Raw genomic sequence first — 144179 nt, 5'->3', positions numbered from 1 at the left:
ATATAAATACTTTTCGATTAAATTAATTTGGAATGTAATACATTTTTTAAAAATATGATTTTTGAGAATTTGCTGACACGAGTATATTTCTTAAATTATTTACCCATCTCAATCATCATATAACAATTTTTGTTATACGTTTATGTATATATTTTTTTCTTTTTGTCAAGTCTATCTGTTACACCTTGAATAAAATGTATATCTTGTATTATAATGTGAACCGTGAGACAGTTATACTAGCTAATTGATTAGTACATATATACCCTATAATAATCTTATAATTTAAAGTGTTTTCTATCTAATGCATTTATATTAGGTACTGTTATCCAGTGCGTATTTTGGTTTTATAAGTATAGCTCTAGCAGTACCTACAAATCTATCTATATGCTGATACGAATACTTTTGAGATTCAATTTGAATACACGAATTTCATATAATATAATATCTATACTATCTTAAAATATATTTTTAATAATACTATGCATTATTTAATAAATAATAATAAAATTTAGTAAACATGGTAACTATTTTTCACACTCAAATGTGATTTACGTACCTATATAGTTCTTTCAAAATAGTATATAAAAATAAAATTGTATGCCACCTACCTATTATAATATATTAATCATAATATATGTATACATATTGATCAATAATTGGTATAGTTGGTGCCTGATATCTACATTCTACAATTCTATACACACACTATAAAACCTTGTCACCCATAGATTTAATATAAATAACTCGATTTTATTCAATGACTGCGTCATAATATTAAATGTATTTATTATCATATATATTTATGTATACATATATCATTCTCTATATGAACTTACTATGTATTTATGAATCATCATGGCGCATATATCATAAGTGACGATAGATAATAATCACGCGACCTACGCCTGCAAATTGATTGCGGTATATTATTATATATAATATTGTTATCGCAATATCTTAGATAAGTGCCCACACTCTAATAGTTCTCTGTAGTCACGAAATCAACATCAGCCATGTCATTAATCAATTATTTATATTTATATAGAATACGATTCGTGTCCAATACATATTATCATTATGTCGTATATAAGGTGGTATTAACCGCATTGTTGGTGTTCCGTATTATGAAAAAGGCACTAATTCGCATTTTATAAATTTTACACGACATCAAAAACAAAATTGTACGTCATTTTTTGCGTGTGTACTGTTACAGTGTTCCTATTATATTATATAGTCTATAAATTAGGTTATTATTTATGTATGACATTTTATTTAATCAATATGTCAACTGTCAAGTCACAAAAATAGGCACCGTCCTAGCTGAAAAGCTAATACTTCTGTATAATTATTAAAAATTTGCCCATTTTAAATATATTTATACATATTTCTATGATAGTAATTTAAAATAATATGCCTAAATTATACACAAATTATAAGCAAAAAAAATCTAGCTAAACAATAAACCAACAATGATTAGCTTTTTTTTAATCAGGGAATATGATTTATTTTACTAATACTTTTCGCAGTAAAATATTATTTATTTTAATATCTTTAATTAATTTCCCAATACCATACTTACCCTCTAATAGAACCATTCTCTTTCCTCATCTTATTCTGTTTTCTTTGTAGGTATTAATGTATTATCCCTCTCCTTATATTAAACTTCTTCTAAGCTCTCGTTATCTTTACACGATCGTAATATTATTTCCTTCATTAAATCATCGTTCATGGCTACTCTGCTATATATAAATTGCAAAATTTAAAGTCTGCAAATTTACCTAAATGTTTTTAACTAATGTGGTAAATAAAAAAAAAACACATTAACAAAATACTTATAAGTACATCATCATTTGATTTTATAAAATAAAATCATTCTTTTTTTATTGAAATTTAAATGAATTTCCAATCAACGGAGGTAGAGAGCATAAATAATTGTTTTGCTTAAAAAGACAAAACGCTATACTGCACGTCATACTGCTTTTGGTCTAGTACTCAGTACTCACTACCCTATGTACGTCAAGGTTGTATAATATCCAGTACTCGAATTTAGAAAGATTATAAGCAGAGAAGCACAATTAATGATTTAAAAACTGCGCTCTTATAATAAAATTATTCGACATGGATCAGTTCACAACCAAATCGGTCCATTAATATGTGCTCCACGAGCACTAACTATAGTAACTTCCAAGATCTAACAATAAAATAGAATAAATGGTTTTTGAACAATGGTGAATTAAATTGTTATTCGAATAAATCGCGATTTTAACCAAATTATGTATTTGCATAACGGTCGATAACTCGATGAATATTCAATATCAATTTACAACGATTTCGGTTGGATTATCATTGTGAATTTATAAAATTCATCAAATTTAATTTGAATATCTTCTTCGATAAAATCTTATCATGAAATAAATGTATATTAAAATATTATTAGGTGTAGGTGTATAAAAAAAAACGTATTATCCACGTCCATCCTCGTACTATAATAAAAAAAATTCATATTAGATACTATAAAAAAATAGTAGACGAAGAGCAACTCCACGCGGTTCCCTTCACACCTCAGTATTGCCAAATTCGAGCTCCGCGTGTAGATCTATTATATCTATACACACGTATGTGAATATTTAACCATAAAATATATGAATGATGGTTTATGTTGAACGATCGGTGTTCACCTGATACACGAATAAATCGCATCATGTGGCCCATGTGGGTCAGACTGTCGCGGAGTACCGGTCAATAGGTACCTACATTGTATACTATACGCGTACAATAGAACGTACAGGTCGCAGGAAGTCGACGCGCGATGTTTCGGATTTTCCGTTGTACACATTTAAAAGAATTACGATCTCGGGACCCGTTTATCGGTTTATTGTACTACGCCATAATAATTTCCATCATAGTATATTACATTTCACACGGTTAAACGGGATGATGCTGTGGCGCAGTATAATAATTTACGTACGATCTAAATCAATTACTCGTTATAATAGCTTATATCGTACAAATACGTTTTTAGTTTATATTTTTTAATGAACATTTTCGAAAAACGTAAAAAAAAAAAAAAACGTTTTAAATCAAGACGTTTGAAAAATACATATACAAAAAAAGAATGAATGAGCCGCGCGCGCATTAGCCTCGGGCTTCTCGTCGTCAGCTATATATATATAGTGATAGTCGTTCCCTCGTCAGTTATTTTCCCTATATATTTCTTTCCTTCTATATAGCATACATTCGTTGCCGGTACCCGGGAGCGCAGGAAATTATTTTACATCGTTTCGGTAAACGGTAGACGTCGCCGACGCCGCCGCCGCGAGGTCGTATTGCGCCGATGTCCTTTGCCCGGGGCCGGTCCCTCGTCGTCGTCGTTGTCGTCGACATCAAACGAAAAAATAAAAATGAAATATAGATCTTTATCGAAAAAGCGAAAAACGGTTTATTGCTTTATAATAATAATATCGTATACCGTGTACAGTTATATATATATATGTATATAATCTATACCGCTGAGCAGTTATATTATTATTTATTATCGTATGTATAGGTATATACACGCGTCCGGCGATAGGTATAGTGCGCGAAAACGATTTGACGGATTCGATCGATAATTCCTATACTTCTCTCTGATTCACCGATATAATATATTACCTAAGTATTCATCTACCCTCCGTGTGATATTTTAATGCAATCGACGATCAACGCGTTTATCGTGCGTTCACGATTACATGTAATTTAATATATATATATATATATAATCTGTAATACCTACACCTGCAAGAGCGCACGTAACCGTCATATTAACTCCGGTTAACGCCAAACGGTATATAATCGCCTTCGTAAACGAATGATGCCTTTATAATATATAAGTATATAATCATCATATTATATTATTATTATCATCAAACGCTAATATTAGACATTTTTACTGGGGTTTGGATTAACATCTAAATCCCGACAAATGCACACTATTTTACTACCATAGATTTTTAATATTCTAACTCGATATAGTACTTTATCCTTAAAAAATACATATTATAATAATAACTTATACACTATTATACCCCTAACATATATATATATAAATAATCTGAGTTAAAAAAATTATTTTTGAAAATATAAAACCAAACTAGTGTGAAATAAAATATTATTAGTTTTTATAACATTTTAATAAAGAAAAAAATGCAATTAATTAGATTCAAATAGTTATATAACTTGTATACTGTATAGGTATATTTTATTTTCAAAAACCTAATAGTTTCACCAATATGTTTATATGAACATATTTTAACGTGTTCCGTCTCCTTGTGTGTAATAATATAAAAATTGTAAAGTATAGGTAAGTACTTATAAATTATAATTTTGTCGCGTGCACTATATATAGTATATACGTACATAAAATAATTTTTTTTTTCAATTTTACATCAAAACGCGAGTTTTATTTTTTATTAGTCATTTTTACTTGTATTATACAACTATGAAAGAAAGCACTATTATATTAGTGTTAATGGTGTTATTAACACTAATATACTTACATATTATATGTAACGACGATTTGTTTTGTTGGCGCAAGTTACGTATAAAGTTCATGCAATATAAAAAAAAAAAAAATTTAAAAATTTAAATATTATTACAAAAATACTGTTTTAATTCTATCGAATTATAATAATATTTAATTATATATAGGTAGTAAAAAACCTTCGCATCTTGCGTTACACGTATTTATAAGCATTTATGTAGTATATAATACATTTTATACAGAATATTTCAAAGCCTTTGTCCCGACCAATAACTATACTTTTATAATGATAAATGATTGCTAATATTTTTTAAGTATAACATCTTAGAAAGCTGTATCGGCGTAAAGAGAATCACAGTAAGTAGATTATCCATAGTATTTTTATCCGTAAAATGATACATTGATACAATGATATACATACGTATTCCACATATCGCGCATAGCTGACGAGTTTTATACACACGTTAATATTAAAACGTATATAGGTTTTCGTAAAAATTCACAGAGATTGCGCGCAATATATATGTTTTAAAAAATAAAAGTGCGCGAATGCATATGCGAAGCTTAAATATTGAAAGTAATAAAAGTTTACAGCCACTGATTAAACACGCTATTATATAATATTTATGTATTATTGCATTACTTCGGGGAAAGGCAGTATATTACTACAAAAAATGTCGAAAAATAAGATTTTCAATGAAATCATTCTGTGTATAATTTCAATATGGTAAAATACAGAAAAACGACATCTAGCGCTTAAATAAACAATTATGAAATTAAACTTCAAGGTACTTACAACTACAGCTTTTTTTATAATTATAATAATGCCAAATTATATTGATAATACTGAATTTCATAGTTGTGTACTAAGAATATTTATAATTTGTGGATAACGCTCGAGTGAAAAGCGGTTAGTTAATAATACTTTAATACGAGAAAAATGTCAAAAATAATTACATTTATTTTAATAAAAAGATAAAAGTAGGTAGGTACTTGAAATTTTTAATTCATTTATAGAAGAAAAAAAACAATACTTCATTTTCACGAAAATAATAATAATATAATATCGTCTTAAAATTGGAGGTAATAATGCGCGTTTTAAAATATGTAATCCTCAACATATTGTCCGGCACTGGCGGCACTAACGTCCCGGCGGGTTATCCCTGTGATAATATTATTTTCGTTACGGTTGCGTCCGCAAGTCGAAATAATAATAATTAATAGGTACCTATATTATATCCCGCAGGTTACGTCGCAGCCGAATAATTATTATTTTTACGCGTCCCGTGATGCGTGGTACCTATAGGTATATGTATATATTAAAATACAATATAACCCACGAGCAGGTCATATAATGAATTTAGTGGCGTATCACAGTAACTGTATTATACAGGAGGTATCTTTAGTGGTTGGTAAGGCGATGGTCCCAAACGCAATATTATACGAGTCAGCACTTTTTAAATTATTAATAGTTTTTGATCATTAGGTACGAACTTTTTCCGTAGAGCTTTCCCTTCTATACTATATTCCCGTCAATTCCAAAATCAAGTAAAAATACATTTTCAAAACAATCTATTATTATTTATTACCTATATTGTTTAATGCCATCAAGAATATAGCAGTATTATAAATAGTATAAATATTTATGTTTTATGTTTTATTCGCTATACATAATAGTTACTACTTGTAAACTATAATTATATTTATTATTTTAATACTGTACATTAATAATACATTTACTGTTTACATATGCCATAGCGTCCATATAGCCATATATGCTATATGACATCGACATTATAGAGTTACCACTTTCCCTTAGTTACTCAAAAACCAAAAGTTTGGTTTTTATAATTTATAATATAACGCTCTCTATAGTGGAATACCTAATTCATATAAGTATGATGTTTTGTGTGTCTATATCAGAGGTGGCCAACTTGCGGCTTTCGAGCACATGTGGCTCTTATCATTGTCAGATATGGCTCACGTCTATAGTTTATAAAATTAAAATATACTTATTATATATTATTGTTATAAATTTAAAATTTTCAGGTATACATTTATTAAAAATTAACAAATTATATAAAATTTATCTATAAACATTTTTACATTTTCGCTCTTGAAATACCAATCATTTTATTTATCCATGTGGTCCTCGAACTTATTCATAGTTTACATTCAAATTTCAAAAACATAATTATAAATAATAATTTTGAATTTATTAATTATCAGTGTCATTCTAGGACATATGGTAATCGCTAAACCTATATATATATATTATATTAACATCAATTATACTATTACAATGCTATAATCGCAGTACACGTGACTGATACAGTGATAAAGAGAGTAAAATAATAGTAAAAAAAAATTGTCCTTTTTTTTACCCCTCAGAAAATCCCGTTTTACCTTTTAATGTTTATACGTTAGTCGTTCCAGCTAACCTAGTCAATGCCATTACATAAATTTACCAAAACAAATTGCAGAATAACACAGTATACCTACTGACCGATAAATACTCGTATATAAATCCATTAATAAAGCCTAAGTCCCTAGTTTTGAAATCAAGCCTTATATTATTGTCATGTATTGCAAATCAATTTCCGTTTTGTGTTAATAAAAATGAACATAGTACAAAACCAATATTGTTATGTAAGTATATGATTATTGAATTTTATTGATGGCGTGGGATGGCACGTGGAAGTAGCTCGTTATGCAGTAGTTAATGATTATATAAGACTATTACTGAAAAAATAGGGTAGTTTAACGCCCCCATTTTTTTTTTTTTATTGAAATCGCACCCCCGAGTCTATGATCATCATCTTGAGAATTGACTTCATTTTTGGCGGGTATAAAATACGGCCGTTCTATAGTACGAAATATGCTTTGTGACATTATTTTCCTACAACATGTTTTTGAGGCATTGACGACATTCACCGGCCAATGACGTAATTTCTTAATTATCGTGTTTGACCGTAACATATTATTATTATTTGTATATATACCCGCTATATATTATATAGGTAAGTACATGTGTAGATTCATATATATATATATATATAATGGCGCTCCGGGACGTTGCGAATTTTCCTGCTGTTGCCACACATTTTCACGAGCGGCTAAACATGATATTATATATTTATATTATAGTAAAATATTATAAGTATATTGTTGTCGGCTTTTATTTTTATTGTATACCTTCCGATATAGGTGGTATGTATATATTTGGCGAAACACATCATGTGCGTCATTGTCCGAGTTCGACACGCATAAAATCATACTTATACTACTCAACAGTACAGATGGTATAATCTCTCTATATATTATATCGGATGTTCTATCTTAGTGGCTACGCTTGTTTTTTACGTCTTTTTTTTCTTTTTATTGCATTTCTTGAGGTCGAATAGTGCATTAAATGCATAAAGCCACATCATTGTTTAAAATATTATTTTAAAATCTATTTAATAATAGAAACATAAACAACGATTATTAGTTTAATCGATTAGCGTTTTTTAAATAGCCATGATATTCTATAGCACGAAAATCGGAAGAGAAACTAGAGCAACTCATTAAAACGGTTCACCCTGTATGTAATGCGTATAATATTATTATAATGTATATTGTGTACACGGTGTGGACCGCGGCCGATTGTGGTACACAATATAAGATAATATACTTGTGTGCATGTTGATATATTATATATATATAGGTATAAATAGAAAAAGATAGAGTGAGAAAGAAGTATATAAATATATACACACACAAATCGGTACGTCTACGCCGTCTATTATTATCACTTCCTTGGCGCCACATAACGAACCGCGTCCATATAGCGGCGGCGACGGCAACGGCGTCGATTTTCCCAGTGTGCATTATATGTACCGTGGTTACGGTACCCATTACAATATACCTATTTTGTATACGCACGGGAAAACCGTAGAAAATCCCACCGCGGACCGACGCGAAAACCCGTTCGCTGCAGCTTACGCGAAACGACACGAAACAATAACTATAGAGGTATGCGCGTACATTTATAGGTAACAATACAATGATAGTGATAACAATAATGTGTTGTACCTATTCATGTCTTTTTGTGCGCCTCAAAATGTACACGATCCGAATTCTTAGGCGCTGCAGCCACGCCTGCTCGTTTTCTCCTCAGTGGCGCAGTCAGTCATATCTTATTCGTTGTTATTTTTTAAATGTACAAGCCGTAAATAACTGTATACTAGAACGCATTTGTCACAGTAAAAATAAAGCGTATGTATATTATGTATATAACTATAGGTACACTGCGGCAGCCACAACGGCGCTCACAGGGAGGCGCTCATAAAACGACTTTGTTAGATTTATAGCATCAGCCATCAGCAGGCTTTAAATACTTATCTTATATAACTATAACGAAATATTTGTGTAAAATTTGATTTTTATACTCCGAATAATATTCTGTTACGGAATATGAAATCAAAAATGACTGTTGCCATTCAAAATAGTAAAAACACAAAAAATAAAAACGATACACCAATAATATAGTATACAGTTATTCAAAACAACTTAAAATTATGTATATTTTTAAGAAACGTTAGTGTTTACTCAAATAATAAGTATCTCAAAGTAAATAGATTACCCCAGTTGGCCCGATTATGTGAAGACTTAAAGAAATTGACAAAAAAACGTGGTCTAGCTGGACGAACGAACATTTTTACTGCCCAAAATTAATTAGCTCTCATCATATACATTCCGCATAGTATTATATTGCGTTGTGAATGATTTCCAGTCAAAAAATATCAAATTATATTTATAAAATACCGTTTTCGATTAAAACCATTTAACAAAACGATCATCCTGCACACATGCGAATATTTCATTGTTATTTTTATTGTCGTTATATTATAAAGACTTAAACTTAGATACATAAGTCGGACGCCAAGCGATTTTACGCGGTGGCGGCGTGACACCAAACTGGCTGGCGGTAGGAACGGTTTTTCTCTTAATTTCGTATTGTATTGTATTATGAATATACGACTATACTATGCAGTATAATGCACCCATATATATATATATCTACGCCGTTTGCGAAATCGTTTTCCCAATATCACTATTATATTTTATCGAATAATATAAAGGTGTATATAGGTACGCTGCATACGGTAAACACGATGTTATTAAATTCTGCACTTCGAATCGATTAGGTCATCATGGCGATCGATGAAAACGCTCCACTTAGTATTGTAAAGTACCCAAGTATATAAGCAAGAATATTAAAATTTTAATTATATTTTAATAGCTACTACTGAAATATTAAAACAAAAAAAAAATATCTATACTGACTTTTAACACAGTACCTAAATATATTTAAGTTTAAATATATTTTCAAATTATCCGTATTTAAAATCAAACACTAATTATAAAAATTAACATATAATTAATTAAAAGTATACTAAATTACTTAAATTAGGAACCTATTTACTTATATCATTGAACTACTTCGAACTAAGTTTATTCGTATTTTATACATATTTTATATTATTAGTAAATATATTTTCCGCATATTATATAATGACTTTAGAATTTTACTTTAAAAACCTTTTCATCTTTAGCATTACACAATATTTTAATACATATTAAATAAAATAAGATAAAATTAAGGTTTAATCAAAACGTTATCTTAAAAACGGGATATTAAAAAATTATATATATTTTTTATTATTGGATTAAAAATAAAAGTTGTTTGTTTACTTAAAAATTCATAGAGTTCATCCATATATGTGAAATTAAATATTTTGTTTTCGGTTTCCCAGCAAAAGGCATAATTAAACTAACCCGTTTCATTTAAATAGCTGTCTCAATAATAGGACACATTTTTGATTTTTCACGCACGTAACGCATTTTACTGTTTGCAATCAAAATTAATTGTTGCTCATTTAACGATTCCTATATTTTAGCTTTTAGCACATACTGTATAGTGCAAACAGCAAACGCTTAAATGTGTGGTATGAATTTTAAAAAGTGTGTATAACACTAGATTTGTTACAGACATTGAAAGTTGTTTCCAAAAATAATTGTTTATAACTTTACCATTTGTTCCACAACACGAGTCTAACTAAGAATCTGCTATTAATACTTACATAGAAAACTTGAAAAGTTTGTTTATTGATTTTCACTAATAAACGTGTACTAGTTAGGTAAATAGTACATATACTTTTAAGGTATACAATATATCATATTAAAATACAACGAGCGTTTTAAATGTTTTAATACTACTCTACAGGTACATAAGGGTTAAAAATAATGTAATATAATATAAATCAGTTGACTCTCGCAATATTATTATAGTAAAAATTAGGATGTGTAACTATGTTATATTTATATAATGCTAGTTTAATTTAATATAAATAAAACACTTAATATATACTATGAGTTAAAAATTAACATTGACTACTCAGAACACAACCTTTAAAAAATAAATCGACCAAAAAACAAATCAAATATAAAAAAAAAATAACCCAAAAATCAATTAAACACATATAACAACAAGTTTTATTTTTTATTTTATGTGTTATTCGATTGGATACATTTAAAACTAACCTTTATCATCCATTAGACTAAAACACAAAACATGAGCATTTGACCGATGGAATCCGAACTCTAATTTTAGTATTACAATATTAGTATATTATAGAAGTACCATGTACGTGTAAATCGGCGAAAACCTATTTGTGAACACGTCTAGTACAGGTTAAATTACCATTAACATTCCGTCGTCGAGATATCGCAATACATTTTGCGCCGGAGTAATACACGCGATTACCGCACCTGAAAGTATCTTATAATATATAGATACAATTCGTGCGCTTCGCGGTGTATAACAAATTAATAATATATTATCCATATGAATTTCACGACTCCCGCACTATATATATAACATAATATTATTATGAACATTTATAATAATTGCAGTAGGTACATATATTCGTTTATTATCATTATTATTATTTTTGTTGTTATAATGTATTATTTTTTTTATTTTATATACGCCGCCGACTCGTCGAAACCAATTCAAATAATTACACCACCGTTTATTGTGTATACAATATAATAGGTATACAGTATATATAATAACTGGCTGTACTTTAATACGCACCCCGTCATTATATACACACATTATTATTGCATACGACTTTATGTTGTATACCAATACGGTAAATGTATCTATCTATAGAAGTATAGAATAATATATGTATATTATAATATTGTATACAGCAGACCTGCTCTATTCGTCGCCGGTATATAATATAATAATATATACAACGTGCCTGCTTCCCTCCCTACCGAAAGTCGTGAGCATAAAATTTAACTGCATCGACGTGTACTTTTACGGTACACTGAATATTATTATTAAAATATACAAAAATTTAAAATAAACGTAAACTAGATGAATTTTATTAATACTGCAGATTATTCCAATATAAGTATTTTAACGGTTTTAAAAAATCTTTTCCACTTAATTCGAAGTTATTAAGAAACAATTTTTTTAAGTTATTGTTAATTTTATGTTTACGACTTTCTAAGTAGAATATTTTTCTAAGACTTTCATGACAACTATATAAGAATTTAAATTTGAACGAATTTAGGGCTGCAAACGAGCTGAGTACCAAATACTGAATTGTGTCCATAATAGGTTTCTTTCAGGTTACACGAATTGTGTCCCTCATCAGTTTTTTTAGGGTTATACAAGTTTGGTCTAACTAATATAAATTAAAATTAAAAATAACAACACAAATAATTTTAATAATATTACATATCAGGCGAAAATTTAAATAAGACAATTTTTATAAATTTAAATTGAGAAATTTGTCTATTAAAATATTAAAAGTATGTTATATAATATTATATTTTACACGAAAAATAAGAAGTTTGAATAAAAAAATGTCATATTATTATGATAAAAATATTAACCTAACCTAACAATAATAATTAATGTTGTTTTGTCTAATTAATAAGAATAAAAAACAAAAATAACTACATAAATAATTCCAATATTATTACTATACGTATTAGGCAAAAATTTAAATGATACCGTTTTTATAAATTTTATACATATTTTATTCTTGTGTAAAATGTCGATTTGAATTTATCAGAACACGACTTGTGTAAAACTTCATAAAACAGTTGGGACACAATTCGTGTACCCCACTTTTATCATTGGGACATAACTCGTGTACTAGAACTTTCATGGGGACACAACTCGTTAACTGCGGAATTAAGGACAGGATTCTGTATTCTTCTGTGTTACATCACTCCAATCTTTTAAATTTTAAACACTACTATTACTACATATATTAAATTTAATATATATTCTGTCATATAGAAAAGTAGAAAATGTTTCTTTTTTTCAATAAGATTCAAAACGTTTCAATATAATATAACATGTTATACCAATAAGTTTAATAAATTTTTTGTAATGTAGACAATTCGTTAGTAAACAATATTATAGTTTTAGTGAGTAGTGGATATAGGTATTAGGTATAGTGTTTAAAAATATAAATAAAATAAAAAATATAATAGGTTTCTTCCGTGTAATTATTTGTTGTCGTGGGAGTTTTCGGAGTTTTCCATTTGCAAGGAGTGCATCCTGTGATAGACGGGGTCGTAAGTAAAAAAAAACTTATACTATACGTTTGATAGGTACTAAACTATACGATTTCCAAAAACTTTATACCTAATACTTTTAGAAATAATGAGTGTTCTCTGTAAAAGAATCACTATGTATTATACAACCACATGGGTATATATTTCGGTACAGGTGCTCACGTTCATAGAATACGCGTACCTATAATATAACGCTACGTACTGTGTTAGGCGTCGATTGAAAATGTATATTAATAATATGTGGGATGCGTATAGATAATGATGGATGTCGGTAATCGATTTGTCGAAATTAAACTGGCTATCGTTTTAAATAATTGTCTACTGTACGTGCGACGGATTGTGGTATTATTAAAATCTAGACACACGGGGACATTATTTTACTTTTAAAAGCTAAATACATTTTTACTATGATAATTTACAATGTTATAATAAATCATAATATTATTTATATTATATATTATTATTATTATCTTTGAAACAGTAGGTACAAGTTTATTATTATTGTGAAGTTTGTTATACAAAATTATACTTGAAAATCCGCAGTAAATTTATCCATATAATATAATATTATACGTATATAGTCAAATTCATAAGACGTGACTTGGTGAGTCTCTGTGAACAGAATACGCCCACGATATTATCCTTTACTCCTATATGTCTAGACGAACGATATCCGAACGGTATTTACAATAGTTACAATTATATTACAAAAAATGTTTATTATAAAAATACAAAACTTGAATAGCGGGTATATTATTCGTAGTTCATTATACTACAATGCGGATAAAATAATTTATTACCGTAGTTACACCTCTGAAAGTAGTAAAAACATAATCAGCCGTATTTTTCCATTTGCAAAAATCTCAATCGCGTTGACGATATCTTGAATTAAAATATAAATTGCATTTCATTTCATTGTATACAACGTTATATTATTATTTTTATATACGAAACGATATTGACGAATGACGATATCCATACAATAACCGAATCTCTGATTATCGGTATCTTCTGCTTAGGTATATTATTTATGATGTACGTATGTATGTGTGTGTGTGTGTGTGTGTGTGTGTGTGTGTGTGTGTGTGTGTGTGTGTGTGTGTGTGTGTGTGTGTGTGTGTGTGTGTGCGTGCGTGTATATAATAATATTATCAATAATTTATTGGTTATTTGGAATTGTTTACAAACATTTATTTCCTTCTAATATTGTCACTGTCGCTAATATTGCCACCTGCTATAGTACTCTATAATATAATCGTAGTGATGAGATTCTAATAACAATTTTAGACGTGCATTAAGTGTACATGTTTAATAATACAGTATTAGTAAAAAATAATTTTAATAATAATAATTTTTAGTGATTCTATTTAAGGTTTATTGTTTTTAATGTTATAAAGTATGACTTATAATTTTTTAGTTTTATTGAAGTTTTCACAAAAACATTTAGTTTAAGAATACGAAACTAAAAAAGTACTTGACGATATAATGAGTTACGACCTATATATATGTGTTATATAGGTTTACATACTCATATTACGTATAAACTTGAAGCTATTTATAATAATTTATAATGAAACTTAAATTTAACCTTTGCGGTTTTTTCTAACAAACTTATAACCTATGAGGGCGTATAGTCTTGAAAAAGATATTATAATGTTATATTTTTATCCCTTTAAATTTATTAAATTTATCAAAAATTAAAATATAATTAATATATTAAGTACCTTCAATAATATAATTTATATAATAAAAAATTGAGGAAAATTGTTTCTTTATTTTTTTTTCGATTTTTGTTGATAAAATATTTATTTCTGTTAAAAAAATTGAAAATTGAATAGAAATAGTTTTTTTTTGTAAAGTTGTTCTATTTTAGCAGTAAAAAATTCCAAAAACATAGTCAATATCATTTTTTTTTTACAAACACTTAGTTAAAACATTGACAAAATTTAAAATAACATAGATGTATTTTACACGAACGATTAACAAATAATAATAAAAAAAATGCATCTATAAACTCAAAATAAAACCACATTTTTTGGTAGAATTTAATGCGCACAATGGTCAACTTCCTTCGTGGTGTCGTCTACAGGTTATAACACTAATTACGGCTCAAATAAGGGATGGGGACGCAATATTCACCCGTGTTATGGGTACATTGCCCATTTATTACAACAGCAGTAAAATGCAACTGGGACGCGCGATGCGATGATTTTGTGTTGCTCAAAAACGTTTTTTTTCCGTTGAACTAGTACACCTACACACGCCGCCGCTGTAAGTATACACGACACATGATATTAATAATAATATATTAAAATAGAGACCGAGTCAGGGCGGCGGTAGTGGCGTAGAGTACTGGCTGCGTACAGTATAATATATAGACGACCGGCTGTCACTGCGCGACGCAAATTGGGGTTGCCCCGTTGATTTATCGCGACCGACGAAACGCGTTTATTTTGACGCGTCTCTCGCGGTGCGTGAGTGTAACACGCCGCCGTCGCCCTCGCTGACGGTTTTCATAATTAAAATGTCATTCGAACCGTCGTCGTCATCGTCGTGGCGGCAACCGAACAATCGGCTACAAACGCGCGTGGCGTAAAGAACATAATATTATTATTATTATTATTATGTTTAGGTACATAAATATTGTATTGCGGTATCGCGACCGCGTTATATTATTTTCTATAGGTGTAGGTATACAATAATAATATATGCACCCGTAAAAAAGCGGCGTTATTTAATTTTTTATTATTATTATTTAATCACAATAAAATTTCGACGAAAATCGTTTTCGAGCTGTATATATAATAAAGTTTTTATTATTATTAAAATATTTTCTCTCTGTCTCTCGTTTCTCTCCGATGCAGCCCAGTCGGTGCTATTTTGCAGTAGTCGTCCGACCAGGATTCGCGATAAACATATACACACAAACAAATCGCTTATAATATACACGTCACCGCCGTCGCCACCGCCGACGGTCGGGTTGAACAAACTTTTCGGTTCGTCGATACCGATAATGGCTTTGTTGGTACAGGATGAAAAAACAAACAGAACTGCACACCACACACGTATGTATATGCATAATAACCGTCGCCCGTCGCCGAGAAAAATAAGCATTTTTTTTTTATGCTCGTACGTGATGCGTGTGTGTATAATATGTGAGCGCGTTTTCTACGCCGAATTTCGGTAATTTGCTTTTTTCGTTTTGTCAAAGTGGTTTTCCACCGACGATCCATATTATATATATATACATTACATGGGTACTATGGGAAATTAGCACATTTTTCAGGCAATGAATACGAATACAATACGCGTATTATGATGTTCATCCCCACAAATTCAATATAGTATATTATGAACACTTATTTGCCGCATGCGAAATTCAATAATATGTGTGTTATTGTGCAGGTATAAACTATAAATAACAATAGGTAATATATAAAATATAATATTTTTGTTCGGATTTCGATAAATATAATGAAACGTGTGTGGCTTAATCCCACGTGTATTTTTTTGTAAATATTATGGTGATTTTCAAGAGCGATTTGCAGCAATACCTAATCTATGTATTTTTGACAGAATTTCATATAGTGATTATGCTGATTATTAATTTTCTCGGAGCGCATCAAACTGCGGCATCGTGGCTTTTAAGTTTAGACTGTATATCTATAGATCAAATTTTTGAGCATTATGTTGTATCAGTAATATTGGAATAAATGACGTACGTTTCCCCAGTCTCCACATATCAATCTTCGCAAATTTTTTTTTTGCCAATACTTAGTATGTCATTTGTTTGTATTTGATTGACTATTATCAGAATTGTTTGATGTCGGTTCACCTCGGAAAATCGATTTTCTGAGTGAGGGGCTGGGGAAACGTTTCCCTGGCCCCTCACCACTGTATATAATTGACTTTTTGCAAATTTTCTTTTGCCAGTATTTAGTATGTCATTTGTTTGTATTTGTTTGACTACACTCAGAATTTGTTTGATGTCTGTTCACCTCGGAAAATCGGTTTTCCATGTGAGGGGATGAGGAAACGTTTCCCCGTTTAAATATCAATATTATCGTTCAGTATCTTACGATCTAGTTTATGTAAAACAATAAAAGAATAGTTAAATTTTAACATGCACCTATTTAAAAATGTGCATTTAAAATATTTTTTGAACTTGTAATGTTTCTAACATAAACTAGATCGTAATTTACCTAAAAAGGATATTGACGTTTAAAAAAGTTGTAAACAATCAGCCACTTGACTTAAATAAATGTTTTTACCACCTAAATTTTTTTTTAAATCAGATTTACAAATTGGCTATTTTGAATATTTTATATTTTATATTAGTATATTACGACTCGTGCTATTCGAGTTGACTTTTTTTTCTTAACAACCGTTTTTCGTTTGCACACGTCGATTTGGAATGATGCGTATAAACTATAAAGCCTATAATTGGACCGGTCCGCGACCGCATGCATATAATACCTATAACGACGCGCCCACAATAAATATTTTATATATTATAATGTATAATAATACTATTTATATATATATATTATACGTATTATACGTATAACATATTGCTATTATTATTATTGTTATATGAGCCTATCACAATATTATAATAAGCGTACACGCTGCGCAAGTCGTCTATTTAATCATGCGGAAAATGAGAGTGCAGCCTAATTATCGCGGTCGACCGTACAACATAATATTATACCTAAGATTAAAGTATGAAATATTAGAAACATAATAATTTCGCACGATGTTTATTATATATAGGTAATGGGTACTACGAGTATATACTAAATCCAATACCGCCACGAATTTCGTTTTGTGGTGGACATAAAATTCGGTCTCATAATTGTAGGTACGCAAACTATACATGGTGATTCATTTTACTACGGCTACACTAAACCTAATCAGTCAATTCTTTCAAAAAAACGTTGTGATTGTATCAATTTAGTTTCTCTTAATCCGGACCAAAACATTTCTTCTTTTTTTTTTTTTTTTTTTATAAAAAAAACAACCAAAAAATAAAATAAATACATAGATTTGCAAAATATCAGCATGTTTTTCAAAATTGGTCCGACTAAGTCAAAGTAAATGATTTTTTATTATAATGGCCTTACGAAATAGATTTTAGCTTTTAGTATTTTAATGGCATAATATTTGACAGCTTTAAAAATTTAATTTGCAATTGGTATGCAAAATATCGGCATATTTTTGATTGGAAAATATCGGGGATCCGACTTCATAAGATATCACGGGCATTTCATAGAGTTTGAAGCAAAATAGCTCGACCTATGTATTTTGTAACTGCTGTAACACCATTTTGTACAGATATACAAATATACGATTCGTTATACATTTGCATGTTATAACTACTCGAAATTAAAATAATTGTATAAGCACCCAGTTGAAAAAATTATAACTGATAAGCTCGCAAGCTCGCTAATAATAATAAAAAAAATAATAAAAATAATTTTAAATTAACTTTGACAAGTAGGTATAATAACTTAAAATTATTTTTCGAAATCACATAAATCGAAACCGAATAATAAATTATTTCTGTGGTTAAACGGTTCGCTCTGTACCTATATATTGAGCATAGGAACATATATACACAACGACGACGCGACGCGTAATGATCGCTTTCCGGTTTTTATTTTTTGGTTTTACTACCCGACAGTTATTATTTTTTTAATCTCTTCTCCGTCCCGATAAAGCTCCAGCGTGTGTCGTTAATAATAATAACTCATAATATACATACGTTATGTCTATATATATAATAATATGATCACTGCAATATTCGGCTTGCCCGCAATAATCACTGTATATTACACAGCCTACCTTATGCACTTATTCGTATAACTTGCTTTATGCCTACTCAACTATACTACCTATCTGTCCTAACTACTCGCAAGTCTATAATAATCGTACACGTATAGTGTTAAACGCTCTAGCGCAGTGTATAATGATATTTTAATACACAGAATGTGCCGACTTATATTATGTACCACTAAATATATCAGCTTAAATACGGTTTGCCGTGATAGCTAGAGCTAGATACCGATAAGTATACATTTTGGGAAAATTTCACATTATTAATTATTTCAATACGTGCGTACGCAAATCGCATTTGATTTTTTTTTGAACAGCAACTATTATTACTCTTGTCATTAGTTATGGGTATAAGTTAATTTATTATAATCTTAGGACGTCATAACCATATGTGTGGACTTGCACTATTATTTCTATAATACATAGCAAATTGTACAGATTTATTTTTTTGTAAATTTTAAAATGATCATAAACTATCTTCAAAATGACAATGTCAAAAAAATCCTAACAAGAGGCCTGAATAACATTCTTTGATCTTTAAATTTTAATATTCACTCTAATATAAAAAGTAATTGAACCGAATGAATTGTTCTTGAAGTTAATTTTAAATTTTAAAAATAATTCAATTGATGTATAATGAGTGATTTTTTTTTTATGGATACTGGTTGAATATGAAATTCTTTATAAACCTTCTATCTCCTTAGCGGTATCTCCTAGTTGGCATGACAAACCATTTTTCAGTCTAAGATACTGTTGTTGGGCTTAGATATTTAGTGGTATACATAATAAAAGATGAGACACACGTTGTATAATATCCAAATATATGATATACTCGTATAGTCGTAAGATTACTACAACGCACACAATCGTTGACAAATAGGTTTTATAACAATAATATATTATTGTACCTACATTAATTACGTATATAACAAATAACAACCGTTCTAACATCTTTTAATTGTTTTATTATTTCATCATTATTGTCTCGATAACCAATTACGCCAATAAAATAATATTTACGTAGATGTAAATATTATTGTTGTTATTATTATTATCATAGATTATAAATACTACTATAGTGCAGTAATAGTATATACTACAATCATATTTAAAATCAATGTTATTATTTAGACACGGCTCGTTTCGGCGCGATTATAATACGCTCGAGTATAATATATGCTTCTTCTAATTATTATATATAACAATGTTACTAAAATATGCATCCGCAACATCATCACCGGGTTAGGCGATTATACGTAGGTTACTATGGGAAAATCGCCACGTATACTCTTACGTATATTATATTTTATATCTACTTTCAATTTTGATAGGCAGAATAGTAATATGTGAATATACCATACTAAGCCACTAAGCAGTTAGGCGACTGTAGAATGCATTTTATAGTCACCTTAGGTAGACATATATACAATACCTATATATATTTATATACAGAGTGATTCACCAATTCACCATTTATTATGCTATCCATATTAAGCTATTAATCTTTTAATAACTTTTATTATATTTATTCAAATTCTGATTTTAGTGTGAACTGTCAAACAAATTATTTATTATCAAATGCTGAATCATCTAAATCGAAATTCAATTAAGAACAGTTTCTGAGTTTTAAAATTGAATACTAAGCAAGAATAATACTCCTTAATAATGGTTTTCGTCCATTAATAAAAAAAAGTTTATAAATATTTACTATTTAGTCTAGTAATTACTTAAGTATTATATTTAGACAATCTTTACAATATTAAAAAATGCTGTAATATACAACATATTGATAAGAGTAAATAAGAAATTTCTCGGCCATCTAAGCTCTCACTGCACCCACATTTCTATTATTAAAATTGTCACAGTGAGCAAACGCGTCAGCAAAACTGCGAACATGCTGCAGCGTTACGCTATTCCTGCATGTATTATATCCTATAAGTAACATAATTATTTCTACGTAAACTGTCATGGTATCGATAAAAACTTGCCAAAAATGTTAAGTGCTTATCAAATTATTATTTTTTGACCAAGAATAAAATAAAAACGTTAAAAAAAATAAACACCTCATTAAGCAAAAAATTGTCTGATTAATTTCAAATTATGAGAATTTTAGATTTTATAAATAAAATTGTATTTCTTACAATTTATATGATATTATCATAATTTGTATAAACTGTTTAACGTATTTTCTGCAGCACTGTGAAAAATCTTAAGAAATAAAATGTAAACGCCAAGGCTAATATACAAGACCTTCACAAAACACGGCAAGATGATAAGTATGTGTAAGAAAATTATTAAAAGGTGTAGGTATCTTAATTTTCAAAACCATCTTGAATAGATAAAACATATTATTTAATGTTTATTATTAAGAGTGAGTTTCATAAATAATTTATTTAAAAATAAATGTGAATTTACATAAAACGTAAAATAAATCCTCTGACATTTATTTTGTGATTGATTTATGTCCATCAAAATTTAATTAAGTTAAAGTATATATACCTACTATAGCTTGATAAATAAACAATTGATTATTTGATTCTTTTAAAAAAATAATTTAATTTAAATTTTCACTCTTGAGATTTGTTGATTTTTAAAAAAGAATTGACAGCATTGTAATTAAGTCTTTATAGCATGTATTATTTTGGTATAAAAAAGGAACCGAACACTCATTGACTGGTCAAAATCACACGGATATATACTTAAAACGCATTCGTAATACATATATATTTACATACATCATGTATTATAGCCTGCAGTTAATTTCTGTAGAAAAATTATGATAGCGATACTCAAATTCCATTAATGATATGTGTGGCGTGTGTATCGCGTACATCATAACTAATAATATACCAATACACCTAGGTGAGTGTACATGTATGTGTGTGATGAATCAAAAAATTGTAATACATATTTTATATATCATACACCCATGCTAACCGGTTTAGGTATTAAATTATATTCTGTATAGCGACAAGGTCGTATTCAAAGCATCATAATAATATACGCGTAAAACGTTTGCGCCTCGGGAATGAAAACCACGCAGAAATGTGCATAATATAACAACTAATAAACTGTTTGACAAAATAATCGATAAATATAAGTCTAAATTAGGACAAATTAATGAAAACAAATAGATAACAGTAATAGAAAAATATATTTCAATATTCAAAGTTAATATGAAGACAAATTCTAATTTCATTAAATTACAAAGTAAGTAATTAATTTTTTTAATTTTCATCTATAGCTGAATCACACATAAAATAATTATAAAAATTTCAATTTTTTAAATAACTTATACATTTTGTTAATTATATAATTTATTATCCCTAATTTACATTTCACACTATTTGTATTATAGCGTTATAGGCAATCACATGTTTGTTTAAATTTTTATTATTATTAAATCAAAGAATATTAAATTGTTTATTTGTATTCAAAATCATTGTATAAAATTTGATTAAACAAAAAAAAAATTATTTATTAGTTATAACTTATAACTACAGTTATATCTACGTTTATAACATACATTATTTTTGAAATAAATAATAAATAATAATTTATATTTCAAATAAATAAATTGATATAAAAATTACTAACTAAATCAACTAAAGTTTTAAAATGTTAGCCTGGAAGCCTTTGAGTAAGCATCTAAAACAATAGTAACGATATTTTGTTAATAATCGTCATCTATACATCGTTGATTTGAGATGGCATTCTCAGAATAATGTAATATACCTATACTACTCTATATAGCAGGTACTTACTACCTATTCCCTGAATAATATTGTATAATTTAAAATTATATGCTTTTATTAACCATATTATATGTAAAGTATTACGTACGCCAAGTCGTTGAATTTTAAATAAAGTAAATAATGATATATTAAATATCTCTACAAAATATATACTTAGCTACGCATATTTTAATGAAAAGTTTGAAATTAGTTTTGGTTTCAGCTGTCCACTAATATTGTATACACTGTGTATAGACTATTATAATTAATAGATTAAATATATATACCAATCACTGCATGCCGCCAAAACGTATATTATTATACACCACAAAATTTTAAATCCTGTCAGTTAACTCACTAGTCTGTCACGTCCACATGCATACCATGATCCAGTCAAATCATTCGAATTCAAGCAATAATATCGTCGTCAGAAAAAAAACATAAAACAAGTGATTTGTGCGTTGTACTTTTACAATACAACAAAAAGTATAGACAATAAAAAAATACAAGAAACAGATTTTGAAGATTTTTTTTTTATTTTTATTTTAATATCAATATGTAGTTATATTTAAAATTAAATATAACTACATTTGATTTTGTTGATTTTTTAAAGGCTGTTCTTAGTTTTTTTCTTTTTTGAGAATAAACTTTTTTTAAACATTTAAATTTAACCCGATATTCTCAATTTTTTTTAGTTAATCCATTTATTAATAAATAAATGGTAATAATCTAATTTATAACGATTTAGTAAATTTCATACAAACGAAAAAATGGTTCATTGTCATTACTACAATAAAGACATTTTTAACCGTATTTTATTATAAAAATAAATTACCCATTAGTCATAATTTTGATGCAATGTCTCGTTTATAATATCACCAAATGTCCAAAACTTCAATTTATTTTTAGATCTCATGTTTTATCAAGTTGATCATTTTAATAAAAATCATAAATACATCTATTATACGCATCAACTATTATGCAGGATAGTTAAATTAATAATTGATGAAAGTAAATATATTTATTTATTTTTAATTTCAGTTTAAGACATTTAGAAGACAATAATCTAAAAATCTATAAATTATTATTTAAATACAATTAAAGAACAAAATAATGATACATTTTTAATATAAATTATTGTTTTTAATTTTAAATCGAATACAATTTATTTTATGAGATTTATTTAAGACATTACAATTTCACAACCCTAAATGGCCTAAATGTAATATTGACATGTCTGTAATAGTATAGTATTAGTATATTATATTATTAGGTATAGTCCTTATCTTACAATGTGTAAATGAACTAATATACTGTTTTAAGTTTGCGAAAAATGTTTTCACTGTGATTAATAAAATAAAAATATATATAATTATAAATCCCAATCGAAAATAGGAGTCGGTAATGTTACCTATATATTTACTCGCTTATCTACAGGTTAGGTAAATTTGATATACCTACAATATACAGTAAAGCGCAATGTTCAAAAAAAAAATAATGGTCATAAAAACTATTTTTGCAAAATGTTATTATTATATTTTATTATGTTTAAGACTAACTCCCTACGTGATGTGTCCAAACTGTATCAATTTATAAGAAATTTCGCAATGTCAATGAAATAAGAAATAATAATACATGGGGTAATCGTATTTAAACAATTATTTTTTTTAATGAGTCTATAAATGACATAAATTATGTAGATACTAATTTCAAAACTGGAGATACTAATCACCCAAAGCCTCTTTCCAAATTTCGCCTAATGATTATAGAGGTACAGTACTTCACTTAAATATATCATAAATAAATTAAAAATAACATGATGGTTATTAAAAGTCTACAAACCACAAATTTGCAAATACAATAGGTAATCGGTGTATTAAAAATATACGATTATATGTAACATGCACCAAGGCCTGTCCATAATAATTGTTGTCTTATAATAATAATGTATTATAATATAGTAAACTTCCGGTTATCTGCGGAATTGAGTGGCGCTGCAACCACAATACATAATCTAAAATAAAACTGAATAGGTCGACAATCAACATAAAAATGTTTTTAATAGTTTTAACATAATATCTTATTAACATTAATAAATGTATTACATTATTATTACGTCTTTATTTTTATATTTATTTTCATACCTAGCATATTAATTACATATAATAATATGTAGTATTGTTATCGTGCATATTCCTACATAATTCATATGTATTTCTTAAAAATAAATAATGATTCAGTTAGGTGGAGGACTTCGGATAATCCATTTACGGATAATTGGAAGTTTACTATATGGTCTATATTTACGAGCAGGATTTAGTAAACTACATATTCTTGTTTAATCGATAATCCGCGCCGTTATAGATTCGTAATGTTGGCATATGGCACCGTTTCAGTTTTAAAATTAAGGTGGGGACATTTTTAAGCACAGATATTATTATTCTAATTATTCGAATTATCCATATCTGTGTTTATAAGTGAGTCAAACTGTATCACCAATGATAAACACTAATCTAACCTGGGATGTGACATTCTGGTTTTTAAATGGAACACAAAATAAATTTAATAAAAACCTAGCATAATATTTTAACCCTAACTTCGATCATAATCTACTTCCTCTTTTGAACAATAATTAATAATAGTATATCAACTATGGTCGATTCACCACTTGTTTATATCTATGTATAAACCATGCCCACAAAGAAATATGTTATTTATTATAAGTAATACCATTGAGTATAGATAATACTATCTATACTCAATGGTAATACTCAATTAAATGTTAACTTTTTTTATTTTGTTACATAAATTAGTTTGATTTTGGCAATACTGGCAAAATTAAAGCGCGATAATATAGTAAAACACTGCAGGTTAAATATAGGGCCGCTAAATGGTAACCATGGATGTGATATACTACGTACAGTTTACTACATAAGAACATTCCGCAAGATACATGTTTGTATGCGATCATAAATTCACTTTTTATAATATATCACATATTATAAATTTCAAACGAAAATTTTCAATGAGCACGTTTCAACTAACGCAATCGTATATGTGGTCAGCAGAATATTTAAATAATCATAATTTATTAACAATATGGAGGGAAAATATTAGTTTCGTTATCGCGTAGTTCCAACTATAAAAATACTATATAGAGAGGGCCGAATATTGGAAGATGTGTTAATTAAGACATTTAAGTGCTAACACATTTGCGAAATAATTGAAACAATTACATATACTATACTCAAAAATAACATGTATTCTATTCTCTACTTCTTTCTATATGTATATTTATAAATGATTGTGTGTTTATTAGTATACAATAATCTCAAAACCCACAAAAGTTATCAAAACCATATTTACATGTTAAATTTAATTGGTGCTCTCGTTAGTTTTTAAGTTAAAAAAAAATCCTAACGAAATACAACATTTACCAAATAAGGTAATAAGGTATTTATTTATTAAAATAATGATCAATTCTATAGAGAAAATGTTATATATTGATATTGAATAACTTACGGACGCGTTCAAAGCTCTTCCTGTTGATCGAATTTAGGATTGTTATTGTTTGTGTGTCAGTTGTTAATTGTTGTAAAATGTGTTGGTAAAGAAATTATAAGTATTAATAGTATTAATACGGTTTACAATCGATAAAACTATTTTAGGTTTTTGAAAATTGTTGGTAATAATTTGCGTGTTGCGCGGTTCCCAGAGATTCATATAGTGTAATGTTCCGTATACGCCATGGAGTATTTTTCGTTGGAAACTTGCGTTCAAACGACGCGTATCGGACCGCTCGACGAGTACTAATTACGATTTCCTGCCCAACTGGTATGTATATATATATATCACGTCATCGCCGTATATTATATTACATATATATATATGCTTTTCGTCATTCTCTCCCTCTCCCTCGGGTGAGCCTATCTACGCGATGTCAAAGTTTTGATGGACTGTAAGAAATGGCCCGTGGCCGAAAATCCGTTTTTCGGAACGCGGTCGTAATTATATATGTATATAAATATATGAACACCGAGGTATACCAGACGGCGTTGACGGGAGCCGTTTGTCAACCGCGTTTGTGGTGATGTAGTAACGCACACACACACACCCACGCACAAACATACATCACACGAGCGCGAACGGCGGTCACGTGTCGTTTACACGGCGTTAAAACCACCGCCGCGTTCCAGGAGACAAATGCTCACATTTTTCGTGAAATCCCACGGAAAGGCGGTCCAACGTGTATTATATTATTATTATTACGTATGTATAGGAGGCGCCTCTTGTAATGTTATTAATTGCGTTAATTAACACGCGCACACACATTCTCGACACGTGTTTCCGTTTCGTCGAGACAGTGGTTTTTTCGTTTATCCACACAGACGAAACCGGGACACCCTCTACAATATTTTAAATATTGTATATATATAGGTAATACAACTGTACGTCTGTACACACATTATGTCATATACTGATATACCTATAATACCTATAATAAATGTGTTGACGACGACCTACAGATGACGACCGGCGAGGAAACGGTGGATTTGACTTAACAAGTACTTACCTTATAAACTTTGTACCTTACTTATCTACCTATATCTGGTTATCTGGTTATTGTTGCGTTGTTCGATTCTGTTTTTGAATTCATCATGCACTGTACAGATTACTCTGAATCTATCAAGTGTCAGATATTCCTATTTAAGGTCTATTATGTCATATTATATCGGTGCTAATATTAAATTGTTCATAGTGTTGTTTAACTATACTTAATTATTTTGCATCTAGAAAACATGTAAGTATCAATCGCAATGCGTTCTTATACTTGTTATTATTGTTAACGGGTTTAATTAATATTAAATAAATATATACACGTAATCAGAAAAAATAATTTCAAATTGTGGCATAACTATAGCTATATATAGTAGATTTGAATGCCACAATTTGAAATTATATAACTATATATAGTTACAAAAACGTAAAACGTTCATTCATATTTATTTTAACAGTTAAAATAATTCAGATAATGACTTAAATTTGTAATAAATTAAACCCTTTAAAAACATTTAAACTAAATAACATCTATTCTCAAAATTCCAATTAAATATTGAATTATTTCAAGACGAAATTTTATGTTTAAAAAAGTAGAGTTACAAAAAATGTATAACAGCAGCTATCCTATTTCTATGTGATTATGTCTGCGTGTATGATTAGTAGTATAAATAATTTATCTAAAGTTGAACAATACTTAAGTGTGTTCGGTTATGGTTGAACAGGTGTCTCATGACTGATAAAATGTATGACTATTTAAGACCAATAAGATAACTTTTTTTATAAATTCTAATATTTTTATGTTTTTTTGACTATATAATATAGTTACCAGCTACCAACTAGAATTTACTATTTAAGTATATTTAATATTCACACATTATATCAGCATTTAGACTTTTTTTTTAACAGTTGTAAGTGCTCCTGAATAACTTATAACAACCAAAACTCTTGTATTCTATAATTTATATTAACCAAAGGCCAGGGGTATACACCATTTCTACAAAAATAAAAATAGAACTAACCATTTTTGGAGTGAACTTATTTGTTTAATTTTTGAAAATGACCTTCCACAATGTTACACATTTCTGTATAATGGACAGGGGCGCACCCAGGAATTTTTTTTTTTGGGGGGGAGGGGGCTACATTCAAATCATTTTTAAATATTAATAGTATTTATAATAATTAATATTTATAACAATATAAACAGAGGGCCCGGAATGGCAGGTATAATTATATAATATTATGTTATACCTAATGTTTCAATTTCATTAGTTGATGATTTTTTTATGTAATAATTTAAAGTCAAAATACCTAATCAAATTATCAAAATGTTTAGGGCTAGTCATTTTGGGGAGGAAGGGCTAAAGCCCGCTAGCCACCCCCTTGGATGCGCCCTTGACAATGGATAATATTATTCGATATGAATTAAAATTATCACTCTTATTTTTATTGATAATGTTTCGTAAAAATAAAATTTTGTCAATTTATCACCACACAAATACCTGGGGGGGCCCTATTCTCGAGTTTATACGATAAAATATCAGTAACGTTAATTAACAAATTTTATTTCACACAAAATATCAAATGTTGTGAAATTGGTATTCTCGATTCCGTAACGATAATAAAATATCGGAGGTGATCATATATCGTTATTTGATATTTTAACAAGTTTTTTAATTATTGAACACATTAACAACGTCGCAACCGCTGTCCGTTATCATTGTTATCAGTTATTAATAATTTAAATAAATGGTAGGTATAATATTTCATCGTATAAAACTATAAACTATGAAGTGATTGCAATTTGTGTTCAATTAGTTAGCAAATATAACACGTAAAATAGAATTTTTAATAATACCTTTACAATTTGCAATAATAATGTTATTTTTGAAAATTTATATCATACAATGTATAATATTATAATATTATATTATATTATTTTGATATCTTTAATGACTATGGTTTATAGTTATTTTTATACTTTACATAACCATGAGCTTATATTTTATTTCCAATGGCTAACACCTAATAATTTTATATACATATATATATATTATTATTATATACTGTACGTTACCATGTATAACTATTTTGTATTTTGTATTTCAAATAGTAAATTGTTTTCGTTAACTTTCCACACATTTAAATAGAATTATAATATTGTTATTCATATCATGAGTAGATATTTACATGGTTATACTTTCCTAGAAAATCAAAATCAAAATATACAATATAGAAAGGTTATAAGCAACTTTAACGAGTTTTTGAATTTTTATTGACTATAACAAAAAATAATGATTTAATGACAGGAGACATTGAGTGAGATGTAAAGACGGGTTTCCCGCGGCACGCGGTCTGCGGCGAATCGACCGGTCTTCGTTTTCGCCGACCAGACTAGCGTATGTCGGGCCGCCGGGTCGGGTCACGGGCGCATAGCCAACACGATGTTGTAAAGGACGTTGGCCTCGGCCAACAAAACGACGGTCTGGGCACCCAGGTCACTGCGCAACGGGTCGATGGCGGCCAGCAGCGGCCGGTAGTACGTCAGCAGGTCGGCCGCGAACGCCTCGATGACGGCCACGTGGCCGGTGCGGCTCAGCAGAAGCGGCGCGGGCGCATCCGGCTGCAATGACCGGTAGTAGTGTCGAACGGCCATACGGTTCTCCAGCACACGTTTCATGTGGTCGGCGCAGCTGCCCCACAGCCGGCCGTCTTCGTCGAGCGCGATCGGTGGATAGTACCACGGGCCATCGACGCTGCCGCCCGTCGTTCCGGCCCGGCCGATATTGTCGCGGAGCAGGTTTAACGCGGCTGCGGCCGCTACGTCGGTATCGGCGGTGTACGTCATCGCGTGGATATTACAGTGCGTTCACAATGATGAATTGCCGTCGTCGAACGAACGCGACGCGTCACTTGCAGTTCCAACTTCCTACTCGGCACGGCAGCAACTAAAAAGTGTACAGCGATATATTTACAATAAAATCAAGTCAATTATACTGATTGAGGTACGCATAGAATACGAGCGCGGGCGAAAGTCAATCTTATATTAATATACTATCGGAACGGTGGTATATACCACTTTATTGTAGGTGTATCAAATTATTATCGTGCAATTTGCTACTGCGATAGATATTATAGAAACCACTGCAACAACGACATAATATAATATGATAATTGATAATTACATACTATCAAGTATTCGATTGTACATACAACTATGGCGTTCATCACCGAAACCTAACATTATACCTGGTAGTGAATGGTAAATGATAACAACTTATACGCCATGGAGATAGTTTAATTGTGTTACGAGCTACCGCCTGCGCAGTTCAATCGTAACCGCACGCCGTAACACGACGCAATCTCAAAATAAATCGCTGTCCACTATATGCCGTCATAAACTCATAACCACGATCTATTTGTGATTACCCGTGATTATAATGATTCTAGTTATCATTCGTCACAATGATTATTAAAATCGCGGTAGATTATAATCTACCGCGATTATCATATACAAAACCATGAGAAATGAGGATTATAGAGTATGGAACAAAAGCTATTCCAATATTTTTCTTATAATTCACAGCGTTCTATATTTGTTTATCAGCTGTGTCCTGTGATATATTTAGTTTTATTTTGAAAAAGATTATTTATGGATTATAATACAAATTTTAAGAACGGCTGTATATCATTAATACGATATAAAACTTTAAATTAAAAAAAATAAATAATAGTTTTGAGTGTGGAAAAGTATTAACATATCATTAAATTATTTCAAAATACGCCAATGAAGTAAGTACCTAACCTAATATTAAATATATCTAAGATACTTGCTACCGTATTAATTTCTACTCTGAACAATAGTAAAATTAACTATGATTACTCTAATACTGAAAGTGGCATTTGAATAAAAAAAAAAATACAATTACAATAAATTACTAATTACCTAATGGCTAATACACGATTTATCTTGTAAATATATATGTTAAATAATAAATAAATAGTAGAGTCTATAATATACGTCTCTTTTAAATTTTTGTCCTACAATAAATTACCAAATAAGTAGTTGATGAAAACGAATATACACTAATATATAAAGATATATGGTGTGATTGCGGTAACACCAACGGCTTTTCGAAATTTAAAATATGAAAATGTACACAGCATTTTTCATTTTTTTGGAATGTGTAACATTACATTTTTAGTTAAGATAAGTTCGTCGTTGCTCGACGACAATAATCATTTACCACAACAAACGATTATCCCGATTGTCTACTCAATACATGCTACATGTTTTGCAGCCATATTATAAATTATTATATACAGTCTTCACTCTTCAGTACGCCACCGTGTTTGGTAAACTCACGGGTTGAAACAAATTTCGTAATAACAATATCACCTAGTAACCTATTCAAGTATAATATACTTAGGTATACCCATAAATGTAATTAATATACTCCTGTATCTGTATGAGCCATGGGCGTGTGCGCACACCCACGCTGTAACAAGGGCGTACCAGTGCACTACAGTAGGTACCTACGTAAAACAGTGTTGTAATGCGTATTTCTTATAATTATAAAATAAATCTACCCCAAAACTCTTAAAATATGTATTTGATTAATACCTTGAATACAATAATTATAACACGAGAAAATAACCTTCAAATACAATCTGTATAGATTTAAGCTATTATAGCATGTGTATACATAATAATAGTACCTAAAAGGGTACTTAGTTAGTATAATAATATACCAACATTTAAAATCTAAATAATATCATTTATTGTATGTAACATACGCCATTAAATATTTTGTACTGAATTTGAATTGTTTATCGAGAAACGTATATTCGATACTTACTTATAATCAAAACATTCAAAACAGTTATAAACTAAATAATTATATAATATACAGCTTACATCGACCCCTGAAAGCCTTATTCATATATATAAATACCCCCGAATTAGTTTAAACTTTATAGGAGCCCTAAGCTCTAAGCACCTGAAGAGAGCCCCAAAATTAAAGAGTGCATGTGCACACACCTATATAAATATACAGTATACTACAAATATGTATATGTCATATCCACTTAATGTAATCGTATTTACGATCATATCGTGTAAGTCAAATTTTAGTTCATGAAATGGAAACTCTTATTTTACACTTTGTATAATATTTTAAATTAATTACATAAATAGGCAACTTTTCGTGTTATGAAAAAATACAATCAATTTAAGTTAAGTTTAATTTTTAATCTATTACATTTATTAATGATTATTATAATTATTTATAATAATAATAAATAATAAATAATAATAATAATATTATTTATATAAATAATAAATTATTACTTATTTTTACAAATATTAGAGTTATGGAAACGACTATTACGCTTTACAGAAGCTTTAAAACAAGTACATCATTTTTACCAACATTGGCGTTTACAAATACAACTTAAAAAACCTTGTCCCCCAGAAATATAAAATATTTTAACAATTAATTACATTTTTATTTTGGCTGCTAAGATTTCTTCAATTATTAATTGAACCTCATTTTTAGTAGGTGGTTTATTCCCAGATTTGTCTACGTAGTAGGCATTTAATTTTTCATAAAATTCAGAAAATGAACCAAATTCCATTTTATATAAAACAATTATTTTGTAATAAACGGTAATATACGGCTCGCATCAAATCAAAGAACGTACTGGCATCATATAAAAATAAAAATGATATAATAAAAACTTTTCCAGAATGCCATAGTCGTATTACACTCATACAATTGATGCGATTATATATCGATAACATAGTAGTAGAGTATAGGCGTGCGCAAACCTGAATTTCGGGGGGTGCCTACAATTTTTTCGAACCCTTTTCTTAATTTGGGCATTCTCTTGAAAAGACATGAACATGTCACAAACCCCTCGTGCGCACGCCTATGTAGTGCAGTAAGTTCTATAGTACCTACATAGTATCTTAATGCCTACAATTAAAAGGTACTAAATTCGTGTTATCGTATCAATGTTATTATTTCGATTTCACAAAAAGTTACCCATTGATGTAATTAATTAAAAATATTACACAAAGTGTAAAATAAGAGTTTTCATTTCATGAACTAAAATTTGACTTACACAATATGATCGTAGTTCATGAAATGGATATCCATTTCATGAAAAATACGATTATACTAAGTGGATGCGATATATATACAATTATACATATATTGATATCGTTCCTACCTACGACTACAGTTGTTTATATAGTTATGAAACAGTGCTCATTATTATTAATAATAATTTATATTTGTACAATAATTATGGTGATCAAATATAAAAACATTTTTTTTTAAAAAGTACATTTTAAAACTTTGCTTCTCTATCATACTAAACCTCTCTTTGAAAGATTTTATTAATGTGTATACCATTCTACCTATTTTTTCCATTGATCATTTTCATCTAATATCTATGTAAGTTTTTTTCTGAATACTCTATTTTTCAATACCTATCTATGATCTATCATCAACTATAAAAACTAATAATTTAAAATTATAATTGTATATTTGTATTACTACCTATGTCAACTTATTATGTGTATTTTTATGATGAATATTTAGGGCTTTAACCCCCCCTAAAATGTATGGTTGGTACGGGCATTGATTTTTATTGTATAATTAATAGAAATTTATTTTTAACTACCGATGAAATTAATTTCTATAAACGTCACTGGGTCGAACCATACAATATAATAATTAATAATCAAATTATAAAAAATCATTATAATAAATTAATCTGTAATATTTTCGAAAAATAAGTACAATTTTTTGTACTTAACACGACTATTGTTAAAAACACCAGAATAAAGCATAAAAAAAAAGTACTGTCTTATGAAAAATAGTATGACTATAACAAATGTAGATACGTAGTTCAACGATCCGTATTATAACAATTATTAATAACTATAAATTATAATATACTATAAATGTCTATAAAAAAAGTTATAACAGTTTAAATTTGATTTTATTATTGGTTATTATTAGGAGATACTATAAATAGGTATAGGTATGTACGAATTGACAATTAAGTATTTATACAATAATTGTACATTAAATTATTGCGTGACACAACAATGTACTATAAATGATATATATATTGCAAAATCACTTGGCATGTCTTTAAGCATCTTAGAACTCTTCGTTCATCAACATCGCTGATGAACGAATATATTTTTCCAACGACGTTTTAAGTTTTCAGTTCGTACAGGTGTACACAAAATTCACCCGTTGCAATAAGACATAGTGCTAAACTTGTTTTTTTCTAATAACAATAATAACACGTTTACTAATAACTTAGTATACATTACATGGAATCGTTTTTCAATGTAAATAATAAATTATTATTTTTTGATTAAAATCACAATAACGTACTTTTTTTTTACCAAAAACAAAACGATAATCCGCGAGATTGGGGAAAAAACCACTGTAAAACGCCAAAAAAATACAATCTATATTCAGAGCAAAAATTGTTTTGAATTTAGCAGTTATATTATATGTTTGCACGTACTATCTAATGTTATGTACTGACTACTCGTATAACCACTTCAGCATGTTTTCAAGTTATTGTACATTGACTATTAGAATAATAGTTGTTCTATTTCAGTTTTAAAAAACTAAACTTGAAACCGTTTCGCACATGCGCTGCTGAAATGTATATATTTTAATATAGAAAAAATTCTCAAAATTTGATTAAACTCTCGAACGAAATTCGCTTGACCCGTAATAACATAGAAATAAAACCAACGAGGCAGCAATGACCATTGCACCTACTATATGTATATCTTATGGATTAAACGTAATGTTATACCACTCGTCAAAACGATTATGTTTATTATTTGGTATTATTTTTTTTCTTATGCCTATTGCCTAATATGAAATGCATAAATAACCCAACAACATTCTTGTGTGCGCGCGCGCGGGACAGCAATTATAACTCTCTCACGGTGTTCTCTACACATCCATGTTACCACGCATCCATAAAGTATGTATGTGTGTGTATAATATATACATATTATAATATACTATACAGGTGCAGGATGATGTTGGGTGGGCGTGTTCTCGCCCTTGTGTTCTAATATATAATCGTTGACCGAAATGAAAAAAACTGCACGAAAACAATAGGCACGTAGTTTTTTTTTATCTACTGTTATTATTAGGTAGGTACATTATTATTATTGTATCTAATATTATTATAATATTATTCTCTCTGCCGCGCGCGCGTCCGCTGGGATCACGACGACCGGCGTTTATAGGTACATCCCGCAGAAAGCTATCTATATAATATAATCGAATTTGATTTATCGATCTGCAGCCCGCGTGTCTATAATACATATCACCCAATATATTCGTAGGTACCTACGTATATACAATACATATAAGTACTAAAAACGTTCATCGAATAATTTCTAAGCTGCGTAAGTACGTATTCGACGCGCGTAGTCCATTCCGAACACCTATTTTTTGAGGTTTATTTTTGTTTTGTTTGGTATTGGTTCCAACACGGAACGGTTCGCAAACAGTGTAATTTTATATTATATTACCATAATCATTACGACCTCTATCAGTATCCAGTATAATTCTGCGTAGGAGGTAGGTACATGCATTTAATTTAAATAATAATTTAAATGATATCACGAAATATTTAGCATAGCTTATATTATATTGTTTTGTTATCTTTTCAAACCGGCGTTTAAAATATTATACAATATCACCCGGAGGCTGAAATAAACGTAAATCATACTATATTACATTATGTTAGTGGTAATCGGAATAAATTCTGCTCTAGTGCAGAATACGAAATCAAAAACATAATATGGTTAAGCCATTTAAGATTTTTAAAAAATGGTTGAGACGAGTGAGAGAGTGTATCTTACAGTGAAAAAAAAAACAAAATCACCTTAAGGCATTACAGATGACGTGTGCGTGTACTATATTATATATATATATATATATGCGGAAAACGTGGTAAAATTCTCTAATATAATATACGATGACAGACTGCTCCGGATAAAGTAACCAATTATTATTATCAAAACTGCGCGTTTAGAGATCACTGTTGCGTTAAAAAAGAAAAGCCCTTTGAAAAAGGACGGTGAAGCGTAGTATAATACTATATACCTACACCATTATATAGATGACGTAGAACTGTATGTAAAAAGGCCAATCACAAAAGAAGGCATGCGACTGCTGATTATACTTACCAGGTCGGCGCGTTCCGTTGTCGCAGTGTTGCGGCCGTGCGGGCTGCTGCTACAAAGACGCATCGAGACAATCGCGACAACACGAACAAATGGTTTTCACGACTCCGTGGTTGGCTTTGAACAGAGAACAAAAAATAAAATATGATGACCGATGGTGATAACAGAAGGTTTCCATCGGAGATTAATATTGCTACGACACACACTTGCAAGCTAACTATTCGGATGTGGTATGTCTGTGATCCTGAAGACAATATATAGGTACCTATATAATATTATTGTAACTACGTGTAGCAAAATGTATTGATATATTGGGCTCTCGATTGTAAATGGGTATCTCAATTTATAAATTCAAATAAACTGCAGTATATGAGGCGGAATAGCAATAGAAATTTCAGATAATATAAAAAGATTTTATTAAAATAAAAAAAAAATTGTTTATATGATAATAAATATTATAGCATAATATAATAATAATAGCATACGTAATTAATATATAAACGAAAAAGAGATTGAAAAAACTTTATATTACCCATATGGTCATGTACGTAAACATATGAAATTCGCGGTTGAAATAGTTTATATTACAGTAATTTTGAAACTATAGTCTATCCAACGAGAGAACGCGCCGATTTTGCGCAACCTTCAGCGTCACCATGCTATCAAAACTGGTTCGCTTATGGCTGGGTATCATTGGGAAATGCGCAAAAAAACTGATTTTGGTCGGTTTGCGACACGTTTTCTCACTGGACAGAGTAAAGTATGTATTATACTATTTATACTAGAATTGAAATTATAACTGCATAACCGCGCTATAGTCTGGTGTTTGGTGGAAGGCGTTCGCATAATATACGTACTTTGAATGATTGAATGATATATTTACACCACTGAACTTTGATGAAGCTAGCTTAACTGAAAGGGTAGGAACACAGGCGTGCACACGGGTGTGGCTTATAGGACTATGATACACCTGGATGGGTATTTTTTTAAGAAGGTACCTACGGGTACTTATTTAAAAAGAGCCAATAACTCACTTTTTTGAAAAATACAGAATTTTTTCAATCAATTTGATCATGAAAATCATAGTGACTGATCTTATACCTATGTTTTGAATGTCTATTTTATATATTTAAAAAAAATATATATATGAAGGGAGTTTTGTTAGAGGATTGGTGGTAAAAAAAATAAAAGCCACACCTGAAACAGGAATTATTGACAGTAAAATAAATGAATGCAATTAGATATAATTATTTTTCTTCTGTACCAGTACCACCATACTATGCTTGCAGAATGCAGAGTCTGCAATGAGTTTTCTTACAGTACTTATTAAATATTAATTTTACAAATAATAAAATAAAAAATCACAAAGCATGTCACATGTTGTGTGATCACTGATTTTGTATCAGTTATTTTTAAAGCCTTCCTTGTACATTTATGTATAATATAATGATACGTATTTATATATTTCTGTATTTAAACATAGAAAAAGCTAATAATAAATAATAATTTTTAGTTTTTATGTTATTAATTAACTGTTAATTATGATACATTTTATTTAATGGCTAAAGGACATTATATATAATATAAATTATCATCATATTTGCATTTATAATATAAATATATGTATTATATAATATAATATGACTTATATTTTTCACAACTTATTAAATCGTATATACCTACTAATTTTTTCATTGAACTCATCGGTAGTTCAAGGTCATAGAGTCATTATCTTCGATAAAACGGTTGAAAAGTGAAAATTAAGCTTAACCACGATAATCGTCTAAAAATTAATTCAAGAGAAACACGATTTAGGAATTGCGCTAATCTAAATTGTGTTGTATCATTTAGCAGATAACTGTTTGATTTTCTACATATTTTTGTACTATATTTTTGATTAAGTAGGTATATGTTTACATAAATGTAATGGATAATTATTTTATTAATATTTCAGTGGACAAAGTTTTTCAGATTGTTCACTATCGTGCAGTTTTGGCTCCATGTTGCAAGTACATGATGTATTTATTGTGTATATAAACTGCATTATGCCTGCCTAGATAATATTATAATAATTATATTAATAATAATAATTAATAAGTCTCAACTAAAAACATGTGCACTGTGCGCGTATGGAACACCGGGCGCGAGAACAAAAGAGCTGTCCACGCGGGGCGAATGTGATGCGGTCGACTCCGAACGAACAGGAGGAGCAGGGTGTACATATAGTATATACCTACTATATATAGGTACATATAATAAACAATTGTATAATATTCGCCTCTGCGGTCACGTTCTCGAAGACTATGAAGACGAAAAAGCGTTTAAGGTAGCGGCGGCAAGCGGTTCCGCGGTTTAGTCACGCCTACCCTGGTGCGTGTGTGTGCCGGGTACCTATAATATACTTATATATACACATTACACATTACACATATATTCATATTATGGGACGCACACGCATTAATTTTATATAATATAATATTACATACATAGATATAGGTAGATATGCTGCAGTAAACGAACATGTCTAAACTGCACCGAGCTGTAATAGGTATATACAATATATGCACGCGGTATAATTAACAGGTAGGTATATAATGTGTGTGTGTGTGTGTGTGTGTAGGAATATATATTCACGTATAGTGTTTGTTCCGTAAGCATCGCGTCATAGATATGTACATGAGATATTATATTATATATATTTGACTCGCACTGCGCCCCGAGTACGGACATACGGTACGATGTTGGGGCCCTGCTTCGAGGAGAGTGAAAAATACTGAAAACAAAAATAATAAGTATTAACATACAAAGGTACCGCCCCTATCACCCTTCCCCCCACCAACTCCTCCGATGGTGCATGGACCGTTGTTAGGTTAATATATCATTACGCACATTTATATTTTACATGACGTATAGTAGTAGTAGGTCCTATATAATATTTTGTGTATATACTTATAATATATATATATATATATATATACTCACCATCAGAGCCGGCTTAAGTTTTTCGTTGTATACCTAACGTTTTATTTTTTTTCCAGACCGAACACATACACACGCACGACCGCACCTAAGTACGTATAATAATAACAATATATACATTTTTTATCGCATACGGGAGGCGGTCGTCCCCGAACCAAAGCCGCCCACCCTATATAATATTGTATCGTTACACGCGCGCGTCGCTGCACATATACACAGTGTATACATCTAGCTTTGTCGTTGGTACACATACCTTAAACCGTAATATAAAATAATATATTTCATAAAGAGAGACGTGTAATTAAACTTGGCGGCAGCCTAATGTGTGTGTGAGAGAGTATAGAACGTGTACGATGTATATTATAATATACATATACGTTTTTCTGGGGGATATATTAAACTCGACGGTCATCGCGTGGTAGCCTAAGGCTGTCCTTCATTTTTCTTTTCGCCGGTATGAAATCGGTAAATATATATACAGATACACGTAAGCGTATTATGGTAGATGAATCGCGGCGACGTGTGCATATAAATGTATGTAAGTACCTATAAAATCACCACTGTAATATAGTCTAAAATACACGTCTACCGCGTGTACATTAAATATATATTATTAGGTGGATGGATCTGCGTGCGTGTATTTAGATCACACCCCTCCCCTCAATCCCTTCCATAGTTCCACCTCGACTGTATTATAATATGCGAACGACACATCAAGCCCGCTTCTGAATTATCGTTCATTTTCTCCTCCTGTATAATATACAATATAATATAATAATATATAGGTACGTCACGGTATTTTTATTACAACTAGGTACAAGTATTATCATTATAATATATTATTATAAGAGGTACCTATATAAATGTGACTTAATATTAAATATTATTTTTTAAACTCGACTTAAAATGGCGGCCATACACATTATACTCGTATACGCACATACTTCAGCTATAATGTACATAAATGGGTTGTGCCTAAGGGCGCAAGCTGGTTAATTTTTGAGTGGAAGGAGACGATATATCAGGATTGGCCAAATTCGTGATTTTTCATTCTAAATAATATTATAATATACGTATTTTTTTTAAAGAAGATACACTAAGACTTTTTTTAATTTTTCCAAAGCCATTTATAATAATCGATGATCGGTTGATTTTTTTGACAAAAATTTCTTCCTTCGTTTCGTCTTAAGAGGATGTCAGCTTAGTATTTGTTATCTCTCTAACTCTTTAACCCACGCGCACCATAGCAAATTTTACGTTCTCAATAATGACTTTTACATGAGCATTATGTGATTGAATCAAGTTCGCCCGTAAACTTTGGAAGGATTGCACCTGAAAAATCATAATAATCGATTAGATCTATCAAAATAATACCTAGAATATTATATAATAGGTGTAATGAATCAAAAATAAGCTATAGGCTAATAGGCTATTTATGAAACTTTACCTTATAATAATATATTCACCTGGATGTTGGGGGGATCGAGTACTTTTAACGAATAATAATCGATGGCGCTAGGAGTAGCTACAATCCTAACTTTACTTTTATTATAAGTTTAAGCTTATATATTATTAAGATTAGTCAGGATCGTGAATATAGATTTATAAACATTATTTATTTCACACTTTTTATATTACACCTGAGTCTGCGTTGTCTTACTCAATAATCAGTAGCGTATTTTGGGAGGGGGTGTCCACGAGTCTGGACACCCAGACTCGTGTCATAAAATAATTTTAAATTAGTTCATAACGAATCATATATTATTGTTTTCCAAATTCCCTTCAAAATTTATCGACATTAAATATTGAATTTTTTTTTTATATAAATAAGTCATAAACTAATTATGAAGGAAAATAAATTTAGTTTTAAATAATGTACTTATTATCCTATTATATTTTTAATTATTTATAAGACTGTACTTCTTATAGCATCATTGGTATCGAATTTAACAAACAAAATACATAGTAATAATTATGTTTACAGTAGGTATTTTATACCTGTATGATTTAAATTACATAAAAATTACTACTTTTAATTAAATAAATAAAAATGTTTTATTACAATATTTAATGAGTATATTATGAGCTTTGTGGTAGTAGATGTAAAACAGAAATATTGCAACCAATTAACAAATAAGTATATACCTATATTATCTGGACACCCCCCAAAAAACATACAAAATACGCCACTGTCAATAATGACCTTATTACTCTAGATATATAATTATATATTAATGTATTTTCTTACCTGATAATCGTTGTAGACGAGATGACAAATAGAATCTAAACGAATACGACGGTATTGAAAGAAATGTTGAAATAAAATCAAAACAATAGTGATTTGGATTTGAATATTAATTAATAACTTCACAACAAGAGAAAAATTCAATGATGGTATTAAGTTAAATAAGCTTCTGCTTATAATAAGTAAGACGGTGTATAAGTTACAATGAACTGGCTGTCGGATGGAAGCAGGGGTGTTCCCATAGAGTATACTACATATATTCCGTATACTCTCAAGATTATTTTCAATATTATGGGTATACTGCGTATGCTCCAATCTTCATTTTTTCCATATTATTGACACGCTCTCTACCAGTTTTACTCCTATAGAAGTATAGACCATAAGAAAAATATTCTTATTGTATTAAATATTTATACTTGATGATATAGTATACTCTCAAAAAAATTAATGGGAACACCACTGGATGGAAGCGGACTGGCTTGAGAGTCAAAATGGGGACTCTGCTTTAAGTAATGACTTTTTGACTTGTTCCATAATAAGTCATTAAAAAAGAAAAGTAAAAATAATATGCATGAAGTATGAATATCGTACTATAATAAATAGTTGAATAATTTTGTCAAAACCAAATCAATAATACGTATTTTTTAGCCCCTGCAATCTTTAGACATATTTTTTCTATACAAAAAGATTGTATTGGACACTTCTTGTCGACTTTTATTATTTTTATAGTGAATAAAGAAAAAATATACTCGTACACTTGTATTATAGTTTTGTTGAGGTTCGTGGCCATAAGTCCTGTGCTCCCTCTAAATCCAGCCATGTTGGTGTAACTTACATAAGTGCATATTTTGTATCTAAAGCCCATCCCTTTTATCGTTCTTAGATGTACTCTTGAAAATAATATAAAATTATAAATGTAAAACTCGTAAACTTATATAAACATATCATACATTGTATACACAGTGCTCAGTACGCATACAATTTAGGTATACATACATACATAATATATTCAAGGAAATTCAACAGCTCATCCTCATTTTTTCCTTTAATAATAAATTTATACAAGATTTCAGATTTTGGAATTTTTAAACATTCTTAAAGACCATATTATTTTCAAATTCAAGAGATTTTTCACTTGTTAAGGAATGTTCTGTAGAAACTGGAGATACATGCTTTTGTTTATTAAATGAAAATCCCTCTTTTCTGGAGCTAATTTTTTAGTGGATAATTTTATTTTAAATGTTGATATATCTAAATCAAAATTTGAACGATTAGTTTCTTAATAATTGTTAGAATGTATAATATAGGGATAATATATCATAAAAATGTTTTAAAAAAAATAAAAAGTATATGACACATCTTACCAATTTCTTCCTACTTCAAAAGCATTGGAATTCTACAATAAATGCCCTAACATCGACTTTTTCTTATCACTTTTATTTCAGATTTTAAATTATTATTGTTTTTTTTAATCAACATGTTCATTAGTTATATTTCTATCATTTTTTAGTTGACTGTCATTTAGTTTATTATCTGTATATAATATTATATGCTGCATATTAGTCATACTAATTTATAATCACTATGTACCACTGGGCCTTGCCAGTTTTATTTATTTGAATAAAAATTATTGTTATTATTATCACATCGAGTGTTTATTATACTTGGAATATTTTTACTAGATTAATCCTAATTATCTACTATATTGTTAACTCGCCATAACTCCCATAATTTACAAATCTATTATTGTGGGTTATGTAATATCTTTATAATATATTACACAAAGTTAAATAACTCAAAAACTACTCATTAAAATTTTAATTTTAATTTGTCAATTATTCCCTAAATAATTTACAAAAAAATTGGGGATCTCATTTAAAAAATAGAAGTATATATCTCCACCGAACATTTCTTAGCATCTGATAAAACATCTCAAGAATTTTAAAATACAAGACTAACTGTAAGTATGTTTAAAATTTTTATAAATCAGATTTCGAATGACTGCATTATCGGAATAGAAAAGGTGGGCATATTTGGTAAATCACCCTGTGTATAATTTATCGACGACGGTAATGAGTACAAATGCGCATCGCATGACCTAAAAAACATTAAAAAATTACCTAAAAAATTACAAACATCTGTTTTAAATTAATATAAATATATATTTTTTTAAATTATACTCTATTTTACTATAAAGTTCTATATAACATTTATCAAAGCTTAAACATTACTCAAAATATGACAGAAAAATGACAAAAATATCATTAAAAATTAATTAAAAAGTTTTTCGGCATTTCGAAAATATTACGAAAAAATAATAAATAATATTATTCACTATAATACGACAACGACGCGACAACTGTAATCGGTTAGATAAAATCAGATAGGTACTATCTTAGTCCGTGGTAATTTCAAAGTCTTAAGCTAGTTATCGGCATAATGGTCGACAAGAAACGATAAGAAGTGAACTAATGTGAAATCAGTAAAAATGACTAAAAATTTGAGAAAATGACTTAAAAAGTATTAAACACCAAAAAATGCAAAATAAAAATTAGTTGTTCAGATTCACTGCTAATGAAACATATTTGTGGCCAGGAGAGCATCGTCTAAAAATTTCCAAAAAAATGCATCAACTTCAGAACCCTGTTATAGGTATAAACAAAACAATATGCAGATTTATATTAATATTTTGCGATAAAGGTTTTCATTGTGTGACACGGCGGGGGTGGGTCACGTAAAAGGGTACAGCGGTAGTCTGAATATATTATATAAATGCATACAAAATATTATAATTGTGTATAGTATATTGTGTATATTATTATAATACGCGTGAGTACCTACCTTTTAACATTATATTGAAGTATACAATAATAAGGGACTTGGCGACGACAGTTGGTGTATCTCGGTCCGAGTAGTGTATGCGCGGTGAATGAAAGAACAAAACAGTATACGAAAAAACATCGGGTAAAACGCGAACAGTGAAGTAGGTACATATATAATAATGTGTACATGGGGAACGACACAAGGTAGTGTACTAGTGTATATAATAATATTATACACGTGGACCTCGGCGTCACGCTGAGAACGCATCTGTTGCGAAGCGCTTTTCGATGTGTATTTACGCCACGGTACTTATTAATATACATATATGAGTAAATATATACATACAGAGTAACGGGACATCCATATTGTATGTATAATATGGTGTATAACGCGAGAGCACACATTTTATAATAGGCAATATATAATATACTATTATACAGTCATAGGACTTGCCTAGTTGCCTGCAAACATCATACCGAAATTATTCGAAGTAGGTTACAATATGATAGGTACATATGAAATATAATATTAGGTATTATATTGGTATTCCAAAATACATAAATATCACAAATTTAGCGAGGTTTTTACTGTTGTTAAAAACGAGTGACCGCAGTGACTTCTCATTTTTAAATATGTTTTTACAACCATAATAACTAATAAGTAACAACTACTATATGGGTATAAGTACTATTTATGTAGTCATTACAAAATATATATACATGACCGTACATGCAAACATATAATATACCTCATGTGTATTTACTCTATCTACACATTTTTAATAGGTTAACAGTAGGTAATAACAATATTATATTAAACATTAAACACACACGATTCTTATTAATGATATTATCATTTTATTATCTTTATATTCTTTAAAAAAAAAAGAGTAATGGAAGATAATATTTTAAAAAAATTGCATTTTATAACAGACATTATATAATCATTATTATATTTGGATATTTTATATTGTTGAATAAATTGTGAATATACTATATTGTATAATATAATATACGGATGAAGTACGCAATTGAGAATGAGATTTTTCAGAACATTTCCAGGTATAGGTATAAAATAACAAAAAAATCTTAAAATTATAAAATAATATACAAATAAATATTTTAAATATATTTTAATATATTATAACATTTTTGGTAATGAACTTGAAACTATAGTTACTTTGGTCCTTTATGAATCATACTATTGTTCTCCAATATTATATATAATTAACCTTGATTTTAACATTTTGAACATTTTACAAACTTTTATGTAAGATACTTATGTATTTAACTAAGCCTTTTTAATTTGTTTACTAACATTGCGTATTATTACTTATTACAGGTACACTACTTCAATTTTGTTTTCGTTTCATTATTTGTTTATTATAATATAATATTAACACAAAGCGTTATGTATGTATAAATATGTGAAATGATCTTTTAATAATTGTAAGATTAGGTACTCGTATTTTTAAAAAAAACTAACGTTTTTTGAAAAAATTTTTTTTCAACAATTTTAACTAATTCTTAAGTCATTACAAAACAAACTTTTTTCAATTATTTATCGTTACTTATCATTTATCAACTTTTTTTACTTATTAGGACTACAGCTTGTAAAGTTTTTACCTTCATTATTTAATGCTGTTAGGCATGTGCAGATTCCGTAATCTATTTAATTATAATATTATACATATTACATTGTAAAACAGTGTCGTATTTCGCACGATTTAAGAGGATAAAACACGAACAAATTTTAAATAATAATAATTAATTAGTATTTTAAAATAAGTATCATTCAAATTTGAGTGTACAACTGCTGTTACTGTGTGAATTTAAAAATATGGGTTGACATTTGAGCTTAATTTTTTATTATAAAGGCTTGAGATTCCGTTAAGACTACATTTACATTTTGCGTATTGACGCCTCCGATTTCCAACAGGGAATAAATCTCCGATTTATATACATATATTTAATATATAAACACATTAAACAATACAATACAAATTGGTATTAAAATTTTAAACACTATATTACTATTATTGTCTATTGAATGTAAATATATTTATTTTTTCAGTTAAAAATATGTACCTACAATTATTTACATCAGTTACAAACTTATTTATGAATAACATTGCGTTCTAATCAAGCATTGTTTAGTGTGCAATATTATTATCAAGTATATAATATATGTATATTAGTATATTGTATAATATTTAAGACCTTTTTTTTCAGTTAAATCGACGACGTCATGGGGACCGCTTGCGCATTAAGTCCACGACGTCCTGATAGTATTTAAGACCTATATGATATGAAAAATACGTTTATACTAATTGATTAATTTAAGTAATAATTCGATTATTATCTATAGTTTTATTCTTTAGTGTCCTATTCAGCAATAAATAGATAAGTAATTGTATTAATTGTTTCATTTATTATATATTGCTTATTCATATATTTTATTATTTAAGTACACGCGATAATAATAAATTACGAATGGGGTGTATACGTATCATACAATATTTTCTACTTTGATAAAAACTCGGGGAGACCAGTGAAACTCATTTACCTGTAGGTATTTGTGCAGTTGTGCACATTTTAGAAACACCGGTGTGCGACGAACGATTGTAAATTCCGTTCCAACACTTACAGCCTTCCGGTAAATTATTGGTCAAATGGTTGCTGTACAAAATTACCTTTTTCCATTTTAGTATCTCGATTGCGGCCTGTACAAAATTTTTAGGAAATTCTGTTTTTAGTATGTATTTATTAAAAGTAAAAACTTATATAATCATCCCAATTTCTTTAAACATAACATAATATGTAGGTAATAGGTATTCATAAATACATAGCACACTCAGAAACACAAATTGTGTACCAAATTAATATGGTATAAGATATAATATAAATGGATTCGATGCATTATTAATATTGTAAAACTCTTTACTTATAAAAATGGATTTTCAAATTTTCTAAAAATGATAGTGATGCCTCGATATTTTACCTGGGTAAAACCTGTATACGGGAGCACAGTTTGCCAGTTAAACTGTGTTTACTTTGTTGGTTTATACACAGTTTATTAGCAATAACAAACCACTGAACCTATTCATTTCAAATATTCCTACATCAAAATATCTCTTAATTATAAACTTTTGTAAAAGTTATGTTAATAATGAAATGATAATATTAAATTAGTAGACTTATCAGTTATGAACTAAATGTAGTAACTTTTATTAGTAAAAATATAATAAATAATCGCGACGGCGACCGTAGATACTTCTTTAAACAAGCAGTCGCCACTTCCGTCTATCTCAACAATAAATAAGATCAATCAAATTGCACTTCAAAAATGTCTTCGCCAATTTATCGCTATGTGTAATTCGCAATAATTATAAGTAATAGTCTAATAGGTATTATATTACATTTTATTAATTGCACGTGTCAAATTTACGCGGGTTGCCACTAAATCGTATGGAAGTCTAAATCCGGTTATTATAATGAGGCGTGTCTTGTCCGATAAATAATATTATTTCTGAAGATGTATATATAAAAACTAAAAATCTTCTGAATATAATGAATTATATACAATATTTTAATACAATGGTAGTAGGTACTTATCATAATATCTACTATACAGGTGGAGATATAATTATTTATGATATATTTATCAGTAAGTATTTTTAACGATCATATAAGTCTTTAATATTGTATCAGTTGATTTATATACTCGACAATACGAAAAATAAATTAATTTAGTGTAAACAATTTTAAATTTTATTGATTTCTTTAACAACAAAAAAAGCAAAACATGGCTCAGTGGCTCACACAAAATTTTACATTTCAGAATATAACAAATGAAAAAAAAAAATTCATTAAAAGTGCTTAATGTAACACACAATTTAGATAACAAAATCAAAACGAAATATTTAATTTTAAAAAAATGATCTTTGGACAAAACAAAAACAAACCAAACAATATTTAACGATATTTTGAAATTTTCCTTATTTATTTTAGCGTCATATTCACACAAATTAAAATTTCTTTTGTATACCTACTTACGTCTTACATTCCGTATTCTGGAATGATTATTATATTATTATTATTAATTGGTATTTAAGCTAAAACTCGTGTTACAATATACAACAAGAAAAAACGTATGTTCTTATCAATCATCATATTATATACTATTTAGTATATAGCAGTGTTTCTTAAACTTTTTGAAATCACGGAACACAAAACAATAATATTTTTTTATGCGGAACTCCTACCAAAATTATCTTAAAAAAGGAGAATACTTACTACTAAACATGACAATAAACGGCACAATGATAATATATCTTATATACTAAATACAGCAAAATGTAATAAAATTATTTATTTACGAGGTATCATGACATTCATAACATTCAAAAGTAATATAATATTTGGCTTTTATTATTATAATATTGACTAACATACATTTCATACTATAATAACTAAATGTAAAATTAAAATATATAAATATTTTATAAATAAATAATAGATTTTTCAAAATAACTTATTGAATATTTTGAAAAAAAAAAACACTTAGTTTCGCGGAACTCTTAAGCACAGTTTACCTAAAATTTAAACTGCCTATTATAGTATTACAATAATAATACTTGTTTCAAATTATAGTCCTATATGTATTAACCTATTAACAGTATTAACGGATTAAGTTTAAATAAAACACAATATTATACATACGAGCCTCCGAGTCATACGCAATAACTTGGTGATAAAAAGGGTTGTTTAAGTTAAATATTCGAACGAATTTGCGTATACAATACATAATTATACGGAACGTTAAAATATGTCCCGTTTTAAAAACGATTTATTTAATTAAGTATTAAAATTACCTACAACATTGATACGGATACCTATAATACCTACTAATCAATAAGCTTTAGTTTATCAAGTATTTTTCACATTCCATACCACCCCCTCCCCCAACTAACACACTACGACAAAAATGGTGGTTATAATTTTTTGAAACCTGGACACTCTTAATGAATAAAATTGTTTGGCTATGTTATCATTAAAAATGCGTTGTATAAACTATTGCAATTTATCTTTTTGGTATGTAAGATTAGTATTTTGACAAGCAACGATCTTTTCAAATCTCTGTACACTTTAATGTTCATAAAAATATTAAATTCGAATTTTATAGAATAATTATTACTTAAAATACTAAATATTTTATGTTCAGTTTTTAAATACGACCTATTTTTATAATTTAATAATTATAACCACAATAATTTGATTACAATTTTGATGTATAAATAACAAATATGGGACTGGTAAGAACTATTATAAAAACGTTCATAATAATTTAAAAATTATTAAGCGGAGTAATCCGAGTAGTTGAGTAGTAATACCAACTACAGCCATCAAGGACATGTTGCTGGTTGCTCGCCTATAGGCTATAACCATTAATTTACACCATTTGCCACAACGTTGTACATTTTTAAATAAAATATTATTAGCTAAATATTACATGATTGTACTTTGAAATCAACTTAAAAATATTCTATTTAACTAAGTATATTATTTAAAATTTAAGTTTTCATTAAAAAAAAATGTGGTCTATTTTATTTTATTTTTTGTTAGGTATACATTGTGTTTGACGCGTGTATAAGGTTAAAGATATTAGTATGACTAACTTCAAATTAAAATATTATGGTAAAAAAAAACAACGTTCAATAGTCTGCACTTATACCTAATATAAGATAAGTTATAATATACTATAAAATCAGTTTTAAAAATGGAGGGTGTAAGTAGGTAACCAGTAACCATCATAGGCGCGGCCAGGGGGTTACAGGATGGACACTGCAAACTGAATCATGGATTAAATACACTATAAGTGCCATTTAGGGAAGTAGCAGTGAATTTTACAATTATTGTAAATTTTGAAAAAATTTTGGTCATTGTTGATAATTTTGGTATATGATAATCACTAATCAGATCGTGTACTTGTATTATCCTACCCCTACCGCACGTCTATAGCCGTGGCCAAATGTATGCTTCTACCCGAATAATCTTTTTACCTGTAAATAAAAGACAGGTATTGTAATTTCCTACACGGATATTTTTACCTATAAAAATTCGGGTAATATCCTATATCCCAACATTTTTACTCGAGTTCATAATTATGGAATTTACAGGTAAAAAAATAGAAAATAATAAATATAAAAAATATTTTTGTAAATAAAATACTCTTGAATAGAACAATTTGTGCGCTGAGTAGTAACTAATAATACTTACACATACATACTTAATACTTACATACTTAAAAAACACGGGTGTAAGTCAATCTTGGAGCTGAATGCGATAAAACAATATAGTCTTACAATCAGTGTCTAGTCGTGTTTTGATGTACCATAGGCTGAAAAAACCATCTCCGATCCGAATTTTTTTTCGTATAGAATGAAATATCATTAAATATTACCCATTCATTATAGTAATCTTCTGGGTACTTACTTTACAGCAGAATGATGCCCACTTGTCCAATGTCCACCTTTTTAAGTTTTTAATTTTTTTGATTTCTCAGTTTTCTCCACTATAAGTAGGTACATTTTATATACAATCAATTTGACATAACCATAGATTTTATTGAATTATTCAATATTCTCTAACTAAGAACCTACAAATTAAAAAAATGACCTAAACATTTTTCAAAATAACTAAAAATATATTTATTATTTACAATACATTTGAATGGTGTTTTCTTTACTAACATAAAAGTACTCTAAGACACCTATTATATAAGTTTAATTTAACGTTTAGTTGGTTAAGTCTGGTTGACTTAGAACTAAATTTGCACTAGTTTACATAAATCCAGATGTAAATTCAATTGTATTTATATATTATTCGTAAATTAATAAATAAAAAGTCGTTCTGAAAATCTTAAGAAAATTAACTGGCATGTTCCTATTTTTAATAATCTATGACTACTTTTTATGCGACTTTTCGTTCAAATTAAAATTTTATATTATTTTATGTACTTTCTTTGTTTGAATGTGCGATAGTTGATTAAATAATTAAAAATGTATTGTTGCTATTTTCAGCCATATATTATTGACACATAAAACAATCGTGTAATAATTGTCTAATTGCAGTTAGTATTGTTTCAAAGAGCACATCGAATTATCTATTCGGCATTCGTATCTCTTACTTAAATCTTTTGTAGATATTTCGATAAAATTCGTGGAAAATATGGCCACTGATTTAACGATAACTACATTCTCGATGGGTTAAAAAACAGGAAAACTCTTGATCTAGAAAAATGTCATAAATCACAGAACTTACAGGTTACTACTAAACCATATTTTGCTTCAATGCCGAACGTGAAGATAACAACGTCTGTCGGTGATGGTCGTTCCGTTGAACCGCAACAGAATTCAAACATATACCCAAATATTGTCCATCGCCTATTCTGTAGGTCAACTACCCTGGGCCTCAGATGCGACGGATGATAGCCACTGTAAACGCAATTTTGAAGACGCCAGCCACAGGTGCAAAGGCCCCATCATCATCTAGACGTCATCAGGATACTGATGAAGTGATGAACCTAGTGAAGAACCGTCGACATTATATGTTGCGAACGTCAAATTCATTGGTCTCTCATAAAGGCGGTGTGTACTATCATTGCCAAACATTTCTATTAGCGTGACTGCCTATTGAAAAAGAAATTCGAATTACGGGGGATGATTATTCAGATGACGTGCCCGAGCCATCGCGGATAAAAAAATAAACGTGCTTCGTTCTGGAAGCATAATATGTTCAATGTTGTTTGTACCAACTGCATGTATTGTGCACACTTTATGGCATATATGTATTGGTACAATTAAATATTATTATTTACAATACAAACAATTGAAAATTAAATATTAATTAATAGTAATTTTACATCATTCGTGCCTCGTGGGGCGTTCCGTCATAGCGCTAATATAATAATAAAAAATAAATAAATAAATAATAATAAAAATATTACATACCAGCAATCAGTTTTATTATGAATTTGTGGTCATTATTAATTTTTTGTATTTTGGCGTTCGAACAGCAGGTATATAATATTTTTGTAGGTAAGTACTACTGGTACCTGTTCATAATATTATTGTGATTCGAATACACATCATCATAAACCTACAAGTGGTTTATTACATCACGGTCACGCTCTCAGTGTCGGACAAATTTATAGAATGACAATGACCCCAGCCATAAAACATACTAATATACTATAAATACTCGTAAAGACATGTAAAAAAAAAAATCCCGATCAGATATTAATAAATTAAATGATTATTTGATTTATCGGACGATAAATATTGTAAAGTGTCATGCACTAGAAATTAAAAAGTCTTATTGTTATTACTATTATTATTTAATTATTGTTTAATAAAAATAAAGCACTAAAGTAGATAATGTAAAAAAAATGTTTTGGATAAAAGGGCCTCCTCACTAGTGTACCTATAGCCTTTATTATGACCATAATTCGGCCATACATTATGCATAAATCACCAAGTGATATTAATAATATTATGTTTATATGATATAGCTATTAAATACAGGTTATACGGTATTCATTACATTAATAATTAAAAATATATTTATACACGACACACAAAAACAGAGAAATGAATTATTTTACTTATTTAATTTATAAAACAATGGTAATATAAAAATTTAGTGAGATCCTTGACTTTGTTTTGAATTACGTAGTTTTTTTTTAAAAATCAGGTTCATTTAATTCAAGATATAATCTTAGATCTGAAGTTGCGTTCAGATTATTTCTATACTTATTTTTAATAAAGGTGTACAAAAAAAAAAACGCTGTCCCGATCCGCTCCGACTAGTAAACGGCAATAGGAACTCAATAATTCCCTTGTCAGAGAGCAGAGAGTCGCTCATATTTGTTTTTAATACATCTATCTAAATATCGTTTTCTTTTTTTGATTGAAAAATATTTATAGGATACTGACTGTTGAGTGATAAAGTGTACCATGGTTCTGAGGTAATACGGTATATATATAATAATCTGTAGCCTATAAGCTTGTAACAATATCAAATATCATTAATTTTATTTATTGAAATGAAAATATAAGAAATCTTGATAAATTAATTAAATATATCGAAACCTTAATATTTTTTTTTTTTTGAATCTGACGACAATATTGCGTAACTACGAAACGATAATTTTAATAAACATAACAATACCTAAACGGCTAAACCTAATATTATATTAGGTGAGTAATAAAATCTTGATTTATTATTCTTAGATTTTGCATAGTTATTTTAATCTTGAATAATTATTTATTATCTATGCTAAAGCCAAGCGACGTCCAGAAACTGATTCACTGCTATTAAATTAGTCAATAATTTTCGTTATCTATAAATTGATTTTTTTTCTATTTTTAACAAACTAACAAAGACAAACTACTGTCTGCAAATAAGTTTTCAAACATGAAAAACTTTTTTCACACAACTCAGTATTCGTAGGAATTGTTAAAAATGATTTAAAAATTGAATATATTTAAAAAAAACCTTATCTTAATTTACTAATATTCATATAAATCAATGTACCTACCTATAGTAGGTTATAACAATGGTAGTAGGTACCCAACTCTAATAGTTAAAAATCACTATGATAATTAAAACATAATTATTATGTAGCTGAAAGATGAAACCGCTGAAACCTTCAACTCATTCATAAATAAAGATGTTTTTGATGGTATTTGTAATAATTTATAACAAAATTCTTAAGATCATATAGATTCATAAATCATTAGGTATAAGATAAAAAAAAATTACTTATTAATTAAGTTGGTAGATTCAAAACGATTATTTTGGTAAATATCATGTTGTAGATTTTAGTCACATTATCCTGTATATTTTGTGGGTTACAACCATTGGCCTCATAAACATTGACAATATTTGCAACCAATTATATAATTTTAGAAACCAATTAGTTTGAGAAGAATGAAAAAAATTATTGTCATATTCCAATTTCCAAAGTTTTGTACTAATATGAGTGATATAATATTTTGAAAACCAAGTTTTGATAAAGAATTTCTAATGACTTATGATTCATAAATTGATTATCAAAGTTAAAAAGTATAGGAAATATATTTGTTTTCCAATAAGTAATAACCATTGAATCCTGGGCCAATACTAAACATGTTAGGAGTATGGAAATTGTAATCGATTGAGTATTAAAAGGCATAACTATAATATATTAATATTTAGAATAAAAATAAAAAATTTAATGAATATAACTTTGTTTGGCTTAATTCAACTAAAATTAAAAGAAGTCTGAAGATAAAATATCGAGCAATTTCTTATCATGTCATAAACTTCTAGGTAGGTACCTATTATTTTTAAATTATTTATATTATTGTTTTAAAGTGAAAAAAAAATTGTATGTCTATTTATTTGATTTTTGTCAACAGTGTTAACACTTACCTATTTATTTTATATTTTACAGGCATATTATCAAGTATATTTTAATATTTTGTAAAGGATATATATTTTTATTTGTAATGTCTTTAACAAACATGAATAATGAATATTTTATTATTTTGTGTATTATGTAGATTATTACAAATGATTTGGTAGGTTAATGTTAGATTGTTGGTCATGCATTCAATGAATAATAATGGTGTTGGTTGACCAGCTATTTCTCTCAATATTGCCAGGTGATTAAAACCTACTACAAGTATTAAAATATTTAATTTAGATAGATAGTATTAATTACAAATATATCTAACAATTGCAATTCAAAGATAATAAAAAATAATACCGCCATACAATTTATGATGTCGCATAGTTATGTTATGTCTAATAAATAAAAAAAAGTAATTACTCAAAAAAATGTATATATTATTTTACTTAATTGTTGTCACTTCCATATTATTTCATAGACTTATATAAAAATAATATTTAAATACAAAAGCACTTTATCTGGATACAGAAGATAATAATAATACAATTGGATTCTATATATATTTATAAATGGAAAATAATATGTTGTAATATTGATTCTTTTTTGACACTACTAAGTACTAGTAGGTAAGTAGGTACTGTATTTAATATTTTATTGTCATTGATTATAAATTCAAATTGTTTGTTTATTACTCTTATTTAATATGCTTATTGTTCTCTGAATAGATTGTAAATATCTTGTAAAAATATAAAAATAAATTGTTTGTAACCCAGTTTCAACTAGTAGGTGTTTAAATCTAATAAGATGATACCTACTATTCAATTAATACATTGAGATGTAATTTTATTTTGAATATAAACATGAACTATTCAATTTGATTATATTTATTATTACACTTGTACATTTTTTTGTTTAAAGAATTCTTATTAAACATACATTATAGCTCTATTATATCATAAAATAATATTAGAGGTACTAAAGAAGTACTGTTAATACTAAATTAATAAATGATAATGTAAAAACTTTCAATAACCAGATTATTTATTTTTAATAATGTACCTATAGTAAACCATATTATTTAAAACTAGGTTACCAGTAATCAGGCCTGGATCGGATCAATGAGCTAGAGAGAAAACCCTTGTCACTGCTCAAAATATGTTCCGGTACTGAGTGGTTTGATAATAAACTACTGGTCGACAATTTACAAATTGATAAAATATTTGACATTGCATAAGGACAATGAATTAAGTAAGATTAAAAAATAAACAAGCAATGTTTTGCACTATAAAACGTATAATTTAAATTAAACAATACTTTCTTTTTACTAAAGTACTATTATATACTATTAGCCATTTATCCGGCTCTTCATTATAATTAACATACATATCTAGATATACTCGTTTTTTGATTTCAGTATTTTAGCAGTTTCAGTTACATAAGATACGGACGTATGATATTCATTTCTTCCTCGCTAAGGGATTGAAACAGATCGTTAATAATCGTCTCTTTCAGCTGCAAATAGTTCATGATGTACTCGAATTCGATTTGGAGTCTCGGATCAATTTGTGCCGGTGTCGCAGAACCCGATATAATCGCCAACTCTTGAGCTAGTATTACTTGTCGTTGGATCATTTTCGCTCTTTTGCGCGCGGCCCGTTTTTTAGCTCTCACTACTTCTCCAACACGCATTTTGAGCATTTGGGAGATCTTGTCGCGTTTGATCATTTCGTACTCGTACCGTTCTATAATTTTAAGAATTTCTTCCAATTCGCGAAATGTATTAGACATTTGACTCATGTTAAAGTACTATTATAGATATATGTTTGGTATGAATTTTCTTCACAGTAGGAAATGAGAAAAATCGAAAACCACGTGAGAACTCAAAACTGTCAAAATGATTTGTTAAGAGTTTGAGACTGTTGAAGTGTTGAGAGGCGATAAAGGAAATTGGACGATGGAAGCGTAAATAAAAGACGCGGGTAACAAGCGAGTAGTGATAATTGATAACCGACAAAGCTATACCTATCAATATTGTAAAATCAACAGTTGGACCAATCCTAAGGTATCAGCGCCCACCAACAAAATTAAATTATTAGCAAGTGACTAGCGAGACCATCAATACAGTAATACCATAGAACATGCTCTATCTTTAATCATTTTTCTATGAACATTTTCTAATGTTCATAACTATGACTAACATCACATGTTAATAATGTTAATATACACTTGCATGATCATATACTTTAGTACGGCCCTAGAAACCAGTGGCGTGCTCACGGGGGGATCAGGGTGTCATATCCCCTCCCACTTAGATTTTTTTGTAATGATATACAATACATGAAAAAATAATTTAGGGTCTGTAATAAGTCAAAAATGAATATCCCCCCTTTCACAAAAACTGAGCACGCCACTGCTAGAAACAAAAACACCTAAGGACCTTGATTAAGGTCTACGATAAAAATGAACAATCTTATGATAATTTTTGAACCATGGACATATAAATTATATGTTTATGTATTGAACATTCGACTTGTTCAACTCGGCAACATTGTAGGAACTTGGGAGAATGCTCAAACGCTCGTTCATTTTTCATTTTCTTTAATCTTTATATTAGATATGTTGTAATTTATAATGCATTGTGTGGTGTGTGCGATAATTACATATTATGTATCATTAATATTTAATACTGTACTGAATTAATAACATTAATCTAAAGTGTTGTATTTCCTTTGTCAGTTATTAAATTACCTACACCTTATACAAAAATATTAATAAATTAATTTTTAATGTAATTTGTACAATATTTTTGAAATTTAAGGTTTTTGATAGATCCCATCCTTAAACAAAAATGATTGAATGCTATTAAAAAAGAATCATTTATACCAAAAAGAAATCATAGGGTATTCTAGAAGCATTAAAAAAAAAAGATTATGTGAAAAAATATAATTCTTTTATATTAAAGAATGGTGTTATTCAATGGTTTATCCATAATCCACAAAATAAAAATAACCAAGGTAACTACCTATAAATAATACAATTCACTTTTTTATTTGCTATTAATATAACAATTATTATTACTTCTTAATTTATTGATAATCGACAAATTTTAAACTACTTTTTTAAAACTTATTACTAATTAATAATAATATTTAGTGAATTCGATAAAAATTATATTTTAGTTGAATCTGCAAGTATTGACAACATTGAGAGCTTCATAAGATCAATTGTAACTGAAGAATGGATTGTTAAAAATTATTTATACCTTTAATTTACATTTATTACTTTTAAGCTTTATTGTATATTTTATGTTTATTTATTTACAGAATATACAATTTATTAAAATATATAGTAAATATGGATGATATTCGTGAATACTCTTTAAGGCCTTTAATCCAAGTAATTTGTTCTGCATATATCAATATACAAAATTATAACAGTTTAATAAACTTAAAAAATGATAACATTCCAAATTTAAATTAAATAATCACATTGTTAATCTGCAATTTCTTAGCTAATTTAAAAATATTGTTATATTTATTGCTTCTTTAATCAAATTTATTTTTAATTTTTATATTATTCTTTAATTACATTATATTAACATAGACATAATAGTAATAATTTACCTTCTCATCCATAATGGTCCAAAAATGTGTATACAATATATTAACTTGCTTAAAAAGATTGATTATTTTTGCGGTTCACAGAAATAAAACGAAAAGCTTACTTTAGTTCATACGTCTAAAATTATATTATATTATCTGTGATGGAACTAAAATAATACCAGTGAGGGTAGATACATTGTTAAAAAAATAGTAAATATGCTATTCACATAGACAAGTATAAAGTACATTATAAGACTTTTAAATGTCTGTGAAAATATATATTATAATATAATATATTAATATATATTATATAATATGTATTCTATACCATTATGCATGCCAATGGTTGCTTATAGATATGTCAAAGATTGGGAACTTAATCATACATAAAAAAAAAAATTTCAAGCCTGAAGTAAAATTTATTGATAGAAGAATTGGATAAATAGCCCCACCAAAATTCAAAACTAATAATCATTACTCTAGATAATTTTTAGATAAGCGATTTGTAATGAATACAGCAAAATAAGTTAGGTATTGATCATTTAAAAATAAAATAATCTGGTTACCTTGGTATTCCGATTAAAATATATTTTGTTTGCCTTGAACTTAATAATCTACACTGATACCTCCCACCATCCAATTAAAAGGTTAAGGATATATTGTTTAAGTAAAATAAAGAACAGAGACATAATACTAGTGTTCAAACTTTAACCATTTGAAATAAAATTTTCTCCAAGTTTACATAAAGCAATTATATCCAACAACATAAGATCATATAAAAAATTAACGTATACACATTATAAGGGATAATTTATTAAAGAAGTTTTATCACTAAAAACTAATAATCATTAATACAAAAAACTACGATTAATATATTATTATTGTTTAATAATGATTATATAGGGGTAATGGTAAAATTATTACATTTGAGGCTTGAATTCAAAATGCTTTATTGCTAATAACTGAGCCCTTGCTGAACCTTTCAATAAAACTATGTCTATCATTCTTTTTTCAGACTTAGCACTTGGACAAAGGTACATTTTTTTTAAAACATTTAACAGCTCCTTTGAATTTTCTTCTGCAACAGTAACCAGAAATTGACTTTACTATTTTTATGTTAATATAAGAAACAGGTAAAATCTTTCAAAATCAGGTAGTACTTACTTAATAAACATAAAAATGATTAATAGGTAATGAGAATCAAAATTATAATCAAGAGTGTTATCTACATTTTTATTATATTTTAAATGTATCATGCATGATTGATCAGACAAAATAGTTTCATCATTTTTAACATCAAAATGTTTTAAATATAATTATAAATATTATTAATAGAAAAAAGCAAGACAATAAGTCTTACACAAATTGTGTGCTGATAAATTCAAATCGATATTTTACACATGAATAAAATATTTAAATATGTATAAAATTTATAAAAACCGGTATCATTTAAATTTTTGCCTAATTTACCTAGTTATTTTTACTTTTTATTGATATTAATTAGATGAAACAACATTGATGACTGTTAGGTAAGGTTAATATTTTTACTAAATAACATGACGGTTTTTTATACGAAATTCTTATTTTTCGTGCAAAATATAAAATATCACATACCTTTAATATTATAATAGACAAATTTCTCAATGTGAATTTATAAAAATTGTTTCATTTAAATTTTTGCTTGATACGTAATATTATTAAAATAATTTGTGTATAGTTATTTTTAATTTTTATTTATATTAGTTAAACCAAACTTGTGTGTAACCCGAAAAAAAACCTAGGGACACTATTGAGTATTTGGAATACAACTCATTTGAAGTCATTGTAGATGAACGTTGTTACAGCAACCTCCAGGATTAAGGATTCAATTTCACAATAGAAAAAAGGTTCACTTTTTTAAAGAAGGTACAAATTGATATTTCCGTACTCAGATTAGGGAAAGAGGCCAGGGGTGCAAATTTTAATGCCATAGTTTAAGTATAGTTATGTAGTAATAATTTCAAGTAATATTTGAAAAATATACATTTGATTTAACAATCTACTACAGTAGTCTCGTTCTATTTTTATTGTATAAAAATTATTTATGAAAATTGAAGATTTTTGAAGATTGTTAAGTGTTTGAGCACAAAATTTGAAATATTGACAATTCATTATGCACGGAATATTTTAATATCTAAATATTATTATACGTATAAATAATAAATGATATGTATGGTAATATTCGTGTAAAATAGGTATAGGTATTTATAGCATAACTGTACCTATACAAAATTGATGTGGCTTGTCGAATACAAATTTCCCATTTGGGGAGGGGGCGCAAATGCAGTGGTTCGCCAAAAGGGCCACCAAACCTCAATACGGTCCTGCTCATGTGACCAGAACTACTCGCCTAAATCTCATAATCAGTAAGTTCACATTTATTCGTTTAAAAAAATATTTTCTGATATTTAGACATATTATTATGCTTTGTGAATATGATGATTAAAATTAAATAATTAGAAAAAGGAACAAAAATGGTATTTTATCAACTACCAATAAAATTCAATATCTCTATTGATAATTTTATATTAATCCGGTTAGGGAATAAGCTTATTCTTTGAGGGTGGGGGAGCTTTCCTTCCTTAAATACATCTATGAATGATATGCTATAGGTTAGGTACCTCTAATATTGTATAACTAGCAAACGTAATAATTATCGGCATACAACCTAAATTCGATTATTGTGGGTCTAACTAGTGGTAAGCATCTACATTAAAACCGAGTTTTACGAATCATCCCTCGTTATCTATTTAGAGTTGTCATCATCTTTTTTCTACGTGATATCAATATTATTACAGAATAACAAATTACTTATGTATTAAAATGTAAAATAAATTACTTATAATTTATTGAAATAATAAAATAGCATTATAATACTTTCCAATACCCACAAATTAAGTATTTTTTAGTTTTTATTATTTTGTAACAAAGAGAAAATAGCAACTAATCATATCAGCTGATGATAAATGCCATCTCTATATTTTTCTGTGGTGATATTAAATTTAAACAATACACGTTAAAAAAAATGTTCCAAAAAAAAAAGGTACCACTGCTTATGACGAATATATTTTGTTGATTGCTTTTTGTTCACACTGTTGCGTCAGCAAAAAAGTCAGACATTTTCATTTTAAATCCTTGACACACTGCACCCCATGATATTCATATTATACCATCTTCTAAATAAACTGGTTTCAAAATCAAAAATCAAAAATAATATAGTCGAATCATTTTCTTTGCAGATGACGCAATTAGACGCCATTTGTTTGTCTTAGTTTTTTTTTTTTTGTTCACACTTATCTACAAATCTAATTTTGGAGAAGACGAAGAAGCTGAATTTGAAAACAATTAAAAGCGGAAGATGATCGTAGATAGTCCAACTTCATTACATTCGGATGTAATGATGGATGAAACGATGTTTATTTTTCAAGAAGTTTCCGAAGAAATAAAAAAAAAGATAAAGGAATTGCGTAGAAGATTTTTACTGCGAATAACAGAAGCTGAATTGAGAGGAGAAATAACGAAAAGAATTTATCGAAGAATAGCCATTAATTCTTCGTTGGAGAATTTTAGTCATACTTATGTGGCCAATGAAAATTCTGATTATCAGAATCGTAATTGCGATGAATCTGACACACGATACAAAATGGAATAACAGTCTGACATATTATATGAATACTGAATTGAACTAATGGAGTACAACACATAGTAAGACCTGTCCAACTATATTCTTATTCTGATTTATCTTGATTTTTATGATAAGTAATTGTCTATACTAGAAGTAAAACGCCAAAATTCTGAAATTAAAGGCTGAGTCTTTAAGACTGATAAGATAAGTTTTATTTTATGTAGTAAAAAATTCTGTTTTTTCAATATATTCATATTATTCAAACTTATTAAGTTTTAATTTTTTTATTTAATCTCAACTTAATTTTATAAAAAAATTCAGTAATTTGGAAATATGTTTCAACTCGTCAGTCGATAACAATACCTCATGTGGATAATATAAATACATAATTTATTTATGTGAATTTAATGACATATAAGCAAGTAAGTGACTACTGTTTTCTACAATGATTGGAATAATTTCTTCTGTAAAGTTTAATTTAAACACTTCAGTTCAGACATACTTTAAGAAAAAAAACATTAGTAGATATTTTACCTCTATAAAAGCTGTTATTATTCTTAGCTTAAATTATTATGGTTTTTCTTCAGATTTTAGTTTTTTATCAGAAACAAATGAATCAATATGTTACTACGTAGATATTAAAAGATTTATTTCCAAATTCAAAAAACAATTTTAAAGGTGTCAACAATTATAACAACTTTAATAATATAGGTAGTCAATAAGTATTCAAGTAGTAGTAATAAGTCTATATTATAATAAATTGTTAAATAGATATTACTTATTTTAATTATTATATTAGTAAAGATATCAATCATTATAAAACACTTAATGTTCAAATTCTTTAAACATAATTGAAATATAGTAGGAAGTAGGTAGTTATTTCATTATTTACATAACGTTATAAATTAACACAATTTGTTGTGTAATTATGTAATTATGATAAGTAATAGATATTTAACTAAAAACTATTAATATGTGGTTATATTAGTTGATGTGTATTGAGTATATTTTATACATGCCAACTGTAACAATTAAAAAAAAAACTCAAAACTATATTACACTGAAAAACTTGAAAAAAATTCATAATCCCATTCTTTATCTTGGACTATGAGATTATAATATGGCTGTTGAGAGCTAAAATTAATTGAACTGGTTATAATATATGTTATAAATTGTTGTATGTAACTATATAAGTAATACTTAATTATTAGATAAAATATTTATTGTCCAGCACCGGACACGATAAGAAGAAGATTAGATAAAATAAATATGTATTCATTTTTTAAACAATTAAATCATAAATATTACTCTTGTTTTATACTTTATTATTTTCATTAAATTTTTCATACCTTATAAATCTTGTATTTACAATTTACTCTTACTCTATTAAAGGATCTCTTACTTCTTTATTATGATATATAAATAATGAGAAAATAATATTGTGTTAAAAGACATTTAAATAAAGCTGAGTATAGTTTATGAAAATTTAAAATTAAAATAAAATTACCAAGAACAGTAAGTTGTTTAAATAGTTAGGAGAACGAATACTTGAAAATTAATTAATAAGCATTTAAACTCAATAGATAAAAATTAATTTGTTCATACATATTAAAAAATTCAAAATTATTCTTTTTTTATTAATCAAGTCGAACCAATAAATAATAAAGTAATCAAGTAATTATATTTCTCATACTGTATGTTATCACTAATTTTAATAACAACTAAAATTGTGGCTATAACTATTATTAATAGTCACAAATTGAAGCATATTGATGGGACACTTGGAAGGGGAGTGCTAAGCTTTACAAATAAACCTTAAAGAGTTCAAATTTTAATATCCATTGAAGATTAATGAAATTGGTAATAAAGGTAAAATTAACATCAATTATACTATTTAATTGTTTAAAAATGGGTAATATACAAGTTGAACAATAAAAAAAAAACAATAGAAAACCGTTGAAGAGTAATTTATTTTAAAATAATAATAGCATTGTCACAAACATGGAAAAAAAATTTTCTCGTGAAAGCCTTGATATGGCTGTAGGTATTGATAATTTCCATAAACATATACACAAGTCACAAACTTCAAGGTACAATCTTCTTTTTTAGGAATTGTTGTAAATCGACACTGATGCTTTAAGGTAGGTATGAAACAAGTGGCAAAAAAAATATTTTAAACTCTTTTCAATAAATAAATTTTGAATTAGAGGATTTGAAAAAAGTAATAAAATATTATAATAATTTATTTAAACGCCTCAAACTTGCACTAATCATTAATGTTCATTTTCTATCATGCACAAAATAAAAAATCAGTTGTACACTTCAATAGAGCAAGATAGATTTTAAAATCTATCAATTATTAATATTGAATGAAGTATTTCGTTTAACATATCAGCTGATGATATAAATTCATTTGCTAAAAAATATCATAGTCTACAATTGTAATTATCACAGGAACCTATTGTACAATGTTTTACATATTATTAGCTTGTAAATTATTGTGCAATAGGCTCTGGATGTTACAGTTACTGCCATTTATGATTTTTTTTTTGCAACTTCAATCAATTTGCTTATAAAACATTTGCATATAAATGTATTTATATTAATAATAATACCTAATGTTAAAAAAAAGTCCCGTACCCACTAAATACATTATTTGTTATTTTATTATGATTTACACATAATCATTACATTTATCTATGTAACACTTCATATCTAAAAGTATAGTTACAGTCTGCATTTAACATTGTCAATAATTGCCATTTGTCATTTATACCTACATAATTTTAAAAATGTTAAAGGATAAAAAATAAATATAATTAAAAATATAAAGACATTTTCATTTTTATATAATTTAAATAATTTATTATTAAAAATCATTTTTTAATTTTATAATAAATGATAAAAAGACAATTATTTTAAATTTTTATCCTAAAATTTTTTTAAATTACCTATGTAGGTACAAATGACAATTATTGACAATATTAAATGCAGATTGCAGCTATATATTTATAGATATGCTAAAGAAGTGTTACATAGATAAATGTAATGACTAATAATTATATTATCTATTTTTAATGTAAATCATTATAAAATAACAAATAGTGTATTTAGCTGGTACGAAGCTTTTTTTTCCAATGGATGCTAAAGGATTTTTTTTCTGGGGCTTTTTTCCTAGATTCTACCAATCAACCATTGCCTATATATAATAACCAGTAAGTAAACTTATTTTTAACATATACTATTACTTTACATTGGTAAATAACATGAATAAATTAGGTACTTAAGTACATTTTTAAGAAATAAGAAAATATTTTTAATACTCAAAAATAAATATTTAAATTTTATGTAATTATAATATGATACAATGAATAATCGTAAGACTATGGATACTGCAAGTCTATGAATCATTTACAAGGATGAACAAAATTAGGATTGCCTGGAATAATATTATAATATATGGAAATAATATGAATTACTCGATGAATTGTATCTATAATGAAAACATAAAAATAGTTTTAAAAATGTATATAATTAATAATTATTACTTAAACCTGATACTTATGTATAGAAATTACAATTACATCAATACAAATAAAATGTTAATAAATGTAATATTAATGACAATTGAGACGGTAATATGTCATACTCACTACTCACTCACTATAAGTCACTACTGTAGACAGCAGTCATGTAACCACAGAAAAACAAAAGACATTAGCCACAGAACAGATTAAATTAAAAATTAATTTAAAAAATGATTAAGACGGATTTTCAAATGCCAATACTTCAAAGTATATCAATAGTAACTAATACTTCACAATACTCATTACTAAATAGTAAATAAATATAAAATAAACTAAGTTTTAATAATTGATGGACCTATGCATAAATATTAGATTATAGTTACAGCTGTAACCTATAATAATTAAATGATGCTGATGATGGGTATTATTATTAGTGGTGACATAGAACATAATAGAAACAATAACTATCAAAATTCCATTGTCATTGGAAAATATTTTGGTTGACCTTGAAATTAAAATAATCGTATTCGTCATTTAAAAACCGTACCTATTAAAACCTTAGTCCATGCATAGAATACAGATAATAGATCATGATCTAAGCTTAGTCCATGATTTAAGATACATTTATGATTAGTGCCTACGCGCAGATAAATTATTATCTATATCTGTGTGCCTACGTCATACGCATTATCAAATATTATACATTTTATCAATTGGATCGTTTTGGATCCAAACAAACTAAGATGCTTATTTAAAATGTATACAAAATAAATTATTAAATTAATTTTGTTTGTTAAAACAATTTAAAAAAGTTTAGAGCATTATTTTATTTTGCATTTTTCTTTTGTGAATTGGTCAATAGATTTAGCAGTTTTAAAAGACTATAACTTACGAACTTATTTTATTTTATATACATTTCAAATGTGTATTTTGTTTTGTTTGGATCCAAAATGAGATGTTGATAAGGATTAATATGTACGTGACGCTACACTAATCGTCCGTGACAAGATGTATTGATAAAGTGTCGTCACTCTAGACCCCCTAAATTTGCATACACACATTTAATTGAAATTATTATCACAGTTTTATAGACACCAGAGCGCACTTCCTGTCCAATGAAGGCTTCATACTGTTAAATACAAAATACCTTAAAACAGTTAAAACTATAAATTAAAATGTTATTTTTTTCTGGAGTTGGCTATATTATAATATATACATAGTGTTCAAGAATTACACGTTCAATGTATAAGAGATACCTACCGGACCCATATCGGACTTTTGAATTTATATACAAGGTAATTTTTTAAGCATGCTTGCCCCATTTTTATGGTAAAATTATGCATATATTAAAATTCTGATTTTTACACAGTTTCATTGTTTCAAGTTGTTAAAAAACAACATTTTTATAAAAAAAAATTATATTTTTTTTAAGTTTTTTATTTTTTTGAATCATGACATAGTTTTAATTTCATATTCCAAAGCAGAATATTTTTCTGAGTATTTTGATACATAAAAATCGAATTTAGGGTGAGTAGTTTATGAGTTATACGTATTTAAAGTTTAGACAAGCAGAGTAGTGGACAAACATTTTGTGGAGTAAGCCCGTACCACTCCACTCCACGAATCTAAAATGTTTTAAGTTTAACAGATTTATTCATAATTTATTACAGAAGATTGATCATTCAAGTAAAAAATAAGTGTAGGTATCTATATCATACATTTTAAAAGTTAATGAAAAATTTAACTAAAGGAGAACCTAAAAATATTATATTGGTCCTAGTAAATGTAGTTGGTGGGTGGGTGGGTTATTTAGAAACTTGCTCCTTGAGTTATGAAGACTCAAGCCGCCACTGTAAACAATAAATGCTTATAAAAAGGTATTCAAAATGTATGCATTTGAATTTTAAATAGCATTATATAAGTGATATAAATACTAATTTTTACTTAAATATTAACATTTAAATTGAATTTAAAATCAATATATTAATTATACATAGACGTAAATAGAATTCTCGATTGTATAGGGGTTTCAATTGCATCGATATGGGCTTGAGCCCAAAAGGTTTCAAGAACAAAAAGAGTGCGGAAGATTCGTTTTTCACCTACTACATACAATTAAAAACTAAATGTACCTAAACTAATGTATTGTGCTATTTTGTACATATTTAATACATATTCAGTTATAAAATATATATTTTTTTATTTATATGTTATATAATTCTTGAGTGTATTCTGTTATTTTGGAACTTTTGAACAATTTGATCAATTAAGGTAATGTTATTCCAGTAAATTCTTTGAGTTTTGGAGTATGTTTACAGAAAATTTAGCTTATAAGTTATAGGTATAATTATTAATTTATTGTACTAAAGATAGCTTATATATTAAATTGTGTAGTGTTAAAATTATCATATTTGTATATATCTTAGGGAGGGCTTAAGATGGTTCAGAGCGGGCTAAGCCCCCCCCCCATTTCCCTATTTATGTACATGTAATTATTATAAATATTATTTGTTGAATGTAACACGGAAAGCATTATGTATGATAATTTAGTGAATTAACTCAAACATTTTTCATATATTTTTAGGTAATAGGAAATTTAAAAATGAGTAATGACAGTATTTAATAATATTAATAATTATATTTGAAAAAAAGAAAGTATTTAAATACATGCATACAATAAATAATTTAGAACATATAAGTCATTATAGTAATTTACAATATAAAATTTTGAATTTTATTCCTTAAATCATAATATAATTTTAGTTTTCTATGGCTTTGGCGTACTAGTGTTCATTTATCGGCCTTTATAGAACATATAGCGCTCGCGGTGGTAATGACTATATGTGTAGTAAAATTTTCAAACAAGTGACGACACCTTATCAATACATTTTGAACCGTGACTAATATATTCTTATCAATATTTTTGGATTGGTGTATACCACGGGCTAAGATATACAAGACACGATGTATAGAACATATCTTCTCTACATCGTGTCTTATATCTTACTATATCTTAATTCTTAGTCCGTGGTGTATACAGAAGCGTTGAAAGGCCAACTTTATGATGGTTTCTTTCTCATTATTATAGATTATCACAACTCATTATTATGAATTAGAACTCGTAATTATCACATAACGCAACTCAAAATTACGCGTTGATCACAGATATATAAAAATATAAAAGACAAATAATACTTGAACATTCATACAGTAATGGCCCTTCCAAAGCATTATTGACTACCTACACCAACACAAGGTAGAAATTTTAAATTCTGCCAGTAAAAGACCAAAATTATCTAAGCTAATCATTTTTATGAACCAATATAATATAGTTTTAATTGTTAAAAATTATTATATATATATACATCTAGGTATAGACGGTATAGTCTAGGTTGTGTTTCTTAAATCTTTTAAGGGTTTATTTGATCCATCTATTGCTTTTTTGTGAGCTAAAGTACATTTATCCAAATGATAGCACTGCGTTTTTGAAGTAACTTTGCATTCATAGTACCTTTTTTAATATTGCATAAAGGATAACCAGTGTTTTGCAAATTTAGTGGTAATTTAAAAGCTGAATGTGGTGTTTTACCATTTAGTAAAAGAGTAGCAGCTATCTCAGAACCTGTAGTACAGGAAACACAATTTTGTTTTTGTTCTTATACTTACAATTATTAAACTGAGAACAAATGTTTTACTTGTTCCACCAGGGGCATCTATAAATTAAATAGGTATATCTCCAACAGTAATGTTTACAAAATCAATAATTTTTAAAAAGACTTTGTTTGGTTCTCCTGTAAGTTTTAGTTTAGTTTCAACTTTTAAGTACAACAGTTTCTAAGGCAGTTTTATCGTATGTAACTTCTTTTAAATAATCATCAGGCATATGTTGCATTTTCATGATTTGGTTTAAGAAGTTTATACAATTCTAAATTTGTATTATTTAATGTTAATGATAAATTATCTATTAATATTATATTTTAGGCTTCCTTAAGCTGCATTGTAAATATCATCATTGAATTAGATATTCTTATCAATGTTTTGTTTTCTGTATAATATGTCTTCAGAAAAATAAATTTTATACTCAACCCATATAGGTAACTTGTTAGGATTATTAATGGCACATACATTTATTATTCATTAATTGCAAATAAATTTCGTAACTGTGCCGGTAAACTTGAATTAGCCGTTTCACTTAATGTTAAACTCCAATGATTATCATTTTCTAATATACCTAATTTCTGACATGCTTCGAAATAACTCGAATGTAATTATTACATAATGTAAATATTTTTGGGATGAACAGTTTATAATCTACTTAAATTATCAGAAGATTTAACACCAGGAACATTTTTAACTGGACTCCCAATTTTACGATGTTTAAAACATCGGTTACTTTTTTCCATGCATAAATTTTGGAAATCATATCATTTAGACAGAGTGTAAAAAAAAAATAGTTGATGTCGTTTTTTGTAAGATATCTAATCTATTTTGAACAGTTTTGAGTGTATATAAACCCTTTGGACCATTCTATATATGTGCCGCTAAATGCATAACATTAGGATCATAGGCGTAAATTTGCCTTGTTAGAAGGGGGGGGACTAAAATTATTAACATAGAACAGGCCTGCGGAGAGCTTCGATCCCCCGCATCCATTACGTATAAATTTTATAATTTTATTGTAACATTTATTATATAAAATTATTTATTTAATGGCGTATTATACATATACCTAATTTTTTATCATATAGCTCAATCATTTTAAGTTAATTACAAATTTACAATACAAAATTCATACATAAAGCTTAAATAATCACATAATACATACCTATCGACTATCGGATATCCTGATTCATCTATGATACAATTTAAAATAATAAATTAATAACACATTAATGATTATATGCAATATATTATAAAAATAATCAAACAAATATAAACAGACAACAGTTATTTAGTTATACTTATTTATAGTTAAATCAAAGCTATGAAATATAGCTCAAATATGGCTGATGCTAATTTAGTTATGTTTAAAATTTAAATAAAATTATACATAACTTTACTATAAAAACTATACAAGAATAAAATAAATATTGTATAAATTCAAAATTTTTAATTAAGAACTATTGAGAGTTAGTTAGTATTCCGTATTTATATTGGTAATTTCTCCTATGTATCATCTAAACATAACAAACACAGACAGATAAAATAGTCTTAACATTTATTCGAATAATTCACGCAAAATATACGGCGAATTAAATTTACAAAATATACAATACGGTTTTTATTAGTTGTCATTGTAAACTGTTGCGTAGTGAAGAATTCAATAAGGCTGTCGAGGGCCTGAGATACATAAATGAAATCGGTTTATTGGTATATAGGTACAATAATATACAATGTAAGTACTAGTAAATTCAAATATTGACATAATTTTGATGCTCAAAAACTAATAATTTAATAAATAAATAAAATACGTTTAGAATTGTATCTATCTCTTTTAGATAAAACTTTAATATTAAAAATATTAAATATTCCTTTAATATTAAAAGAGTTGAGAGGGCCGAGGGAGAGCTAAGGCCTCCTTATTCACGCCCGTGCTGTTAAACATTAATATTGTAAGACAGAGAGAACATATTAGGTAACGCTATCTGTTGACTAATATGACAAGTTTTCGTCCCGGTCACTTACGCCGTCGCCACGTTGGCTACACTGCTGAATCGAAAACAGTGATAATCAATCGCACAAACAGAACAAATCGTAAACAAGTAAACAAGCGGGTCCGGTTCGAGACGTCGAGCTCAAAGTTCGAACGATTGTTAATTTGTTAATGTTATTATATTGCTGCTGTTAATTTTGCATATGTCATTCGTTTGAGTTGAAACTTTATGGGACGACGGACTTCTCTGTAGTTGACGATAAACTGCGGCCTGACCGAAAATGGCACTCCGGACGTACGGCGACAAGCCGATCAGTTTTCAAGTGGAAGAGAATGGGGAATATTACTGTATTGGATCCGAGGTAAGACTACAATTTTTCAAAGTTGACCGATTAAAATCACGAACTTGCTATTATATTTTTATTATTTATTTTGTTTATTTTTGCATTTTAGGTCGGCAATTACTTACGACTGTTCCGCGGTTCACTGTACAAACGGTATCCGGGAATGTTTCGCAGAACCATTACAAATGATGAGAGGAAACGTTTAATCGATTTAGGTAAGTAATTATTTTTTACTTAATGTTATTATGATATTTCACCTTCTCACCCATTATAATTAAAATTATCTTATCACTTATATTATACATTATTATGCACTTCCCAATAGTATATTATTGTAATTGTTGGTAAAATTATACTTTATTATTTATAAATTACAATAATAGTCATGTAATTTTTAAGGTTTAAGTGCTCATTGTCTGGCTTCGAGTGTGTCACTTTTAAGAGCATCTGAAGTTGAAGATATTATTGATGGTAATGATGAACGTTACAAAGCCGTGTCTGTAACTTCAACTGAACCATTAATTACAAGGTAATAATAAGTATCAGTATTGAATCTAAATTTGAATTAATTTGTTTGAGCTAAAGGGTTTATTTAAGTCTTAAATTTTAAGATATCTTAAATATAAATTTAACACCGGGATTAAAAATTATTATACCTAGTATATTATGCAATTTTATTTAAAAAAATGTAATTTCTTTTTGAAAAGTTTTACAGTATTTAAAAGCTGAAAATAAAATAACAGTTTTATAAATAAATAAATAACATTTAATTTCTTTAATCAAAAACAAATTGTTGTTAAATTTAAAATACAGTACAACTTATTAAAGATTAAACAATTATATGATGTTTAATTAGTAATAAAAATAAATGTCTCAATTCAAAATTATTACATTATAGAAGTACATAACACATAAAAGTACAGTGTCGTTATTAATTTCAAAGATGACATGATTTACCCCTGTCTGATTTTAAAAATAGCACAGTGTTTTTGGGTCTGTTGTTAATAATGACAAATCATGACTATTTATTTTATACAATTTAAAAAAATATTATATTATATAAAAACTGAGATTATTATCACAGCAATAAATAAAATGTAGTATTTTTGTTGTGTCAAAAATGCCTTGTATTTATGTATGATTTATTTTTGAATAATTTTTTTGAACTGTATAATGAGATAAAAAGTTGGAAAAAATTTTGTGACCGAAATAATCAGGCTTTTAATATTACATGTTTTGATAAAAACTAGAAAGATGCTACATGCAGTTAAATGCCTATGCAAGGCATCATAAAAGAATTATAATAATATAGTGTTATAATAATGCTATAACCTATTCTTCATAAATATTTAAACAATAAATTCTAGATACCAGTTAATATTATTATATATTTTGAAATTTATATCTAAAAAGTAAAAATAAAATTTATTTTATGTTTATAGAGAATCTAAAGGGAAAAAATCAGTTCCTTGGGTTCCATCATTACCAAACAGTTCACATTTAGATGCTGTTCCTCAGGCTACACCCATTAACCGTAACAGGATTATACAAAAAAAAGTCAGGACTTTCCCATTATGGTGAGTATTTTACTAAATATTAGTTAATATGATGTTTAGTAATCAATAATTCATTTTAGCTATGATGATACTGATCCTGCAAACATTCACGAGAATGCCAACTTTTCAGAATTGTTGGTTCCAATCAGACTCGATATGGAAATTGAAGGACAAAAATTGAGAGATACATTTACTTGGAATAAAAATGGTATAAGAATTAATTAAATTGTTTCCGTTATTAATAGGTACACAATTTAAACTAATATTCCTTTTTCAGAAAGTTTAATAACACCAGAGCAGTTTGCTGAAGTGCTATGTGATGATTTAGATTTAAATCCTTTACCATTTGTACCAGCCATCGCACAATCTATACGTCAGCAAATTGAAGCATTTAATAATGATAATATTTTAGATGAACAACATGACCAAAGAGTTATTATTAAGGTAAATAATATTATTTATATTTATTTTTAATTTTAATCATATAAGTGGAGTGCTTATAGAGTTTTTTCTGTGTTACAGTTAAACATTCATGTAGGTAATACATCATTAGTGGATCAAGTTGAATGGGACATGGGTGAAAAAGATAATTCGCCTGAACAGTTTGCTATGAAACTATGTGCTGAACTAGGTTTGGGCGGAGAATTTGTAACTGCTATTGCATACTCTATCCGGGGGCAATTGAGCTGGCATCAACGTACCTATGCTTTCAGGTAAATCTTTGTAAATTATACTATTTGATCTGATATGTTTTAATAAAATTATATTTTGTTAGTGAGGCACCATTGTCAGTCGTTGAAACTCCTTTTAGACCTCCATCAGATGCTGATCAGTGGAGTCCATTCCTGGAGACATTGACTGATGCAGAAATGGAAAAGAAGATTAGAGATCAAGACAGGAACACTAGGCAAGAACCTAATAATTACTTAATTTTTATTTTTCAGCTAAACAACTAATTACTCAATGCTAATACCAAAAATTGTATATATTCCAGGCGAATGCGACGATTGGCCAACACTACACCAGGATGGTAATAAGATCATTATTAAGTATTTTAAATAGTAAGTAATAAGAAAATTTCCCCAACATGATACTAACATAAGTGGCGTATGACAATTGTGTCTGGAGTTACATAGCGTTTGGATTTTTGTACGAGTCGTGTGATTGTGTTACAAGTGCACACTAAATTTAATTCTAAGCAATTATAAAATATATCGTTATATTTTTAATGTTTTTACTTTGAAAACAAAAATTTGTTTCTATTATATATTTGTATTAATTTATTTTGAAATTTGTACTGTTAACAATTTAAAAAAAATTATTTAGTTTTACATTATTTACTAGATCATGATTTTTAAGTAGTACTCACAAAATATTCAGATTAAGTTTTTAACTCTTGTAAGTATGAAACACACTGGAATTCATTTATTTACCTTTACTATACTCTACTTATTTTTATTATTTTATTGTTTTTTTGAAATGATATTCATTGTTTGAGGAAAGACTGAATAATTGTTTTCAATTAACAACCAATTTGTTTTTATTTCATTATTTATTTTAAGTAATGATATTTATGGGTATTAGAAAAAAAATTTTATTTCGTTGAAAACTGCTATTGTTTTTTTTAGATAAGACTATAAAATTTAATTTTCTTGTTGTTAAAAAATGTTCAATTAAGTCTTGACAAGTTATAATTAAGTTTTTACTAAAATTTTGGTTTTTTTATTATTTATTTTATCTGTCAATAAAATGTAATTTATGATTTTATCTATGCTTAAGTGTCGTGTCACTTTGATTTGGCACATAATCATTTATTAAATTTTAATGCTGTCATTGCAAGTTTAAAACAAAAAAATATTTTTTAACATGATAATAATAAAGGTTGTTAATTTGATTGCTTCTCAAACAATTTTTGTGGTACTTAAAACAGGGCACTATGAACAAAAGGATTTTGCATACGCCACTGTTTTATTCTTCATAACAATACTTTTGATGTGTATTTAGAAGGATTTATCAGAGTTAATAATATCAATTTAATCTTTTCCATGCATATATATTATGTCAAATAACACATTTTACTGCTTAACATTTCACGCATTGATTTTTGTTTAGGATAACACGTCTTGAAAAAATATATATATGTACATATATTAAAATGAGTATTTAATCTTACAATATAATGTTTGTTTACAGTATATAATATTATCACACGTAATAACAAAAAAAAGTTGTTTTCTTCTTATAACTATTTAAAATTAAAAAATAATACATTTAAAACTTATAATTTATATTAATTATTATTTGTTTTTTTTCCAATGTTATTTATCTGACAGTAAGTTAACTCGCCTACCGTGAGTCCCAACACAGATCAAGGTCCCATCAAAGCTCCATGTTAACATCTTCAAAAGCAATACAACTGCAACATTTTTGTATTAAAAAAAAAATTATTATACGTATTACATTATATAAAAAAAACTAGAATAATAAATAATTTTTATAATTTATTTTAAATTGTATTTATGTACTGTCAGTACAAATATAATAATTTACTTCAGAACTTTGGTACTAAAATATCATTAATTTGATAGTGGCTTTGTAATTTTATAATTATTGTAATTCTATTTTTTATTATAATGGTAACTCATTGTAAAAGGTGTTTTGCCAAACTAACAACAACTATTTTATGTTGTATGTTTTGACAATGTAATTGAATTTTAAATAGAAAAAAAAATGAACTATTAAATTTGTTTGTTTTTTTTTACACACACTTTTCAACGAACGTAAAGAAAAATATAAAATATTTATTGAAACATCAGACTTATAATGTGTTTAATTATTGTTAAACCTACTTATTTTCTTCGATTAACATTTCTTTGTCGTTAATTTCATTTTCTTCTTCGTCTGTGATCTCAGTTATCACGACAGTTGATTTGGGTTCCTGGTAGTTAGGAAATGAACGGACAAATTCCATTAGAGGCTTTTTAGTCCATACTACAACTGCGTTGGTTGGTCTTTCTCTAAAATATTATAACAAACATATTTTGTTAACAAATATTAATATAATTGTTATAAATATATCTACATACACATTGAGCAGTGGTTGAGGTATGATGGAATCCATTTTGTGAAGTTTACGCAATTCTTCACACATAACTAATGTGGTCTGAGAATCTGTTTTAGCAGTTTCAGGAATGTTGATAGTCTCTATGGGAGTAGGATTCTCCAAGGTCTAAAAGAAATAAAATGTTCAATAATTCACATAACAGAACTCAAAAAACTACTCACATCCATTTCACTGACGGCACTGCTGACACAGTAATTATGAGGTTTGAATTCACTGCTAATGTGCATGTCTCGTAAACTAGCAGATACTTTTTCTTCGGTGATGCGCATTTTGGGTGGCTGTGTAAGTCTAAAAAAAAACCATCATGCTTTGTAATTTTGAGCATATTGTATGCAAGATTTATAAAAGTACACGAGTTGTTGTCATATGATAAACAATGTTTAGTCTAATTTATAACTAGTGAGTATTCTCGTCAATAGCAATGGTTTTAGTGCCTCGAATGTATATCAAAAATTTAATAAAATATTTACTCAGCATCCAAATCGATTTTGCGTTTTGGCACGGATCCAAAATTGCTGGGATGGTACGTGGAGGTATCCAATGGCAGTGGATTACACGATCCCGTAAACCTAAAACGAAAAGAAATAGAATATAGAATGAAGTCTGCGGCTAGATGACATCGGGTCATCTCTACAATAAGTTGTATAATGATGGTTACACACTTCATGACGTGCGTGCTGTTGGTGTTGGCCCAGCTATATGCGGGTGGCGTGATGGACGAGAACGTGTACGGGAAATGTTGGTAGTCAGGCGTGAAAGTGGTGTAACTGGGCGGCTGTTGGATGCCGAACTGCAGTCCGAATGGGACGTTGCAAGCCGGCGGTGGTGGCGTCGGGATGGAATTGGCGGCAGTTTGATTATTGACCATCGAGTCGGAAGACGGGTATCCACGTTTAAACATGTCGGCTGGGACCGTCACCAGACCTAAGAGAGTTTATGGCGGCAGTGGATAAGGGGCGAAACGCGATTCGCGGCAGTGGCGACGATCGGCAACTGTCCAGACGGCGGCAATCGATGGGTAAGATAGCCTTTTCAGAAGTCACCGTAGTCGTATTCTTTGACTTTGTCGTTGTAACTGTCGTCGACACAAATTCGATGTTCACATCCGTCGACAACAATTAGCAGCTGTTTCCGTCGAAGTCCAGCATACAACAAGACGTTTCGTCGTCCGAAATCCAGTCGACAGCGACACTAGACACATTAAATCTCTGTTGTACGTCGATTGATGGAATTTAACAGTAGTGTTCCAGAAAATCAGTAAGAGTAGAAAATAAAGCGAAGTAATTCATAACTTTAAAATAACTAATCACGAAAACCGATAATTTTGTGTTTACCAAAACCCGCGTTGTATTGTAATATTTTTGATCTCGAATGTGTCGCAATAACATCAGTTATCACTCGAGTTATCAACCGTTTATTGTTTCTATGGAGTGTTGTATGGGTATGTCATAACGGGTTACAGCATTGCCGCGGCTTCGGCGTTACCTCCATGGCAGATTTCTGGGAGTTTCTAGAAGTTTCTCTAGGCACGAAACCTGGTTTTTCTAGAAATTTCTCAACGCTCTTTCTACAAGGTACTTATAACTTATATTTATATTTTTTAATATGTGAAATGTGAAATTAGATGATTTTCTTGGGCAATCCAAAATATATCAAAATAAATAATGATTCAGCATATTTTTACGGAGGTAACGAGTGCAAACGATTTGTCGACTTTTTACTGATACCTACGAGTCTACGACATGGTAATAACATTTATGTTCATCACCAAAACAATTCGTAAAGAAATTTGTATTGAAAATGTATTAACCAAGGTACTATAAACACTAAACTATTACAAAAGTTATATTATAATAATAGAAGGAAACATTTAGGTTGGTAAACATTAAACAATCTTAACTTAAAGTTATCGCTAAAACAATTTTTAGAAAACCGTCTATCCCGGTACCTCCGCAAAAATTTTACTTATTGTTGTTCTCAGCTGAAAAATTAAACTACGTTTTTTTTTATTTGTCGATTTTTAAACACCCCAAATAATACCAAGCCCTTGGACATTGCTCACATACCCATATACGAGTATAGTATATAGATGTATAAGTAAAATTATAGGATTACAAATTGATTCAATAAAAAGATTTGTAAAGACTAATTGAGAAATTAAGTAATAATAATAAAAATAATAAACAAAAAATAAATATAGGGAAATACATTTTATGTAGATTTGTTATATTTTTGAAGTGGATTGATTGATAAAATAAATTTATACCTAACCATTTATCATCATACAGCGATTTTGAATTCTAAAATCACTTTTTATACCTACCAGCAAAAATGCTTCAATATACATAGTGATTTCTAGTTGATCATTGAAACTTCAAATTGGGTCTTTGGGTAAATGAAAAAATTTCTTAGTACCTACTTTATAAAACAAGTATGAAAACAAAACCACAATTACCGACAACGGCTTGATCGGCATTGGATATTTTAGTATTTATAACAATTAATAATAATTATTGTTCTTTGATATTTGGCGACAAATATGACCAACTATCTACTACTAAGAACTCGTATTTTTTTCCGCATTATAAAATTACCCTATATTTAAAAATAAATATTTACTTAAAACAGTAAATAAACAAATATTTATAAAATAAAAAAAAAAGGTCAAGAAAGATTCATTCTCAATACCACAGCCCGTAAATCCATATCACCACTGCGACTACCGTCTACCCGTAATACCACTAGTATCATAAGTTGTCGGGGGCAGTTTACATTATACCTTTTTAACATGGATAAAATTTCAGGCGCAGTTTACAAAAACAAAAGGTCATCTGGGCGCAGTTTACGTATGATCAATACCTTAACGTATATAATCAACGTTAATATGTTATCAGTATTACTTACTTGATTTTTAATCAAGTAAGTATGGTAATTGAAATGGAAAAAGTCTGAATTTTTAAAACTTCAAGAATTAGTGTTAAATAGGAAAATTATAAAAATGTAACTCAGTTGTAATGAGAGGGATCCGATATCACACCCAAGCGGTATGGTATAACGATTTGAATCCACAAATCAACAAGTGAACAAGTTTAACTTTTTTCCAAAACTATTATAGCTAAAAAGTTGGTTGATAGCTCATTAAAAAGGGATTATTAAGTAGGTAAATACAAAATATGAGATTAAAAGTTTTCAAAAAAAATTATTTAATTTTTCAGTTAAAAAAATAGTTATTTTTTGCTAGATTTTCATTTAGCGTGGTAGATTACTGAAACTGAAAAACGGATTTTGTTATTTGGAGTCTTATTAGATTCACATTGGCTAGGAGCGGTGCTGTGAAGATTTTCAGAACTTTATCATCAATCAATATCTCAGTATAAAGCTAAAAAGCTGAAAAACATCAAAAATGCCCAATAAAATGTGTTTTAATTTTTTTTTAAAGCTTTGTAGTAAATTAACTATAAAAGATAAAGTTCTGAAAATCTTTACTGTACTTCTCCTAGCCAATGTGAATCTAACAAGACACCAAACAACAAATCCGTTTTCCGGTTTTGGAGATCTATCTCACTAAATAAAAATATACATATTGCATCAATTAATAAATTTCTAAAAATTGAAAATCAAGAAAAATTACATGCCGATCTCTATCTTGACAAAGCGTTTTTTGTTATTTTTTATTTTCAATAACTCAAGTTAAAATTATTTAGCTCTCTCCATTAAAAAATCCTGGCTACGCCTCTGCCCAGGGGAACCACCATCCACCCAAAGCATGTGTTTTGGTTGCAGCACTTGGACATAGGATTCGGCGCCATATATAGGTAGATATTTACGGGAACGGGAAGAACTCAATATATTATAATATCTACTATTATTAGTAAAGTAAAATATAATTATAGTTAAATTTAACAACGAGGCGAGATTATGAATGTCATACAAACCGTTTGGACTTAACATGAAGTAGAAATAAATGTATACAAAATATTAAATTTGCGTGTGCTAGTAATATACATTTAATTTGAATCAAGTCTTAAGTAATATTTGTAGCTCAGCTTTTAAATGGTTTTTTTTTAATACAATCTGTTGATTTTAAACTGTCTGTGTATTAATTATAAAAAACCAAAAGTATGTAGTATGCATGTAGTAGTATATAGCCACGATTTTCCCTTCGCCATAAATTAATTTTACCATAACAATTGAGAATTTGATATTTAATATTAATATATCAAATAAAAAACACTTAAATTACTTCATGAAAACTTTATTTGTTTTATTTACATTAATAAATGTAATTCTTTTTAGCGACCATGCATAAAACACGTAATAATTATAACGATTCTGAGCGAACAATACCGTCAATACCTTATTATTAAGTTGGCCACTATAATATCATATAGAACAGAACCATATTTTGTGGTAATAGATGTGTTCAATTTAAATAGTTTCATGATTGTATACGAAAAACGACTCTGTTCACAGATAAATAATTCTCAGGGAACCAGGCTTAAATCCCATTTATACAGTTTATATTATTATATTCTTTAAAGTGAGCATATAAGCTTTGTGTAATAAAATTATAAAATTAAGGCATTTTAGAAATTAACTTGTTTTCTAATGATGCATAATCAAATATTTTGGACGTAGGAAAAACACGAATCTGTCAATTTTGTTATAACTAGTAACTTTTTGGTTTTATTCGGTATTCCTATTATCTATATTTTGTAATATTCTTAAACGTAAACCGTTATGTGATTCTTTTGAGTGTATATTTTTTAATTTTTTTATCATAAACATCTAATATTACAAATTTGTCTTATAACTATTAATTGCTATAAGTAATCTTTGGTATTTGTAACAAATGACCTGATTATCATTAATTTTGTACGCATATGTTTGTATTAATGCCTATATAAAACTCCTTAAAAATAGTTAGTTTATACATGTATACAAAATTTTTAAGTTAAAAATATTCTACGTACTGATTTCACTAAAAATACTGCGTTATGCAAACTATTTTGCACTTGTTAAATTTAATTTTATTGTCAAGTATATGTTTTTTTTTTAGTATTGTATTCAGTTCATCAACTGCCTCAAAAATACATCATAGGTTATTCAGTTATTCAATACCTACACGGCTACACATAATTAGTAATTTTTAATATTATTAACTATTATGTAAGAATATGAAAATATAATTGATCTTATTGTTATCCGTATCTATAGCTATTACAGTATTATTAATAAAAAATAATTTAACTCTATTATATTATATAATAATACCATCGATTATATATAATAAACAGTTGCTAGGTGACCATTTTTTGTAGCCTGCCGTGATATACTCTGAAAATATACCATAATTGTGAAATACAATATTAAACACACTTTCTTCAACTTTTAATAGATTTCCGAGTTCCAAGAATTATAATAAATTTGAATTAAACATTAATCAAATTAATTTAATTAAAAAAAAATTAATTAATTTTAAATTGTGTTAAAAATAAACTTATAATTAAAATGCAAGATCCTAAAATCAAACCAAAGAGGATGATAAACATCGAAGCCGATTGCGTTAAAACAGTCAACATGTACATGCAAGTTAAAGCCGAGTCTAAAAATTTTATAAAGTTAGTCTACAAAAGTTATAATTTTTAATATTAAGATATACTTGTATATGTTTATTACAACTACAAAAAATCGAGTTTTTAAAACCTAAGTGTAATGTAATCTGCATAAAGTTTTCGTTATCTATTATTAAAAAAAAAAATCGAAATTCAATTATTTAGCGAAGTGTAAGAGCTGTTCCAATTGACCCAATAGGGCTACAAGTTCTTCTACTAAAAATGTGTTGCCTCGGACTCTCTCAAAGTCTAATCTTGAATTATTGGTATGGTGACTTTTCGTTATGACAAACATTATACAATATTTTTATAATTATTATATAGTCGCGATCAATAAATATATTTCAATAATCATAATTAATTTTAATTTAGAATTAATAATTAATTAATGATTGAATAATATGATGTATTGAACTACTGTAGAAAATTTCCAGAATGGGATGTGTTACCGAAGTCACTTGACAACGAACTAATAATAGCTATTCGCGAGCGAGATGCCGCAAGAACTCGACTAGAAATTAAACGCAAAGAAAAAAAAGCGTTTGATCAAGATATTAAAGAAAAGTGGAAAGATCTGGATCAGAAACTTAAAGAACTGCGAGAAGAAGAGTTGAGATACGAACAGTTTTCTTCGGTAAAATGAGACAAAATTTCAAATTTTATATATAATATAAAATAAAATATTGTGCTGATAATCAATAATTATTTTATATTTCATGTGTAGTTAACAAGTATAATATTTAATTTAATTAAAAAAAAAACACAAAGGTAACTATAAAAGTTATATACTGTTGTAAAGTCATAATTTATTTTTGTTACTTAGGAAAATGAATCGAAATGCGAAATTCTCATAAGGAAGACAAACGAAGACAATGAAGAAACGAAACGTTATGAACAGCAAACCGTTCCGATGCAGCAATCAATTTTAAAGCTCGAAGAGGCTGCTGAAGGGATGCAACGCAGCGTGGATGAGTTGAAGCCGTTTGAAGTAAATATAAATTATATTTAACGATTTTATATTTGAATATTCCGTTATTTATTTACGGGTGCACTAAAATCACGTTTAAATGTATAAATAACCTCGAGTGGGGCCCATCTATATTATCATCTGTAGAGATAACGCTTTATTGTGCTTATGTATTTGATTTTTTAGGATTTCCTTGAAAAAGTAGTGGAAGAGTCAAAAGAGTTTAAAAACATAGATGACGTTATAAAGAGGTACGAAAATTTGACCAACATACGGAAGGAACTGGCACAAAAACATGAAAAAAAAACTGCGGATTTAAAACGGTTGACGACAGATGTGTTCAGACGTTCAAAGGTATAAACTACTATATGCTATACTAATATAATGTATATATACTGTCACATATCTAACGGATGGATGTGCAAATATTGATATAATTTATAATAAAAATATAAACATAGTAATTTTCCACAATATTGTATAATGTGTATAGGAAAAGAGCGAAGAAGCAGAACACGTTTCTGTCGAAATGGCTGATGTCATCGAATCATTGGGAAAACTGAAAGACGAGATAATCAAAACCGACTTAGCTTATCGCAAGATAGAGAATGTGGCCAAAGAAAAGAAAATCGAGGGTGACTTGGTGTGTAATATGGATTTTTATAAGTGTTATATTTTCTAAAATATCTATTATATTATACTCATTATTTATACATTATCATTATATCGTTATTGTATTACAATTAACATCTGAGTGTACCTATATTATGCAGGTGGCTGCCTCTGTGTGGAATATTTATAAGCAAATGTGTCGGCGTGTAAAAAAATCTGTGCCAAACAAAATACCTGATATAGAAACTCAATTGGCGTTCATTGCGGAGGAATATGAGCAGTTGACCAAAGTATTGAATATGGCTGAAAAAATTAAAGAAAAAAACAACAAAAGGGAGATTCTGAGAAACTGAAACTTGTGCTTGGTATGTTGATAGTATACGGTAAATGAATATTATTCATTATTAATGTATTTTACGATATAGTAAAACAGCTGATTTGATTAGCTGCTAAAATTATAGCAAACTATCCCCATAGTTAGAACATTGAAACATTTATAGTTTATATTGCTCCAAAAGCTAATGACATAACATTTAAAAAAAAAATCATATCATTGTAAAATCAATAGATTCATCGCTCCATTTGGAATCTAAAATTATTTATATTTAAAAAGAAACTATAGTACAATAATAATCTTAAAAAAACCTAAAACATATAATAAGTTATTCAATGACATTAAGATGTGTATATATATATAACTTCACCTTTATAGCTTTATGTGATTCTAAGTTAGATATAGGTTTGATAATTTTAACCAGTTGAACCAGTAGGTAGCATAATGAAGGAATATCTTCTCAATAGTTTGTTGTATAAAATTCTTACGGAAATTTTAATTTTATAATTAGCTTGAACTATCATCATCCAGGTGAAAAATGATAAGTGGATAAATTCCTACATTAGGCACCATTTTGTAATATTGTAGAAAAAAGAAAAATATTATGAAATTAAATATTATTGTGGTTCTCTATGGTATTATCTTATTTTCGTACTTTGTCAAAAAAGTTACCGGATCAAAGTTCCGAGACTGATTACGACAATTGTATAAAATGTTAAAGTACTAATTATTAGTTTAATTAATTAATTAAATTGATAAGATAATGTACTTAAACATTACATGTATTATATATTATATTTTTTATCAATCGCCGAATTGGACACCGTATTTTACTTGGATTATTTAAAATTAAAACTAGTTTAGTGTAAAAATGCACGTACGTTATAGGTCCATTTTTTTTATCTTAAATCATCTTAAAAATTGAAAATCAAAGCATTTTATCGATTACTTATCGTGTGCGCGTATATAAAAAAAACACATTGTAAAATCAATACATTCATCGTTCAGAATCTAAAATGTATTTTATATTATGTATAATTTTATTATTATTGTTATACGTATAATTAGATCAGTACTTAAATTTATAAACAACATGTCATTATATAATGAAAAATATTTTCAATTTATACTTTTTGTTTGGATGGTACAATGATCAATATTATATACAAAAGACACATACGGCATTGTATTTCTGTATTAGACTAAAAGTTATTTCCAAATACTAACTTTATGTTTACAGAATACAGAGATAATTTGATTGTTAACAATATTAATATGTATTATCGTTTGCATTATAATAGTAATAGTACATACTATATAGTACCTACTGGCTACCATTGCATACTACACTGTCTACACTGTTTATAAAATCATAGACTAAAGTAGTATTATAAAATAAGAAAACAATATATACAGTTTAATTATTTAATTATAGGCTAATAACTCATAATATTGAAGCCTTTACTTTAAATAAATAAAAAAAAATGTTAAGTATAATATTTTAAATGCGCTCCAGTATAATTGGAAATTTGAAAATAATCATATAATATATTTCAAATATGTAAGTAATTATTTCAATAATTCGTGATACAAACAATATTAAAATTTTACTGTCTATTCATATTGATATGTTTGATAAGTATTATATGATTAAAATACCTACTGGGTATAGTCTATACTCTACAATATAAATTAATGGTTAATATCTACTTCCGATGTGATAATTCGGATATTTGGTTATAAATTATAATAGAACTTATAAGCTATAATAAATGTTACATCGACTCCATATTTTTTAGGTTTTTGACAACATCTGATACTTTTGTTTCTATCAGATCAACGTAGAAAGTCATGTTATACACGTTTGCCCGAATGTCGTCTCCTGAAATATATTTGGTATAAAATTAGAATAATATTATACACAATATACAGTTGATATCATAATATTGTTTTAAAAATATTATCGATCAGATTTATTCATAATGTTGGTAAGATTCAAATTTACATATGCACCATTTTAAGTAATTATTTACTTTACATAACTATAGGTATATATAAATTATATATTATGATTAGATACTATAATATAGTCATGTCTCTTGAATAATTAAAATAAATGAGTATAATTCGCAAATTTATTTTTAAAATATCTGTCATAATATTATGTAATGTATAATCATTATAATCTCCTCCAATAGGTTTATTATATTAAAATATATGCATATGTTTACTTGAAAGTTATAATATTTAATAGAGTAGGTATTCATATTTTGTTTTTGAATAATTTTATAGATACTAAATCTTCAAATGCATTATAAAATTATTACGAAACCTATCATAATATTAAATAGTTATGATGTCTATGATGTAATTTGAAAATTTTTTTTGTATACTTATCTTATATATTATACGTGTTAAACTGTTAAAGTGATGTAAATTATAGTAAATATCCTTAAACAGAATACATGCAGTACACTCACACAATACGTGTTTTTAAAATGTAATCATAAGTGCTTTATACAATAAGGATCAGTTATATAATAAATGCATATATTTATTCAAATGCTATATAGTTAGCATATTGACTCAGTTATTCAAATGCCAGTATCTAGTTGTATACAGTATTCCTATCAAACGTTTAATAGCTATAAGGGCAAAACATCACTTACAGATTAATTTATACGTGATATTAACTACAAAAAACTAAATTTAAAATTCGACAGTAATCTATAATACGATTAAATTGTTTTCTAAAATAAAATACATAGTTTTTTAATTATTTTGTGAAAATTTCATGAACTGTAGTATCAAATGCCCCACACATGTCTAAAAATGCGGTAATATAATAATAAATTGATTATCGAAACGTCTGAGACAATAAACATTCAATACGCCAGTCGTATAAAACTACAAATGATCGTATGCGAAATTATATAATGAATGCACGTTCAGTAGGTCATTAAAATACGACTATTGTACATATAGGTATAGTATAAAATATGTATCTATATTATACTATATATGGATATAAACTAATTATTAAAACATAAACTCATTACGCGTATCCTGTTTTTTTTTATCATGTTTTCGTGTATTATAAACACTTTAGTCATTACTCATTAGGTAGGTACTATTATATAATTACATACAACAATATTTAATAAACATTCCGAAGAAAAAATAATTGTTCAGTAGTGTTTGGAAACATGTAAAAACTATAATAATTAATAGGTATTACAACTTATAATTATCGGTACTCGGGAGCACCATTTCTCTCAAAATTCTATTGGTTTATATCGTAGTTATTTTTATACACTATAAGTAGTTGTAGTTTGTTTACGGATACAACAGTACAATACAATTTATTATGATTTTATAATATATTATTGTATAAAAAATAGCGCTTTTACGAATAAACATTTTTTCAGCTCAAAGTTCAAATTCGTTATCTTTTCGATTGTCGAATTCCTAGCTGGCTGTTAAAATAAAAGTTTATAGTCACCTATGCGGTTTCTATAAACGTATATAATTATAATATATAAGTACCTACTCAATAAACAAGGACGAATAGATATTATTCCGTGCGTATCTTAGATTATTTAGGATATACCATTGTATCTATATTCTGTATAATTATAATATGAATACGATCTACAAGGTATTACATAAGTTTTTATGATCGTAATATGGTAATACCTGTATGGTAACAGTGGTAACAGTGGAACGGCGTTATACCAGATATACATATAATAAAATAATAATATATAATATATAGTAGGAGTTAATTATAACGGATCTATTGAAACTGGTTTATATTATGTATATATATATACATATATATATAGGTATTATTTATAGATATAATATATACGCATAATTGACCTTCACTATATGTGCCTTTAACCCAACTGTATCTAACAGCTGATGAACTTCATAAAATTACTAATCAAAAATAATAAATTACATGTTGTACTAGTGTCCTAGTCAGTTAGTGTTCTAACGGAATCGCCGCGTGACTGTGAAAGTGCGAGTATACTAAATATTCTATTCTTGTGAAACCGAACTTGGCATTTACCTATTAAGTCATGTTTTCTGCAACTAGTGAGTATTATTTTTCTTATTTAGACCCTTTGGTAATCGTGTATTGTTTATTATTACTTATTAGGCACCAGACGTATTTTCGTTCTTTTTAAACATAAAAGTCTGAATTATTGGCAAATTGTTTCACGTTGCCGTCGGTCAAAAAGAGAAAGGAAACTATACTGCGCTTACCCCCTCTCAATATAATATTATCTTAATTCTTGGTATTATCCATTAGGGATTACTTAATTTTTGATTTTAGTAACAATAAAGTGTGGCGTAAAAATCTTGTAAAATGTAAAAAAATTGAATAAGGTAAACACAAAAGAGCATATATAGCATATATTTTTTCACTCCCTCCTACACCACGAAATAAATTGAAATTGTGCCCTATACTCCTATGGCCAGTGGTCTGATCCGCCGGTGCATCTATATGATTATGTTATTATCATAAAGATTTTATAAAAGGTTTTCCAAGGGCATAATGAGTCAACAACTAGCCACTAAAAATCACTATCTAAAAATTAACCCCATAGCCTATATCCATTTTATAGGACATTACATTTGAAACACTATCGCTTGACATGCAAATTTGTACCTACTGTACCTACGTGTTATGTTATTATAGCATCTATAGGCTATAATTAACCTCCTACGAGTCTCACCGAGTATTTTATACATCGGAGAAAGGTTACAGTTGATGGACAAAAAGAGTTTCTCAACGGATTCCAAGAGCTCAGTCAACTCGGTGTGTACGGTTTTTATTCGATCATTTTCTTGATTCGCGTCGTCAACAAGCTGCTGTAAGTGCGCCCTCAGTCCGTTCATGTTTTCCTCTTGTTTTGACGCTCTTGACTCGTTAATGGCCCGCTGCTCTTGCACTCGGTTCCTCAGTACCACAACTTCTTTCTGTAAGTCGTCCACCTGAAGCCAACAGTATACATTCACTAATTTTTAGAAAATAACACTATATATAGGTTCAAAATAATATACTATGATAATATGAATATTTTACCATACACAAATATTTTAGGTACAATAGATGCATCTATGTAAGTATCTATTATAAACATTTTTTAAATGTTGTAATTATTAAACACAAATTTATTAGCTAAGAGCGCACATCAAAGTAACTGGTGGTATTAGACTATAGATTTATCAATTATACATTGATTTATACAATGATTGATATTTATTTCACACATATAAAATATCACATTTGAATGTATTATTATCGTTTATGCGTACATTTAGCTTTTTTTTTTTTGGTTTATCGTATATTCATTTTATTTTTAATCGGTGTTACGTCTATAATGTTAAGCGACTTTCCGTTGTACATATTATAATAAATATATACCTACTAACGACCAAACATCCAAAAGATGACTGCGTATTAATTATTTAGAACTATTTGTGTATACCTCGCTGTTTAGCTCGTTGATGTACGTGAACAACGCGAAATTCTCCTCCTCCTGCCTGACGAACAGATCTACGATCCTATCGATGTTGCTCTCGCCCACGTACATTTGCAGCCACCCCATCAAGTCTACCCATTTCTCCGCTTGTTCCTTTCGGTTGCCTAATTCGTTTTGTTTCTTTTCTTCTTCTTTGCGTTCAAAATCCATGAGTACGCGATGTTGTCCTGTTATACAAAAAATAAAAATAAAATACTCAACCATGGGATTCATTATTATTTATTGCTGGCGATGTTATGGCCAACGTCGATAAAGTAGCACATTTTTTGTTACCAATATTGTTTTTTTGAAAATGACTGCGTTGGATTTTAGATTTCTTATTTTTATGAATAGAAATGTTTATCCTACGAATGTACAATTTATATTTAGGAACAAATTAAATTAAAGCTATTCGAAATGAATTCAGAGAACACTTTATCAACAACTTTAAATTAACAATTATGATACCTATACGGATCATCAAGGTATAATTTATTAATTAAATCCAAAACAGATTTAAGACCGTTAATACTTATATATGAAATTTTAAAATAATATATGGGAATTTTTTTAATGGTTAAACCTTAATCTATAAGTACATGCAACTATGCAAGCATGTATACGCATTCACACTTTAATAGGACACTTCGAAATATATGTTGTTTATGCATTTATATATTATATATATTAGATATCTGGATATGAGATTTATATTATTTTATCAACTATTCTTACGAATTTCTATAATACTCATTTCAATTAACTTTATTCATATTTAAGATATTTAAAATATAAATATAAACTAATTATATGGTAAATGAAAATAAAACTTATAACTATTTGGCGACCGACGGGTACATACTATAAATCAGCAGAATCCTGATTGAATTTGAAAATTAATAGACATCCTAATAATCACTCTCGTCACTAATTTATAATTTATAGTGTGGATAAATGCATTTAATATTATTTATTAAAATGTACTCGGACATGTACCTTTAATAGACAAGAAATCTTGAAGTTTTAAATCGCGATCGTATTGTCGCTGTAGCTCCTTGACTTCGGCCTTATGCAGAGCGATCTGTTGTTTATCTTCATCACTCATGTTGATCAACCGGTTTTGAGCGTCTTCTCTAAAAAACACACATCAACATAATATAATATTAGTCAATCGAACTATATGATACATTAATACATTTATAATACTGTCATCATTATTATCATTTTGGCGCAAAATTAAAAAGGAAGTTCAGAATGCTTACTTATATTATAATATATTATACCTCTGTTCGTACGCTGTCGTTGCCTGTTCAATTAGGTCCATCATTATCTGCTTACTATCGTCCAAACGCGCTGTCAGAGCCTTGTACGCTTCATTGAACTGTGACCGCTGTACGAGCAAATTGTTGATTTCGTTTCTCAAACGGGCGTTCTCCGTCAAAACCTTATTGAACTTAACGGTTTTCTGAAATTTGTTTTTCCGCACAATCAATGGCGTTTTGTGTACACTATATTGTATTTTATAATTATATAGGTACCTACCTATATATATATTAATATATATACGCAAGACTTACAACGTGCAATTTGTTCTCTAATAGTTCTTCGTGTCTTTGTAAATCGTATTCAACTTTATTTTTTAATTTGCCAGCCGAGGATTCTCTCTGTCTAAATATTAGGTCGAGTTCGTTTTGTATTTTTAATATTTCCTTTTCGATGTCGTCGTGACATTTTTTTTGGTCTGTCAGTTCATCTTTGACACTCAAGTATTCGTTCCATTTTTCAACCAAACATTCTTTTAAACGTAAATCGTTGATTTCCTTTCGTTTATTTTTATCCATACTCACGTGCTCTACTAGATTTACCTTCTCTTGTTCCAAACTGCTGATAATTTTTCTGAAACATTTTACATACAATTAGAAGATTTTGGACACATTTTACAGGCAATGTATATTGAGTTAGGTTAAATATATTATGCATAATATATAGTACATTATAGTTCAGCATACTATATCATTGTTATAATTTTATATGAACTAGACATGATATTATGTATTATTTTGTCATGGATGTGAGTAAATCTTAAAACTTACTTATATTTGTTGTATAATATATAATATATATATATGTAATTAAACAATTGTTAAATACTTTACCTAAATCCACGTAAAAATGTTATTAAGTATACTTAAAAAATAAATGTTAAATACCCAGGCAAATAGGCAATTATAATTTATAGGCAATATATTATAATTAACCGAGCTTAATAGGTAATTAATTTTGTAACAAGTTCAATATCTAAATTTATTAAAAATATAATATAATAATGTCTGAACTATATACATATTGTAATGGTAAAATAATGATATATAATATATATATTATTATATTAATATGATGCATAAACTATAAAGTATGCCTAAATTTGATTTGTTGTATTTATTAGACTTACTTCTGTTTAGCTAAATAACTACCCATTTCTTCGGTATACGCTTTTTTGTTGCTTTCCATGAGCATATACTGTCGTTGGAGTTTCGCCAACTCTTCGGCAAGAAGATCGTTTCCGTTGTCCTCGCCATCTCCATTTATGTTGTTGTCCATTGATACTATCTATAATATCGACTAACTGATTTAAGACTATTAAATATATTGAATGAATACAAGATAAGCGTTTCGCCGGGATAGTGTGTTATCGAAAAAACGAAATTGTGAGGTAACTAGGTGACGTGTGAAACTACGAGCGCAACAATGAATACGATAATATGTATACACATTAAAAGTAAAATCCACGATTATTTATATCTAAAGATAGTTGTATTTAATTTTTATAAAACAAAGAAGCAACAATAGTCTATATAGATAATAGGTATGTCATCATATTGGTGGCGATTAAATCCATATTTTTAACGTAATTTTTTTCTTTTCTTCTGTTTGTATTATATATGCATAGATTTCAGGGTACTTAACACTGCATAGTGCATGTTGAATTAATTTTAAATGAGTACCTTGTACCTATATACTATATGTCGTCTGTTGTCTATAGGTATGTATTGTTAATAAATAATACAATCAATAAACAGTTGCGCCGATGTCATCTGAAATACCTATGACAAATTTCTAAATATTACCTACCACTTACCACTCAACCCATCATTGCAGAGGTTCATTTTACACAAACATTTTAGATAATATCATTCTTTTCAACTCCTTATTTACAACTAATTATCAATAATTTTTGAGTTTCTCTTTAGACATGGTAGTTTGAAGGTTTTTGTTACCAACTCCAAACCCGAGGTGTTCACACCCTCCCAATTTGAATATGACATTTGTATTTGTCACAGTTGAACCATAGAATCGGTGTCACTGTCAATAAATTATATTATACATTTATAAATATTCATATAGGTTGAACACTAATATTTTATTTAGTAAGTCTTGTATTTTTTTTTTAATCTTTAATTTTGTGGGTTTTACATGCCATATAATTGCTTCTTATAAGTACTTAAATTAATGTTTTGTGTTTTAGACGTCTTAGTGACGTTAATTGTATTTAAAGCATATTAAATATTAATATATTATGGTAGTTTATAATTATTTACATTATATTAAAAAATGTATTGTGCGGTATAACTTAAAACTTTTATTCTGTTTAATAAGTGATGTATTTTTAGGAATAAGTAATAAATTGTATCCTAATACTATATTGAAATGGATTTCCAATAACCTGCAGGAAGGAAAAGGCATAGCATCATTAGCGTCACTATCAGAAACACATCAGTTATTGTACAAAACATGCAAAGATTTTGCTGAAGGAGAACTAAAACCTATAGCTGCAAAAACTGATCGTGAAAAATTATATCCTAAAAAACAGGTAGGTACTTTGGAAACAAGAATTCAATTTTATGAATTAATATTATTATTGTTTTAATAAAATCATGTTGGATTAGATTTTTTTAACTGATAATGATAAATATAGTATAAGTAAATTATTTTGGTTTTATTATATCTCTGACCTGTATAGCAATATATAATAATAATAATCCATTTATATTCAAATAAATAATTATTATTATAATTTACAGTTGAAAGTCGTTGTGTTTATGTAAAAAATAAATGTTTTATAAAATGACAAACAATATTTGCGTTATTAATATAGATTGAAGAAATGGGCGAATTAGGCCTTATGGCTGTTTGTATTCCTGAAAACGTCGGAGGGACAGGTCTTGATTATTTATCTTATGCTATAGCCACGGAACAAATTTCTAGGTAATAACAACATTTTAATTTATTGAAAAATAATAAAATATACGTGTATAATTATTAATTATATGCAGATAATATCAACAAACCTTACATTTTTATTTGTTCTTTTAGATGCTGTGCTTCAGCTGGTACTATTATGGCCGTTCAAAACATTTACGTCAACGCCATAAACAATTTCGGTAATGATAAACAGAAAGAAGAATTCTTAAGACCGTTTACGAATGGGAAGCAAATAGGTTCATTTTCATTGAGCGAGCCAGGTACATAAACTATAGCTATATAATGAAACATTATATAATATATATAGGTAAACGTTGTGTAATACAATTAGGTGATACTTTTTAAAGTAAAGATTATTTTTCTAAGAAATTGAACGTTTTTCGAAATATTTTTTTTGTATAATTTGAAGTGAAGTCATTACAGAAATTGTTATAAAAAAAAATATATATATTATTAAACAATTAAAGGACTGGGAAGTGATGCTAGCGCTGTTGCAACTAAAGCTACGAAAAAAGGTCCCAACTATATAATTAATGGAACGAAATCGTGGACTACGAATGGTTTCGAATCCAAAGGGTTAGTCCTATTCGCATCCACTGATAAATCAAAAAAACACAAAGGGATCAGTTGCTTTTTGTTGAAAAAAGATTTTCCAGGTAATTTAATGCTCATAATTAATTGGTACCTAATAAATAATAATATTATGTAGCTACGTGTTGAAAAGTGTAGCGTATTTTTAAATTATTTGAAATTTGAATATTATAATATCCAAATTCAAATATATACATATATTATGTTATATAATATATTTTATCTTTGAAACGTATTCGCAAAGCGAAAAAGTAATGATTAATATGGCTATATATAATAGTAGATTATTATTGATTAGGTACTGATTTATCTATACAATTATAGTTTGTGTAGTTATTTTTTGTAATTTTTTTCTCTTTATTCTCTGTATAATAATTATATTTTTAACTAATGCTATGTATATAATAAATGTACATATTATTACAGGGTTTTTCGTGGGGAAAAAGGAAGACAAGTTGGGCATACGAGGATCGTCAACGTGCGGTTTGGTGTTCGAAGACTGCCTCGTACCTGAAGAAAATGTCTTGGGCGAGCTGGGAATGGGTTTCAAGTACGCAATGATAACTTTAGGTTAGTTACACAAGTTAGATCGAAACATTTATACAACAACAACATGATGGCCAATAAAAATGTTTATAATAGTTCTGTAGATGAATTATATTATTATTATTTTCAATGTGACAATTTTTTTATAATTTTTATTGGTTTTCTCAGACGCAGGACGCATAGGGGTTGCCGCTCAAGGTTGTGGTATTGCCCAAGCATCCTTGGAACTAGCTGTTGATTACGCATCCAAAAGAGTTTCGTTCGGAGCGCCGATCGCCAAATTGCAATCGATACAGGTATTTACGTAGCATATACACAACTTTGTGCCTTGTGGTCCTTACACGGAAATATGGTACCATAAGTATATTTTTTTTTTGAAAGAACAAAATCGCTGAAATGGCATTGAGAGTGGAGAGTGCCAGACTTTTGACGTGGCGCGCAGCTTATCTGAAAGACTCGAACACATCGCATACGAAAGTATTATTACTTCAGTTATTATTCAATAAGTTAAAGTATGAATAGTAGTCAAAAAATAAAGTAAATTCTGCTTTTCAGGAAGCTGCTATGGCTAAATTGGCGGCGTCCGAGGCGGCTACGTTCAATGCGCACCAGTGTATACAGGTGTTAGGCGGCATGGGTTACGTAACTGATATGCCGGCTGAAAGGTATTACCGCGATGCTAGGATAACGGAGATTTACGAGGGTACATCAGAGATCCAAAAGATAGTAATTGCCGCCAATGTGTTCAAAGAGCACGGAGTGTAAACAAGAATAAACGAGTTGATAATTTTTTGAAGAAAAAAAGAATATGCTTGGTAAATAACCATGTATGTACATATATTTTAAGCTAATCGTAAAAAAATTGTATATTAAATGTCTTACAATACGTATAACGTATTATGAATGCATATTTATTATTTATTATGTGCATCTACGCAGTGTTAATGTGCTACGACCTGTTTAGTGATATTTATGTTCAAGTAGTTCCATCGACTGTGTCAGCTTGCGTTACTTATTATCAAGGCTTGGGACTTTATGTGCTTAAAATCTTAAAATTATGCGCATACATATGCACCAAAAAATATCAAAATATGTGCTTTAATATGCATTTATTTTTAATTAAAAAATACATACTTATTCAAATTTAATTTAAAAACAAATCTTGTACATATTAGGTACTAAAAATTTATATTTTATACATAATATATTATTAAAAAAAAAAAGTCAAACTGTTGGAGGTCTTTGGATTTTTTAACACTCAGCATCTTCTATATCTAGCAATTACAATTTTTATGTATTAAAAAATAACCATTTTATAATTTTAATTATGTACTTACCTGTGTTAGGTAAGTAAAAATAATATTGTTTTCAGAGCTAAAAATAAAATGGGTTCCCCGTAACGCTATTGATTATCGCCTTATCGGTATTATTGCCAAAAAAATCAAGTAGATAAAATTGATTTATTTACCAAAAATATGATTTAAGAGTAAATAATCAAAAATTATTTTAAAATATGCATTTGTAGAAAAAAATTCCAAAATATGCAAACATATGTACAATAAACTTTTAAACTTTAACTCCAAACATCACAACACAAATTTGTACTGGATCAGATTTATTCTATTTACTACCTAAACAAATATGCAAATGCATAAAGTCCCGAGCACTGCTTATTATACATACTTTCGTTTGAATAGTTAATTTTATAATACATATGAATCACTAATTGCAGAAAGGGTACATGTCAAATTTTTGACGAAATTTAGTTATCACTGAAATAGTATTTCTTTACCTTAGATATATTTTATATTTTGTGTAAAAACCGGACTAGTCAATAAAACTGTAACGGAAATACTCGACTTTGATGTTTAATTTTAGTGCAAAAAGGGTGCAAATAATATACCAGTTAGGAACAATTTAAATAAATTAACTATGTTAAAAGTCGTTTAAAGCATTAAGTACTTGTAATAGTTTGAAATAATAATAGATTGTTTAGCGTGAATAAAAAAAAATCATTTTTAAATTACCTCTGCTCTTTTAATGCAAATAATATAATTAACCGCAATGATTTTTATTTTTTTTTTGAGTGTTAGACTATAATATAAAATAAGTACTGACTACTGTTACCTCACGAATAATTAGATAAAAAATACTAAATATTAATTGCATTGGCGTAGTTAGGATTTTTTTTTCTGGGAGGGGGGCTGATCAATTTTTGTAAAATACAATTTAAGATTTTTGTTGCAATTTGCATAGACCATTAAAAATTAAAATAATTTTTAAATTTTTTTAATATTTCAGGGGGGTTGCAGCCTACTAAGTTTCCCCCCTTGCTACGCCACTGATCAATTGATAACTGTATATGTTAATAATATTAATTAGAGCTATCAAATACTCGTATAATTCATTAATTACATGCGGTAATTCCACTTTACCACGTTTAATACCTAGGTATGTTTTATATATAAATGTATAATGTATCCATAGTCAATACCATGGTGACATGGTGTAATTATAAGTAATTAATTATTGTATTAAACATAATTTAAGGATATAAATTAATGTATTCACGAAATCAGAGTACATGCTATATTGTGTTACCTGTTACGAATTTTCATTACATACAAATTCATTATTAGAATTAAAATTCAGTTAAAAACATAGGCATGCATAGACTTTATCGCAGATGCAGCATATAGAATAAAGCAGTCTATTTTTTTACAATCGGCCAAATAAATGTTGAATAGCCAAAATTATTAACTGTATGTTACACAGGTAGGTATTATTATTGTTATTACAATTCATAATTTTAATTAAGTATATTTTATGTAAAATAGGTACAATTACTACAAAATTGTTCAAAATAGGTATATCATTACGCAATTATCTAATAAAAAAATTGGTTCAGATCTATTTTATCTACTTTTATAAAACAACAAATTGGCTCGGTCGGCCTGTAACTGAAGTTGAGGAGCTTTAACTTGCACTACCATGATCAATAAGCCATAGGTCAATCAATCGACCCAGAAAATGTTGTAGATGCAGCACATGAACCTTCTGCTGCACTCTGCGCCCGTGCTCTTGTGCGCACGTCTATTATCAAGAAAACATTTATATAATTATGTAATAAAATCTTAGTAACAATAGATGTAACAAAATAGAAACTAAATTAACAGGGATGGCACTACACGGGGGTAAGGGTAGATAAATTCCCCCCAACATTTAATTTTGCCCCTCCATTGCCCATCCTATAATTTAATGTTAAAAATATGTAAGTAAATAAAGAAATTGCAAATCATTATTAATATATAAAATAGTATTAATTAGGTAATTTTTAAAGAGTTTTTAGACTTAAGTTATATTATTTATTTATGTTTGACTGTTATATTCAAATTAAATATGTTTTTTTTGCACATTTAAAAATAAAAATACTCAATAAAGTTAATATGTACTAACTGCACGCTTCTTAAAATCGCATACATTTAAAAATAATAAGTTATATATTGTGACATACAAATAAAAGATAACGGAGGTATTTATGATTTGTCAACTTATAATAAATAATAATATAGGTAGTAGGTATATTTTTTGATTATTTATTTAAAAATATAACATATTATATCTAAAACATTTTTAGCAATACTTTCCTATAAACAAATTAATGGGTGATCGAGTTACTATACATAAATTCATCAAAAAATTGTTGGGAACTAAACTCATTCGTTCATCACTAAATTAAATCATCGACGATTTGCAAATAATAATATATAAATATTTTTAAAAATTGTACAAATCTTGAATTTTAATTTGATTGGTTGTAGTCGCAAACTTTAAGACATAAAGATGTCGGTGTAGGTATATATTATGAATTTATAAATGAATATATTTAATTATATTTTTAAAAGTTACGCGGTTTAGATAATAGATTATAAAAGCCAATAGGCCTCTGTATTCGATGTTTTAAAATGTTGTTGAATAATAATAACTAAACATTATCACAATAGATACCTTCGAGACTTTTAAGGAAGAAATTTAATGTACGTACGTGTCGGTGCAAAATCGAGCGTACAAGAATACGACGTGCGTGTAATGGGCTAACGATTAGTGTAACATCCTTCTAACACAATTCGGTACGTAACTACACTCTACACTATATTATATCAAATTGTTCGCCTTCGCTCCCGTCGAGAACTCTATGCTAAGTGAGTTGCTGTTTCTATACGTACGCGTCTTAAGGAGTTATCTTTCTGTTCAAAATACAGATGTTTGGCGCCAAGTTTATACGATCTCTGCTAAATAACGATTAGACATCCAATGAGGTTCGATCATGCCGTAGAACGTGAAGTTTCCATTATCAACATTTCGACATTACATTATTACTCCGCGCCGCTGATAAGAGCGCACTGCTGTAGTTCACGACTGTGGTGGTGCTGTTGCCACACTCGGCTAACACATTTTCGACTTCGGCTCAATTTATTACTTTCGTTGAGAGAGCAATTCAAATTTTTATGATTATTGCCGCCGCGCCAGTACTTTATTATTGCTAGGGTTGTATGTTGTTTTATTTGTGTATATAATTTATTGATTGTACCATTTTTTTTTGTTTTTTAAATAAATATTGCCTACTTACTTTGTTATCCAAAATTTCAACAATCGTGTGCACTGCTGTAGCTGCTTGATAAAATTCAATTCGTCAAACATGTGTTCAGTGTGGTAAAATTATTTGAGTGGTGTCCACAGGAACTCGTTTCGCAATAAAACCATGTCTGATTCTACCCAATCGTCGTTCAGTTTCCTGTCCAACTGGAAGTTTAGTTTGGCCGTCGGCGTACCGTGTTTTGCAGTGGGCTTGGGCGTGACTTATTATTTTTATTCAAAATCTAATAATAAGAGCCAGTTACCTCACGAGCCGACAGCCAAACAACATGATATTGACGGAAACAATGCCGTCCGAAAGCCGCTTGAGTCAAACGGAATCGATTGCAACACAGTGAAAGTTCACAAACCGGTTGGTCTATTCACTTTATTATTTATACTCTCACATACATCACAAAATATCATGCAATCGATTATGTTTGTCATTATTATTGAAATATTGACATATAGTTAATTTTTGATCAATTATATCCTTACAGAATCCAACTGAACAAGTTGAAGAGTTTAAAAAGCAAGGAAACGCAGAGTTTTCTAAACAAAATTATGATGCAGCTATTACTTTTTACACACAAGCCTTGTCAATGTGTCCACAGTCTGAAAAAGGACTGTTGTCCACTGTGTATCAAAACCGAGCTGCTGCTTACAGTAAATTGGTATCAAATAACTACTTATAAATTATGTAACAATTATTTCAAATTGATTTCTTAAATTATTTTTAGAACAATTATGAGAATTGTGTGGCTGACTGTTCCAAGGCATTAGAATTAGTACCATCATACAAAAAAGCATTATCCCGAAGAGCTAGAGCACTTACAGAATTAGGAAATTTTAAGCTAGCTCTAGAAGATATAACAGCTGTTGTAATGTTGGATGAGTTTAAAAATCAATCTGATATAGAGTTTGCAGATAGTGTAATAAAAAATTTAGGTAAGCAGATGATCGATAAGTATTTATCGATAAAAAATATTTATTATTACTAATTAAAATAATATATGATTTCATTATGTGATGAGAAATAACTTAGGAATTCACATTTTCATAAAATATAAATTGTTAATAAATCCCAATTAGCCATGTGCCTGCTATAATGCTATATCACTGTAACAAAAAAAGTTATTGTTTTAAATTGTTCGTGATATAAAATAATTTTTCCTATCTTTTCATGTGGTATATTTAGTTTCTTATCTATAATTTATTTAGACTTCTTTTTCTTACTCCTTGTAAAACCTTTATTCTATATAATTAAAAATCATTCTTTTTTAGTCAGGAAAAGGTATCTGTATTATAAATATTTTGTATTTTATTAATCAATAATATTCCTTTATTATATTTTACTGTGTTTAATTACAATATTTTAATGTTCATTTAGGTAAGAAGAACTTAGAAGAATACACAAAACATAATGTTTTTAATTTGCCCACAAAAACATTCATTGAAAATTATATGAAATCATTCAGTGAAGATCCATTTAATGATGAATTTCCACAAACATTAATAAAATCGGAAGTAAAGTGAGTTAATTTTAAATTATTCTTATTCAATTTACCCCTTTTCCCTTACTATTATTTATTTAAAAAAATATATACATATATATATATAGAATAATTTTCAATAAATATAATACAGAGTATTGTACTAGTATCATAATCATAATAATATATATTATATTACCTTTATAATAAAATGTGTTATAATTTGCAACATAATTAATTTTGAATATTTGTTTTTTTGTTGTACTTATTTAGTACTGGTTTGGAATTAGCTTTGAAATGTATCAAAGATAAAAACTATGAAGAAATTGAGGATGCTTGTAAAGAAGAATTGAAGAAGACTGATAATAGTTTAATTCGAAGAACTTTGGCATTAAATCTGCTTGCTACTTTTTCTATACTACGTGGTAACTATGCAATTGGAGTCGAACATCTTACTACTGTCATTGAAACACCAGGAGTTCCTAACAAGGTATACAATTAAACTGTATTTATGATTTACTGATGTGCATTTAATAATAGTGTTTATATTATACATTTCAAAATATTATGGTATTACTCCCCTAAACAAATTCATTATTTTCTTAATATCTTGTTTTTTCTAATTTCAGTCAACAGTTAAATATGTAGGTACTGTCTTTATTTTATATTTGAGATTATTTATTTCGTAATTTAAATATAGATTATACAAGATTGTTGTTTGAAATAAGTGATTAGTCAAAGCCTTGGATACACACATATATAAAATGTAAATACATATTTATTTTTAAATTCCAATAAAAGTAATTATTTTATCAACCGCTTCATATATGAAATAATTACAACGATTTATGATAAACATTAATTAACTAATTGGCTTAGGTAACATGAGAATTAATTAGTTTAGAAAATTACAGTTGATTGATGTTATTAAGTGATTTCCTAAATAGTTGTTGATTGATTTAACTGAATACTTCTAGTTTATACTCGATACCCCACAATGTTTGATCTTATCAATAATTGTTCAGTATCAAAATATTTGTACTCGTTGGTAATAAAATTTTGAATGTCTACATTTGTCTAATTTAGATTTGAATAAAGCAAAAATACAAATTGGTTGAACAATATTTTTCTTTTCTTTAGTTTGTTTTGTATGTTATTATTTGTATTGCATAAAAAGTGCTACAAAAGCTCTAAGTAGCTTAGTAGCTTACATAATGTTCAGGAAATATTCATATTAAGAGAACGTACGCTTCATCAGTATGTACACATCTTACCAACATAAAATATAGCAAATTTGCATCCAGTAGAACCAACTAAATATCAACTAACTTTAATATTAAATTAACCTATAATCAAATTTAAAAATAAAAGTATATCCAAGTGATCATTAAGTTTTTGTTGATATTTATTATTTTGATTTTGAAACTAGTTATGAGTATCTTAAAAGTGTAATATTTAAATAGTTTATACTGTAATAAGTTATAAGTTATAACTACTTAATAAAAATCTAGAGATCCCCTAGATAATATTCTTATTTATAAGTTTTGGAATAGCTTAATTTACTTACATCAGTTATAACATTTGTGGTGTACGTTTGTAAGATAAAAAACACTTAAATAAACTCACTTTTAGTTCTATAGAACTATAGCACTATAATTCTTACTTTTAAGCTATTGATTAATCTTCTTAAACATTAGAATCATAAAAATTTACCTATTGGAATTTATAATAATATATCCGTTTTTAACTAAATAAATTTGGTTATCTGGTAGTAACTAAAAAAAATAAATTTTTATCCTTATTCCAAATAATATAAAAACTTGATTAAATTATGAGCCACTTTATCATACAATGGAATCTGTAAAATGTCTCCCATAAATTGCTTTCAACAAAGAATAACATGCTAATTTGAAATAAATTATTATGGTTAGAAATTCTAGTCCTCTACTATTTTTCTACATAATCTCCATTGTTTTATAATGTATTTTTGCATATTGAACACCATTTTTTATGGCTGTGTGATTGTGTCATAGAACTCGTCCCAGCCAGGTATGATTTAAACATAGGAAATAGATGATAATCACTTGGTACCAGGTCCCTGGACTATAAAGGAAGTATTTGATGATATTCTATTCATATTAGTTAATAAGGTCGAATGTTGCTCAGGTGTTTTAGGGATAATTTTAAAAATTAATCTTTTGATAAGGCAAATGTTCTGTCAATAATAGTCTTACTACTAGAAATCAGTTCACCCAGCGACAATTCCGGTAATCTTCAAGTATTATCTTCTCTATTTTTAGCATTGTTTCTTTTGCAATCAATGGTTATCTGGCATAATGATGATCATTATAGACATCAGTAGATCTGTTTTTAAACTGTCTGTATCATTTTTGTACTTTTTTATGTCTATATATTTCACATGGCAATAAATGTCTATTAGTGAAGTGTCTTTAGCACCTAAAAACCAAATCACAGAATATAACTCACATGTGGTGAAAGCAGTGGTGGCGCGTTTGGGTAGACAATGAAACATTTTTGATTTTGCATTCAAAAATTTGCCATAACGCAGCTTGTTTTGTAGGCAACCCTCACATTTTAGCTCATTAAATATTTAAAGATGTAATGCAGTACTAGAGAATTAAAATATTTAAATAATATAACATCATTTTTTATAAAAATCACTAATTAGATCACTGGTCTTAGGGCTAAATATATATTTCTTATGATTTTAATTGTAACAAAACTAAGTTTTTACTTTTAAAACCAAACCACTTAATACAATGTATAAATTATTTTATACTTCTTTTTAAGGTCTAAGTACTTAACATAGAATTACTATATTTTTATAACCATTAATTATTTAGATTATTTTACTAATGTTATGTTATTGGCTCATAGTTGGTGATTAATTCCTTAATAAAAAGATCATCTGTTTACCATCAACAAGAACAAGTGGAAAAATCTTTTGAAGATTTGAAACGAGCAGAAAGTATTGATCCAAACTGTTCTGAAGTATTTCACCATCGTGCTCAAGTAATAATTATTTTAAAATTAAATTAGTGATTAACTTATAAAGTATACATGTATATAATGATAATATGTTTTTTTAGATTTATTTATTAGAAATGAACAGTGAGAAAGCAGTCGAAGAATTTAAACGGGCTGTAGAATTGAATCCTACATTTATTTTATCAAATGTTCAATGTTGTTATGCTCAATATATTCATGCAAAACAAACGTCAAATGAATTGGACACTGAAAAATTTCTTAACAAATTAAAAGGATTTGTTATTAAATACCCAGATTATGTTGAAAGCTACACCCTATATGCACAGGTAAAAATCAATCAGAAGTTACTTTTTTTTTTTAGTATATTTTTAAAATTTTGTATTTAAATATTGTATTCATTTAAATTTTTAAAATTATGTATTGAAGGCTTTAACAGAAAAAGGAGCATATGAAGAGGCAGATTTATTATTCAAAAAAGTATATGAAATTTATCCAGAAAATGCTACTTTATTAGTACACAGAGGTTTTTAAATTTTAATACTTTTAAAATGTTTTAATGTCATACAAGGCTAACTGAAAAATGTACACTTTTTTAGCTTTGGTTGTATTATCGTGGAAAAGTTCAATCAGCGAAGCATTCACTTTTCTCCATCAAGCAATAAAAGTTGATCCAAAATGTGATTATGCTTATGAAACATTGGGAACACTTTATATTCAAACGTAAGATATTAGTGATAATAATGCTGATTTATCTATAATTAAAATTGTTCAAAACATTTTTCATACAAAAAAGAGTGTAAGGTACTTCAGTAGGACGTAGGTAACTATGGAGTTATTAGTATGACATTATGCTATCTACAATAGATTTGGAAGTATATGTTACCTACATTTTTAAAGTGTCTTCACTCTTCGGACATTTTTATGCATTTTAAAAAGTAGTGTATTATAAAAATTGTATTAATTATTATGAGAACAAAACCAATTTAGCACTCTCTAAATTATTTTAATTATTTGCATTTGTTTCAAGCAATCTTTATAATTTTAATGTCTTAAAAAAATTAATTAATTTACATTAATTTCTTGCTATCTTATCTATTCAGTTTAAATAGAAAATATATTTTGACTTAGTATTTAAAATCATTTTGAATATATCACAGAAAAAAATCTTTGTTTTTCTATCACATAGATCAGGGCTGGGTCGTTTGATAGCTTTAACCATTTTGAAACTGGTATTTGTGGCATACAAGACAATATATTTTTTTAGTAGGTTGTAAAATATTATTGAACTACTAACTTTATGGTTATTATAGTATAAAGTTATTGTCTTGTTTTTTATCAATAACTATATTTATGATTATTTTTCAATCATGATTCACACAATACACATTAACAACAAAAATTATAATAGTAAATAACACACTTAATAATTTTGATTCTTGTAATTCATAATTCATAATTATTTTTATAAATTACTACCTATATCAAAAAGTTTACTTGTTTATATAAATATAAAAATGATAAGTTTAATGTTACTGTTTTAGAGGAAAATTAGAAGAAGCTGTTGAATGTTTAGAAAAAGCAGTACCTTTGTCTAAGTCTGAAAAGGAATTGTTACACATATTTTCGTTGAGAGATTCAGCAAGGGCACAATTAGCAGTAGTTAAGCGTTTGGGATTAACGCCTCAACTATAATAATTTTATCTTTACCTCTTTATAATCATTATTAAATAAAATAAAGAAATTTAGTTATTTTTTTTTAATGAACATTTGATTTTAATTTATTAATGATTCATAAAAACGTTTTTAATTATGTATGTAGTTAATTATAAATTGTTTAATAATCATTTTTTGTTGAACATTTTGAGTATCTATTCTGTAGTTAAATATTTTTTAAAATTTATGATAGTAGATCTTTACATGACCATACATATAAACTTAATTGATTATGAATTTATAAGAATAATTGAGTACTGACAAGGGATGTATATATTCAAAAAATTTTAACTGCTAATTATTATAAACAATAAACTTGGTAAAAATTATATTTGAAACAGTTTGGAAGTATGTATTATGTATATTATGTTTTTTGTTTCTCATAAACATTATATCCTTAAAATTTTAATTGGAAACGACTGTTAAGAGAAGCATCAGCATAGATTAATAAGGTGAAGGTGACCAAAACAAATTTTGCTCAGAGTACAAAGGTAACCCGGTTATTTTATTTTTAAATGGTTAACACCAAATAATGTAATAACCTGTACCTACTCATTATAAATTGTTAAATCATTGTAATTTTGTCATCAATTGTTGATGAGTAAAGTTTAAAACTGTCATTTTTTTTTACTATAATATGTACAATAACAAGTCATTTAAAACTAAAATGTGTAACATATAAGATTTTACTTTGTTGGTTATTATCCCTTGTGATTCAATTGACTTAAAAACCAAAGTCTTTGTTGGCATAGGATATATTATTGTTAGCAGGTTTTTCACTTTGAAACCTAAGTAAAATTATGCGAGAGTACTGAATATAAACATCATAATCTCAGAATGTTGAGAATTACGATAATTACGTTTTAATTTATATTTGTTTACCTGACATTTTCAGTTAGATAATAACCTATTTACCTCATTTAATAAATAATATAATTATTATAAGCTTATAGATATAATGTTTATAGCTCATTGCTCGCTGAATACGTTAGGTATCTAGGTGTCAACAATAATTCAGAACACTCCACCAGGGGTGGCGTTACATGGGAGCAAGGGTGAGCAAGTGTCCCCCCCAACATTTAATTTTGCCCTTCCATTGCCTCCCCTATAATTTAATGTATTTATATGTAGGTAAATAATGACAGTACAAATCCGGACTGTACAAATCTGGAGTATAAAATTTTGAAATCCGTAATAATCTGGACGGTACAAATCTGGACGCGCATTTATTTGTTATTTTAAGGGGTATGAGTAGGTCATATATATTACTAAAATACTGTTTCGATTTTAAATACCTCTTAAACTGCCCTATCGACACTTCTAAATTATCTATAAACAATAGGTTATTTGACTTTAAAATTTTATAAACTAAAATAATAAAAACATTTATACATAGAAAAAGTATACTAAATAGGAAAATGTAATATATTCTAATTGTTAAATTTGTATTATACCAATTACTCTTTATCAAGTACCAACTTTTTAAAACTTTACTTTAGAATTTAAATTGAGTACAAATTTGTGTATTATTTGTATAACAAATACAGCCTATACAAATGCAGTTGTTATGTACATAATAGTAACTGTTATAAGTCTCATAATACCACGATTAACCCACTGAATTAGGCGCAACTAGAACTCTATTTTTGGGTAGGCTAAATTTATATCAGAAACCCGCGGTGGCTTTGCCCCTACACCACTAGTATTGATAACATATAAAACTGGGTGAGCCAAGCCCACCCAAGCTCTCACCTCTCACCCTCTAGTTATGCCTATGCTACCAAACAATTTAAACACACCTTCATACTACCTCGTGATAACCAGATACTATAGCACATAACGTACTGAAAAAAATATGTTTCATTTAGATAACAAAATGGATTTATTTATTTTGAAATAGTATTAAATACATTTAAATTAAGTAATTGTATTTTCTTATTTTAAATGATTTTTGTTTTATTAATATTTATTAAGTAAACCTTAAAAAAAAAATAAAGTGCCTATTTATACATGCATGCTTGCATATTGAGTGTTTTCTTAGCACAACTTTTTTTTAATTTTTACTAACAACAAGACAAGTTATAAAGAACTTTGTATCAAATTGTCAAGTTTTGTAACGAATAAACAATTATTTATCGACAATAACAATACATATTATGTATAATGTATAATACATATTATGTGAGGAGAGGAGCCTTAATGTATTTATTGTATTTTATTTTCAAGCTATTTGATTCAACGAATAAAATTTTATCGACATTTATAGAAAAAAAAAAACTAAACAAATTGAAAATTTATAATGCCCGTAAACATCTCATAACAAATCGAAAAATTTTAAAGTAAAGAAAATTATAAAATTAATATATGGTGTGTATTTCAAGTATCTACCGTTATTTAATTTTAAATTACTACAAAATAAGAAAATCGCTTCATGAGAAATCGAGTAAATATTAAATATTGTAAAAATAAGAACTTCAAAGGCTTATAAAAATTTAATTTGACATTGTGGTATACATTTTTTATTATTTGAAAAAAGTAGAAAAACCGATGAGAAATTATGTATTCAATTTTAAAATCGTATAGATATACAAAGAAAACTTTTTATGAATTTCTAACTCAAAATAAACCGAAAATTAGCATACAAAATATGCAGTGGAGTTGAAAATCAAAGCATCATTTCGACTATTTATTTTATACACGGACACAAATAAAACACTCATCGTTGTAAAATCAATAATCATTAGTACAGGCTGATTAAATATATTGGAGGGAGGTGAGGGCACTATACATTTTAAATTTGCAGGGGTTTCGATGGGGACTGTGACTCTGTCCCTCACGTATTCTTTCGATGATTTATATTAGTGACATTTATTTTAAAAAAAAACTTACGTGGAACTTTATGTATTAAATGCTTCAAATTTTTTGACTCACGAAAAAAGTTTTATAGTGAAGTATATGCTTTGTCTATGTTAAGTGTTCTTATAATTTTTAACAAGTCAAATTACTTATTGTTTATTGTTGGTTTGTGTGTCGTTTAGGTATTTTAAGAAATATTTAAAAATGTTATTGGTTTTTTGTATTATTTATGGCCTACTCATACCCCTTAAAATAACGAATAAATTCTATTGAATTGTTTTTGATGAAAAATTTGATTTAACTTCTGATTTAAATGCCCCCTTATTTCAACAATTTCGAACAGCATGGCCAAATATTGATACTAAAAATATTAAACCAGAACTTTATGATATTCAAGTTAATGAAAAATTAATCTGTTCTACTGAATGTATTTTAAAGTTTTGTATGAATTCATTGAATAAAATTTATTATAGAAAAGATTACCGTGAATTACTAGAACTAACTAATTTGCTTGAATGGAACGCCACCTAGGGGAATAACATTTCGAACACCAGAGTAGTATATAAAAGGGGATTCTGGAGCCTCATCCTCATCCCTCATCCTCATCCTCATCATCTCATTAACTGAGCCGCCGCCCGATCGGTGACGTATACGATATACCCCGCTACCCCGCTCTTCCATATCAATTGGCCGCCGCCATCAACACTGCCGTCGCGCGAGGAAAATAATTAAAAAATTTTATTCATCGGACCGGGATTCGAACCCGAGTCCACCGCTACCCGCCGCCGACGCCCGATCGCGTACGTGCGCGACTTGTATTATTGTTATCATATACGTATGCATATAACCAGTTATCATTTGTTATCAGTTATCACATGTTATCAGTTATCATTTGTTATCACATGGTATAATATACGTGCGTAATATATATTTAATCAGTTATCATACATTTAATCAGTTATCACACATTTAATCAGTTATCACGTGTTATCAAACATTATAATTTTTAATATTAATTATATTTAATATATACATATCACTTGAAGGCGAGCAATGACGTACCGATAGAGCTATTAGCGAGACATGATATACCAACGGAACCAACATTATATCGAGGAAGTGAGAGTCGACAGGACGTGGCGAGACATTTTGTCGAAACCGTGTCTGAAATAGCATTAAAGATAGAGAAGTTATTGAAAACGAATATTCCAATAAATATGTCCGCAGACGACATACAAGTTCATGAAGCAGCGACGCACTGCAATCTATGCAAAATCGAGTTTACCCCACCTTCAGAGATACTATATCGTAAGACAGCTGACCATTGCCATCTCACAGGAAAATACCGTCAAGCTCTCTGCAATGTATGCAACCAAAAACTACAAACACCCGTTTTTGTACCGTGCTACTTCCATAACTTGTCCAACTATGACGCGCATCTGATAGTCACAGAACTTGGTTATGACACCCAGACTATTAGAGTAATACCAAACACTGAGGAAAAATACATATCATTCTCTAAATATGTGTCAAGTAAATTCCAAATCTGTTTCATAGACACTTTTAGATTCATGGCATCAGGACTATCAACTCTAGCTAAAAATCTTGTAACACCAGGTCTGGAGAACTTCAGAGAGACCGCTAAAGTTTTTAATAAAGTCGATATGTCGCTCGTGACTCGGAAGGGAGTGTACCCGTACGAGTACACAGATAGTTGGAGCAGGTTGGATGAAGAGAGACTACCGAGGAAGAGGGACTTTTATAGCACGTTAAACGAGTCGGGAATAAAGGAAGAGGAATACACGCATGCAAAGGAGGTCTGGGACCACTTCGGTTAACGAGCTTTAAGCTAAATTTTATTGGATGTTGCTGCACGTGATTTTTCATCATGTCTGACAGAGCCGGTGTAAGAGGACGTAGAAAGTCGGTATAATTTTTAACATTATTGAAATTTTTTGTGAAATACCAGATGATTTTTCGACCAGCTGACGATGAAATTTCAACTAACCCGGGGGACTTCACCATATCCATGCGTGCTTTTTTCGCTCTAGCAGCCGAAGTGGTGTTGGCGGTGGAAACTCGTTTACCGTTTACGCTCGTAGTTGTATAAGAGTCTTAAAAATAAAATTAAAAAACCCCTAATAAATCTAAAGAGAAACTAATTTTCTTATAATAGAATAAAAATGTTATGTATCGTTTAAAATTAAATCTACCAAACGGTCTGACAACCGGTGCAACCCATCAGCATATAAATAAAATTTATGATTTATACGAATCTTTGAAATTATACCCCATCTATAATATTAAAAATAAAACTAACCTGTATTATCGTCTTGAACTTTTTCAAATTCTTCCATAGCTGCCATGCAAATCTCGTCCTCGGATACCATGTTCGAGCCATCAGCTGGGATATCAGGGATGAAAATTTGAGGGGGAATCTGTATGTCGCCCTGTGAGGCAACGCGAGGCGCGAACTGTATGACACTCTGTCGAGTGGGTTGAGCAACAACCGGTGCAGGCTGACGATGAGCCTGAACGATGCCTTGGAAAAAACATTAGATATAATGTAATATTAGATATAAATTAATAATAAAAATAAATAAGTATACATACCATGAGTATTTTTCTCATGCCTCTTAAGATTTGACATGACACTGAACGATGACGCGCAGATAGTGCACGTGAAACGAACACCATCGTGAATTTTTCCATGTCTCACTAAATTATCTTTACGTATGAAAACCGACGGACACTGTTCGCATTTAAACATGTTGTTTAAGGTAATAGTAAAAGAAAAAAAATAATATTTAAAAATTAAACATGAAGACGCGTATACGACGGTTTAAAACGTACTGGAGGACTGTTGACTATTTTCAGGATTTATATAAACGAATGGGAATATTGATACTTAATTAATATTACACTGTATACGTCTGGCAGAAGGTACTAATATCAGTCATTAATGTGTGTTATTCACTAATATAAATTTTAATATCTTTAGTGTAATTTATAGTAGGTATTTATCCTTTAATAATTGTCCTTTAAGTGATGACAGGTAATGACAACACGGAGCGCAAGAACGGTTGTGGTGCGAAGAGCTATAAGGCTGGAGAAACACTGAAGAGCTGTCGGCTCTTTCGGTCAGGCTCTTAAGTTGGTAAATTATATATAATATTCATGCTATTAAGTATCAATACATTAAATATAATACATTCTTTACATTTTCGGTTATGTTATTCACTAATATAAATTTTAATATCTTTAGTGTAATTTATAGTAGGTATTTATCCTTTAATAATTGTCCTTTAAGTGATGACAGGTAATGACAACACGGAGCGTGAGAACGGTTGTGGTGCGAAGAGCTATAAGGCTGGAGAAACACTGAAGAGCTGTCGGCTCTTTCGGTCAGGCTCTTAAGTTGGTAAATTATATACAATATTCATGTTAGTAAGTATCAATACATTAAATATAATACATTCTTTACATTTTCGGTGGTATAAATGCTAGACTTTAGCATTAATGTGTACATTCCATAATGTTCAACGTCACCGATCGGGCGGCGGCTCGATGATGAGGTGATGAGGGAAGAGCGGGGTAGCGGGGTATATCGTATACGTCACGGATCGGGCGGCGGCTCAGTTAATGAGATGATGAGGATGAGGATGAGGCTCCAGAATCCCCTTTTACATACTACTAGCAATAATATAAAATAATATATGTTCAAGAAAATTAACATTGGGTGTTTCTATCTCCAAAACTTTTATCATAAAGCAATATGATAAAATAATGTCAACGCTATCCAGAGGCTCAAGATTTAAAACATCAATCAACGAAACATCAAAAAGGAAAATTGAGCCGCAGATTTGCTTTTGGACAAAACAAATAGTGCGAAACCATCAACCTGCTCTAGCATCTACAGAAGTTAAATATATAAGGCAATCTTTAAAAAATATTTAAAAATAAACTTTAGATGTCAATTCAAATCTAACGTTTGATCATTCTTACATAAAAGATTAATTTTAAATATTATTTTTAATAGGAATACTATTTATCAACTGTTAAACGAAAATTAATAGTAAATCCACAAGACTTATTTATGAACTTTGAAGTTTAAATTTTTATGAAATGTATATCACTCGTATTATTATATTCATAAAATAATAAAATGTATGTTGTGTTGTTCAAAAATTATTAATTTAAAGAACTTGAAATGTTACTTTGGTTCTTAAATAATCATTTTTCTATATTCAATGCAATCTCAAAATATTTAAAATTATTTTAAGCTATTGTGGGTATTTAATTATTTTTATTAACTAGTAAAAATTTGTATGCTCAATCAAAATATCTGAACATGTGATAATGGTTTACTCATAAGTTGTCTTACTGCTACATAGTTATGATTTAAATATTTTAGATTCTGATCGGAGTGATAAGTGATACTTATTACCCGACGTTGCAGATTAATCGAGAAACACGGATTAAATAATCTTTGACAAGTCAATAAATTATAAAAACTATCATCGTAATCGTGACTGCTTAGTCGATATCGAACGCGTACAAATAAAAAAGTCCTGTAGTCTCTGAATGTATAATAAATTAGTTTTATTGCTTGTTTATACTGAAATATTCATAGAAAATAGAATATTAGAACACATTTTCAATTTGGAAATATCAAAAAAAAATTTGTAAATTGCAATTTTTTTTTAATATTCAGCTTATTTAGTTGGAAATCCTTTGAGAAGCAGTAATTCCAATTCTATCTTCAATATCGCAATGTCTTTGAGTAGTTTTTTAACTTTAACATTTATATTGGAAAATTTCACTATATTTTTCATTCTAAAACAAAATAACGATAAAATAATGTAACCTGTTGAGTTAATTGTTCAGTTTAATAATATAGATATAATCATTAGATAGTATCATAGAAGGTAACAATTATTATGTAGGTAACTACATAGAAACAATTTAAGCAAACGGCCTCATTTTTTTATAATTTAGGACCATAAATTATAAGGACTGGTTGTAAATGTATTATACATATATATGTATATGGATAGAATATATGAATAGTATAAAAAAATGTATTGCATGTATTTACTTTTCACCACTATGATGTATCAGTTTATCATTCAAACTGAAATTGATATTCCACTTTAACTCATTTAATTCCAATTTCATTTGGTCAATATCTTCGTCAGCTTTTTTATTTCTTATTTTAGTTTTACTTGCTATTTTATACAGATCATTTAATTTCAGATTTAGATTTTCTTTTTTCTTTAAGTAAGTCTAATAAACAATATATTATACTCTATCTAATGAACTAATAAATACAAATAAATTGAAATCGTATTGTTATTAATAGCTTACAAATTTAATTGCAGATAGTTCTTTAACTAAATTTTGTTCAGCTTGTTCAGTAATATTTATTCCTTTTATTTTGAACTTGAAATAATATAACATATTTTCGGTAATTTTTATTGATTTTATAAAATCATAACGAAATGTATATAATTGAGTCTTATGATTTAACATCTCATATTCCCATTCTAATAACCGATGTCTGCATTTGAATCTAAGTAAATTAGATACGGCTTCAATTTTAGAATTACCCATTTCCTAAAAATGAAACATTTTTCTAATAATACATATTGTTTATTGTATTTATATTAATATATTATACAGAAACAAGTTGGTATCATGATAAGAATACTGATTTGTCGAGAGAATATTAATCAAGGTTTTTATCAAATGTTTATTTTAATGCAAATTATAAAAAATAAATTTAAAAAATATTATATAAATTTCACATTAAATCACTTTTCACCAACTATTATCTATATTTATGTAAAAGAAACGTATTAAACAGTCTACTTTAATTTCAGTGTTCACTTCATCTAGAGTATTTTTGGAAATAAGTGATGTATTTTCAAAATCACCGAAGTTTCCCGTTAGAACAGTTTCAACGTTTCCTTGCTTTATTACTAATTGAATCTATGATTTAAATTAAAAAGAAATATATGGTAATTTTTATTTTCAGTACCTACAAAAAATCTTAACCTGACCTCGGGGTTATCTTTATAATTTAAATATTGATTTTCCAATCTAATTATTGACGTCTTTAATTCTTCAATCATTTTTTCCTTGTATTTTTTATTATTATTTAAGCTTTCCAATAAATAGTCGATATCTGTTGCATGTTTTTGACAAGTATTGATATTAAATTCGCATTCAATTTTCATACGTCTAAAATTGCAAACTTTTTGCCAAGTTGCTATGCTCATTTTCAGATCATTTTTTATTACATAGTTATAGTCGTCGTACATGTCGAGTGTATCTAAATATTGAACGAATTCTGTGGTCAAAATATTTAGTTTATTATCTGTTGGATCCATTATACTGTCGACAAATTGGTAACCGAGTAATGAAGAATGATTTTGGTTACCATGCATTTTAGGTCTCCGGCTAGGAGTTACGATTAATTATATAAGATTCAAAGATCAATTTAAGAAGTGTAGTTTTAATAAACGTTACTTGTAAATGACTAATGCTTGTTTGTATTTAAAGTTAGAAGGAAACTCAGATTTAAAACGTTTATTAAGGTTGTTGTTTTTATGATTCAATATTTCTATCATATTAAGTAAAGAAGTTGGCTCGGTTATTGCTATTTTTTTATTCGTTTCCACAACAATTTTTTCAATTTCTACGATAGTTTCTTTTGACTTCGAAATGATTTCTCTACAAACATTATTTAAAAAATGTTATTAAATATTATAGGAATTAAAAATAGTTATACCTACTTGTATTGTTTAATTTTTCGTTTTCGTTGATCACTATCACTTAACATTTTTGAAAGCCTAAGCATTTTTAAATGCTCTTGGTTGATAGCTGAATTATACTTCAATTTCATTTGAAACAGCGTAAATACATTATTATCAAATTCAATTATAATTTTTTCAATATGATGGTAGATTTTAATTTTTTCTTCTTCAAGACTATTTTTATATTTTATTCTTTCATCGTTCAGAATCAAAGTTAGTTTTTCATACCCATTTATAGCCTTTAAATCATCAGCTGTATATTCCTCTGGAATTTTATTCAACTGTAAATAAAAATGATTATTGTACTACATAGCTTATCAAATATTAAGAAATGCACATTACCATGCATTGTGGTTTAGGCACATCTTTTTTTAACTCATCTTCCCATCTTTTTTCCAGCACACCATCCATCATAATCATCAATGCTTGTTGTTTAAAGTTGTCTAATGTTAACAACTTATTGTTTTTTTCTTCATTAGTTAACATATCGTTACTACTAGACTGGTACGGTTCTACAGGAACTTCATCGTCATTTACATATAAGAGTTTTTCAGTTTGTTCATATTTATTCCACGTATAATTCACTGGCAAAGGTCCAACTGATTCAACTTAGAAATTTAAAAAAATATATATACAACTTAATTTTTAGATTTTTTTCAGTTTATTTAATTTAAATACCTTTGCATGCCAACCTCAATTCAATTTCAATTACACGTAATCTGTCCTGATATTCCTTCAAATTATCTAATTGTTGTTGTTTTTCAATAAATAAATCATCAAATAGTTCATTAAATTTATGTTTTAATTTGTTAACCATAAACTAATTAAATACAATGTTTGTAAGTATTAATAACTAGAGCAATTTATAAACACATTTATTTATTATTATTTAGTATATGCATACTTTAAGTAAGCATATTTCATCTTCAGCCATTTCTAATTTATAATAACTGCACTGAGAATTTAGAACGCTTATAGTTTCAACAAACTTATAACTTAATGAACTTATTATTGAAATAGCATTATCATGATTTAATTCCGAATTTGATTCAACATCAAGTATGTCAAAATTATCTCTAGGAAGCAACTTTTTTTACATTTAATTTTATACCAAATTTATTTATATTTTTTACTCAAAAATTAAGGCTTCTGGGGATGTTTGATCTGACAAATTTCTGTTTAATATTCTTTCTTCTATAACGCTATTTGCCTTTTTGGTGATTTCTTGGTCTATTGTGCTTATTATGTAGTTGTCTACTTTATATAAATTTTTTAAACTCTAAAATTAAATTAAAATTTATAATCATGAAAATAGTTTTTATTATTGTATTTTACATACATATATAGATTTCGGTTTGATTAATAAACTTTCCCATTTTTCCTTTATAATTTTTTCAGTTTCTATTTTAAAATTGTCGATGTCACTAAGATTTTTTTCTTCGTAATTTGTACGTTCTAATTTACATTTTTTTCTGAAATTTAGTGTATAATCTACATTTAAATCGAATTCTTCTATATTTATTTGCATGTAATCCGGTCTATTGATATTTTTTTCAAATAAATGTAGTAGCTAAAATTCAAACATTTAACGCATTTGTCCATATTAAATCTAATTGTGGAATATATTTATATACACGTATTATAAAATTGTTGTAAGCTATATTTTTAAAAAGATTGTCTAATAAATCAATATTATCTATCATCTAAATAAGATATATATTAATTGGATTATTAAAAATAGGAAATATTATTTTGTTAAGGTTTGTTGGTATACAAGTTAGATTTTCTATCATGTCATCATATCTAAATTAAGATAATTAGTAATTTTCCGTTAGTTATATACAAAGGCTATCATAGTAAAATGTTGATGAGTATATGTTGTATAGCATAACTTAAAATAGACTTTTGTGTATTGTTTTATGTAATCTAACGGGTAAGAAAATTCCAACCAGGTCCTCATTAACAGATCATAAAAGAAAAACAAATTGTGATAAATATTGCACTATTAGATGCATCTAATAAATAAGAGAAAAACTTTACAAATTATTGTTCAACAATACATAATTAGTATTTTATAGTTATTAATATGTTTTAGGGATACTCTAAAATTATAACTTATACAGAGCGTCTCACCAAATCCGAAATGGCAATTAGACTAATTGAGATTATTATATCTATATGATAATATTATAAAAATTAAATATTTTACTAATAAATATCCAGCAGTATTTTTTGCATTGCTTCGTGTAGATATTAAAATAAACATGTTTTCTATACTCTATTTGTTGATTTATACATAACATATTCTAACAATAGATTTAATAGATATTTAATAGTAATAAATAAAAATTATCAACCAAAATAAGAACTAGATAGGTATTTATTTTAAAACACAATATTTTTTTTTATCTTTTAAATATTTAAGAAACAATTAAAATGTTTAAAATTAAATTGAACCGTCATAAAACCCTTAACGTTTTCTAACAAAAACGGTTGTGTCTACTAGTTATAAATGAGAATAATTTCTGAATTAGCAATATGTTCATACATAACAAATAGTAAAAAAAAGCTGTGTACTTTTAAACATTTTAGGAAATGTTATCATGCTTTGATTTGAAGATAAATATACACAATTTACACATAATGCTAAATACAATGGATATAACTTTTCTCATTAAGGTACAATTATTAAATACATTATTAACTACCTAAAAAAAAGGTAAAAAAATGTCCAGAGTGCCATGAGAAAACAGTTTCAAAGAGGCAATCTTAATATGAAGTTAACATATTTGTCCTTACTCAAAAAAACAATGTAGATTATAGAGTACCCACTAAAAAATATTAATATTACAATTTTCAACTTTGGTTATAAATTAGTGAATTGAAATTAAATACTATTTTAACACATAAATTCTTATTAATATTTTTTTACTTCTGATTTTATTTTTTCAAAATCTTGAACGATTTTATTTTTTTGTTTACTGTATGCTATTTTACTTTCATTCAATTCATTTTGTTTATTAATCATTAACCAAGTCATACGTTTTGGAGCTGTGAAATTTCATAAATTATTTATTTATATTATTTTTTTAGCTCTTCCATAAGTAATAAAACTAACATTCTAGTTCATTTTCATAACCAATTCCTTTCGTTTCAAAATTATCCACAATCATTGGAGCTTTGATTTTATCAAGACGTTTAATATCATTAAAAGTGTCTCTAAAATTCAATACTAAAATTATCAAATTTATATTGGTACAAAATAGGGCCGGATTATAGGGTGTCAGAGCTGGGAGGGAATTTGCCCCGGGCATACAATTTCAAAGACGCAAACTTTTTAAAGAATGTTCGATTTATAAAAAAAACTATTAACAATTACGTTAGTGTACTCGAAGCGCGCAGTCACATTTTTATGAATTTACCCATACTATAATTTATTACATGTAAGTCGTTTATAAGAGTTATTACAAGTAGCAGTGTTTATTTATATTTTATACTAAATAGTACACGCAAAACATTTTAATTATTATTGATACAATGATTTTTGATTCGACTAAAAGAAAAATTTCTTATGATAAAATTTATAATCAATTTGATTTCGTATTAAATATTGGAAATCTAATAATAATATTAAAAAAAAAAGGCAGATCACTATCAAAATATTTATTGCGGCGATAAAGAAAAAAATTTTATTCAAGAAGCATAGTATTTGAGTCTTATAGTTAATTTTATTTTCCCCAAATCAGATGAATCAAACCAAGCAAAACCAAATACCTACACAAAATTAAATTTAATGGCAATTCTGAGAAACAATAAATTGAATAGTTTATTAAATTGCATTGTTAAATTTTTGATTGTACTATACTTGGCCAATATTTAAATGTTCTGGGAAAGATCGTTTTCGGTCTTAAAAAGTCAAAAACTATTTATGATCCACTCTATCAAGAGAAAAATTAATTAATTTTCTATTCTTAATATTGAACATGTGTTGCTTGAATCTATTTCATGGGATAAGTGTATTGACTAATTTAATAAACAGAAGTCAAGGAAAGCATTTTTATAAAAATATTATAATATTTTAATAAGAATAAAATAATTTATTTTAATCAGTATTTTATTTAATAATTGTAATTAATTAATTCAGCTTCAATTCTAATCATGTTTACAAAATTCTTACCTATTTTTATAAATGTATTTATATTTTTATTGTAACTTTAATATTATTTATTATATATATATATATACTTATTATATATACCATATAATTATATTAAAAAGATTGATAACATATTATTTCATTATTGTTCTTATGACTTTTAATAAATTATGTGGTAATTAAAATACTTACTAAATGAGGTATGGCTAAAAGCGTAGGTTGAACAATTTTTATAGCGAAACTAACCTATAGAAACTCTATATCTACTAACCCAGTTACCATCCATTAGAGAATAAATTGATAAACAACAAAATAAAATAAAACAATTTCAAGTTTATAAAAAAAAAGTTCTGAATCTTAGGGAGGTTTAAACATATTTATGCCTTGAGGCGAACATTTTTTAAATCTGGCTCTGGTAAAAAATTAAAATATCATAATATTTTATTATTATTTCTATCGAAATATTTACTTAAAGCTGTTACACATCAATCCTTGATCATTTAGTGTTAGTATGTTGCAGATATTTACATCGATTTCAACAGATTTCAACCCTAGGAACCAATTACTGCAGTTTACCATAATAATTTTTTTCCACTGTCCATCATCATCAAATTCATAAAGGCTATAAGAACCATTTGGGCTAAATATAATACAATGGTTTTCCCACACATGTGTTTTAATATTTCTTAGTTGCCGATCTAATGGTATAGTTTGTAAGTGTAATACTTCTTCCTTAAAGAAAAACGTAATTTTATATTAATAACAAATTTAAAAATAATATTTAATTTAACATACTTTTATGATATTTATTGTCATTAAGTGAATAACATTTGATAACAAAACAGAAAAGGCTACGTTAATTGCATCTGGTACGTTACACGAACTCCATTTAAATACTGATATGTAATAATATTGAGTATCTTTTAACTTAAAAATCACATTGAAATTTAAATCAAATATTATAATATTATTGCCAGCGTTTTCAACATTTTTCTGATTTGTATATAAGACTGTTAAAAACGATGATTTTGTAAGGTCTATTAGGTCAATATCAATAACATATTTTTCCAAATGATGTTCTTTAATCACAGAACATGTTTGTCCCAATTTAATCTAAAATATATTTAAGAGTAAATTATACTTTTTTATGCTATGACTTCGTGAATTATTTACTAAACACATTCATACCAATTACTGGGAAATTCGTTTTTCATTATTTTTGATTTTTAGTATTATACTTTAAATCAATGGTGGCCAAACTTTTTTTACCTCGTACCATAAAAAAAATTTTTCTTTAGTCATCAGAATTTTAGGTATAGATATATAATTACATATTTAACGACGTTTTATTGTAGGTACTCACTAATTTAAATGGTTTTATTTAATACTGAACTTTATAATACGGTGTGTAGAATATTTTTGCGGGCCAGATATTAAATGATAGCTGGCCGTACTTTGGCCACCACTTCTTTAAACAATTAGTAAATAATGTTTAATTAAATCATAAAATGTAGTATAATAATAGTATTAAATGTATAGCTACTTAATATTTACTTACACTAATATAAAAAAATCGACCAGTAGGAAAACTAGTAACACAACAAGTGTTTCCATCTGAGAAAAATTTTACAGAAGATAGGTCTTCATCACATAGCACTATTTTTGTAATCCAATCCATTTCGTAAATTTTAGGATCAATTCTCAGAAATTCCATTATGCCGTTTTTAAAGGTTATGCAAATATAATTGTAAAACGGATTACTACACAAAAACGTTGCAGTGCCATTTAATTTCATCTTGCTTCTCTACAATACAGCAAAAAACAATAAAATATTACCCTATTTTAAAAATGTTAAAAATATTTACAAAGTCTCCGGTCAAAACATCCCACACTTGCAAGATGTTTTTATCGTTAATGGTGGCTACTGTCTCGTTTGTAGGTCTAATAAACGTAAAATGCTTGATTTTTGATCCATAAACTTTCATTATATTTTGTTTTTCCTGATTCAGTTTTATTAAAGTTCCCTTGAAGGTGGTGAAAAATGAATATTTAGTAGATTTATCAAGATTTTAAAGATACGCATTACTAATATGTGGTGGTATTATGTTATCAAAATTTTAACATACCTCGTTTGACCATCCGTAAACATTATTTTCCATAGCTACAATACACTGCAATGTGTAATCGACAAATATTGTCCATATTTTAGTAAAAATACCTCTGTTGTCTTTAAAACACTGCCAATTGAATACATTTATTTAGTTATAAAATGAAGGTATAAATATTTATACACATAATAAATATTATAGATAATATGTTAAATATAAATAGTTAATGAATTAACTAAAACGTGTAGGTAGGGGAGACCAGAGTAAGATGAAGTTGTGAGGTAAGATGGGAAATGATTGTAAGTTGTAATCGGTTGCCTTTTTTTTTTTTAAGTTTTTCAATGCACATATATTTTACGTTGGTTATTCTATAATTATACTGTTATACTGTAATAATTAAAAATATTATTCAAATATTTTAATTTTTTAATAATGTTTTATATATTAATAGATAAGAAAAAATGAAGTGATCTAAAATATGATGCAGGTCAAAAAAATCAACTAGGACTAATATCGACAGTTTTCAATACTGAACAAACGACAGAATTAGTGTCATACGTTCAATTAACGGTAGGTCTTTAATTTAGTTTGAATGAGGGGGACTTAAAAAAACTTTCTTAAGAACTAGCAAAAAAAAAAAGAAGCAGGATTTGATTGGCATCGAAGCTTCATGAAAATGTATCCAGAACTCTCTCTCCGAATACCATTTATATTATTATTTTATTTTTATATTAACCAGTTGCATATTCAATTTTATATATCTGTATTAATTAGTTACATATTTCATTTTTTATATTTTATTGAAAAGTTTCTTCAAGTTGTTTATACCTACATTTAGCTATGAGGTACTTTTATTTTTTTTAGTTACACATTAATATATATAAAGTAATTTATGCTAAATATGTTTAAGCAATAAATAGCTTTTTTTCATCCATACATTTTTTTGGCCCATCTCACCCATGCCCATTTTCAACAACGGAGTAAGATGGCAAATTTTTTGAAAATGAACGTTAAGTTTCATGGAATTTAAAATATTTAAATTATTATAGTAAATTTAGAAATAACATGTATTTCTGTATATATTAGTAATATAACAGTAATTAATATATTTATTAAATATTACAAAAAAAGAATTAACAAGTTAGGTGTCCCGTCATACCTCAGTATCATGTTAAAATGTATATCTTAGGTTGTAACTAGTTTATTTTAAAATTAACCTAAAACCCCGATCCTTGTTTTAAAATTTTTGTGTTGATTAAAAATCACCATAATTTCAATGGAATTTAAACAAAATAAAAAAAAGTCATCAAAGAAAAAAATAAAATCAGATATTTCTTGAAAAAGTAAAACGTTTTTGGCCAAGGTGGAGTTTGATAATGTTTTTGTCATTATAGGAAAGATAAAAAACCAATAAAATACCTGATTTAAAAACACTTTCTCACAGAAAAACAATAGCTATTTCGGATTCGAAACTCAAACAACCAAATCGTTGTTAGCATCGTTTTCGAAATGGGTAATGTAAAAAATTTACTTGAATTATTAAAACTTAATAATTATAGTGATAAGCAATGATATCGATATCGTAACACATTTTTAACATCGATATCGTTCTATAATTGTATGATACATCGTGATATTAAATTTCATATTATATTTTATTTTTAGACTCTAACTAAATTTAAGCTTTAGTAAATTGTATTGTGTGTGCTGTGTCATAAACCATTAACTAATAACTAATAAATAGGTACAATAACTACAATGTAATAACTACAAATAAAATTACTATTTGGGGATATTACAGGCAACAAACATGGACACATATATTTCGTTGATTATAAAAATACTTATACACAACATTTCATAAAAAACAATTCGATTATAACATTATAACATTTAATAACATTTTCAAAATATTCCAGAACTTTTAACTTTTCAACTATCTACATTATATTACAATACCATCAAATCTTCATCAATCTACTTTTAAAAAAGTTACAACTTCTTCAAAAATTAATTACATTAAACAAATTACAAATCTAATCGTTTATAAAAAATATAATAAACATTAAACTCAAAACCAACTTAAACTTAAATTACAATTACTGTTCAGTATTGGATATTCCATCATCTATTTATCACAAAAAAAAAAAAAAATGGCAAACAAATATCAACATCGACATTTTATTAAAGATATTACCACTGTGGTATTTATTTACATCACTTATACTATTTTTTGATTTTAGATCCAATACTCAAGCAATAGAAATTACAAAAATTTAATTGGAGATGGGGTTTAAATCTATTATTGCACTTTATACAATTTAATTTATAGTGTTAATCAACTATTTTTGTACGTACCATTGACTGAATAATATTAATACGAACATATTGCGTAATTATTATTATAACAATGATAATTGATTACTTATATTTTTTTCAAATTTCGATTGTTTTTCTTCCTTATTTTTTATTTATCTATACTTGTACTGAGACAAGTGAGTCATTATATTGTACATAGTATAGTACTTACATGTTTTTCAATGATCTATAACTATTTTATTATCTAAATAATTTAAAGTTTTTAATTCTATTGACGGTATTGGGACGCAAATTAATTATTCGTTTTGATAACCACCGACTGACTATGAAAATATCATCGTTTGGACAAAAAAGACAAGTATTTTAAATTGACATAAATTCTTGGCAACTTATTAATATATATAAATTATATTTTTTGGCTTTGGTATTCAATAGTCCTCAACGCCTCTGAACGAGTAACCACCCTCATAACCCCCTCCCCCCCAAAAAAAAAATAGTATTATTGAATATGATCACCGTCAACTGACAACTTTGATTGACCACGTACAGCACAAAACCTTGTTTGGTGGGACATACCAACGCAGGTGGTAAATTATCGCCATTATCACGTTTCACTAAGATTGGATCTTCTGCTGTTTTTACAACAATTTCTGGTTCTGGTGTATCTGGTTGTACACGGTAAACATTTGCTGATGAATCACAGAATACGTACCAACCGTGTGGCGTCCAGCATCCTGATCCTGTGGTATTTAGAGGTACCTTGACCTGCGTCTTCTCTGCGTATATTGTTTTGCAAGCCATGTACAACGTCCATAACTGGAGCATACACCCAACGTCGAGTTCAGTCTGGCAAAGGTACACTTCGTTTCTGCCATTTGTGGTTATCGCTGAAAGACTGCAATAATCATATTATAATATATTTAATTTTACACGTATATAGACACTATTTCAATATTGATTTCGAGCCCAGGGCCGAATTAAATCATTCATAATTAATAAGAAATTAGTAATTTAATATTCTATATTTGCACAATAATCTTTAATAATAAAAAAAAAATGTATAAAAGTGGCTAACCGATAAAAAGGCACCGGGTTTTTTCATCCAGAAACTTCGGCGGAACTCAGAGAAAAAGTAAAAATTGCCAAACCACGGGAAAAACGATACCAGTTGACGATTTTGCATACCAAATGGGACATGAGGTGGTCATATTTTTGTCTTATAACTGCCACTACAACCCGATCGAATTAATTTGGGCGCAATTAAAAGGTAAGGTTACAATAAAAAATAATACATATAAAATAGCCGACGACATCGAAAAGCTTATGCACGAAGCCATAGATGCAGTCACTCCAGAAAATTGGGAAAAATGTGTGAGACATTTAGAAAGATTTCAAGACATTAACTATGAAAAAGAAGGTTTCAAAGATTGTATATTGGAGTCCATAATTTTTAACAATTGACCCCAACGACAGCAACTGTAGCAGCAGTGAAGAGAAAAATTTTAAATTTCTTTTAACTTTTTTTTTTTATTGAATTGTTTCGATTCATGAAGAAATTAAGTATACTGCTTTTTTCGGATATTAATATGTGTGAATGCATTAAAAGTTAAGGAGGAGCATTTTACAAATATCTCTGTGCTGTGCATGAACAATATTCAAACATTGCAACAGCACCACTGAGTTTAGCTAAACTTGCACTGGGCGATTTAAATAAAATAGACGAAACTTGTTTTGGCAACATGACGTACTCTATTAAATTAATTGATTTAAACCAATTGAATATCGAATCAAATCTAAATAATACACCTTTTTTATATGTTTCTGAAAAAAAACGATGATATTGACAAAGTGAAAATGCCCCCATCAAGGTAATATATTGGTTATTGGATATAGATACGCAATATGATTTCGAAATACAACAATTCAAAAATAATTTAAATGCAATTTACGATTTGGTCACAGCAAGGATTTTTCAATGTTAAATATTTTAAAATAACTCATAATAATTTGACAAAATTTAAAAAAAAAGTTAAAAAAAATTTAGGAGCAACTATACAACCAAATAAGCTCAATTCAACACACATTACTAACATTATACAATTTTTATACAATAACACTAAACGACGATATTAATAAAAATAACACTGTATGTAAAACAACCTAATTATAATATATTGTGACAAACACAGTAATAAAAACAAAAATGTGTATTTATCATTAATTAATTTATAAGAAAAACGACGATTAATTCATAAATTGATAATACCTTGCGCTGAATCAGATTAAGATCGGTAAAAATATGTATACATCATGCAGAAAGGTTTTGGTTCCATCCCCCCCCGCTCTGAAACGTATTAAGATCGGGAAATATGATAACGGTTTATCCCTGTGTCTATCATTCTGATGTCCTTTCAGATCGACAATGTGATCCCGTTTTGCTGTATGTTTCTAGAACTTAAGTGTTTAATGGTTGTGTGTAATAAAAATATAAATTATAATACTATAATAATATAATATTATATAATAATACTCGTATCTAAATTGTTTGTCATGTAGGTCTTTTATATCCGTAAAAAATTCCAAAGATAGAATTAGCATAATATTATAATCTAATTAGTAATTAATGTAATACATTATAAACAATAGTAGTATCAATATGATTTATTTTTAATTATATATATATTTATAGTAACGTACACTTCAAAATAATATAACTCATACGTCATAGTCAAACGTAATACAATATATTATATTTATAATATATTCATATAACGGGCAGTTTCAATATGACCATTATCTATAATAATCCCAAGAATGAACAAATTAAAATGGTTAGATACTAGATAGGTAATATTTTTCCAATGAATAGAAAAAGTCTGGACAAACGTACTTTGTGCAATGGAAGGGTAATCTGAAATTGTAATTTAAATTTTAAATTTACAGAATTAAACAAATTGTAGTATAAATTAGATACCCAGAGAAATGGATTAGTATTGGGTAGGATCTCACATTATCATTTCATCATTATTGTATAGTATTAATTTATTTATTATGCTTGTAAAATTTGATACACTAAGAAACTTTTACTTTAGATATTGATTCGGCTGAATGAATCCGGTGTCGACGACTAAAAGTTTTTCTCCGATTCTCCATGCCCACACTATCAAATCAAATGCTGGATATTCACGCAAACCGATTAAATATTCCAGTTTTAGAAACAGTATAGACTTATAAGCCGCAGAACAGCTATTATCTGAAATGTATTACAATTTTAAAATTTAAATTCTTTAATAATATAGTTTATTATTATATAATGGATGGTGGTTGATAATTATTAGAATTATAAATAAAAAACATTTTAAGTCGATTATTTGCTCAAAACCTTCACTAAAAATCAATTACACCCAGTGCCGGCGCTAGGGAAGGACAAATGAGACAAATGTCCAAGGCCCCGCTCTTGTTAAAGGGCCCCGTGATTTTTAATTATCATCTTAATACCGTAAGACACATTGACATTTTACATAATTACAATTTAAATTAACAAATTATAAGTTTATAAATTTATTATTCTATACTACACATCACACATGTATAATATTAGAATGGGGTACTCTGGGGTACCTAATGGCTAATACCTTGTCTAGGGCCCCGCAATACCTAGAGCCGGCACTGATTACACCGTATAGTAATTCAATGAAAATTTAAACATTGCATTTATGTTTATATAAGTAAGTACAAAGTACATAAATACATAAACTGTGTTTCATCTTACATCCATTTTACACTCACATTGTAGCTCTAAAATTATTTTATAAAACATATTTATTTTCCGTATTTACCAATAAGAGTTGCTAACACTTTTAGTTCAGGGTACGAACATATAACCACCTTAGATATTGGTGGTTGTTCAGCCAAAGCCAATAAATCTATATCACAACAATCAACACACCCAATGCCTTCTAAAGGTAATTCGTGTTTCGCATCACTACTATTTTGAAACGATTTACTGCCAACTATTAAGATATCTTCTTTTTTAGTACCAATATCATAAAATATTATAGTCTTTCCGACTCGTATCAATAAAACATCTTTGGATACAAACTTCAACTCATCGACATTTTCTGGTTTCAACCATCTGAAACAGTTTATTTTATTGAATAAAAATTTGTTGTGGTTATGTCAATACACAAGTTATTTATAATAATACGGACAATACGGGATATTTTGTTATCCCTTGCGGCGTGCTCTTTCACAAAACGCAATATTACTTATTAGTTATTGGTTATTAGTCAACAAACTGAAGCATCTGAAGCCGCAGTATTTGTCAATGATGCCAATGTGATTACGTATTATTTCTTTTACTATTCGGCACTGTTGAGTGTTGATTATTTAATTTATTATATATTTTTATTATCTTATGTATTTGTTTTATACTAATATATTTTTTTAATAATGACCGGTTAAAAAAAGTTGAGTGGTCGTCAAAATTGTAAGCAAACTTTGTCAAAACACAAAAAACGGTATAAATCTAGTTTAGCGCCCACGCAGTTTTCTAAATTTTATTTACCAGATTGATGTGGTTTTTTAAGCTGAGAACGATAGTGCAATCAGAATTGAGCGGTAAAATTTAGTTTTTGAGTTATAACACTTTCATGTTGAAAATATGTTAAATAAATCAATATGATAAATTAACATTATATAATAGAAGCCTAATGATACAGTGCATACGTTTATTACCTTATATTCCGAGATCGAATCTATCTATAAGAAACTATTTTTTTGAATTTTTTTCTATGTTTTAAATATTTTGTTTGGATGAATGGTAACCCAAAATACATATAAATAATAAATATTTTTATTTTAAGCTGTCCAACCTAATTAAGTATATTTTTCATTTTCTCAATATCATACGCTTAATTGTAATTTAAAGTTATTTTGATATATATATAATAGGTAAATTTACTGGTATTGATTTAATTGATCATAATAAAGACGTTCCAATTACGGAGTTGAAACTTTGGATTAGAAAAATTAATTCTCTGCCTAAAAATCCTAAAAACGCAATGGAAACTCTGTCAATATGTATTGATATGTAATCAAATATTTTCAAGCTTTTACAAATTCTGGCAACATTGCCTGTTTTGACCGAAACAGAGATCTTTTTCGACATTATAACGGATAAAAACATACTCAGGGAACTCAATATCTGAGGTAAATATTTGTCAATAACCCAAAAAATATAATACTTAATTAGACGTGTATTTGTTTCAGAAAAGACTTAATGATAGCCTTGCCATGTTATCCATTCATCGAGATTTAGATTGATCAATAATTGGCAAATAAAAAAATAAAAATAAATTTTATAATATAATTTGACATTTGTAATTCGTAATAGTTTAATTTGATTTTAATAAGTTAATAAAACCCTAGCAATAAATTAATAAAGAGAATTTTATATTAATTTATAAAATTATTTCACTACTATAACACTCCCCCCACACCGAAAATAAAAATAAAAATAAGTACGCCACTAGAATGGGCAGCGTAGGAGTCGAAACTTCGAAACAATTTTCTGTACGCTGCGCACTTGCACGGACCGATTTGAACTGAGAAGAGGTAGCAGTTTGAACAAATATTCTATTTTATATTAAAGAATTACAAATTTGGATTGTTATTATAAAAGTAATACTTTTAAAATGTTAACAATAAAAAAAATAATAAAATATATAATTTAATTTTTTTGGAAGAATCTAAAATTATTCAAATTATAGCTCGATTCATTGATATTGAAAAATCTACCTGGCAAATATACATTTATCTGAAACTCCTGTACTTTTATCTGCGTGATCGTATAAAGTTTCTTCGCTTATTGATTTTAAAGTTATATTTTCTTCTGTTTTCTCCATCTTCTATTACAGTTTAAAATTTAATTATTTTAAGTACATAGAATATAAGTGCACAAACTAAATTGTAAACATTAAATATTCGTTTTGTATATTTTTCTGACAGATGGACAAGATAACTAGGGAAACTGTTTGTACCTATTATTATAAATTAAAACGATTTATAAATATTTATTTATTTATTATTTAATTTTTGAATACATGATTATTGGCTAATACAAAAAAAAATATAACAGTTGTTAATGATTTATCTTACAATAATATTTGCAACAAAGAAAATCACGACGTGACATTAAATTTGAAAATTAACAATTAGTTATTTTTGTTTTATATTCATTAGATTATATTATAATATCACAGTATTTGGTGTAGGCGTTGAATATACTTAGAAAATGATAAATGAAAATGGATATGGAAAGCAAAAGGAAGCGACGTAGAAATTGAAGCTTAAATTAATTTAATAAAGGTCTAAGAAGCTATTAAGTACAGAATAGATAAAGCGGTTATCTAAATAATTAAAAAAAAAAAAAAATAAGAAATGTTAGTAAAAATAACGTACAAGCATCTAATGATCGATTTACCATTATTCATCCAAATAATATCTTATTGTGTAATCGTATAGGTATTGTGTATTTAAATTCGTTAAAGAGCGAGTTGACCTGCCGTAGACGAGTCTAAAAGGGTAATTAATGACGTATTGGAAGGTAATATTAATCCTTTTTGGCTTATTAAAGTTCATCTATCAGTGAGTAGGTACCTAATATATTACAACATAATATTAAACGTAATAAAGGAATTCAAATAAAATGTAATAAATACATTTGGCGGTCATTATTAATATGAGGTTTAGTTATATGTTCCAAGTCGAATGGACGTTGTCCGGTATGCATACCTAACAACCTAACGCGACCACACGTCCCGTCACCCGCTGTCCACAAAGAACTTAGAATGGCCTGCTTCAAGAAAAAGTCGACCTGCGGTTGATATTTATTGATCACAACCAAAATCATAAATTTATAATGTATACTGTATGATATTTTATGTGTATATTGTAAAACGCTAAAACTCACAGTCTATAGATGAAAATTGTACAAAAATAAGCAACTAATTGTAGCTGCAGCTCTAGTTATCGCTGAACGCTGCTACCGGAGTCAACGCAATGTTTTTTTACAATTTAGTGTTTTTCTAGTGTTGTCATTTTACGCGAAATTATATGTTTTTCCTACTAAAATGTACCTACAGGTGTCCCGCTTTGAAGAAAAAAAATTATTGTTACGTTAGGTATACCATGACGAATTATCTAATTTGTCATCAGGTATACCACAATTTTGTCGACATTTTTACCAGTTATCACAGATAATTTTTTTAAATTTTGGCTCTAAATTGTTTTCAACTGTTTAATGATTAACCATTGTCTATTGTGCCCGACTTCGTGGGTTTTGTACTTTTTTAAGTAATTATAAAAAGGTTCTTGATCTTTTGAATAATAATATTAGACATATGTTTGTATAAATGTATATAATATTATTTATCTTTATTTATAGATTTAAGAAAAATGGCTACATCGATAGAAAATGCTGTATCAGTGTCAAAGATTATTTATCAAACCCGTTCACGCAAGAACGAAAAAAAACCCGAAGGTAGATTTTTAATTTTTATATTGATTGTTTTAATAATTTAAATTGTTGGTATTATAATTATTTAGTATTAGTATTGAGTATTAAATATTCCAAGAAGTCAAACATGTATTGGGAGAAAGAGTTTCCTTAGTTTTTAATTTAGTAATTAAAACAAACTTGTTAAGTACTTACCTACATTTGTATTGGAAATAGTAGATGTATAATTTGTTACTTTTGTGTAGTTGAAAATTAAAATAGCTAAAGAATAAATTTAAGAAAAATTGTGTGATAGCAGATAACACGGGTCTATTCTAAGGATTTCTGTCAACCACTTATTAAATTAAATTTCCTCTATCATCTACTCATTTATCACAGGTGACATTTTCATATTTTCTTCTTTGTGTACTCGGTGGTGTTCCCGTTTATTTTTTTGAGAGTATACTATATCATCAACTATAAACATTTAATACAATAAGAATATTTTTCTTATGGTCTATAGTAATTGAGCCGGTAAAGAGTGTGTCAATAATATGGAAAAAATTGAGATTGAGAGCATACACAGTATACTCATAATATTGCAAAAAAATCTTGAGTATACGGTGTATATGTATTATACCCTATGGGAACGCCTCTGTGTGTACTGTAGTACAGGTATTTGGGATCTATGTCTATGTTCGATGTAAGCAAGAATAGGTAATTTATTTCAAAAAATTATTTTTTTAAACAATACATATAACTGGTATATTAGTTCAATATGTAATAATTAAAATTTGAAAATCACTCCACTAATATATGTATAATTCCTATAAAATTATGGCATAGTTGGTTTTTAAAAATATAATTTTCAAACCATTTCACAAACCTCTTCACCTGTAATATCATTATAACATAATCAATAACATAAAATTGTATTTTCAACAGCGCCAAAATGTTCTTAATATCGCAAACAATGCTCAACAGTGCCTTACATTATACCCTAAGGGCTGAGAGAACATATAATATTATTACATAGCATGCAGTTGGGCATTTTGGTTATCTATCATCCACAATAATTAAATAATAATAGTTTCCAAGACTTTTAATTACTATTAATAACAAATGTTGTCTGTAATATTTAAATTATCTTTTTGTTTTTTTGATTTATTTTTCATATATGGTGTTTTTGTGTTACCATTACATCAACAGATTTAAATGACAACAAAAAAGATACATCATTGTAAGTATGAAAATTGATTTAAAAAGAAGCTTTTTACTTAAAATTGTAAAAATGTTAATTTGACATGAAATATAATAGCAAATAATTTATGATTGTCTGAAACTATTTGATCTTAAATGTCATTATGCATATATTAAATATAATATTATCAATCAGACAATAAATATTCACAAAAAAAAAATATGAAAACAATTGACTAATTATCAGATGTATGGCCATCTTGATATTAGGTTCACAAACATCTTATTTATTAATCTTAGATCATGTATCTAATTAGTTTATAATTCTAAGTTATAACTCTAGGTAAAATATTTCCTAAACATAATAAATTTATTTTATTTCTTTTTAAACTAGATAATCCATCAGTCTTAACAAAGTATATTATAATATTTACAAGTTTTTGTTGATTCTTTATTGTATTTTACAACACTCATATGTTCTATATAGTATTAAATAAACCTACCATTTCCATTTCTATGTAAATTTAAGTAAATAAGATGAAGATTTACTAGAAGAAAATATTATATTACATTTTAGCGCACTAATACATTCATACAAAACTATATTATGCATTATTTTAATAATTGTTTAGTTTTAAAACATAGTAAATATTTTTAATTAGATAAATGCCTATACAATTGAACATTATTTTTTTGACAAGAAGTATTCTTGCTGTATATTATAGTGTGATCTCACTATAAATGTTATTTTACTTTATAATGTAATCGAGTAATAAATAATAATTAATAAATGTTTTATTTTATAGATTAAAAAAAATGGTTAAAAAAATTAAGAAGCAAAAGAAAAATATTGAGGTTTGTCTTCATTAAATAAATACATTGCAGATTAATTAAAATTAATTAAATATGATAAATTATAATTGCCTATAAAATAAATAAATATATATTAATTTAGAATGTTCCATTGAAGTCTTTCAAATACCTATTGAATATGTTTTTCAAACAATTTTTTCTAGACCATGGATCATACCAAAATTATATCATCAAAAAAATCTAAGAAACCTCATCAACCTACCACAAGTATAGAAGATCCGAAAATGTGTTTTATGTGTGATGTTTGTAATGCATCATTTACTCAAAAACATCATATAGTTAGACATTGTAGAATCCATACAAACGAAAAACCATTTTCTTGTCATGTTTGTTGTAAAACATTTAGGGACCATTCTAATTTGCAAAATCACCTAAATACTCACATCGAAGAAAAACATTTCCAGTGCTTTATTTGTGATAAAAAATTTAGGAAAAATTATAACTTGCTTGTTCACTATAGAACACACTCTCATGAAAAACCATATAAGTGTAATGAATGTATATTGTTGTTCATGACTAATGGAAATCTTACAAGACATATAAATATAAAACATCCATAATGTTTTTAAATTTATTATAATTACTAATGTTGTTGTAAGTTATGATGTACCTGCCGCTTCTAATTTATCACCCTTCTGAATTATTATTTTTGTAAGCCTAGTTATCAATAAATATACAATTTTAAATACAAATAATTTAATAACATTCTTGTGAAGTAAACTTATGGTAAAAAGACATTATACTCTGCAGTCTGCAATACTATTATTTTACTTACCTAATTTTTAAGGCAGTTTAACTATCTAAATTGTGTTTGGCGTCACTAAGAAATCTTAATGAATATTTTCTTTTCAATATAGTTCTATTTAAATATAAATTAATCGTAAAATTAGTGTTTTTATTTTTAAGTAAGATTAAAATCTGTTATGAAATGGAGGATTATATTTTATACATAGAAGTTTCAGAAACAATCATCTTAATTTCAGTATAATATAAATGATTATTTCCTGTGATTGTGTTCCTACAATATTTATTTTTTGTGTGCGGCTCTGTCAATAATTCAATTTTAAGTTGCATCCAAAGGTGTATTTAAAATTTTGACGCCCTCTTCTTCCCCCCTCTCCATCTAAATACTTCTCTGGTTGCATTTTAAAGTTATTTAATTAATTGATGAAAATTTATATCAATTGAAATAAAATAAATGTTTATTTGAAATAAATCACTAGTTTAGAATGTAGTGGTACAGTAATTGTGTCGAGTTCAGACTCAACAGCTATGGTACTTACCTAGTACCTTTAAATATTCTGCACTATGGAGAACACCTTTATATTTTTGGTATCCCCATAGTATCCCTTTCCTAAACTGATGTTCTTGAATTTTGTCAATTACACTTAGTTGTTTTTTTTATAAATGAATGTTGCTTATTTATGAGTAAATAGCTATGCCATAAATCAAAATGTAAGAGAAACACTTTTTAGTACATTGATTCAATTATCTAAAATTGAAAAAAAACAATAATAATATTTTATTTTAAGATTAAAAAATAACAATTGTTTAATAAAATCATGATTTGATTATATTGTATAATTATTTAATATTTTTTAGAAAAAGCTTGAAATGGTAACTTTCTAACGTTTATTGTGAATTAAACATAGGTATTCTTATTATTTAAATAAGTATAGATGTTGGAAAATGTATGTTATCTAGCTTTGGTATATCATAGATGAGTTCTTAAAAATGAAAACTAAATACTTCTATATTTATTAATAATAAAGTTAGGTATAGTTATAGCCTATAGGTAGTAGGTACAGTTATTATTAGGGTTCAGAAAATGATGTCCTTAAAAATTAAAAAAAAAGAGTTACAAATATAGAAGACGTTTCAAGTAAGTTATCGGCATAATGGTCGACAAAAAACAATAAGAAGTGAACTAATATGAAATCAATAAAAATGACTAACTGCTAACTGATTTTTTTATCACTTTGTGGATACGACGGATACGTTAATACATTCATAGGTTATCCGATAATTAATAAGGTACAAATAAGTAATTTTTATTATAAACAATGAATTATTATTGAAGGATTCATCCAGAATTGATAATTCAAGTAACAAACGACATTACTATTATATGACTTAGTGTTCCGTTAGCTGGGTACACATCAGTGCTTCTCAAATTATGGGCCGTGAAATGTATAATTTATACCTATTACATAACCTAATCCTGGTAGGTGTAAAATAAGTAATAATTTTAATTAACAAAATGGGCCTTAACAGTTTCACATTGAATTTAGGGGAGTCCTATGACAAAAATATTTGAGAAGCACCTAGCGACATAATGTAGTGAGCCAATCAACTAATTAACTAATTAACTGTTGAGCAGTGGAGTAGTAGTCATGATAAAATATTTTTTAAGTATTATTATTATTGAAAATATTTCAGTGTTTTTTAATTGAAATTATTCTGTTTTACAATAGAAAAATAAACTAAGTACAGATGACAAAATCCTAACGTAGACTGACGTGAAAGGCGCTCGTTCTAGTTGCTCTAACTCTGGTAAATCACATCTGTCCGAGTCCTATATACAGCCATACAGAGCTCCCTTATATAGTAGGTTTCCCCTATCCATTCTGGTTAACGATATGCGTCATTATAGTGTCACGTTATTACGCATTTTAGGATTCAAACGTACGTGCGATGGTTGTACTTTAGATACTATGGCGTCCGGATGACGCTTGTCAACCGCAATTGACGGGTCCGAGTTACCCAGAGACGCGACTCTTAATCGTTGCCATTGATTATAGGCCTATAGTACATTACGATTTACTGTTATGAATTTATGATATTATTATCATCATACACGGCCACACGAGTGATGCTGGTTCATTTCTACGTTCATGTGGCGAGACTCTCGTTGTTATTTAGAGCTTACGCTAACGGGTAGTTCTAACCAATATGAGTAGTTCTAAATTAAAATGGGCAATTCTAAAAACCAATTTGGTCAGTACCAAAAATCATGAATTTTCTGTATTATTGGAATATGTAATATTGTTTAATTTAATTAGGTATGTATTTTATTTAATATTTTTTGTTTGGTTTTATCACCACAAATGTTATCAATCATAAATCCATTCCATAACATTTATTATCATATACATATAGAAGATTGTGTAATCTATATGATAACATGAAGAAATACAAATTTGAAAAAAAACTGCATGTGGAACTGAAGTTATGAGTTCATTAATTGCTTTATGGTGTGGAGTACATCTTTCAAATCTAGTATGGGAGTCAGTAAGTGAATCGGTTCCTGAAGTTAATATTCTTTTTTAAAAACTTGTTGGTTTAACTACATTTTTTCGAAGATCTGGTTTGAGGACACGAGAATTGAAAAATATTGCTCTTGAGTATAACCTTAAATTGCTTAAACTTCTAAAAGTTTTTGAAGTTAGATGGTCTCAGTTTTCATATACGCTTCTTAATAATGTGCTGGTTTCATGGTCTTGTTTAGTAAATTATTTTAAAAATTCTTCAGATAAAGTTTATGTGGGCCATTTCAAGTTTCTTACTCATGAGTACAACATTCGCCTTATGGCAGTTCTGGCTGATGTTTTATACATTTTTTCAAGGTATCAACAACAATTGCAATCCGATGATTTGAATGCTATTTCAATAGATGAAAAAACTATGTACGTCATTAATAAAATTGAAATGTTAAAGTGTACCCCACTTATAGGAGGTTGGTTTGAGGCTTTAGACAAACAAGTAGTTATCAATAAAGATGGTTCACTTACATTAAATTCAATATCTATAAAAAGTATAGAAATTCCACGTCATAAATCCCATCATAAGTTTGTTACACAAAATAGATGTCTTGTAGCAGTTAAACAAGAAATTGTATGTTCTCTTCAAGAATTTTTAACACAAAGATTTTCTATTGATAAAAATTTACTGTCAATTATAAAACCATTTGTTGTATCTTCTGTAGCATGCATCAAAGATATTCATAATTTAATTGGGGCAGACATAGATTTAAAAGAATTTTCATTGGAGTATGATAAATAGATATCAATGGAAAATATATCTGAATTACGAAAAATAAACCTTATTAAACTAGTAAAAACATTATGTGGCTCAAAGCATCTTCCAAATATTTGTACAATGTTGGCAAGAATGGCAGCTGCTAAACCTCATAGTGCTGATGTTGAACGTTTTATAAGTGCCAGCCTCTTATTAAAATCACCATTACGCTCAACTATGAATATTGAGATAGAAAACTCGAGCTTATATATAAGTTATAGTATGCCACCATTATACGGTTGGGATCCTAGGGACACAGTTTATCATTGGATGTCTAAAAAGAAACATCGGGTTCTCAAAAGGAGAAAAGGAAAGGAACAAAGTTATTTTGGTGGAGTTTTCTTTGAAGTATCTGGTAAAAACAAAATTATCGATAGTGGCAAAGACACTGAAGATAAAAAAAAAAATAATTTTTTAATCTGTTATTATTATTAATAAATTGTAATAAATAAAGTAATGTATAAAGTGTTTACATGTGTAGTCAATATATAGTTTGGTAAATAATGGTTGTTAAACTAATTTAGCGAGCGACAAATTTACTTAATCTGCATGTAAAAAAATATTAAAATGTTGGGCAGTTCTAAAATTTTCTTAGCGCAAGATCTGTTATTGTTTATTAAATTTAGGCCTAATAATATGTTTCCGATCCAGGTTACTTCTAATGTTATGTAAGTACCTACCTACTATATTTAATATTGGATATTAGAGCACGTAGCAAAAATAATTTATAATAAACGCGGAATAGTGGAATAACCATATGTAAATTACACAAAAAAAAGAAGTCCACGTCATCATTTGGTTTTTTTAATTTTAGAAATTTTTCTCCGACTGAAATTCATCGAAAAATAACCGAAGTTTATGTTTCACGTAATGTCTTCAAAATTTAATTCTGATTAAAAAAGTGTTGAAGATGAGACAAAAAGTAGTCGATAGGTACAGGACATTTTACTGATTGAATACTTATACTTTCTATAATATTACCCAAAAAAAGAAAGTATAAAAAAACCGTGATTCATATTAAAAAATAATCAACCTTGACATATTTTGACCGTAATACTTAAACTAATATTTAAAATTATTCACGGGGGATAACTGCTAATTTTCAGTCACAAATTTACATTAAATTTTTGTTATTTAAAAAGAATAATAATTATTACTGTAAAATAATATAATTATATTTTAAACTTTTTATATTGTAATATATATTATATATATTATAAATATTTTTTTTAGGTTATTTATCGTCGTGTGCAAATGACTTGTCAAAATTACCGCGATGTATTTGTACTATTCCGAAATTCTAGTATCAACTAAGTTGGTGAATGCTGAAAAAAATAATTTAATGTTAACAAACGTCAATAGTTACCGCCACAGTAGTATTTGAATTATATATTATTGGTAGTTGGTACCACATTTATATACAATCATTAATATATATTTGAAACAGTAGGATTAAAAATAGGTACCTAATTTAAAAAAATATTTTTTACATAAGGTTAATAAAACGATGGAAACATATAGTATGCTACTCATAGGCGGAAATCCATTGAAAAAGTTGGTGGGGGGGGGCTACGATTTTTTTCATAAATCAAAGCCGTTAGAAATGTATTAATTGTATGCAATATGCATATATAATGGATTTTATTTTCATTTTCATTTAGTGAGATAGATCTCTAAAACCGGAGAGCGAATTTTGTTGTTTAGGGTCTTGTTAGATTCACATTGGCTAGGAGAAGTGCAATGAAGATTTTCAGAACTTTATATTTTATAATTAATTCACTACAGAGCTTAAAAAAAAAAAATTAAAACACTTTTATTGGGAGTTTTTTTTATATTTTTCAGCTTCATAGCTTTGTAGTGAGTTAACGACTGAAGATGAAGTTCTGAAAATCTTCACAGCACTTCTCCTAGACTAAGTGAATCTAACAAGACCCCAAATAACGAAACCCGTTCTCCAGTTTCGGTAATCAACCACTAAATGAAAATCTAGCAAAAAATAACAATTTTTTTAACTGTGAAAAATTATTATACACGGTTATTCTTTTATCATAAAACACTCATTATTTCAAAAAGTATTCATGTTTCTTGAAACATTTTCCACGGAAAAACAAAGAATTATAAATATGTTTTTGTGGACATTGAAATGAATTGTGCACCAATCATAGTAAGCTACTCAAATTCTGTTCCTTTAGATTTAAGTTCACGGTAAGTTTTCTGACGTTCAGAATTCGATATCTTAATTACTCATCATTTGATTTATAATAATAAATGAGTTATGTTATAACTAAAAAACGCAAAAAAAAATTTGAATATACGTAAAATTAAATCATATCGGTTGCTGGGAGAAGAGGGCAACTGCCAACTATAACGAGAAATGGATAAAAAAAAATATAAGTTGTATCCAGTTATCAATTATTACCGATGAGTTATAACAAAAACTGTTGTGCGGGAACAGGAAACCAAACTTATTCATCAATAATTAATTATCATCATCAAGACGGGAAAATAATTTTAATATGGATTTTCTCAATCAATTAAATAATCAGCCTGATCAAAATGATTAATAAATGATAAAATATAATTTATCAAAAATATTGTTTTACTATTATAGAAATGTTTAGTAAATGCATAAATCATCAAATGATATTATAACACACATATATTGTGAGGTGTGGTGACTGGTGACACGTTTTTATCGAATAATTAGAAAATACAAGTAGATATTATGTTGAGGTCAGAACGAAGAGCGTGAATATTGTATTAAATTTAACCATTTAAGTATAATCACACGCCTCTTCTTGGAAAATTCGAAACTCCATGTCCTACGGACAAGGGGCCGACAAGCATACTAAATAATGTTACGAGACCCCTTGTAATAGTAGAGTCGTCAACACGATGATCACCACTCTTTGTGAATCCTATCATATATGAGGGAAACCGATGCAAGGGTTCGACAGACGGTCGATTAGGAATATTTGAGACATTCAGAGGCAGGTCGTAACACCATTCACAGTCTTATTTATCAGTATTTTGAAGTCAAGTTGTACCTAACACCGCTCACCAGCTCATATTTTACATAATATTAGGTATTGTACTTTTATATTCCAAGTTAACGTTAAATAAAGGTTTTTTTACACTTAATACATCGCGTTTTCATTCCTGTGCTGATGGATGAATCGACGAGTCGGGACGTAATATAAAAGACAAAATGTAAACAAATTTTTAAAGTTTGATTCTCGGATAATTGACCGTTCCAAAACACTTTGTCGCTGAATTCAAAACCGATAGTCTCGGTCAAACCGGGATGTATGGTAACATTAACTCAGACCAAAAACATATTTATGTAAACAGAGTTAATTCATGTTTTCTCGATAAAAATATTATTTCGGGAAAAGTTTGTTATAAAGTACGAATTTTTTACTATGAAATAGGTGATAATTTGATTTTATCGATCAAATGGTGAAATTAAATAAATTAGTATGACATTTATATAAATCTATCTGACGGATTTAGGGTTAATGTACATTAATGATTATATACAAACATTGTAAATAATAGTTATATGATTCCTGTCGAAATAATTACATTAAGGCAAATAATATAAAAACGTCAATATCATAATATTTTACAATTTAACGTATTTTTGTTAATTGATAATTATATAAATAAATATTTTTCGGGCATATTAATAATAGATTGTAAAACATTTTCCATGTTGTACAATCTGTATTTGTAGGATATTTTTGACGATTACCCTTTATCATTTACTAAGTCATAGGGAGTACCTAATAAAAATGCCTATATGTCCTAGGTTTTCGTGTTACAGAACTGGTAATTGATAATGTAATTGAATATAGTAAATGTACACAAAACATTATGAGTAAAATATAAACTTACTTTTTTCATAAACTGTATAACGATTTAGAATCATAGATTTTGCAACTAAAAAAAATAAATAATTTCTTTTATTCCATATTTTGTCTTTTAGATTTTGAGCAAAGTGATTAATGTATTGGTTTCAGTGGCGTATTTACGGGGGGGGGGGTACAGGGGTACTGGACCCCCCAGAACCTCTAAAAAAAAAAAAACTAAAAATTCTTACATATTTGCAAACCCCGATTTATGTAGTCACGCGCGGACGATACAGTTTTTCCCGTGAACAAAATATTTATATAAAATATAGCTTTAGCCAACGGACGCGGTCGAACGCTCAAAAACCCGCCGCCGCGCGTAACTAAACTTTTCCTTGTATTGTATGTATTACCACTTTATAAAATACTCGTATTAGATAAACATCAATAATAATTGTAAAAAAAAAATACGCTTGAATTTTGTACTCTGAAATAATATAATAAAACAACTATTTTTTATTCTTATAATCTATTGAAAACTATTTCTTTATATCAGTACCTATATATATTATGTCGGATTTATTAGACCACCCCCCCAAATTGAAAATACGCCACTGAATTTGGTTTTAAAACGATGTGTGTTATTTTTGAGTCTGTCATCGTTAAGAACATTTTGGATTAGTTAATAAAAATAAAAAAATGATATAATCTTCAATTTTTAGGGAATTTTCTCTTCATCTTATTGATAATTTGGAGGTCAATAGTAAAAAAAATTAATATTCATTATAAAAATAGGAAGAACCAAAAAATATATAATAAGGATAAATGGGAATATTATACGGAAACCGATTTTCAATAAAACTCTCTTCTTTATTACGTCGTAAATGTCCGAAATTATTTAATTGTGTCATTAAATTTTAAAACCTAGTCGACTAACAAATCAAATTGAATATTTCAATGGCTCTTTACCAATAAACTGGCTCCCATTATAAACAATATTATATGTATAACAAACTGGCCGAACATCTTAAAAATTGTTATCCAAACAGACATCCATGTTTCTTGAAAATTGTTTAACGAATCTCTCTTCAAATTATGAAATAGTGGGTGGTCAAGTATGACATTTGCACCACTTCTCCTTATATATCCGCTGCATTCTTCTATTCTATGAAGTTTACAGGTCAATGGTCATGATAATTCTATAGTATTACGATTTACGACATAAATAGTGTCCAATTTAATACTAAACTTAATATGAAGAATAATGTATAAGTATGTTAAAAGATTACAGGCGAAGTGACTGATAGCGTCCGGGTCGTGCCAAATTTATCCCATTTTGATGTATAATTCTCAAATTTGTTTTTGCATTAAAATATGGTTATGCATTTTGTGATTTATAAAGTGATAAGTAGTAAATAGACGCAGTGAAATATTTAGCATTTGACAATCTTAATACTGTACTATGTGAATTCTGAAAATTTAGGATAATATGAAACTTTTCCAATGTGGAAAATAAGTTTAAAAAATGTAAACGTATAATAAATACACTAAGCTCGAACAAAAAATTTGTTGCTTAAGGAAAGAGTGTTAAGCGACCCTCCGCAGATGAAGAAATGGATTGATTATTTGGACAATGTTAGTTATTTAATTAAACACAACGAATAATTTTAACTAGTTTAAAAAAAAACTTTTTATTTTACCTATAGACTATATTTATCATGTAATTATAGATTTTTTTTTTTTATGACTATAAAAGGTACCTAATAATGGCGTATGTAATTGTAAATACATAATATATTAATTTAATTAATAAATATGTAATTTGTAATTTATAAGTTATATTAAGTTACTCGAAAAATAAATTCGACGAAATGGGAGCTGACCAGCGTCCTCGGGTAGTAAGTTGGGTATCATATTCTATACAAGTATAATGTATATAACGTTGAACAATTATAATTGTATTGGATAGTAAGTATGTTATGATCTTATAATGCGTGGAGAAATAAAAATATCAGTTAAATTGAAAAATATGGTTTTCATAAGTTTACTAGACGAAACTAATTTAAATCCAATTTCTATCATACTTCATCCTACTTCTATAACTATTTTGGTAGCTGTTTTAGCTTACCCTGTAACTATATAGGTAGGTACTTGTTCTACAGAAATAACTTATTACTCAAATACGTGAAAAGAATAAACATTTTAACGAGAAATATCGTTGACGATAATCATCTAAATACTTTATTATAAATGATATTTGTTCTTAAATTAAGTAGGTCTATGTTAAACTTTATAAGTCTGAGCTGGTTGAATAAATTATGAATTAGTTTGGGCTGCTAACTCGTAAAATTAAACTGTTAAATTTTAATCATTTTTCATCATTTTTTTTAGATTCTGAATGGAGTGATGAATGTATTGATTTTATAAAGATGTGTGTTTTTTTATTTTTGTGTCTGTCATCACGTTTTGGAGTAGTAATAATGCTTCGATTTTTGACTTCAGCCCCTCTTTGAATAGGAAAATTCATCTAGTTGGTACTTTGGGGGGGGGGGGGTCAAAAGTAAAAAATTTCCAGTAGTATTCAAAAGCGTCGGGGAAAAT

The 144179-nt window shown here is 27.8% G+C and overlaps 11 protein-coding genes and 1 pseudogene across 17 annotated transcripts in view; 6 read left to right on the top strand and 6 right to left on the bottom strand.

Annotated features, from left to right (window-relative positions):
• Positions 1–29611: 29611 nt before the first annotated feature.
• On the bottom strand, positions 29612–30373 carry LOC113549726. The gene has a single exon (XM_026951172.1). The coding sequence runs from the start codon at positions 30140–30142 to the stop codon at positions 29717–29719; it is 426 nt and encodes a 141-aa protein (XP_026806973.1). The 5' UTR covers positions 30143–30373; the 3' UTR covers positions 29612–29716.
• Positions 30374–71579: 41206 nt separating this feature from the next.
• On the top strand, positions 71580–75890 carry LOC113554187 (SWI/SNF-related matrix-associated actin-dependent regulator of chromatin subfamily B member 1). 2 transcript variants are annotated; one of them, XM_026957930.1, is made up of 10 exons: positions 71580–71848; positions 71940–72045; positions 72230–72359; positions 73273–73407; positions 73467–73594; positions 73664–73830; positions 73909–74099; positions 74162–74293; positions 74381–74447; positions 75720–75890. In XM_026957930.1, the coding sequence occupies exons 1-9, from the start codon at positions 71768–71770 to the stop codon at positions 74418–74420; spliced, it is 1110 nt and encodes a 369-aa protein (XP_026813731.1). In that variant the 5' UTR covers positions 71580–71767; the 3' UTR covers positions 74421–74447; positions 75720–75890. The 2 variants fall into 2 exon arrangements, with proteins under 2 accessions (XP_026813731.1, XP_026813723.1); XM_026957922.1 differs by having other exon boundaries at positions 71581–71848; positions 74381–74416.
• On the bottom strand, positions 75701–77889 carry LOC113554202. The gene is made up of 6 exons (XM_026957940.1): positions 77173–77889; positions 76981–77079; positions 76672–76798; positions 76473–76615; positions 76236–76403; positions 75701–75802 (listed from the first exon to the last, which is right to left on the bottom strand). The coding sequence occupies exons 1-6, from the start codon at positions 77409–77411 to the stop codon at positions 75766–75768; spliced, it is 813 nt and encodes a 270-aa protein (XP_026813741.1). The 5' UTR covers positions 77412–77889; the 3' UTR covers positions 75701–75765.
• A 4463-nt stretch (positions 77890–82352) lies between these two features.
• On the top strand, positions 82353–85988 carry LOC113550577 (coiled-coil domain-containing protein 42 homolog). The gene is made up of 7 exons (XM_026952508.1): positions 82353–82391; positions 82549–82759; positions 82949–83113; positions 83279–83446; positions 83586–83735; positions 83866–84069; positions 85838–85988. The coding sequence occupies exons 3-6, from the start codon at positions 83036–83038 to the stop codon at positions 84055–84057; spliced, it is 588 nt and encodes a 195-aa protein (XP_026808309.1). The 5' UTR covers positions 82353–82391; positions 82549–82759; positions 82949–83035; the 3' UTR covers positions 84058–84069; positions 85838–85988.
• LOC113550575 (coiled-coil domain-containing protein 63-like) lies at positions 85710–92599 on the bottom strand. 2 transcript variants are annotated; one of them, XM_026952503.1, is made up of 7 exons: positions 92025–92599; positions 91150–91468; positions 90856–91037; positions 90569–90705; positions 89540–89760; positions 88730–89042; positions 85710–85920 (listed from the first exon to the last, which is right to left on the bottom strand). In XM_026952503.1, exons 1-7 carry the CDS (start codon positions 92171–92173, stop codon positions 85814–85816), a joined length of 1428 nt encoding a protein of 475 aa, XP_026808304.1. In that variant the 5' UTR covers positions 92174–92599; the 3' UTR covers positions 85710–85813. The 2 variants fall into 2 exon arrangements, with proteins under 2 accessions (XP_026808304.1, XP_026808306.1); XM_026952505.1 differs by having other exon boundaries at positions 88784–89042.
• Positions 88006–95799, top strand: LOC113550576 (short-chain specific acyl-CoA dehydrogenase, mitochondrial-like). Of its 2 annotated transcripts, none has more exons than XM_026952506.1 (9): positions 88006–88139; positions 93244–93443; positions 93729–93838; positions 93947–94095; positions 94303–94491; positions 94853–94996; positions 95141–95268; positions 95354–95449; positions 95528–95799. In XM_026952506.1, the coding sequence occupies exons 1-9, from the start codon at positions 88124–88126 to the stop codon at positions 95735–95737; spliced, it is 1242 nt and encodes a 413-aa protein (XP_026808307.1). In that variant the 5' UTR covers positions 88006–88123; the 3' UTR covers positions 95738–95799. The 2 variants fall into 2 exon arrangements, with proteins under 2 accessions (XP_026808307.1, XP_026808308.1); XM_026952507.1 differs by having other exon boundaries at positions 88017–88139; positions 93303–93443.
• A 3562-nt stretch (positions 95800–99361) lies between these two features.
• LOC113550574 (mitochondrial import receptor subunit TOM70-like) lies at positions 99362–106153 on the top strand. Its single transcript, XM_026952502.1, has 11 exons — positions 99362–99523; positions 99713–99980; positions 100108–100281; positions 100348–100555; positions 100998–101139; positions 101374–101590; positions 103999–104133; positions 104211–104435; positions 104536–104632; positions 104706–104829; positions 105651–106153. The coding sequence occupies exons 2-11, from the start codon at positions 99735–99737 to the stop codon at positions 105799–105801; spliced, it is 1719 nt and encodes a 572-aa protein (XP_026808303.1). The 5' UTR covers positions 99362–99523; positions 99713–99734; the 3' UTR covers positions 105802–106153.
• Positions 106154–110993: 4840 nt separating this feature from the next.
• LOC113553169 (zinc finger protein 668-like) lies at positions 110994–111504 on the bottom strand. The gene is made up of 2 exons (XM_026956387.1): positions 111292–111504; positions 110994–111220 (listed from the first exon to the last, which is right to left on the bottom strand). Exons 1-2 carry the CDS (start codon positions 111446–111448, stop codon positions 110994–110996), a joined length of 384 nt encoding a protein of 127 aa, XP_026812188.1. The 5' UTR covers positions 111449–111504.
• Positions 111505–113393: 1889 nt separating this feature from the next.
• On the bottom strand, positions 113394–120468 carry LOC113553085 (cilia- and flagella-associated protein 43-like). Its single transcript, XM_026956265.1, has 16 exons — positions 120448–120468; positions 120122–120384; positions 118615–118715; positions 118429–118547; positions 116836–117066; positions 116630–116775; positions 116401–116572; positions 116175–116316; positions 115839–116104; positions 115476–115777; positions 115210–115413; positions 114741–115140; positions 114550–114669; positions 114046–114294; positions 113777–113964; positions 113394–113514 (listed from the first exon to the last, which is right to left on the bottom strand). Exons 1-16 carry the CDS (start codon positions 120466–120468, stop codon positions 113394–113396), a joined length of 3045 nt encoding a protein of 1014 aa, XP_026812066.1.
• A 10865-nt stretch (positions 120469–131333) lies between these two features.
• LOC113549338 (gastrula zinc finger protein XlCGF71.1-like) lies at positions 131334–134428 on the top strand. 3 transcript variants are annotated; one of them, XM_026950592.1, is made up of 5 exons: positions 131334–131435; positions 131527–131622; positions 132787–132817; positions 133584–133632; positions 133794–134428. In XM_026950592.1, the coding sequence occupies exons 2-5, from the start codon at positions 131538–131540 to the stop codon at positions 134208–134210; spliced, it is 582 nt and encodes a 193-aa protein (XP_026806393.1). In that variant the 5' UTR covers positions 131334–131435; positions 131527–131537; the 3' UTR covers positions 134211–134428. The 3 variants fall into 3 exon arrangements, with proteins under 3 accessions (XP_026806393.1, XP_026806391.1, XP_026806392.1); XM_026950591.1 differs by having other exon boundaries at positions 131343–131449; positions 133794–134427; XM_026950590.1 differs by lacking the exon at positions 132787–132817.
• Positions 134429–137718: 3290 nt separating this feature from the next.
• Positions 137719–138179, top strand: LOC113553008 (annotated as a pseudogene).
• A 21-nt stretch (positions 138180–138200) lies between these two features.
• Positions 138201–144179, bottom strand: part of LOC113560587 — a 110818-nt gene continuing 104839 nt past the window's right edge. For both annotated transcript variants that reach the window (XM_026966561.1, XM_026966562.1), the window contains 2 exons: positions 141625–141669; positions 138201–139052 (listed from right to left, as the gene is read on the bottom strand). In XM_026966561.1, the coding sequence (XP_026822362.1) occupies positions 139015–139052; positions 141625–141669 (83 nt within the window). In that variant the 3' untranslated portion in view covers positions 138201–139014. The remainder of the gene's footprint in view (positions 139053–141624; positions 141670–144179) is intronic.

Source organism: Rhopalosiphum maidis, chromosome 1, assembly GCF_003676215.2.
Source record: "Rhopalosiphum maidis isolate BTI-1 chromosome 1, ASM367621v3, whole genome shotgun sequence".
NCBI classification, from domain to species: Eukaryota; Metazoa; Arthropoda; class Insecta; order Hemiptera; family Aphididae; genus Rhopalosiphum; species Rhopalosiphum maidis.
Note: the sequence above shows the minus strand (reverse complement) of the source record. Positions and strands in the feature narration are given on the sequence as shown.

What these genes read in the sequence shown, in the direction of transcription:
- LOC113549726 (XM_026951172.1), bottom strand. Translation starts at nt 30,142, where the DNA reads ATGACGTACACCGCCGATACCGACGTAGCGGCCGCAGCCGCGTTAAAC.
- LOC113554187 (XM_026957922.1), top strand. Translation starts at nt 71,768, where the DNA reads ATGGCACTCCGGACGTACGGCGACAAGCCGATCAGTTTTCAAGTGGAA. An exon ending in GTCAGGACTTTCCCATTATG is followed by an intron (nt 73,408 to 73,466) that starts GTGAGTATTTTA and finishes AATTCATTTTAG; the next exon opens with CTATGATGATACTGATCCTG. An exon ending in ATTTACTTGGAATAAAAATG is followed by an intron (nt 73,595 to 73,663) that starts GTATAAGAATTA and finishes TTCCTTTTTCAG; the next exon opens with AAAGTTTAATAACACCAGAG.
- LOC113554202 (XM_026957940.1), bottom strand. Translation starts at nt 77,411, where the DNA reads ATGTTTAAACGTGGATACCCGTCTTCCGACTCGATGGTCAATAATCAA. An exon ending in AAAATCGATTTGGATGCTGA is followed by an intron (nt 76,799 to 76,980) that starts GTAAATATTTTA and finishes GTTTTTTTTTAG; the next exon opens with ACTTACACAGCCACCCAAAA. An exon ending in GTGCCGTCAGTGAAATGGAT is followed by an intron (nt 76,616 to 76,671) that starts GTGAGTAGTTTT and finishes TATTTCTTTTAG; the next exon opens with ACCTTGGAGAATCCTACTCC.
- LOC113550577 (XM_026952508.1), top strand. Translation starts at nt 83,036, where the DNA reads ATGCAGCAATCAATTTTAAAGCTCGAAGAGGCTGCTGAAGGGATGCAA. An exon ending in ATGAGTTGAAGCCGTTTGAA is followed by an intron (nt 83,114 to 83,278) that starts GTAAATATAAAT and finishes TTGATTTTTTAG; the next exon opens with GATTTCCTTGAAAAAGTAGT. An exon ending in AGAAAATCGAGGGTGACTTG is followed by an intron (nt 83,736 to 83,865) that starts GTGTGTAATATG and finishes TATATTATGCAG; the next exon opens with GTGGCTGCCTCTGTGTGGAA.
- LOC113550576 (XM_026952506.1), top strand. An exon ending in GCCACGGAACAAATTTCTAG is followed by an intron (nt 93,839 to 93,946) that starts GTAATAACAACA and finishes TTGTTCTTTTAG; the next exon opens with ATGCTGTGCTTCAGCTGGTA. An exon ending in GTACGCAATGATAACTTTAG is followed by an intron (nt 94,997 to 95,140) that starts GTTAGTTACACA and finishes TGGTTTTCTCAG; the next exon opens with ACGCAGGACGCATAGGGGTT.
- LOC113550575 (XM_026952503.1), bottom strand. Translation starts at nt 92,173, where the DNA reads ATGGACAACAACATAAATGGAGATGGCGAGGACAACGGAAACGATCTT. An exon ending in AGTTATTTAGCTAAACAGAA is followed by an intron (nt 91,469 to 92,024) that starts GTAAGTCTAATA and finishes AAAATGTTTCAG; the next exon opens with AAAAATTATCAGCAGTTTGG. An exon ending in AGATTTCTTGTCTATTAAAG is followed by an intron (nt 89,761 to 90,568) that starts GTACATGTCCGA and finishes TTTGTATAACAG; the next exon opens with GACAACATCGCGTACTCATG.
- LOC113550574 (XM_026952502.1), top strand. Translation starts at nt 99,735, where the DNA reads ATGTCTGATTCTACCCAATCGTCGTTCAGTTTCCTGTCCAACTGGAAG. An exon ending in TAGTGTAATAAAAAATTTAG is followed by an intron (nt 100,556 to 100,997) that starts GTAAGCAGATGA and finishes ATGTTCATTTAG; the next exon opens with GTAAGAAGAACTTAGAAGAA. An exon ending in GGAACACTTTATATTCAAAC is followed by an intron (nt 104,830 to 105,650) that starts GTAAGATATTAG and finishes TTACTGTTTTAG; the next exon opens with AGGAAAATTAGAAGAAGCTG.
- LOC113553169 (XM_026956387.1), bottom strand. Translation starts at nt 111,448, where the DNA reads ATGTTTAAATGCGAACAGTGTCCGTCGGTTTTCATACGTAAAGATAAT. An exon ending in GCATGAGAAAAATACTCATG is followed by an intron (nt 111,221 to 111,291) that starts GTATGTATACTT and finishes GTTTTTTCCAAG; the next exon opens with GCATCGTTCAGGCTCATCGT.
- LOC113553085 (XM_026956265.1), bottom strand. Translation starts at nt 120,468, where the DNA reads ATGACAATAAATATCATAAAA. An exon ending in TTGATGTGTAACAGCTTTAA is followed by an intron (nt 118,716 to 120,121) that starts GTAAATATTTCG and finishes ATTGAATTTTAG; the next exon opens with AGACACTTTTAATGATATTA. An exon ending in AACTATCTGCAATTAAATTT is followed by an intron (nt 113,965 to 114,045) that starts GTAAGCTATTAA and finishes ATTGTTTATTAG; the next exon opens with ACTTACTTAAAGAAAAAAGA.
- LOC113549338 (XM_026950590.1), top strand. Translation starts at nt 131,383, where the DNA reads ATGATTAACCATTGTCTATTGTGCCCGACTTCGTGGGTTTTGTACTTT. An exon ending in GAACGAAAAAAAACCCGAAG is followed by an intron (nt 131,623 to 133,583) that starts GTAGATTTTTAA and finishes TTTATTTTATAG; the next exon opens with ATTAAAAAAAATGGTTAAAA. An exon ending in AGCAAAAGAAAAATATTGAG is followed by an intron (nt 133,633 to 133,793) that starts GTTTGTCTTCAT and finishes AATTTTTTCTAG; the next exon opens with ACCATGGATCATACCAAAAT.